At 43.4% G+C, this 143,867-nt stretch overlaps 6 protein-coding genes across 8 annotated transcripts in view; 3 read left to right on the top strand and 3 right to left on the bottom strand.

Moving 5' to 3' along the window:
- il34 (interleukin 34) overlaps nt 1-13,892 on the bottom strand; it is a 59,873-nt gene extending 45,981 nt beyond the window's left edge. For all 3 annotated transcript variants that reach the window (XR_011035193.1, XM_068313020.1, XM_068313019.1), the window contains exon 1: nt 13,693-13,892. The gene's annotated coding sequence lies outside the window, so the exon portion shown is untranslated. The remainder of the gene's footprint in view (nt 1-13,692) is intronic.
- Nucleotides 13,893-43,487: 29,595 nt separating this feature from the next.
- On the bottom strand, nt 43,488-69,867 carry sf3b3 (splicing factor 3b, subunit 3). Its single transcript, XM_068313278.1, has 27 exons — nt 69,763-69,867; nt 69,231-69,349; nt 68,462-68,617; nt 68,145-68,315; nt 67,521-67,693; nt 64,190-64,331; nt 63,875-63,987; nt 63,594-63,731; nt 63,249-63,352; nt 62,951-63,116; nt 62,770-62,865; nt 61,902-61,974; nt 61,503-61,654; nt 60,144-60,299; nt 59,425-59,580; nt 58,803-58,946; nt 57,963-58,085; nt 57,659-57,813; nt 56,917-57,091; nt 55,154-55,359; nt 51,733-51,889; nt 51,151-51,276; nt 50,762-50,974; nt 50,523-50,621; nt 45,139-45,282; nt 44,898-45,002; nt 43,488-44,118 (listed from the first exon to the last, which is right to left on the bottom strand). Exons 2-27 carry the CDS (start codon nt 69,298-69,300, stop codon nt 43,978-43,980), a joined length of 3,654 nt encoding a protein of 1,217 aa, XP_068169379.1. The 5' UTR covers nt 69,301-69,349; nt 69,763-69,867; the 3' UTR covers nt 43,488-43,977.
- A 15,107-nt stretch (nt 69,868-84,974) lies between these two features.
- On the top strand, nt 84,975-97,322 carry st3gal2 (ST3 beta-galactoside alpha-2,3-sialyltransferase 2). The gene is made up of 7 exons (XM_068313667.1): nt 84,975-85,445; nt 88,430-88,489; nt 91,335-91,468; nt 93,465-93,644; nt 93,770-93,815; nt 94,289-94,408; nt 94,531-97,322. The coding sequence occupies exons 1-7, from the start codon at nt 85,104-85,106 to the stop codon at nt 94,702-94,704; spliced, it is 1,056 nt and encodes a 351-aa protein (XP_068169768.1). The 5' UTR covers nt 84,975-85,103; the 3' UTR covers nt 94,705-97,322.
- Nucleotides 97,323-101,751: 4,429 nt separating this feature from the next.
- On the bottom strand, nt 101,752-117,949 carry aars1 (alanyl-tRNA synthetase 1). The gene is made up of 20 exons (XM_068313208.1): nt 117,850-117,949; nt 113,057-113,212; nt 112,769-112,957; nt 111,797-111,942; nt 110,585-110,776; nt 110,144-110,288; nt 108,582-108,727; nt 108,192-108,300; nt 107,907-108,057; nt 107,099-107,223; nt 106,372-106,516; nt 106,113-106,291; nt 105,885-105,998; nt 105,596-105,802; nt 104,803-104,987; nt 103,579-103,687; nt 103,110-103,223; nt 102,705-102,911; nt 102,499-102,612; nt 101,752-102,406 (listed from the first exon to the last, which is right to left on the bottom strand). The coding sequence occupies exons 2-20, from the start codon at nt 113,198-113,200 to the stop codon at nt 102,227-102,229; spliced, it is 2,901 nt and encodes a 966-aa protein (XP_068169309.1). The 5' UTR covers nt 113,201-113,212; nt 117,850-117,949; the 3' UTR covers nt 101,752-102,226.
- A 393-nt stretch (nt 117,950-118,342) lies between these two features.
- Nucleotides 118,343-120,507, top strand: exosc6 (exosome component 6). Its single transcript, XM_068313485.1, has 2 exons — nt 118,343-118,782; nt 119,849-120,507. Exons 1-2 carry the CDS (start codon nt 118,505-118,507, stop codon nt 120,393-120,395), a joined length of 825 nt encoding a protein of 274 aa, XP_068169586.1. The 5' UTR covers nt 118,343-118,504; the 3' UTR covers nt 120,396-120,507.
- Nucleotides 120,508-132,086: 11,579 nt separating this feature from the next.
- LOC137593388 (protein-glutamine gamma-glutamyltransferase 2) lies at nt 132,087-142,982 on the top strand. The gene is made up of 15 exons (XM_068312051.1): nt 132,087-132,105; nt 133,252-133,422; nt 133,632-133,862; nt 134,144-134,262; nt 134,831-134,959; nt 135,119-135,296; nt 135,500-135,632; nt 135,942-136,045; nt 137,260-137,402; nt 137,481-137,580; nt 138,414-138,559; nt 138,673-138,802; nt 139,532-139,692; nt 141,401-141,537; nt 142,382-142,982. The coding sequence occupies exons 1-15, from the start codon at nt 132,087-132,089 to the stop codon at nt 142,536-142,538; spliced, it is 2,058 nt and encodes a 685-aa protein (XP_068168152.1). The 3' UTR covers nt 142,539-142,982.
- Nucleotides 142,983-143,867: the final 885 nt, after the last annotated feature.

Here is a 143,867-nt window from a genome sequence, read left to right as displayed (position 1 = left end):
CCCTTCAAAGATCATTTCTTCTGTCTTTAGATAAATTATCATTATTATATTTTTCCTAGTAATAAAAGCAAGCAGAGTGACTGTACTAATCACTAGCACATGGTAGAAATGAAGGAAATCCAAATTTAATCAGGATCTAACTAATCTAACATCCAATCATTGAGTTAAGAATCTGCGTACAGTGGTTACTCTACTTAAGAATGTCTCCACTTAAGAATTTTTCAACTTACGAAATTTCTCAGTAGGAAAATATTACCTGTACTTATGAAAGAAATTTCGAGTTACGTAATGTAAAAACACAGTATCAGCTGATACTCGAATAAAAACACAGCATCGGCTGATACTTGAATCTCCCACAGGTTCCTGAACGCAACAGCTGTTATGCCGTTGGCTATTACTTATTATGTATCTTCCTGGCATCCCATTGGCTATTGGCCATTGGCTGTTGTTCATGGTGGGGCAAGAGGGCATGAACCAAAGAGGGCAAAAAACAATGAGGACAGCAGTTAAAAGGTTAATGACCATCATTATTATTCTTTATTCTATTCTTTGTTTTTTACGTTATGCACAACTCTCATTTATTGTGTAATAATCTAATCGTAACATGTATTTGTTACATGTTTTGATGCATTTTTATGCTTTATAAAACATTTATGTCTGAATTTTGGGGGCTTGGAACAGATTAGGGCATTTGAATGGAAAACGTGTCTTTACTTACGAAATTTCTTCCGGAACCAATTAATTTTCGTAAGTAGAGGTAACACTGTCTTCTTCTTCAGGAAGAGGAGAACTGAAAACAAGACTGTTCTAGAAGCAGCTCCTGTTTTCTGCTGTAACATCAGATGTCGCTTAAAACTAGAATCTGGTTTCTATAAATTGACAAATGACCTGAATAACTTTAGGAACATCTGGTGTCACAGAAATGTCCTATGCACTTTAGTTGATGACCACCTCACTTTTGCAAACTTCCTGTTATAATGTACTAATTTTTATATTGTATTTCCCTTTCTTTATTGGTGTTTAGTGTTTTTGAGGCACTTTAGTTCTTTCATCTAATGTAAAATTGTAAAATGTTCTAAATGTTCTAAATGTTCTAAATGTGATTGAAGTTTTTTTTGCAAAAAATCTTCTTCTGAAGCACTTTGGTGCTTCATCTAATGTAAAAATGCAAAATCTTTGAATGTGAATAAAGTGTTTTTGCAAAAATAAATAAATAAATAAAATTCCTTTTCCCTTCAGGGGTCGCCACAGCGAATCAGTGTCCTCCATCTAACCCTGTCTTCTCATCCTCTTCTCTCACACCAACTACCTTCATGTCCTCTTTCACTACATCCATAAACCTCCTCTTTGGTCTTCCTCTAGGCCTCCTGCCTGGCAGTTCAGAACTCAGCATCCTTCTACCAATATATTCACTATCTCTCCTCTGGACATGTCCAAACCATCTCAGTCTGGCCTCTCTGACTTTATCTCCAGAACCTCTAACATGTGCTGTCCCTCTGATGGACTCATTCCTGATCCTATCCATCCTGGTCACTCCCAGAGAGAACCTCAGCATCTTCATCTCTGCTACCTCCAGCTCTGTCTCCTGTCTTTTCCTCAGGGACACTGTCTCTAGACCAAACAACATCGCTGGTCTCACCACAGTTTTGTACACCTTTCCTTTCATTTTAGCTGAAACTCTTCTATCACACATCACACCTGACACTTTCCTCCACCCGTTCCATCCTGCCTGGACACGCTTCTTCACCTCTTTTCCACACTCTCCATTGCTCTGGACTGTTGAGCCTAAGTACTTCAAATCCTCCACCTTCTTGATCTCTTCTCCCTGTAACCTCACTCTTCCACTTGGGTCCCTCTCATTCACACACATGTACAATACCACAGTTCCTCTCTGGACACCCTGTCATCAGCTTTCTCCAGATCTACAAAAACACAATGCAGCTCCCTCTGGCCTTCTCTGTACTTCTGTATCAACATCCTCAAAGCAAATACTGCATCTGTAGTACTCTTTTTTGGCATGAAACCATACTGCTGCTCACAAATGTTCACTTCTGCCCTTAGTCTAGCTTCCACTACTCTCTCCCATAACTTCATTGTATGGCTCATCAGCTTTATTCCTCTGTAGTTGCCACAACTCTGCACATCTCCCTTGTTCTTAAAAATGGGCACCAGCACACTTCTCCTCCATTCCTCAGGCATCTTCTCACCATCTAAGATCCTGTTGAACAACCCAGTCAGAAACTCTACTGCCACCTCTCCTAGACACTTCCAAACCTCTACAGGTATATCATCAGGACCGACTGCCTTTCCCCTCTTCATCCTCTTCAGTGCCCTCCTCACTTCATCCTGACTAATCTTTGCTACTTCCTGGTCCACAACAGTCACCTCTTCTAGTCTTTGTTCTCTCTCATTTTCCACGTTCATCAACTCTTCAAAGTACTCTTTCCATCTTCCCATCACACTACTGGCACCTGTCAATAGACTTCCATCCCTATCCTTAATCACCCTAACCTGCTGCACGTCCTTCCCATCTCTGTCTCTCTGTCTTGCCAACCGGTATAGATCAGTCTCTCCCTCCTTACTGTCCAACCTAGCATACAAGTCATCATAAGCCCCTTGTTTGACCTTTGCTACCTCTACCTTCACCTTACGCTGCATCTCCCTGTACTCCTGTCTACTCTCCTCAGTCCTCTCAGTGTCCCACTTCTTCTTAGCTAACCTCTTTCTCTGTATACACTCCTGTACCTCCTCCTTCCACCACCAAGTCTCCTTATCTACTTTCCTTCCAGATGACACACCAAGTACTCTCCTACCTGTCTCCCTGATCACATTAGCTGTAGTTGTCCAGTCATCTGGAAGCACCTCCTGACCACCCAGAGCCTGTCTTAACTCCTTCCTAAAAGTCATGCAACACTCTTCCTTTTTCAGCTTCCACCATTTCGTCTTCTGCTCTGCCTTTGTCCTCTTCATCTTCCTCACCACCAGAGTCATCCTACACACCACCATCCTACGCTGTTTGGCTACACTCTCACCTACCACTACAGGTAGTCACCGACTTACGACCTGTGCAACTTACGACCGATCGACTTTACGACCACAATGTCCGGGTAGGGCGGGGCATTCCCTCCAGCCACAGTACTCACGCTCTGAGGCTCCCGCGCTCTCTCCAGTCCCCACGGCGCACACACGCTGTTCAGTCACACTGAGATCAGCAGCCCAGCCCACTGCTGATGGGCTGGGCTGCTTAGGAGGCTGTGACGGAGAAATGTATGAATGGCGTATGGAAAAACTGTCAAGCGTTACGTGAACTCTTCTGCTGGATTTGAAAGTGACGAAGAACTTGATCAGATTCGGGAAAAAATAGTGAAACTGGCAAAAAACCTCTCCTTGGAGAACTCACGAATGATCGCGCTGTAAGAAGAACTGATCGCGCTGGAAGAAGAAAGAGTGGAAGAAGAAGAGAGAAGAGAAGCAGAGAAAGAAGAGGAGGAAACAGAAAAAATGTTCACCGCCAAAGGCTTGTCAGAAGGCTTTTCCCTGTTAAATAAACTCCGTGCACACTTTGAAGAAATGCACATAGAACATAGAAACATTTGCAAGGATTGAACGGATGGCAAACGACGCTTTCCGTCCATATCGTGAAATTTATGAGGAGAAAAAGAAACAAACAATTCAGACAAAGCTCACAATGATTATGAAAAGATGGTCTCCCGCTCCCACCAACCCACACGCTGCCCCAGCTGACGATCCGGACGACCCCCAGCCAAGAACCAGCGCTGCTGGATTTAATTTTGACTTAAGAGTCGATTTACGACCAAGTCGAGTTACGACCGATCTGTCGGGACCAATCGCGGTCGTAAGTCGACGACTACCTGTACTTTACAGTCACTGATCTCCTTCAGGTTACACCGTCTACACCAGATGTAGTCTACCTGTGTGCTCCTACCTCCACTCTTATAGGTCACCCTATGTTCCTGCCTCTTCTGGAAGAAAGTATTCACTACAGCCATTGCCAACCTTTTTGCAAAGTCAACCACCATCTGTCCTTCTGCGTTCCTCTCCTGGATACCAAACCTGCCCATCACCTCCTCATCCCCTGTTTCCTGCACCAACATGTCCATTGAAGTCTGCTCCAATGACAACGCTCTCACTTCTAGGCATGCTCTGCATCACTTCATCAAAGTCCAACCAGAATTTCTCCTTCTCCTCCAGCTCACATCCTACCTGTGGAGCATACCCACTAACAACATTGAACATCACACCTTCGATTTCTAGCTTCAGACTCATCACTCTATCTGACACTCTTTTTACCTCCAGGACATTCCTAACAAACTCCTCCTTCAAGATAACTCCTACTCCATTTCTCTTCCTATCTACACCATGATAGAACAACTTGAACCCTGCTCCTAAACTCCTAAACTAGTACCACTGTACTATCATTAAATAAAATACCATCGCTTTTTTAAGTGTTGTAATGAAAATGTCCCCACTGGACCAATAAAGGAATATCTTATCTTAGATGTTTTGCAAACCGATGCAGCATTTATACTATTAACACATTTTATAAACGTTTTATTCATGTCATTACTTCTATAAACAATAATTTATTGTGACAGACTGCAGCTCACTGCCATTACTTGCAATAAAGTCAACTACATACATTTTTAAATATTTTCAGTGATTTTTATTGTCAATTTAAATGCAGAAACTTTTAATATTGTGCACTCTCTCTCCCTGTTCCTTAAATTAAAGAAGTCCCAGGCAACTCTTTGTGGGTCTGCATTTCAAGTTCAAGAAAACAAGACAGAATTCCCAGAATAAAATAACTGAAAGACCATTTTCTAGAGGTCTCAACTAGAGACTAAAATAAAAAACTTTTCTTTCAATAGATGTTTTTAGCTTCATTTCTTAGTAAGACATTTGAGAACGTGACTGCCCTGGCAGTAGTAGAGTCTTGGCTCATGTGGTCAGTGCCGTTCTAAGACATGTGCTGCTGCTCATTGGTGAGTCTGGAATGGTGATAGTTCTGATCATGTTCATAGTAGAGATAGCTGACACAGCTGTAAGTTGATCCAAACGTGGTCACTGCGTTCAGGGCTACTTTGTTTAGAACCAGATAAACTATCTCAGACACAGTCTGTAGCTAGATTGTAGCATGGCCAGGTGTCTCAATGAGGTCAACCTGAAGAGATCTGACCGAGATCTTCTCTGTCACCTCCTTTGAAAATCCTTTGACTTCTCTGGTGGGAAAAGAATTGAGGAACATCTGCTGTCTGAGGCTGGAGCTGTCAAATCTTTCAGGGATGTTTCTAATCAGCTTGTTTAACTGAAGTCAACACAGTAAGAAAGAGCTCTCTTACCACAAACCTGTTTCTGCTGTTTTGTAAATTGTGCACAATCTCCTATAAGATCTTATTTTTATTATTCCAGCTTCCTCAGATCACATATCCAAAGCTGTTCAACTCAATCCACTGGACTTTCAGAAATTTTCCTGAAGATATTTCTCCTCTCATCCGAGAGGCTTCTTCAGTTCTGGTGGTGTCTGGTCTTGTCCCAGCTTATTAACCCTGTGGGGTGTGGTCAGTGCTATACCTTAATGAGCTGAAGAAGCCTCTTGGATGAGAGGAGAAACGTCTTCAAGAAACTGTCTTGAAGTCCAGTGGATTGATTTAAACAGCTTTGGAGAACCATGACCTGGATAACTGAGAACCTACACAGACGTTAAAGACAGTGTTGACACCTTAATGGAGCTCATTAAGGTGCGATGTAACGTCAGCCAAAAATCAACCACATTCATTTTGCGCTCATCTTGCAAGAAAGTGAAAACTGTTGCTTTGTGACTCTTAAGCTGCTGTAGAAAGCTGCTGCTTCCCCAGTGTGTTGTCTTTACTTCATTCTACACTGCTGTGTCGTGGTAGGTGATGAGTGCTCGCCTGAGCATCTTCACCAGAGCTCCGTTTACACTCCGCTTCAAAGGGTGATGTGTTGTAATTGTCAGTGTGCATGTGTTCATTAGTTCACCAAATATCTTCACAACCATTCAGATAGAAAGATGAAACCAAAAGCACATGACTCAGGCAGCAAAGGGATGAAAATGAGATGATGACCTTGACCTTGAGAAAACTAGGTCAAGGTCAAATTTCAACTTTTGTACATTCAGGAAGATAAGATAGAAAGACGAGGGAGAAGGCCAGTGTGAGTAAGACCATATGCACTAGGTTTGATCGATGGTCAAATCTAGTGCATACCTTTGACCTACCCTGAAAGGTCAAGGCCATGCACTTGTTAGGCACTACTTTCAGGTTCCCTGACCTACCTTTTGCTGGATGTTGCAGTCTGTGACTGCTTTGGTTCTTGTTTTGTTTTTGTGATAGAATCACACACACACACACACACACACACACACACACACAGGATATGCATGTTGTGCTGTGAACAGCTGCATCAAGCTGTGCCAGAACATTATCTGCTAATATTTCTGATTTTCTGGTTGGGGTTGAAGCTGTCATCAGGATTTGCTAATTAATTCACACAACTCGTCCTTTAGTTTAAAATCAAACAACATGTCAACAACTGTATTCACATCTTTTCACGTTGACCCAAACTAGAAGATGCATTTTGTGATCATTCATTTGCTCACTGCTTGACTGTAAATCTGACTTTAGCAGATTAAAGATCTGTGGCTGAACAGTGTCTCACATTGACGCTTCTGGTTAACGCCGTGGTTTTGGAGCTTATGAGGCGCACTGGTTCACCAGCACCCCCTAGAAGAATTAACAAAGTCCTCCATTCACTGATCTTCAAGTTTGGTTTTCAGCATAAATTGTCTTTATCTTTAATCAAGCCATGTTGTTATCACTCTCTATTCTTTTTCTCTACCGTAATAAACCAACATTTTGATTGGCTCAAGTGAGTGAAGTTACTGTCGGCCTAACTGGAAAAACCGCCTATAGCTGCGACCGTCTGAGAACAGTCTCCATGACAATTATCCTTTCTTATTTTAATTTATCATTGATTAGTCACAGGCCCAGAACCACAAGTTGGGAAAGATGCCATTCTGGAATGTGTTCAGACATTACTTTTCTAGTGTTTTAGTATTTTTATATTTGTCAAGTTATTTGGGTTTTCTTGACATCGTTTCTGCCCTAACTTGAAAATGGCTTGTAGTTGGACACAGAGGACGCTTTGGGGCAACTCAGCTCTTCCTTCTGGTTTTATCTCACAGTTTGTTCACAATGAGTCAGGTTTTGAATAACAGCAGATGTAGTGGTAGTAGTAGCGCAGCAGAAGGAGCAGAGGTTGATAACGTTTGAACACACAAACACAAGATTATTAGTTACTGTGTAAACATCCCAAAATCACATTTCAAAGAAAATACATTTCATAAAAGGCAATAACCTTTTCCCCCCAACATGATAACTATTTCTCTCAAGTAACTTAATTTCCTTTCTTTATCTCTCAAGTTGATACTTATAATTTTCTTATAATAATCTTAAATACTACGACTGGCATCAACTGAACAATGAACAAATTTCCGCCTAATTAAATGTTTAACACAAATTTGCACATATCACATGATTAAATTATATTACAGGACGTGACTTAACATGCGAAAGCTTGGACAACTATTTAAATGAATGAAACACAGCGTCGGTTTTTATAATACAACAAACTGACAATAATAATCAACGCATACAAATGTGGCACATGCTGGTACATACCCACAGGTACGGACGCACCGCCGGACTAAATACAGGCTTCCTGCTCCCGAATTAAAAGCATGAGTCAAACATCATAAGAATCACATGTTAAATAAATAAACAGCCATACCAGTAGCGTGTTTGTAGCCCTCCACACCGATGTCACCCTGCAGCACGGCTTTCTTTGTCTCATCTGTTCCACACACACACTCACAGGCTCCTTCAATTTACCTGATCACCCTACACCTGACCTCCAGCTCAGCGCTGCCCTCAGCCGTTGTACTACAAGAATTACTTTGAATGTTGAATGTTACTTTGACTGCTATTGGTATTAAAATAATATCTTTTCAGAAGAAATATACTACAAAATTTAGAAACCATGTCTTAGTCTATTTTTGACTTAACAATATTACTTTTGTAATATGGTTGTTTTCCTATGTAGAATTGGACTTATGAACAACACTACCCCCCCCAGCACAGATTATCTATGTCTCTCTTTTATTATTTGTTTATATTTTAATTTTATACTGTTTATATGTTAGTTATAGTTTAGTATATAAGTCCTGTTAGTGCTGCATGTGTCTGTTAGTGTCGTGTCTGTCCTGTTTTGTTTTTTCCTGGTGTTTGGCTGAGCAGTGGATGTGTGCAATTTCCTCTGGGATTATTAAAGTATCTATCTATCTATCTATCTATCTATCTATCTATCTATCTATCTATCTATCTATCTATCTATCTATCTATCTATCTATCTATCTATCTATCTATCTATCTATCTATCTATCTATCTATCTATCTATCTATCTATCTATCTATCTATCTATCTAGTCCTCCTACCATCCTTTCAGATACAGGAGAGACGAGGCAATAAAACATTTTCCTGACTGAACTTTGAAGGCTCTCGTGAGAATGATATATCTGTAGAAAGTTCACGCAGCTCATGACGGTCTGGGCCACACACACACACACACACACACACACACACACACACACACACACACACACACACACACACACATACTATCATTCCTCTTCTCTGTGTTCTGTCTGTTTTGTTCCTCCTCTTTAAATTGAATCCAGATACGTTTAACATATGTACTTGACCTAAAGTGCTCCACAGTGCATGGAGCATTGGCGTCGCACGCGGAGTTTCCCCCGCCTCGTGCCCGTAAGTCAGCTGGGATAGGCTCCAGCAACCCCCGTGACTCGTAAAAGCAGAATAAGAAGATGAATGAATGAAATAATGAATGTCCCAAAGTGAGGGTGAGAGGCAGATAATAATTGGAGAAGACTATCTGAAACACAGCCCAGAGAAAGTTAAACTTTGTTTTCCTTCCAAATATGTAGTTGGGCCGTGGACTGCTGGGTGTTATCTCATTACTCTGAGCCATATGTGTCCAACTCAAGGCCCGGGGCCAAATGTGGCCCTCCACATCATTTAATGTGACCCGCGAGAGAACAAAAGGTCAGTGTCTAAAAACAAAGTGTGCTCTGACCAAAAAACACATTTTAAGCCTATTTTAATTTTTGATTTTTGAATAAAACAAGTTAATGTCCTAACTTGTGTCTGATGTTATTTTTCTTTATTGATTGATAGTTTGATCCTTGATTGATGGAGTTCTGTGGGTTTAATAACCTGACAAAAGGATTTATGTTAGAACAGAACTAAGTAAACATGTTTATAATGTTTGTAACTTCAATAAGTAATAAATTCAGAGTTATTTACATTAATCTGTAGTTACATTCATTGTACATTACTATGAGTTATATTTAGTTACAGTGGCAGGAGCACCGATTCAGGCCCCCCATCTTAAATGCATCCGCATTCTGGAGAAAGCCAGTGGTAACCAGGAGAAGAACTCTCTGTGCTGATGACAACAAGGGTGTAAGTTTTAAAACTGTTAAGCTATAGCGAAACAATTTCAACAATTTTAGGGGTACGAGTTTATAAATAAATGGATAATTATTGAAGACCAGCGCATGTTTCTATAGCACTGGACTATTGCAGTACTCTACTTCAAATTAAAACGTGGTTGGAAATTTGCCAAAGTGGCTGGAGGCTACATTCATACGAGTCACAATGTCTATACTGTAAGAGAAAAACCACAAAAGCTGAAATAAGTTAGAAAACAAAAAGGCCACTAGACATGCTTTGCAGCCAAAAGTCACCTTTATCCTCTATAAAAAAATATTTCTCTGAACTTATTCCTAATACAATCATTCCCTTTCAAGTCATCAGTTTTTGTTTTGTTTTTTAAATTAAAAAGTAACCCAGTCTGTTCTTCTGCTGACTTTTTCTATCATGTTTTGCTGGAAAGATAAACATTGATATGGCATTACCATAATCAGATGCTGATCAGTCACACATGTATTCTATGAGTCACTTTTCATCTATTACTCTGCCCCCACTCCCATACAGTAAAGAAAAAGAAAAAAAAGCACAAACACGTCCTTCATCCCCCAGAAAAAAGACAAAGTCTTGGACGTGGCCTAACATAGTATTAGGCCATATTGTATTTATTTTGTTATTTATACATTTGCAATACTCAAATAATTGAAAGCAAAGATGTTCAGCAGCTCATCCATGTGATTATTATTATCAGAGAACAATAACATCATAATTAATTTTTTTTTAAAAGCCCTCTACTTTAAGTGGGAAATGAATTAGAACCATAAGTCAGCGGTCCCCAACCGTTTTATCTCCACAGACCGGTTTTATCTAAGACAATGTTTTTACGGACCGGTCTTCATTTGCTGGATAATGATGATTCTAATAATAAATCATCAGCAGTGGTTTTATGTAAAAAGCAGACATCAACAGACAATAAACAACTTTTTTTCCCCCATAAATTGATAACAAAATCTCTATAAATGCAATTATTTATTTTAGAACAAAAATATTTTTAATGAGAAACAATTATATTAAAAACTCAATAGAAGTGACGGCATTGATGAGGTTTATTTTAAAATATAGTGACTTACAATCAGAGCATTCAATGTAGGAGAAATACTGATCATTTCTATATAAAAAGGTGAACAGTCAATCAAATAATAATAATACTGAGAATTAGTGGAGATCTGAGTTTGTTTCTCTGCAACAAGTCGGCCCCATCTCGGGGTAACGGAGACAATGACACCTGAAGTGTGTTCAGACGTCCGGTCTACTCCAGTTTGGTTTTCTTTACGGTCGCTGCAGAAAATCCCCCTTCACAGAGACAGGAGGTGGACATGGAAGCAGGGATTAAGACACTTTTTGGGCGATCTCAGGATAATCTGCCTTGACTTTAATCCAGAACACTGGAGCAGTTGTGGGCGCTTAGTTTTTAGGGGTAACGGCTGGTAACCTGTCATGTGACCCAGACCTGTCAGGAGGCAGAGGCGCACACATTCGTCTGTGTGTCATTCAGCACAGACGCCACTTTTCAAAATAAAACATCTTTAGTCTGGTCATTTAAAAAACAACCACTGGGTCGTGACCTGGTGGTTGGGGAGAGCTGCTGAAAAGGGTCTCAGAGGGGGAAAGCTGATGTCGAGCGCCCCAGACCACAACCCCTGTGACAACATCAGACTCAAGGGCACAAGGTAGTCAGCTGACTGCTGTCACCTAGCTCTAAACAGGACGGGAAGGAGAGAACAACATGCCCAGAATTTCAATCAGCATGTGACAAGGGCCATTATGTCTAAACCAGGGAGGTTGAGTCTACAATAAGTTCAAGTTGTGAATCAAGTGGATGTCATAAGTACAGCAGACACACTGGGGCCAAGAGACAAGGCTGAGGATACTGGAGGTGGGAGGCCCCGTGTTCCAGTGCAGACACTGGTCCTGTGACCCAGTTGGTCCTGAGATGAAAGTCACTCTATTCATGTTCAGAGCTGGAAGACATTTTAACTTGAGGCGATGACATTCTTTTAATGATGCTATGATTAGCATAAGGTTGATATTTTGTCAGAAGTTCTTCTGACATTTTGTTAGTTTTTCAATAAAAACAAAAATAATGAGACCTTTGTGTTTGGCACCGAGCAGCCTCAGACGAAGAGTTCTTTTTTTTAAAGCATTGACAGGACATTCAAAGACTCTCATGACTTCCGTTAGGGTCACCATCTCAACGCTGTCATACGAGCTCAATAACTTTGACCCTGAACACTGAAGCTGGAGACATTTTCTGTTTTTGTTGGTGTAGTGTCTCCTTCATCAGGTCATGGTAATCCTTAAAGATGAACCTGAAGCCATTGGTTTAGTGTTTGAAGACGTTCTCTGTCTAACGCACAAGGCTTCTTCAGTTCTAACTGCCTACTAGGGGATAGACATTTAAACTCTTCTGAGGGCACTAACATATTAAAAGTCATTGTGGTCGCACATTAGCAGTTGAATCAAAAGTACTATTACGGGATGTTACAGTTATTTAAGGTGATGACTGTCAACTGTAAATGTGTCAGACAGTCAGTTCTGAAGAACCCTCCTGGATGAGGCGTGAAACATCTTCAAACCCAAAACAGAAGTCCAGCTGTTTCATGTTTGTCCTTCAAGGTTTCTACGATTTAGTTCTGGAAATGTGAAAGAGTTTGAAGTCAGAACCGGCGTGTCTATGTAGGTTCTCAGTCTTCCAGGTCAAGGTAAGTCAACAAGAGCAAAACAGAACCTACTAGTTTTTGCTTGACTCAGTCAGAACTGGCTTTTTTCAAAGAATTTTGGGGAACAATTTTAAACATTTGGAAAATTTAAATTTTGTGTTGCTCATGTCAAACATTGCAGGCAGTATTGGCATACTGTTGATATGTTGCTCATTGGTTAATTCCTTCAAGGTATTTGACTCTTGAAACTGATATCTGAGATTTCACCATGTAAGCTATTACTGGTATGGTAGGACATACTGTACGCCCACCTAACCTAGCTTTGTTACCAAATCTCTGACACTATAACACACATGTTTAATCCTGCACATCTGCACACAATTCTTTGCTTTCTTTGCTTCACGGTAACATCCTTTGTTACTTTAGTTGAATTAGTGTCAGACAACAGGTTACATCAGTGGTGCAGGCTTGCTGGATTTTCAGGAACAGACTGTTGCTTTGCAGAAACATGTTCTTGAGCAAATGAAGCATAAAAACTGCAGTTGCTGGATGTCCAACTACACTGTATTTGAAAAGACACACCCCAAACTGATCCGTGGTCCTCAATATCTTTGATTCAATATTGATAAAATCATTCCTGGTCCAAAACGCTTAGTTTTAATGGGCGTGCCTCTGAGTTCCCTCTATCAACACCCCCACCTCCCAGGTAAAGAAATGCCACAAGAAGGCGCACGCTACTGTCTACTCGCATACCTGTTGCTTAAACTTTCATTAACTTCGTTACCACGAATTTCGTATTTTTCTCGTGTTTTTCACTCTTGTCTTTCATGACATAATTGTTAATTTTTCTGCACTAAGCATGGAGCTGCTTTCTCAGTCAGCTGAACTGAGACCGACCGGTCAACATCGCAGAGGATTTGTGGAGAAAAAGAGACAGTGAGACAGAAATCAGTGGAGACAACGGATGATTACAGACAGGAGGTAATTAAAGCTGTGTTTCCCGACAGTCATCACGGACAATGAGAGATTGCTGACAACACTGGGGAGCTAAGCTGATGCGGTCTAATGAAACATGGGACTATTACCTGAACTATTTCACTTTCAGGGTTTAGGTCAATTAAAGCGTTCAATGTTCAGTGACAGCAGTGGTGGGCCGTCAATGTTTAGTACATTTCGTTTTCTGTGGACTTTTTTTTTAAAGGTTCAACTCAGTAGTGGAACTGTTGATAACCACCATGAAGATGAGGTCTCACCTTTCACTCAGCAATCAATGATGGCCCAACTTTTAAAACACGCCTGCTCAGACAGAACCAGAGTTTCAGACCCCCAGAACTCATCATTATTGATCAGTAGTGAAAAGTATTGTTACTGATCCTATCCAAATGTAAAGAGAGAGAGAGAGAAACCTGGTTGTTGAACGCACCTCAAGAATTCAGTATGTCGATTCTCCTCAGATTTGTTTGGAGCTGCCAGGTTCTTATGAGTCCTCCATATAGAAAGATAAACGCAGCACTGATGAGAAATCCAGTCCACAGAGGACGTCCTTCTGAGGAACAATCTATCAGCGTGCGTAACAAACTCGTAACTCCTTCCAGACCCACACACTGCAGTATGCTTACAAGATTTAAGTCCTGCCTTGATATCTAGTTGCTCTCTCCCCCTCTCTCTCCCCTCACACACAGACACACACACATTCCATTCTAAGATAATTGGATTAAGGCTTCATGAATAAAAAAACGTCATATCTGCCCTTTGGTTTCTGGTTCTTTTTATTTTGCAACACTTTCACCAAACAGATATAAATGCATTTTGTAATCACACCACAAAGTGAAAAACCAAACCTACACCACAACCACTTGAACCGCTCCAGACTGGCTGCTGAGCTAAGATGGGAAAGCCCGCCCAGCATCAGAGAACACATGTGATTCCACCTTGCAGGATTTTTGTGTGTTTTTTGTTTTTTGCCATTATAGGACTTCTTTTGTTACAAAAGAGAAGTTCATTAAAAAATGGTAAAAGCAAACTCAATGTCAATTGAGAGTCAAACTACAGATGAAAAGAGAACTGAAAGAGAGCTAAAATATCAAAATAATAGCTGAGACAGAGTAAAAAGAAAGCTAGAACTGAACTAAAAAAAAGCGAATAGAGAGCAAAACAACAGGCGTAAAAAGTGCTGAGGGAAATAACCAGTAGTGGGTGGTCAGGGCCAGCAAGGCCTTCTCTGCTGGTCTAACATAACCAGAAATCATAAAAAGATTTATGATAAAAGTTAATTTTGATGCATTTTTCTTAAATATATTCAAAATATATGTATAAACATATAATTATACATTGGGATATAATATGACATAGGCCAACACTGGGTACGTGTTCTATTTGTAGATTAAAGGGGTTTTATCCAATCAGAATTCAGCTAGCTTGTGTTGCCAGGTTGAATGAAATCTGCCCAGGACCTTCAGAATCTAGAATGCAGGTCTCCCTGCACTGAGAGCGAAAGGGAACATATAGTTAATAGACAGGTGCGATAGCCAATCAGATCACGGGTTGGCGACGCTAAGTCCTTCTAGCTGGCCTCACGGTCACCTGACATGTGCGTGTCCTATGATTGGATACTCATTCTGAGAAGGCGGTGCTATTTAGACGCACATTAGAAGAGAAGCTCCAGTGAGACAAGGGTCCATTTTTCTGAAGGAGCTAACCTGTTGTAGCTAACCTGAACTAGCTAACCTATTCTAGCTAACCTATTCTAGCTAACCTGTTCTAGCTTCCCTGTTCTAGCTAACCTGTTCTAGTTAATGTGTTCTAGCTAACCTATTCTAGCTAACCTATTCTAGCTAACCTGTTCTAGCTAACCTATTCTAGCTAACCTATTCTAGCTAACCTGTTCTAGTTAACCTGTTCTAGCTAACCTGAAATAGCTAACCTGTTCTAGCTGACCTGAACTAGCTAACCTGTTATAGCTAACCTGTTCTAGCTAACCTAAACTGGCTAACCTGTTCTAGCTAACCTGTTCTAGTTAACCTGTTCTAGTTAACCTGAAATAGCTAACCTGTTCTAGCTAAACTGTTCTAGCTACCCTGTTCTAGCTCACCTGAGCTAGCTAACCTGAACTAGCTAACTTGTTCTATTTAACCTGTTCTAGCTAACCTGTTCTAGTAAACCTGTTCTAGTTAACCTGAAATAGCTAACCTGTTCTAACTAACCTGTTCTAGCTAACCTGAACTAGTTAACCTGTTCTAGTTGACCTGTTCTAGTTAGCCTGTTCTAGCTAACCTGAACTAGCTAATCTGAACTAGTTAACCTGTTCTAGCTAACCTGTTCTAGCTGACCTGAACTAGTTAACCTGTTCTAGCTAACCTGAATTAGTTAACCTGTTCTAGCTAACCTGAACTAGCTAACCTGTTCTAGTTAACCTGTTCTAGCTAACCTGAACTAATTAACCTGTTCTACTTAACCCTCTTCTAGTTAACATATTCTACTTAATCTGTTCTAGATAACCTGTTCTAGTTAACCTGTTCTAGCTAACCTGAACTAGCTAACCTGTTCTAGTTAACCTGATCTAGTTAACCTGTTCTGCTTAACCTGTTCTAGTTAACCTTTTCTACTTAACCTGTTCTAGTTAACCTATTCTAGCTAACCTGTTCTAGTTAACCTGTTCTAGTTAACCTGTTCTAGCTAACCTGTTCTAGCTAACCTGTTCTAGCTAACCTGAACTAGCTAATCTGAACTAGTTAACCTGTTCTAGCTAACCTGTTCTAGCTAACCTGTTCTAGTTAACCTGTTCTAGTTAACCTGTTCTAGCTAACCTGTTCTAGCTAACCTGTTCTAGTTAACCTGTTCTAGCTAACCTGAACTAGCTAATCGGAACTAGTTAACCTGTTCTAGCTAACCTGTTCTAGCTAACCTGAACTAGTTAACCTGTTCTAGCTAACCTGAATTAGTTAACCTGTTCTACTTAACCTGTTCTACTTAACCTTTTCTACTTAACCTGTTCTAGTTAACCTATTCCAGCTAACCTGTTCTAGTTAACCTGTTCTAGTTAACCTGTTCTAGCTAACCTGTTCTAGCTAACCTGTTCTAGTTAACCTGTTCTAGCTAACCTGAACTAGCTAATCTGAACTAGTTAACCTGTTCTAGCTAACCTGTTCTAGCTAACCTGTTCTAGTTAACCTGTTCTAGTTAACCTGTTCTAGCTAACCTCTTCTAGCTAACCTGTTCTAGTTAACCTGTTCTAGCTAACCTGAACTAGCTAATCTGAACTAGTTAACCTGTTCTAGCTAACCTGTTCTAGTTAACCTGAACTAGTTAACCTGTTGTAGCTAACCTGAATTAGTTAACATATTCTACTTAACCTGTTCTAGTTAACCTGTTCTAGTTAACCTGTTCTAGCTAACCTGTTCTAGCTAACCTGTTCTAGCTAACCTGAACTAGCTAATCTGAACTAGTTAACCTGTTCTAGCTAACCTGTTCTAGCTAACCTGAACTAGCTAATCGGAACTAGTTAACCTGTTCTAGCTAACCTGTTCTAGCTAACCTGAACTAGTTAACCTGTTCTAGCTAACCTGAATTAGTTAACCTGTTCTACTTAACCTGTTCTACTTAACCTTTTCTACTTAACCTGTTCTAGTTAACCTATTGTAGCTAACCTGTTCTAGTTAACCTGTTCTAGTTAACCTGTTCTAGCTAACCTGTTCTAGCTAACCTGTTCTAGTTAACCTGTTCTAGCTAACCTGAACTAGCTAATCTGAACTAGTTAACCTGTTCTAGCTAACCTGTTCTAGCTAACCTGTTCTAGTTAACCTGTTCTAGTTAACCTGTTCTAGCTAATCTGTTCTAGCTAACCTGTTCTAGTTAACCTGTTCTAGCTAACCTGAACTAGCTAATCTGAACTAGTTAACCTGTTCTAGCTAACCTGTTCTAGCTAACCTGAACTAGTTAACCTGTTGTAGCTAACCTGAATTAGTTAACATATTCTACTTAACCTGTTATAGTTAACCTGTTCTAGTTAACCTGTTCTACTTAACCTGTTCTAGTTAACCTTTTCTACTTAACCTGTTCTAGTTAACCTATTCTAGCTAACCTGTTCTAGTTAACCTGTTCTAGTTAACCTGTTCTAGCTAACCTGTTCTAGCTAACCTGTTCTAGCTAACCTGAACTAGCTAACCTAATCTAGCTAACCTGTTCTAGTTAATCTGTTCTAGCTAATCTGAACTAGTTAACCTGTTCTAGCTAACCTGAATTAGCTAACCTTGTTTAGTTGACCTGTTCTAGTTAACCTGTTCTAGCTAACCTGAACTAGCTATTCTGAACTAGTTAACCTGTTATAGCTAACCTGAATTAATTAACCTGTTCTAGCTAACCTGAACTAGCTAACTTGTTCTATTTAACCTGTTCTAGCTAACCTGTTCTACTTAACCTGTTCTAGTTAACCTATTCTAGCTAACCTGTTCTAGCTAACCTGTTCTAGCTAACCTGTTCTAGTTAACCTGTTCTAGCTAACCTGAACTAGTTAACCTGTTCTAGCTAACCTGAACTAGTTAACCTGTTCTAGCTAACCTGTTCTAGCTAACCTGTTCTAGTTAACCTGTTCTAGTTAACCTGTTCTAGCTAACCTGTTCTAGCTAACCTGTTCTAGTTAACCTGTTCTAGCTAACCTGAACTAGCTAATCGGAACTAGTTAACCTGTTCTAGCTAACCTGTTCTAGCTAACCTGAACTAGTTAACCTGTTCTAGCTAACCTGAATTAGTTAACCTGTTCTACTTAACTTGTTCTACTTAACCTTTACTACTTAACCTGTTCTAGTTAACCTATTCTAGCTAACCTGTTCTAGTTAACCTGTTCTAGTTAACCTGTTCTAGCTAACCTGTTCTAGTTAACCTGTTCTAGCTAACCTGAACTAGCTAATCTGAACTAGTTAACCTGTTCTAGCTAACCTGTTCTAGCTAACCTGTTCTAGTTAACCTGTTCTAGTTAACCTGTTCTAGCTAACCCGTTCTAGCTAACCTGTTTTGGTTAACCTGTTCTAGCTAACCTGAACTAGCTAATCTGAACTAGTTAACCTGTTCTAGCTAACCTGTTCTAGTTAACCTGTTCTAGCTAACCTGAACTAGCTAATCGGAACTAGTTAACCTGTTCTAGCTAACCTGAACTAGTTAACCTGTTCTAGCTAACCTGTTCTAGTTAACCTATTCTAGCTAACCTGTTCTAGTTAACCTGTTCTAGCTAAACTGTTCTAGCTAACCTGTTCTAGTTAACCTGTTCTAGCTAACCTGAACTAGCTAACCTGTTTTAGTTGACCTGTTGTAGTTAACCTGTTCTAGCTAACCTGAACTAGCTAACCTGTTCTAGCTGACCTGTTCTAGCTAACCTGTTCTAGCTAACCTGAACTAGCTAACCTGTTCTAGCTAACCTGTTCTAGCTAACCTGAACTAGCTAACCTGTTCTAGCTAACCTATTCTAGCTAAACTGTTCTAGTTAATCTGTTCTAGCTAATCTGAACTAGCCAACCTGTTCAAGCTAACCTGAACTAGTTAACCTGTTCTAGCTAACCTGAATTAGCTATTCTGAACTAGTTAACCTGTTCTAGCTAACCTGAATTAATTAACCTGTTCTAGCTAACCTGAACTAGCTAACCTGTTCTATTTAACCTGTTCTAGCTAACCTGTTCTACTTAACCTGTTCTAGTTAACCTATTCTAGCTAACCTGTTCTAGCTAACCTGTTCTAGCTAACCTGTTGTAGTTAACCTGTTCTAGCTAACCTGTTCTAGCTAACCTATACTAGCTAACCTGTTCTAGTTAATCTGTTCTAGCTAATCTGAACTAGCCAACCTGTTCAAGCTAACCTGAACTAGTTAACCTGAATTAATTAACCTGTTCTAGCTAACCTGAACTAGCTAACCTGTTCTAGTTAACCTGTTCTAGTTAACCTGTTCTAGCCAACCTGTTCAAGCTAACCTGAACTAGTTAACCTGAATTAATTAACCTGTTCTAGCTAACCTGAACTAGCTAACCTGTTCTACTTAACCTTTTCTACTTAACCTGTTCTAGTTAACCTATTCTAGCTAACCTGTTCTAGTTAACCTGTTCTAGCTAACCTGTTCTAGCTAACCTGTTCTAGTTAACCTGTTCTAGCTAACCTGAACTAGCTAATCTGAACTAGTTAACCTGTTCTAGATAACCTGTTCTAGCTAACCTGTTCTAGTTAACCTGTTCTAGTTAACGTGTTCTAGCTAACCTGTTCTAGCTAACCTGTTCTAGTTAACCTGTTCTAGCTAACCTGAACTAGCTAATCTGAATTAGTTAACATATTCTACTTAACCTGTTCTAGTTAACCTGTTCTAGTTAACCTGTTCTACTTAACCTGTTCTAGTTAACCTTTTCTACTTAACCTGTTCTAGTTAACCTATTCTAGCTAACCTGTTCTAGTTAACCTGTTCTAGTTAACCTGTTCTAGCTAACCTGTTCTAGCTAACCTGTTCTAGTTAACCTGTTCTAGCTAACCTGAACTAGCTAACCTGTTTTAGTTGACCTGTTGTAGTTAACCTGTTCTAGCTGACCTGTTCTAGCTAACCTGTTCTAGCTAACCTGAACTAGCTAACCTGTTCTAGCTAACCTGTTCTAGCTAACCTGAACTAGCTAACCTATTCTAGCTAACCTGTTCTAGTTAATCTGTTCTAGCTAATCTGAACTAGTTAACCTGTTCTAGCTAACCTGAATTAGCTAACCTTATTTAGTTGACCTGTTCTAGCTAACCTGTTCTAGCTAACCTGAACTAGCTATTCTGAACTAGTTAACCTGTTCTAGCTAACCTGAATTAATTAACCTGTTCTAGCTAACCTGTTCTAGCTAACCTGTTCTAGCTAACCTGTTGTAGTTAACCTGTTCTGTTTAACCTGTTCTAGCTAACCTGTTCTAGCTAACCTGTTCTACTTAACCTGTTCTAGTTAACCTATTCTACCTAACCTGTTCTACTTAACCTGTTCTAGTTAACCTATTGTATGTAACCTGTTCTAGTTAACCTGTTCTAGTTTACCTGTTCTAGTTAACCTGTTTTAGTTAACCTGTTCTAGCTAACCTGAATTAATTAACCGGTTCTACCTAACCTGAACTGGCTAACCTGTTCTAGTTAACCTGTTCTAGCTAACCTGAACTAGTTAACCTGTTCCAACTTACCTGTTCTATTTAACCTGTTCTAGCTAACCTGTTCTACTTAACCTGTTCTAGTTAACCTGTTCTAGCTAACCTGTTCTAGTTAACCTATTCTAGCTAACCTGTTCTAGTTAACCTGTTCTAGCTAACCTGTTGTAGCTAACCTGTTCTAGTTAACCTGTTCTAGCTAACCTGTTCTAGTTAACCTGTTCTAACTAACCTGTTCTAGCTAGCCTGTTCTAGTTAACCTGTTCTAGCTAACCTGTTCTAGTTAACCTGTTCTAGCTAACCTGTTCTACTTAACCTGCTCTACTTAACCTGTTCTAGTTAACCTATTGTATCTAACCTGTTCTAGTTAACCTGTTCTAGTTAACCTGTTCTAGTCAACCTGTTCTAGTTAACCTGTTCTAGCTAACCTTGAACTAGCTAACCTGTTCTAGTTAACCTGTTCTAGCTAACCTGAACTAATTAACCTGTTCTAGCTAACCTTCCTTTTCTAGCTAACCTGTTCTAGTTAAGCTATTGTATGTAACCTGTTCTAGCTAACCTGTTCTAGCTAACCTGTTCTAGTTAACCAGTTCTAGGTAACCTGAACTAGCTAACCTGTTGTAGTTAACCTGTTCTAGCTAACCTGTTCTAGCTAACCTGTTCTAGTTAACCTGTTCTAGCTAACCTGAACTAGCTAACCTGTTCTAGCTAACCTGTTCTAGTTAACCTGTTCTAGCTAACCTGAACTAATTAACCTGTTCTAGCTAATCTGAACTAGTTAACCTGTTCTAGCTAACCTGAACTAGTTAACCTGTTCTAGCTAACCTGAATTAATTAACCTGTTCTAGCTAACCTGTTCTAGCTAACCTGAACTAGTTAACCTGTTCTAGCTTACCTGTTCTATTTAACCTGTTGTAGCTAACCTGTTCTACTTAACCTGTTCTAGTTAACCTGTTCTAGCTAACCTGTTCTAGTTAACCTATTCTAGCTAACCTGTTCTAGTTAACCTGTTCTAGCTAACCTGTTGTAGCTAACCTGTTCTAGTTAACCTTTTCTAGCTAACCTGTTCTAGTTAACCTGTTCTAACTAACCTGTTCTAGCTAGCCTGTTCTAGTTAACCTGTTCTAGCTAACCTGTTCTAGTTAACCTCTTCTAGCTAACCTGTTCTACTTAATCTGCTCTACTTAACCTGTTCTAGTTAACCTATTGTATCTAACCTGTTCTAGTTAACCTGTTCTAGTTAACCTGTTCTAGTTAACCTGTTCTAGTCAACCTGTTCTAGTTAACCTGTTCTAGCTAACCTTGAACTAGCTAACATGTTCTAGTTAACCTGTTCTAGCTAACCTGAACTAATTAACCTGTTCTAGCTAACCTGTTCTAGTTAACCTCTTCTAGCTAACCTGTTCTACTTAACCTGCTCTACTTAACCTGTTCTAGTTAACCTATTGTATCTAACCTGTTCTAGTTAACCTGTTCTAGTTAACCTGTTCTAGTCAACCTGTTCTAGTTAACCTGTTCTAGCTAACCTTGACTAGCTAACCTGTTCTAGTTAACCTGTTCTAGCTAACCTGAACTAATTAACCTGTTCTAACTAACCTGTTCTAGCTAGCCTGTTCTAGTTAACCTGTTCTAGCTAACCTGTTCTAGTTAACCTCTTCTAGCTAACCTGTTCTACTTAACCTGCTCTACTTAACCTGTTCTAGTTAACCTATTGTATCTAACCTGTTCTAGTTAACCTGTTCTAGTTAACCTGTTCTAGTCAACCTGTTCTAGTTAACCTGTTCTAGCTAACCTGAACTAATTAACCTGTTCTAGCTAACCTGTTCTAGTTAACCTCTTCTAGCTAACCTGTTCTACTTAACCTGCTCTACTTAACCTGTTCTAGTTAACCTATTGTATCTAACCTGTTCTAGTTAACCTGTTCTAGTTAACCTGTTCTAGTCAACCTGTTCTAGTTAACCTGTTCTAGCTAACCTTGAACTAGCTAACCTGTTCTAGTTAACCTGTTCTAGCTAACCTGAACTAATTAACCTGTTCTAGCTAACCTGTTCTAGCTAACTTGTTCTAGTTAACCTGTTCTAGCTAACCTGAACTAGCTAACCTGTTGTAGTTAACCTGTTCTAGCTAACCTGTTCTAGCTAACCTGTTCTAGTTAACCTCTTCTAGCTAACCTGAACTAGCTAACCTGTTCTAGCTAACCTGTTCTAGTTAACCTGTTCTAGCTAACCTGAACTAATTAACCTGTTCTAGCTAACCTGTTCTAGTTAACCTGTTCTAGCTAACCTGAACTAATTAACCTGTTCTAGCTTTCTACTTAACCTGTGTGGTGGAAAGTTTTTAATACAATAAAATAATATAGTAAAACAATATCATCTAAGTGAACCAAAGATCTGGACTGTTGTGTGTGTCATATTATTCAGCTCTTGTGAAGGTGGCCCCAGGATGTCTCCAGGTCATGAAGACGCTGCATGAAAATAATTCCTGTTAGATCATATTTGGAAATGCTTGCATGACTGTGGGTCTCCTTGAAGAAGTTAGACACTGACAGAAGCAGCTAGCCAGATCATTTCAGACACTGTACCTGACATTAGAATGTATGTTTCTGCACAGGGTCATCCAGAGAATGTCTGCAGCAGATCCTCACAGGGGTCACGTGACTGATTATGTTATGTCATCAGAAAGTTTTGTGAAACTGTTGACTTGATATTTTTGGTAACGTCTGGAGGTCATGACGTACCAACCGAGAGCCGTAAAGAACTGGTTGAAAGCAGATGAGCTGAGGTTAATACCTCCCCCTAGTCACACCTTTAGGGTATAAAAAGACATGTGATCCATTTTTTAGTTTGTACTTGAAGTTTTTTTAGTACCCAGAGTACTCTGCAACAACACACCGGAGGACTTCTTCATCGTCTCCAGAGCTCTCATCATGCTTAGATAAGTATTTGTTGAACCTGTCTGTCTGTCAATATCATCGATGATGTTATTGGACTCATACTCAACGTATTGATGATATTATTGTACTGCTACTCAACCTATACATGATTTGAATGGACAAATAAATATCTTGTATTTTACACTGTCTCCTGTCCTTAAGAAAAACGAAACCCCCACCACAAAGTGGCGTCACGAACAGCGAGGGTTTCAAGACTCCATCCGCCGCCCATTTGCCCCTCCTTCAGGCAGACAGACTGCACTGTGCGCACATATGAAGGAAGCTTTTTGGCTTAAAAATTGCATTACTGTCTGCCTGGAAGAGATGCTATGGATTCTGGTGAGATCTGTTTGCTAAACATAATGTTAAAATAAATGTGTTTAGTTAGTCTTCCCAAAACTACCTGTGTGGGTCATCGTGGGTTGAGTATTTGTCTGAATATATGTTGTTTGTCTGCTTAATATCTGTTTGCTTTGCATGAAAATATTTGTCTGCTCTTTTCTCTTATTAAATGGGTGACTTTCAATAAACTTTAGAAAACAAAAATAAAAAGGTTGAGGTTTTAAAAGAAAGTCTATTCGGCGAGAAAGTTTTGTGAAGATGTCAGATCCAATATTGAGTCGGTAAATTATGGGTCTTTGGTGATTGGCTGACAGTCTATTTGTACACATAAATTATTTGTTTGAGTGTTAATGTCCGACGTTTTCCGTCCTGGTGGGACACAGCGGTAAAAGCCCACGGGTGGCCTTTGTTTGAATCGTTAAAGAACAAACAAAGCTTCGAAAGCCACGATAAAATTAGAGACTTGTTTGCTGTGGAGGACGGAAGTTCAGATCGGGTGATGCACGATTGTCTAACTTCAGGCTGGGGGAATCGTGTGGAACTGCACCTATGAGGTCATAACGTGTTGTCGAGCTGATGATTGATGAAGAGTTTTGACGCCGTTCAGGCCGGTTTCCATAGGTGACGGGGTGATGAACACATGGAGTGCGTCAATGATCGATTCATCTCCGGTCGTTGCGCAGAGCCTTGAGCTGGATTCCCATGTGGAGTGTGAAGTACGGCCGGTCCACCTGAGATCTCTGTAAATATTTGTCCGGACTGGGGGGGGGGATCATTTTATGTTCCTGTTAGACTGTTTCTAGTGCCATACAGATTGTTTAAGTGTTTGTGAAGGTTGATAAATTGGTGATCTGCCTATAAATACCTGTCTATTTGTTCTTTGTCTGCTCTGTTCTCTATTCGTCTCTCTCTCACCCCGTCCTCTTGGCCTCACACCCTACTTCTCTGTTTGTCTGTGTGTGTGTGTGTGTGTGTGTGTGTGTGTGTGTGTGTGTGTGTGTGTGTGTGTGTGTGTGTGTGTGTGTCCGTGCGTGCGTGTGTGCGTGTGTGTGTGTGTTAGTGCTGAGTGATAAACCGTCATGTTTTTATGAGTAATATTCTGGTGTATTGGTGTCCAGTGTGTAAAGGGTTAAATAGATTGTTGAGTTGTCGGTAACTAAACTTTAGATTGTTTCATGATAACTCTGGTGTGAATGAGCAGCGCTGCTATTTTTGATTTTTTGTTAGAGAAAGTCAATGGTTGCCTTTCTCTCTTTGTTTGAGTTTTATTGCGTTAGACGCAGTTAAAGATTTAACCAAAAGCCCCCAATAATTGATATTAACTGTTATCTCTAATATTTTCATTTGTTGCACAATTTTTTTTTCAATTTTTTTTTCTGAATATTCAGAGTAAGTGTGGAATTAAATTCTCTAATAGTGGGTAAGGATTAGATGTTTGGTGTTGGAGGCTATCCAGCCTCAGAACACTGTTTGGGTTCATGTTGGAGGCTATCCAGCTTCAGAACACTGTTTGGGTTCATGTTGGAGGCTATCCAGCTTCAGAACACTGTTTGGGTTCATGTTGGAGGCTATCCAGCTTCAGAACACTGTTTGGGTTCATGTTGGAGGCTATCCAGCTTCAGAACACTGTTTGGGTTCATGTTGGAGGCTATCCAGCTTCAGAACACTGTTTGGGTTCATGTTGGAGGCTATCCAGCTTCAGAACACTGTTTGGGTTCATGTTGGAGGCTATCCAGCTTCAGAACACTGTTTGGGTTCATGTTGGAGGCTATCCAGCCTCAGAACACTGGTTGGGTTCATGTTGGAGGCTATCCAGCTTCAGAACACTGTTTGGGTTCATGTTGGAGGCTATCCAGCTTCAGAACACTGTTTGGGTTCATGTTGGAGGCTATCCAGCTTCAGAACACTGTTTGGGTTCATGTTGGAGGCTATCCAGCTTCAGAACACTGTTTGGGTTCATGTTGGAGGCTATCCAGCTTCAGAACACTGTTTGGGTTCATGTTGGAGGCTATCCAGCCTCAGAACACTGGTTGGGTTCATGTTGGAGGCTATCCAGCTTCAGAACACTGTTTGGGTTCATGTTGGAGGCTATCCAGCTTCAGAACACTGTTTGGGTTCATGTTGGAGGCTATCCAGCTTCAGAACACTGTTTGGGTTCATGTTGGAGGCTATCCAGCTTCAGAACACTGTTTGGGTTCATGTTGGAGGCTATCCAGCTTCAGAACACTGTTTGGGTTCATGTTGGAGGCTATCCAGCTTCAGAACACTGGTTGGGTTCATGTTGGAGGCTATCCAGTTTACAAACACTATCTAGTGAAAAACATTCATGTGGAGTTAAAAGTCATTTTTGTCAGAAAATCAGGTTGATTGATAAGTGTGTCACTTCATAGATGCTCACTGAGACAATTCTGACTGAGCTTAGCATAAATTAGCATAAACTAGCATATATTAGCATACATTGGCGTGTTAGCATGTTAGCTTAGCATGTTAGTTTAGCATAAAATAGCACATTTAAGTGAATATACTTTAATATAGTAGCTTTGGATAGCATAATGAGCTTAGCATTACTTAGCTAAGAACACACCCCCTGTCCTGTGATTGGTGTTTTGACGGGCGGGGAAAGGCCCCTCCTGCAGCAGCCGGAGCCCATGGACAAGGACAACAGTTTTACTGGAGACAGGGAGGCATTTTACTTTGAAAACAAGGGTAACATTCCATTCAGGAACATGCCAACTCAAAGTAGAGAGGAACATTTCACCCGTGGGCCTTAAGATCAGGAGAAATGTTAAAGCAAACACAGAATAAGCCATCAACCACAAATGTCTCAGCTAGTCCAGCTAGTCAACAAGCTCTGTGGCATGTAAAAGAGGAGTGTTAAAACTGAAGAGGACGGAGAAACAGAGGATTCATGTCAAACTTTATTTGGATTACAAATGGCATTAATAGCAAGAGAGAGGGACAGACAGAGAAGATAGAGTGGAGTATGAGATGAGAAAGGAACTAGAAGAAGTCAGACAAGGAAGAGAAGCAGAAGTTGTAAGTGAGAGAGAGAGGATGTCAGCGGTCCCTGTTGGGAGGTCACGAGAGCAAAAGAAAGTTGATAAGGAAGACAGTGGAGGATGTTGAAGAAAGAGCAAAGTCAAGGAGGGACAGAGTGGAGACAGAGATGTTACCACTTCTATGAGAAATGCCAAAAGAAATTTACTGATTATGAAAATACAGTTGCAATTCGCTCAAGCTCAACTGTCAATTAACACGACTAAAACCAAGACACAAAGGACTCCTTGTCCCAAACTGGGCAGGAAGATGTGCAGGGGAAGCGATAGAATAGGGCTCAGCATCTGTCTTCACTGGCTTCAAAACCTGTCTGCAAACATTTTTCTGATACCTAAGGACACTCAAACTGACTTTTTTCAAAGACGTCCTGTTTCCTCCAGAGCAGCATTCTGGGATAATTTCGCAAAGCAAAGAAAATGCAAGGGTGGCGACACCAGATGTCTATGATGATGTTCACAAAACACTGGATGTGAGACACGAGTCATGCCAAAGGAAATGCAGCAGCTGATGGAGCAGCTTCAGTGAAATAACACCTCATGAGGCTTTAACCGGCAGGTCAATGCCTTCTCCAATTTACAAAACAGCTAAGGGACCTTCTCTTGATATTTTGACAAATGACATGAAGTCGTATATCAGACAAACGACTAACATCCACAGGAGCATCTCTGCTCTGTTATCTCATTACAGGCCAAAGCTGACCGTGAGGAGACTCCACCTTCAGTGACACCAGGAGACTTGGTGTACATAAAGGTCTTCAGACGGAAGTGGGACATCCCCCGACGGGAGGGTCCGTACGAGGTGGTGAGGGCCACTTCCACTGCAGTGCAGGTCAAAGGATCCCCTACGTGGTGTCATTTAAAGCATTGCTTAAAGGCACCCATTGACATTCTCAGTTACAAAGATGAAGGCCAGGGGAAGGATTCCCTGGAAGGGGGGAATGCTCCTTCTCCTCCTGGCTATGATGGGGATGATGATACAGCACAGTTTCCACTTATTCAATTCCCCAAAGAGAAGTGAGACCAATAATGATGTTAATAATCCACAGAGCAGAACTAGAAGGGAGATAAGGAGTAGTCCTGGACGTCACTGAACTCTTCCACAGGCTGGATTCACTCTAACCTTTTTCCAGCTCCTACAGCTCCATTGACAGCCAAAGGTGCTGAAGGCCCACCAGGCCTGAGACAACTAACTATCACTTTCTCCATCTCACAGAAAAACAGGCGGATGTCTCCAGAGAAATGGATGTGTGTGAAAGTGTTGTGGCTGAAAGTAACACAACAAAAATGCTCTGAACCTAGGTGGAGAGGTCCCTTCCAAGTGACTGAGCGAACGGGAAATGCAGTCCGTTTGCTGGGAAAGGGGGACACATGTTGCCACACTTCATCTACCAGACCAGCCAGAGCTGACCAAGGATCTGCTCTCCCTCCACCGGCTGGTGAAGGTGCCACTCCAGACCCTGATCTGGAAACAGACGTTGCAGCTCTTTCAACCCCAGAGAGTTCCTCGGCTGAGGAACCAACAAAGGCAACGGCCTCAACTGAGAACATCGTGTGTTGAGTCGTTGAGGACGTCGGTTGTTTTGGTCTAAGAGGAAAAGATCCAGACAACTCATCCCAGAGGAAAAGATGAGTGCGGCGTCCCTCTACAACGCCCACAGCGGCGGTGGGGACTCCTGCCAGAACTCACCCACCGGTGTGAGGGGAAGTCTGACTACAAAGGGGGGTGGATGTATAGATTCCACTCGTCTCGATGTCAGTGAAGCAGGGAGATCTTCACACCATTAGGGGTTGGGCTCTGGGGGAATGTCCTTATTGCCATGCAGCCAAGTACGGGACGAGGACACTGTGAAGGACTGATAACTTTGTGTCACCAAGAAGTTTTCAGTGATAATTCATAAACTCACTACTACATATTGTTCAGTTTTTCAGTAATCTTTGTTTTTCAGTAATCAGAATGTCATAATTCATATTAGAAGTGTGTTTACTTGATTGATCAGTAGTTTAAAAACCTTTTAAAAATCTTTTTTTAATAATGAAATAAAATGAATAATGACTTATTTTAAAATTCAGTAATGATACAGCTATAGATGAAAGGGTCATGTTCAAATGTTTTGGAGGCTACTAAGGTTGGATTGTCTTCTCTGCAGGCTAAGAAAGCGATCGCTCAGTGAGGGTCACGGAGGAATTTTTCCCCAAGAATGTAATCATCGGGGTTTTCGCCTCCGTCTGTAGTGAAGAATAGTGAGACAGTAGCCATAGATCTGAGCCATCTTTGTTAAAAATTGGATTGTTGCATTTTATTAAATTTCCCAGTTTTGGTCCATGGCTTAAAAGCCATGGAAGGGGGGAATGTGGTGGAAAGTTTTTAATACAATAAAATAATATAATACTGTAATAAAATAATATAATTTAATTGAACCAGAGATCTGGATTGTTGTGTGTGTCATATTGTTCAGCTCTTGTGAAGGTGGCCCCAGGATGTCTCCAGGTCATGAAGACGCTGCATGAAGATAATTCCTGTTGGACCATATTTGGAAATGCTTGCATGACTGTGGGTCTCCTTGAAGAAGTTAGACACTGACAGAAGCAGCTAGCCAGATCATTTCAGACACTGTACCTGACATTAGAATGTATGTTTCTGCACAAAATATACATGATTTGAATGGACAAATAAATATCTTGTGTTTTACACTGTCTCCTGTCCTTAAGAAAAACGAAACCCCACCACAAAGTGGAGTCACAAACAGGATCCCACTTCCCACCACACCTGTTCTAGTTAACCTGTTCTAGCTAACCTGTTCTGGTTAACCTGTTCTAGTTAACCTGTTCTAGCTAACCTGTTCTGGTTAACCTGTTCTAGCTAACCTGTTCTAGCTAACCTGTTCTGGTTAACCTGTTCTAGCTAACCTGTTCTTGTTAACCTGTTCTAACTAACCTGTTCTAGTTAACCTGTTCTAGTTAATGGAGTGTTCTTGAGGACAGGAGAATGGATTTTGTGTTTAAATCAGCCGTTTGAAGAGTTGTTTCTGTGAGTACAAGCATTTAATTTATATAAGTTTCATATGTAATGTTCTTGTAATTCAATTTCATTTGTGTCAAATCAATTACATTGATATAAAATGAAAATATACTAAAAATTGAAAAAAAAATTGTTCTTCTGCGATGTGTGTAAATAATGTGGTACACTTGTGCAGCTGTGTGATTGTAGTGAAATACACAAAGAGATTTGTGTCCCTGCTGGAAAATAGGCTCCAGAGAGTAAGACAGGTCCTGAGAAGTCAGCTGAATGGCAAGAACAAGGTCCGAGCCATCAACATGTATGCACTGCCGGTCATCAGATACCCCGCTGGGATCATAAGCTGGCCAAAGGAGGAGATAGAAGCCACAGACATCAAGACGAGAAAGCTCCTCACCATGCATGGAGGGTTTCACCCCAAGTCCAGCATCCTGAGGCTGTACACTAAGCGGAAAGAGGGAGGCCGAGGACTAGTGAGCATCAGGGCCACTGTCCAGGATGAGACATCAAAAATCCAAGAGTACATCAGGAAGATGGCCCCAACAGATGAACTGCTCAGTGAATGCCTTAGACAGCAGAAACCTGAGGAGGAAGAGGAGGAGGAGGAGACAACATGGAGGGACAAGCCCCTACACGGCATGTACCGCCGTCAGATAGAGGAAGTGGCTGATATCAATTCTTTTGGGATGCACAAATTTTTCTTGAAGCGCATCCCAGGGATGCACTACTTCCTGGAGGTACTATTTACATTGTAGATTCTGACTGAAAGCATCAAAACTGAATGAACACATGTTGAGTTATGTACTGAACAAAAAAAAGGTGAAATAAGTGAAAACATGTTTTATATTCAAGTTTCTTCATAATAGCCACCCTTTGTTCCGTTTACTTCTTTGCATGCTTGGCAATCTCTCAATGAGCTTCAAGAGGTCGTGACCTGAAATGGTTTTCCAACAGTCCTGAAGGAGTTCCCAGAGGTGTTTAGAACTTGTTGGCCCCTTTGTCTTCACTCTGAGGTCCAGCTCATCTCAAACCATATCCATTGGGATCAGGTTCGGTGACTGTGGAGGCCAGGTCATCTGCCACAGCACTCCATCCCTCCTTCTTGGTCCAATAGCCCTCACACAGCCTGGAGGTGTGTTTGGGCTCAGTGTGTTTGGGTGCGTCTCCCCCACATGCAGCTCATTTCGGGGCGCACCAAGAAGTCGCTGCCCATCACTCTGCCTCACACTGGTGTGATAATTTCATGCTGACAGGCCCCTGGTGTTTGTTTTCAGGGGCCTGTACTAACATATACTAACATAGCTGTAAATGCATGTTCAGTCATTAAAATGAGGTCATTTCCCCGAGAGCGACAATAAAGGTGTGTTTCTTTTTTCCTTTCTTTCTTGGTGCATGATGGGAAAGGGCGTGAGAGTGTGCTGTCTGAGTGTGGTTTTCATCCTGTTTTTACTCATTTTTCATGTTTATACACATTTCTGTTCTATAGTTTAATCACAGTTACACAGTTAGTTAATTTGTGAGTGTTTTGAGGGGATTAGGGGGCAAGTGCGTTCGGTCGAAGAAGGAGAAGAGGAGCACCAAGAGTATAGGACTGAGAGTAGAGACGTTGAATGTTGGAACTATGACAGGAAAAGGTAGAGAGTTGGTTGACATGATGCAGAGGAGGAAGGTAGACATACTGTGTGTACAGGAGACCAGGTGGAAAGGTAGCAGGACTAGAAGTTTAGGAGCAGGGTTCAAGTTGTTCTATCATGGGGTAGATGGGAAGAGAAATGGAGGAGGAGTTATCTTGAAGGAGGAGTTTGTTAGGAATGTCCTGGAGGTAAAAAGTGTCAGATAGAGTGATGAGTCTGAAGCTAGAAATAGAAGGTGTGATGTTCAATGTTGTTAGTGGGTATGCTCCACAGGTAGGATGTGAGCTGGAGGAGAAGGAGAAATTCTGGTCGGACTTTGATGAAGTGATGCGGAGCATACCTAGAAGTGAGAGAGTTGTCATTGGAGCAGACTTCAATGGACATGTTGGTGCAGGAAACAGAGGTGATGAGGAGGTGATGGGCAGGTTTGGTATCCAGGAGAGGAACGCAGAAGGACAGATGGTAGTTGACTTTGCAAAAAGGATGGAAATGGCTGTAGTGAATACTTTCTTCCAGAAGAGGCAGGAACATAGGGTGACCTATAAGAGTGGTGGTAGGAGCACACAGGTAGACTACATCTGGTGTAGACGGTGTAACCTGAAGGAGATCAGTGACTGTATAGTAGTGGTAGGTGAGAGTGTAGCCAAACAGCATAGGATGGTGGTGTGTAGGATGACTCTGGTGGTGAGGAAGATCAAGAGGACAAAGGCAGAGCAGAAGACGAAATGGTGGAAGCTGAAAAAGGAAGAGTGTTGCATGACTTTTAGGAAGGAGTTAAGACAGGCTCTGGGTGGTCAGGAGGTGCTTCCAGATGACTGGACAACTACAGCTAATGTGATCAGGGAGACAGGTAGGAGAGTACTTGGTGTGTCATCTGGAAGGAAAGTAGATAAGGAGACTTGGTGGTGGAATGAGGAGGTGCAGGAGTGTATACAGAGAAAGAGGTTAGCCAAGAAGAAGTGGGACACTGAGAGGACTGAGGAGAGTAGACAGGAGTACAGGGAGATGCAGCATAAGGTGAAGGTAGAGGTAGCAAAGGCCAAACAAGAAGCTTATGATGACTTGTATGCTAGGTTGGACAGTAAGGAGGGAGAGACTGATCTATACCGGTTGGCAAGACAGAGAGACAGAGATGGGAAGGACGTGCAGCAGGTTAGGGTGATGAAGGATAGGGATGGAAGTCTATTGACAGGTGCCAGTAGTGTGATGGGAAGATGGAAAGAGTACTTTGAAGAGTTGATGAACGTGGAAAATGAGAGAGAACAAAGACTAGAAGAGGTGACTGTTGTGGACCAGGAAGTAGCAAAGATTAGTCAGGATGAAGTGAGGAGGGCACTGAAGAGGATGAAGAGTGGAAAGGCAGTCGGTCCTGATGATATACCTGTAGAGGTTTGGAAGTGTCTAGGAGAGGTGGCAGTAGAGTTTCTGACTGGGTTGTTCAACAGGATCTTAGATAGTGAGAAGATGCCTGAGGAATGGAGGAGAAGTTTGCTGGTGCCCATTTTTAAGAACAAGGGAGATGTGCAGAGTTGTGGCAACTACAGAGGAATAAAGCTGATGAGCCATACAATGAAGTTATGGGAGAGAGTAGTGGAAGCTAGACTAAGGGCAGAAGTGAACATTTGTGAGCAGCAGTATGGTTTCATGCCAAAAAAGAGTACTACAGATGCAGTATTTGCTTTGAGGATGTTGATAGAGAAGTACAGAGAAGGCCAGAGGGAGCTGCATTGTGTTTTTGTAGATCTGGAGAAAGCTGATGACAGGGTGTCCAGAGAGGAACTGTGGTATTGTATGAGGAAGTCTGGAGTGGCAGAGAAGTATGTTAGAGCGGTGCAGGACATGTATGAGGACTGTAAGACAGTGGTGAGGTGTGCTGTAGGTGTGACAGAGGAGTTCAAGGTGGAGGTGGGACTGCATCAGGGATCAGCTCTGAGCCCCTTCTTGTTGCTATGGCGATGGACAGGCTGACAGACCAGGTCAGACAGGAATCTCCATGGACTATGATGTTTGCAGATGACATTGTGATCTGCAGTGAGAGCAGGGAACAGGTGGAGGAGAAGCTAGACAGGTGGAGGTTTGTCCTGGAAAGGAGAGGAATGAAGGTTAGCCGCAGTAAGACAGAGTACATGTGTGTGAATGAGAGGGACCCAAGTGGAAGAGTGAGGTTAGAGGGAGAAGAGATCAAGAAGGTGGAGGATTTTAAGTACTTAGGCTCAACAGTCCAGAGCAATGGAGAGTGTGGAAAAGAGGTGAAGAAGCGTGTCCAGGCAGGATGGAACGGGTGGAGGAAAGTGTCAGGTGTGATGTGTGATAGAAGAGTTTCAGCTAAAATGAAAGGAAAGGTGTACAAAACTGTGGTGAGACCAGAGATGTTGTTTGGTCTAGAGACAGTGTCACTGAGGAAAAGACAGGAGACAGAGCTGGAGGTAGCAGAGATGAAGATGCTGAGGTTCTCTCTGGGAGTGACCAGGATGGATAGGATCAGGAATGAGTACATCAGAGGGACAGCACATGTTAGAGGTTCTGGAGATAAAGTCAGAGAGGCCAGACTGAGATGGTTTGGACATGTCCAGAGGAGAGATAGTGAATATATTGGTAGAAGGATGCTGAGTTCTGAACTGCCAAGCAGGAGGCCTAGAGGAAGACCAAAGAGGAGGTTTATGGATGTAATGAGGGAAGACATGAAGGTAGTTGGTGTGAGAGAAGAGGATTCAAAGGACAGGGTTAGATGGAGGAAATTGATTCGCTGTGGCGACCCCTGAAGGGAAAAGCCGAAAGGAAAAGAAGAAGAAGAAGTAGTCTCCTTTTCTTAAGCTCAAGGTCATCATCTCATCTTCATCCCCTTTGCTGCCTAAGTCATGTGCTTTTTGTTTCATATTTCTATCTGAACGGTTGTGAAGATATTTGGTGGACTAACGGACGGAAGAACACACGAACACTGACATTACATCACCACTTTGAAGAGGGATGTACTGTATATACACCATAGAAACATGTACTATGTGTTAAAGAACACAGGTTAGTCACCTCTGGGTAATATCTAGAACACGCTATAGAGGTGCTACATTAGTTAGGTCTGCTAACATTGTGTGTTGAACACATTCCTTTGTTGCTTCAAATTTTTCATCCCTCCTGTGTGGCAGACTTAACATAAAGTCTGAAGATTGTACGCTGTTAACAATCAAACAAGCCCTTGGGGAGTGACATGAGAACTTCACTAATTTCATGAAGCCACCACCAAGACCAAATAGATAGATAGATAGATACTTGAATAATCCCAGAGGAAATTGCACATATCCACTGCTCAGCCAAACACCAGGAAAAACAAAACAGGACATACCACAAGACACACACTACACTAACAGACACATGTAGCATTAACAGGACATATACTAAAAAATTTAAATATAAACAGTATAAAATTAAATTAAATCCAAATCCATTCAACCCCGTGCTGACCTCGCCACCTCCCCCCCGCTCCTCCTGAGAGAGTCATTGTCCCCCCTGATGGCACGAAGGAGGACCTCAGCCTCTCTGTGGAGGCGCTGTGTGACAGCAGTCTGCCGCTGAAGGTGCTCCTCTGCTGGGAGAAGGTGGTGTGTACGCGGGGGAGGGGGGTGTTGTCTCCAAAGTAAGTAGGGCCATTCTATCCTACTGAATGTTAGTTTCCTCATGTTCCCCATTTTCATGAAGCCAGTTTGACAATCGTTAATTAAGAGTGGTACAGTCGGTACACTTCAAAGTGTGTTGCCAATGCCTTACTGATCTTACTCAACACTTTAATAAGACTAATAGGTTCATAGGAACCAGGAGCATCTGCCAAGCGTGTTGGCCTCATGGTGGGGAAGAGCAATCAGTTCATTCTCAGCCTCACTTAGCCTGAAATGCCCATCACACATGAAATGCAGGCCTCAGTGCTGTTGTGTGGTCTTATGCTTGTTGGAGATGGCAGTGTCTGCAGTGCTCTTGATTATCTCCACTGATTATCTCCATTGACTAGCCATGGACTGCCCCTTCGGGAGGGACTTCACCTCCAACCTCTCAGGAGACATCACTGCTTGAAACATTTTTATTAATAAAAGAAGATTCTCAGCTAAAATATAGGTAGAGGAAGAAAAATAAAGAGGAAACATACCTTTATCGTCTTGGGGAAATTATTTTTCCACTCCAGCCTCCAGGTATAAAATCAATCTGCAAAAATGATTTCACCATATGACTTCCTTACACTTTATGTGTGTATTTGTCTCCATATAGAGCAACAGAAATATAAATTCAGCAAAACTTAAATAGCATAAAATATCTGTGTCACGATGGGTTCTTATGGGAGGCTTGCTTCAGTGAACAGAATATATGACCCGATGCTGTCCTTTGTAAGACTAAAGAATACTACAAGTTCACTAATATCCTTAAATAAAGGCCCCATCATTCAATAGTATGTTTACATCAATAATGAATGATAATCTTCATAATAACAGTTTTCATGTGAATTCTGAAACTATTATTTTGAGAGGCTGTATTTATTGAGAAAGATCAGGGGTGATCATTTTCATAATTTCATAGAGAACAAGTTAAGCTCTGTCAGATTTAAATATGTGGATGAATAAACTAAGACACGTACCAACCAAATTAAGCCTCCAAAATGATTGGTTAAATAGAAATACTTTAATTTTCCAGTTAAGGAACGTACATTCTTTACACCAAAACTTTGTATAAAAGGTTTTTTAACATTTTAATTAGTAAATGATTTAACGTCTCATATTTCCACCAGCTTCTTTCGTTTTGAATGTGAGATCTCTCAAAAGATGCTGCAGAACTGTTACACAACTATTCTAGCATCGTTTGCTTAACCAGAGGAGGAGCACACGCACTGACAATAGTTCAGATGTTACTATCGTCGCAGGACCCGGAGGGAGGGCTGGCTCAAGACCCCCAGTGGGCTGCCAGATTGCCCCCTTCTTCTTCTTTTCCTTTCAGCTTTTCCCTTCAGGGGTCTCTACAGCCAATCAGTGTCCTCCATCTAACCCTGTCTTCTGCATCCTCTTATCTCACACCAACTACCTTCATGTCCTCTTTCACTACATCCATAAACCTCCTCTTTGGTCTTCCTCTAGGCCTCCTGCCTGGCAGTTCAGAACTCAGCATCCTTCTACCAATATATTCACTATCTCTCCTCTGGACATGTCCAAACCATCTCAGTCTGGCCTCTCTGACTTTATCTCCAGAACCTCTAACATGTGCTGTCCCTCTGATGTACTCATTCCTGATCCTATCCATCCTGGTCACTCCCAGAGAGAACCTCAGCATCTTCATCTCTGCTACCTCCAGCTCTGTCTCCTGTCTTTTCCTCAGTGACACTGTCTCTAGACCAAACAACATCGCTGGTCTCACCACAGTTTTGTACACCTTTCCTTTCATTTTAGCTGAAACTCTTCTATCACACATCACACCTGACACTTTCCTCCACCCGTTCCATCCTGCCTGGACACGCTTCTTCACCTCTTTTCCACACTCTCCATTGCTCTGGACTGTTGAGCCTAAGTACTTCAAATCCTCCACCTTCTTGATCTCTTCTCCCTGTAACCTCACTCTTCCACTTGGGTCCCTCTCATTCACACACATGTACTCTGTCTTACTGCGGCTAACCTTCATTCCTCTCCAGGACAAACCTCCACCTCTCTAGCTTCTCCTCCACCTGTTCCCTGCTCTCACTGCAGATCACAATGTCATCTGCAAACATCATAGTCCATGGAGATTCCTGTCTAACCTCGTCTGTCAGCCTGTCCATCACCATAGCAACAAGAAGGGGCTCAGAGCTAATCCCTGATGCAGTCCCACCTCCACCTTGAACTCCTCTGTCACACCTACACACACCTCACCACTGTCTTACAGTCCTCATACATGTCCTGCACCGCTCTAACATACTTCTCTGCCACTCCAGACTTCCTCATACAATACCACAGTTCCTCTCTGGGCACCCTGTCATCAGCTTTCTCCAGATCTACAAAAACACAATGCAGCTCCCTCTGGCCTTCTCTGTACTTCTCTATCAACATCCTCAGAGCAAATACTGCATCTGTAGTACTCTTTTTTGGCATGAAACCATACTGCTGCTCACAAATGTTCACTTCTGCCCTTAGTCTAGCTTCCACTACTCTCTCCCATAACTTCATTGTATGGCTCATCAGCTTTATTCCTCTGTAGTTGCCACAACTCTGCACATCTCCCTTGTTCTTAAAAATGGGCACCAGCACACTTCTCCTCCATTCCTCAGGCATCTTCTCACTATCTAAGATCCTGTTGAACAACCCAGCCAGAAACTCTACTGCCACCTCTCCTAGACACTTCCATACCTCTACAGGTATATCATCAGGACCGACTGCCTTTCCACTCTTCATCCTCTTCAATGCCCTCCTCACTTCATCCTGACTAATCTTTGCTACTTCCTGGTCCACAACAGTCACCTCTTCTAGTCTTTGTTCTCTCTCATTTTCCACGTTCATCAACTCTTCAAAGTACTCTTTCCATCTTCCCATCACACTACTGGCACCTGTCAATAGACTTCCATCCCTATCCTTAATCACCCTAACCTGCTGCACGTCCTTCCCATCTGTCTCTGTCTTGCCAACCGGTATAGATCAGTATCTCCCTCCTTACTGTCCAACCTAGCATACAAGTCATCATAAGCTTCTTGTTTGGCCTTTGCTACCTCTACCTTCACCTTACGCTGCATCTCCCTGTACTCCTGTCTACTCTCCTCAGTCCTCTCAGTGTCCCACTTCTTCTTAGCTAACCTCTTTCTCTGTATACACTCCTGTACCTCCTAATTCCACCACCAAGTCTCCTCATCTACTTTCCTTCCAGATGACACACCAAGTACTCTCCTACCTGTCTCCCTGATCACATTAGCTGTAGTTGTCCAGTCATCTGGAAGCACCTCCTGACCACCCAGAGCCTGTCTTAACTCCTTCCTAAAAGTCATGCAACACTCTTCCTTTTTCAGCTTCCACCATTTAGTCTTCTGCTCTGTCTTTGTCCTCTTCATCTTCCTCACCACCAGAGTCATCCTACACACCACCATCCTATGCTGTTTGGATACACTCTCACCTACCACTACTTTACAGTCACTGATCTCCTTCAGGTTACACCGTCTACACAAGATGTAGTCTACCTGTGTGCTCCTACCTCCACTCTTATAGGTCACTCTATGTTCCTGCCTCTTCTGGAAGAAAGTATTCACTACAGCCATTTCCATCCTTTTTGCAAAGTCAACTACCATCTGTCCTTCTGCGTTCCTCTCCTGGATACCAAACCTGCCCATCACCTCCTCATCACCTCTGTTTCCTGCACCAACATGTCCATTGAAGTCTGCACCAATGACAACGCTCTCACTTCTAGGTATGCTCTGCATCACTTCATCAAAGTCCAACCAGAATTTCTCCTTCTCCTCCAGCTCACATCAATCAAGTTCAAGTTTTATTTATATAGCGCTTAATCATGACAGCAGACATTTCAAAGCGCTTTAACAGACAGAAACCCAACTGAACCCTCCAGAGCATCAGAGACAGTGGAGGGAAAAACTCCCTCGATGAGGAAGAAACTCCGGACAGGACCCAGACTCTTTTGGGCGGCCATCCGCCTCGACCGGTTGGGTGGAAAAGAAATCAAAGGAAGACAAGAACAGCATCAGAGAGAGAGAGACACAGAGAGAGAGAGACAGAGAGAGAGAGACAGACAGGCCAGAGAGAGACAGTATCAATATGGTTAAGGTTGATAAAGTCAAGACACAATTACAGCTGTGTGGATGACTGTATGGAGGAAGGAGGAAGAAAGGAAGCAGGACCCCAGCTGATGGATAGTTGAGGGGTGGTACTGGTGGGCTTGGAGGATAAGGTCCACAGCACATGGAGAGATGGGGGTGATACTGGTGGGCTCGGAGGTGCAGGTCCACAGAGGAAGGTCCACGGCGGCTGGGCGGATGAGGGGTGGAACAGTAAGATGACACCAAGGAAGAGAGGCAGCAGGACCCCAGTCGATGGTTAGGTAAGGGGTGATACTGGTGGATGGGAGGTGTAGGTCCACAGCAGATGGTCCACAGCGGATGGGTGGATGAGGGGTGGAACAGTATGGTGTCGTGGAGGAAAAAGGAAGCCGGACCCCAGCCCATAATTAGGTTAGGGGTGGTACTGGTGGGATGGGAAGAGCAGGTCCATAGCAGATGGGCGGATGAGGGGTGAACCTGAGAAAAACCTGTGAGGACATAGAGCACAGAGACTCCAGGGAAGAAGTTTAGTTAGTACGGTGTGATTGGAGACTTGGAGAGTGAGGTCAGAGAGGAGGAGGAGTAACAGAGATGGTTGGAGAGAAGGGGGAGGAGAGAGGAACTCAGTGAGTCTGGATGTTGAGTCTCCACCAGTGTAGGTCTATATGAATATAAACGTAGTAACCTGAGTTACCATTAATTGTAAAATTTATGAAAAAGAAAAGTTTTAAGTCTAATCTTAAATAGTGAGAGGGTGTCTGCCCCCCGAACTGAGGTAGGGAGGTGGTTCCACAATAGAGGGGCTTGATAGCTAAAGGCTCTAGCCCCCGTCCTACTTTTATAACATCCTACCTGTGGAGCATACCCACTAACAACATTGAACATCACACCTTCTATTTCTAGCTTCAGACTCATCACTCTATCTGACACTCTTTTTACCTCCAGGACATTCCTAACAAACTCCTCCTTCAAGATAACTCCTACTCCATTTCTCTTCCCATCTATACCATGATAGAACAACTTGAACCCTGCTCCTAAACTTCTAGCCTTGCTACCTTTCCACCTGGTCTCCTGGACACACAGTATGTCTACCTTCCTCCTCTGCATCATGTCAACCAACTCTCTACCTTTTCCTGTCATAGTTCCAACATTCAACGTCCCTACTCTTAGTCCTATACTCTTGGTCTTCCTCTTCTCTCTCTTCCTACGAACACACTTTCCTCCTCTCCTTCTTCGACCAACAGTAATCCAATTTCCACCGGCGCCCTGTAGGTCAACAGCGCCGATGGCGGTCGTTGTTAACCCGGGCCTCGACCGATCCGGTATGGAAGTCATAGGTTTGATTCGCATCTTTGATTTGGCAAAAGTTTTACGCCAGATGCCCTTCCTGACGCAACCCTCTGTATTTATCCGGACTTGGGACCGGCACAATAAGACACTGGCTTGTGTCCTCTTGTGGCTACATTGTGTCAAAGCAGTGATGTAATTGTCAGTTTTCGTGTGCTCGTTCGTCCGACCTTGAGAAAAGTAGTTCAAGGTCAAATTTAAACTTTTTTTACACTCAGGAGCCGGATACGATAGAAAGACAAGGGAGAAGGCCTATGTGAGTAAAACCATAGATCAAAGCTAGTGTTTGATCAATGACAGTAGGTCAATGACAGTAGGTCTAGCTTTGATCTTTGACCTATGCAAGTAGGTCAGGGTAAAATTTTGAATTCAGGGGTGTTGTGGAATGTTGCAGTCGGTGACTGCATTGGTTCTTGTTATTGTTGTTACTATTCTCTTTCTTGAACTTTGCTTATCATACTACAGTACGCCATAGCGCAATCGTGCATCAACGATTGTGATTCCACTTTATTGTGGATTTTTAGTAGGCAGTCACGTGATACCATACACACATTTTATTGGCTGACAACATCCAGAAGTGCGCTACGTTCCGTGAGTCTTGGACTTCTGGGAGACACAAAAGTGCTTTAAACAATCTGTCAGAGTGTGGGAAAAAGTAATACAGATAGAAGGTGGTTTAATATCAGTATAACGAGGGTTCATAAATGTTTAAATTACTGTAAATTATAAGATAAATTAATCGCGATCTCGGTCGCGGATTCCTCAATCACGTGTGGTTCCTGGAAGGGATCACTCTACCTCATTCAATAAACACAACCGTTTTATAAAAATAAGAATATTGACTAATAAGAAAACATATACAGTACTTCAATATCATGAACAACAAAATTTCACAGTTTGATATACGCAGAAACACATTAACAAAACAAAGCAGTCAGAGACTGCAACATCCCACAACTTACCGACCTACTTTGAGGGTAGGTCTTTGACCATAGATCAAAGCTAGTGCATACGTAGGTCAGAACACTAGCTTACTCACACCGGCCTTCTCCCTCGTCTTTCTATCTTATCTGGTTCCTGAGTGTACAAAAGTTTAAATTTGACCTTGAACTACTTTTCTCAAGGTCGGACGAACGAACACACGAAAACTGACAATTTCATCACTGCTTTGAAGCGGGATGTAATAAGGACCCACTATAATAAAATAAAATAGCTGGCATTAACTTTAATTTAAATGGTTCAACCGCTGCAGGCCCGAATGCAGCTCGTGTGCAGTGTAGCCTCAAACAAATGGCTGCTTCACCTTGCAGGTAAAATCAAATTAAGGGGTACCTTCGTTTATTGTGATTGGAGTCTCAGATGCGCTGGTTCCAAGATGGCAGGTGCAGTGAGAGGGATGAATATCAGGAACACGTGGCTGGAGAACCTCCTCTGAGGGGCAGGGGCAGTTTGCAACGCAGTCCACAGTATTGGGCTCCAGCAGGTCTTCGTCCTTCTCCATGCAGACTTTGCCCGTTAACAAAGTCTACGTGTCTGTTTTGTGAAAAACTTTAATAAATAGGTTCGTAGGAGGTGGGTACACAGAAAACTCACTCACACAATGAATCAAACCACTCCTCTAGGGCTATAATGAATGTGTGATTTATTACACGCAGAGAATAGAAATGCTAAGAAACAATAAGTACAAACAAACAATAAGTCAAAAGACCTCCATGTTAGACTAAATGTGTCGTTTAGTCCCCGCAGCGCACAGCAATGCAAACAAACAATTCTATGTGCTAGAATAAACTGGTAGTTTCATTCCCCACAGAGCATAGTAATAAACAAACCAATATTTGATTGAGCCAAGACAATATATGGTGGCATTCCAAATATGCTTTGCCTCTTACCTTGACACAGGGAAGGAGAGCCTACAACCCAGGCAGAGTAGCTTCAACCAGGCTGGGCGTCCGTAGGTAACCCGCAGCTGACTCTCTTGGAGTATGAAACTCCTCACCTTTTATACCTTTTAAGAAGAAAGGCCTGCATGCGAGCAGGAATGGCCAGTTCCAGCTCTCAGGCAGCCCTCCTTTTGGTGGTACCCCCCGCTGAGGAATAAACATCACCACCCTCGAGAATGCAGTGTAGGAAGCTTTCACGCACTCGTAAACCATCTGTATCAGGAGACCTTACACCTTTGGAATGCACCAAACCTATCACACCAAAACTAAGAAACCTAAGAAATCTTTATTACACCTTGGAATGCAATTTAGAGGCTTTCATGCACCCATAAAACATCTATCACCTTGACTGAAAACAGGTCTCCATCTCCTCTCCATCGGTTCTCCTTTGAGACAGGTACTGGGTCTGCTGCATCTGGTTTAATGGGCTGTGACCTGCTGTGACCTCTTTGTCCAAACAACTTCCCATACTTCCCTCTCCCCAGACATCTCCTCCCAGGCCAGCCGAGAGGCATAGTCCCCGAGTCTTCCCCGAGGTCCCCTCCCAGTAGGACATGCCCAGAACACCTCCCCAGGGATGCGCCCGGAACAGATACCTGGCGGACTCGCCACAGGGTAACCAGAGGACGAGTGCAGTGTGGATTGGATGGCAGTTGACAGCATTGGGCTGGACGAGCCAATCCCAATGAACTTTCCTTTGTCTGATGTTAAACAATTAAACATATAAAAATGTCAGTAACCAAGTTTACCCATTGATGAAGTAACATCATGAAGGTGTTCACACTGCACCCAGAGGCAGACTGGAGTGGCCTGAGATGACCACATCAACAGACTTGTGTTGTCATGGGTTTATTTTGTCCTGTGTGCAAACAGAGAGACATGTGGCACAGGGATAGTCACAAGAATGAAAAGGATTACCTCAGCTTCATGTCCGTCCACACACACACACACACACACACACACACACACACACACACACACACACACACACACACACACACACACACACACACACACACACACTCAGAGCAAATGAAACAAGCACGCTGGAACGTATGGAACAAAATAGTTTATTTACAAGAACAAACCACTGCCCATAAACCCTCAACCTCAGTGACTCCTGGTGAATGTTATGTTTGAGGCTGGGAATTTACAGTACTAAGAAGCACACCACCCAGTGATGACCTTCAGTATCCCTCAACCCACTTGTTTAGACTGATGGCCCAGAAAGAGCTCATAGTGATGTGTGTTGAAATGCTACTGCAGATCTCAGACTAAGAATTAACGTCATCCTAACAGGTTCCTACAAATAAAAATACCAAAGTGTTACAAAAAACAGACAGAAAAAGGTTCATTATGTCCATCGTGATGTCTTTGGATAATCAGTTCACGCAGATGTGGCATAAAGAAATCAAAGTCAATTCAAGCATGTGGTGGCGACGCGAGTCTGTCTTTAGGGTCCGTACGTACGATTGATCTGAGTAAAAAGGGCATCAGCACCACAGAAACGTCCTGAAGAGAACCTCAGTCCGCACTGGTTCTCTTTAAAAAGCATAACGGGTACGAATGTCCTCCAGTTTTTTTGAGACCTCAGGCGGTGTTCGGTCGAGCTCTTCTGCCACACTTTTCTGCTTATGGGGGTCCATACTGTTGAACTGCTCACACAGATCTCCATCGATCACATTCTGGAGACAGACATGGAAAAGGACTCTTAGAGCTACGAAAAATACACTCACTGGTCACTTTATTAGGTACACCTGTCCGACTGCTCATTCAAACTATTTCTAATCAGCCAATCACATGGCAGCAACTAGGCATGTAGACATGGTCAAGGGGATCTCCTGCAGCTCAAACCGATCATCAGAATGTGGAAGAAAGGTGGTTTAAATGACTTGGACTTGGTGTTGGTGCCAGATGGGCTGGTCTGAGTATGTCAGAAGATGTTTTCAGAGATGACCACATCTCACGTGGGATTTTCACACACAACCATCTCTAGGGTTTACAGAGAATGGTCCGAAAAAGAGAAAAGTATCCAGTGAACAGCAGTTCTGTGGGTGAAAATGCCTCGTTGATGGCAGAGGTCAGAGGAGAATGGCCAGACTGATAGAAAGACAACGGTAAATCACGTCAAACCTTGAGGCAGAAGACCACCCCAGGTGACACTCCTGTCAGCTAAGAACGGGACACTACGGCTACAATTCACACAGGATCACAAAACTGGACAACAGAAGATGGGAAAAACGTTGCCTGGTCTGATGAGTCTTGATTTCTGCTGCGACATTCGGATGGTAGGGTCAGAATTTGGCGTCAACAACATGAAAGCATGGATCCATCCTGCCTTTTATAAACAGCTCCGACTTACTTGCTAAATTGTGATAATTTTATGGCCGATCAGTGCACAAATGATAGTTTCTCATAATTCCTGATGTTGACAGACAAAAAAACAATCCAACCTGATACTAACCTTCACTGGGAAATAGTAGGATCTAAAGCTGAGATGGTCTCTACCACACAATGGAGGGAACTCAGAGCGCATGTGCATCTCTAAGTGCTGGAAGAAGTCATGGTCCTGAACAGGAAACAGAAAGAAGATATTAAAAATGAAGGGTGGCAAAAAAAAAAAGATCTGTAGGAAATCTATAATCTATAAGGAAAAGCAGGATGTGAATTTGTGACTGAAGACATCATCTATTTGAGTGTTGTACCTCGTGTGAGGTGAATGGGACGAGTATGCCGATGCCTCCTGACAGAGTGGTGTAGACCAAAGACTCTGAGCCTCCAGGGATCAGAGTGGTTTTCTGGAGCGACAACACTGTTTCTCCTACATGGTAGTTTACGACCACCTCAGCCTGGAGGAAACAAAGGCAGTGTTAGCATTGTGTGGTGTTAGCATTTTGTGAAAATCACTTTAACCTGTGACACCAGGCCATTGGATGGAGCAAATGAAACCAACATCTCCTTCTACACTGGCAACAACATCTTGATCCTTTCAGTGGGCTTCTTGTGTGTGTGTGTGTGTGTGTGTGTGTGTGTGTGTGTGTGTGTGTGTGTGTGTGTGTGTGTGTGTGTGTGTGTGTGTGTGTGTACAGGTAGTCCTCAACTTATGAACATTTGACTTACCAACCTGACGTACCAATTTGGAGATGCAAACAAACGTGCACCATTATATTTGACTATTGTCCTGCAGTTCCAGTTTCTGCCACAACCCCCACGGGGCAGCACCGTTGCGTTCACGCAGCTCCAACAATCATGTCTCTCTCTTGTTCTCGTTTGTTGCTGTCTGTGAGCGGCTCAGAACTTAAGGCTTCACACCTTAGATACTATCAGTAAAAACATGCATCTAGGTAATATTAGGCCATGTTGGACCGTAGCGGCGGCGCACCCGGGGTGCAGCGGCTCTGGGCCATCACTCCATCTGGCCTTTGAAATTTCGTTGTCCCGTCTGTATGTGTATAATGACAATAAAGATAGTTTGACTTTTTCGACTTTGACTTTACTGTTTATCATAGATAAAGCAAAGGATAGTGAAGATAGTGGTAGTGACAGCAATCCCTGATGACAACTCTGACTCACAATGACTCCTCCCTCCTTCGCTCTTAAACTAAGTTACATGCTACAGTACTGTACAGTCAACACCAACAGCTGACTCTGATCTACTGACTTGTTGACTGCGTTTAAAAACTGTTCGAGTTCCTTGAAGTGTCTTATTCTCCTCAAAGCATGTAATTATAAGGAGAAAATGTTTACTGTAAATGAATCCGGATTCAATAGAGTGAATTCCCAGTGATGCTGAATGATACAAATTGGAACTATACATACATATGTTAGTACGATTAAATTTCATCCTTATTTATTGTTAACATGTTATTATGCACTTTCAACGGTTTTCTATTGACTTTTATAGTATTTGCAGTGAATAGACTAGTCAGGTGTAGTCAGGTGAAATGACGAAACTTGGTTATTTTTCTGTCCCTTTTTAAAAACATAATCAAGATCAACTCAAAACAAAATGTAACCGTATTTTATTTATTATGTTTTAATTATCATCAGTGTGTCATTCATGTCAGTGTGGTGGTGTCCCTCTGTGGCTTAAGGTTTGGCTTAACCTCCACACCCCCGAGAATAAAATTCATTCAGCAGAGGTAGGGATTTTATTTCATTAAATGTTGCTTTTATATCCTCTAATTGGAATAGTAGTTCTGTACTTAGAGTAGGAATAGCTTGAAATGACATCAAACGGTGATGATAGATTGGATTTACATAAATAACGACTTACAAAACACTTGAGAACAACCTTTAGGAACCAGTTATGTCTGTATGTTGAAGACTACCTGTGTGTGTGTGTGTGTGTGTATATACACACACACAAGTCTGTACACACAGTATATATACAGAGACACACACGTTTATATATACACCGCGTGTATATATACTGTATATATGCTGTACACACACACTGTGTCTGTATATATACACTCAATGTCCTGTTGCAGAATCTACTTTTACTTCAGCTTGAGGTCACCAAGACATGACCAGACATTCTCCTTCAGGAATTTTTCGGTTGACAGGAGAATTCATGGTTTTATTTATCACAGAAAATCTAGGGGGTCCTGAAGCAGCGAATCAACCCCATAACATCACACTTCCAGCACCAAATTTTACTGTTGTTTTACTGCTTTTTTTTTTTTAAATGCCGTGTTACTTTAACGCCAGATGTAATGGAACACACACCAACAGTCCAACTTTTGTCTCATCGGACCACAGCGTATTTTCCCAAAGGTCTTGAGGATCATCAAGTCATGTTCTGGTGAAATTGAGACGAGGCTCCGTGTTCTTTTTTGTTCAGTAATGGTTTTTGTAGGCGGTTTTTGCCCGGTGTCTTTCTGACGGTGGGTCATGAACACTGACCTTAACTGAGGCCAGTGAGGCCTGCAGCTCTTTTTATGTTGTTGTGGGGTCTTTGTGGACCTCTTGGATGAGTTGGTTCTGTGATTTGGGGTACTCTCGGTTGGCTGGTGACTCCTGGGAAGGTTCACCTGTTTTATGTTTTTGCCATTTGTGGATTTCAGTGTTCGAATGCTTTAGAAATGGTTTTAATACCCTTTCCAGATTGACAGATCTAAATGACTTTCTTTGTTTTTTATTTGTTCCTGAATTTCTTTAGATCCCAGCTGAATGTAGCTTTTGAGGATCTTTTGGTTGACTAGAGGCTCTATGTGTGATGTCTTGTTTGAGAACGGGTGTGGCAGATATCAGGCCTGGGTGCTGCTAGAGAAATCTAACTCAGCTGTGATAAACCTTCATTTAAAAACTGCATGTTGTGTTCACTTGTACTTTCTTTGACTCATACTTTAATGTATACACTGACACCTTGAATTTCTTAGCAATGTTTTTGGACAAGCCTACATTATTCAGAAATGTGAGTTATCAACAACAGTTGTGACCGCTAGTGATTGTTAGCATCAGCTTCAGAGGCTAAAATAATTATTGATACTGTGGAACTACTGTAATCTGCTAACCCTATATAAGACTTTTTGCATAATTCTGAAGACAATGTTTTCAGGTATTACAACTTCAATTACCTATTTCTTTTATTTCACTGTATTAGAACTTTGTAATTTCAATAAAAACGTGAATTTTTTAAAGCCTTTAACTGGTAGCGTGTAGCCTTATCAGAAAACTCTGAGACCCAAAGGTTAAAGTAAGTCTATGAACTACATCTGACTGGTAAATGTGAAATCAAGGGGTCATTTTGAGATGTATTTGTCAGCAAAAAGAAAAGCCTAAATGTGGGGTTGAATCAAGTTTCTTGCTACAGTAAATATTTAGAAAGTTTTGAGATCTCCCACCATATGACAAGATTCTGAGCCCAGGTCAGAAATAAGACTCACACCATCAACTGCTGCTTAGAAGCAATTGGCCTTGAAGGTCAGCTCTAATCCAATAATAGCCATCAAAGAAGGGCATCGGAGCACACAATCATTACTACAAAAGCAGCATTGGAAAGTAATAAAACCTCTGAGCAAACTGCGTACTGGATATATGGCAGAGGTCATGAGACCACAAAAGCAGATGTCACAGTAAAATGAGCCCCATGAGAACAGAACACATTCCTTCTGGATTAGACATCAGCATCTCCTCATGGGGAATAAAGGAATCCTTCAACAGTAAAGAAGACTAAATACAGAAGCATTTTGGCCACCAGACATTTTCACATTGTCCACAGCCAATGTGTCAAACCTGTTCACCACTCATTTCAATGAAAAACTCTCTAGAAGTGCCAGGATGTTTGGCTCAAAAGTCACAAAAACATTAAACTTAAGACAGAGTAGCTTGTTCTAATGTATCACCATGGAAACTAGTATCACTGTCCAAATATAAATCAGGTAACATCCCCAGGTTCACCTTTATGGTGAACACCTGTGTTAATAGTGAGTGGGGTTGGTGGCAGCCATACTGACTATCCCATCCAATCAGAAGTGGTGTTGGTGAACTGTGCTGACAGAGTTGAAGCAATGGGAGCTATAAGGAATGAAAACATGAATATTTTACTGGTAATCTTGACTAGGACATGAATGCATGAACCCAAGGATTTTTAGATATGTCATAACCTTATATGTGTCTCACAACAGTGCTTGAGTTAAAGTCAGAGCAGCGTCTGGCAGCAGGACAGACGGGCCCTCATTCACCGTCTAGAGAACATGAATGTCTAACGTTAGTGGCTCTCCTTTCAAATGTTATGTGATTTCTTACAGCCAACATGATTTTCATTTACTGGGTCAAATCAAGCATGTGATAAATGCATCACAAATTGGTTAAAGCCGTCTCTGGTAGAAGAGAGGATTATGGGAAAAATAAATCATCTATTTTGGTTGAAAATGACATCATTTTGACTTAACAGGATTAATATAGTATGATGTGGAAACAAAAAATAGCTTTTAGAAAAGCTAAAAATATATTAACGATTTAACAAATTGAAATCTGATTAACTAATTGAACATTAGTCTCACAGGATGTTAATGAGGAAGGAAGGAAGACTGTCTAGTGGGAGAAAAACCAAACAAAACTGTCGTGTTGATCAAACTCACTACGGCACAAATGACAGAACTATACAATCATAAATAGCTCTCACAATCCTTACTAACACTAAGGATTGTGAGAGCTGTTTATTATTCTATAGTTAATCAACTATAATAATCAACTGTTATTTTTCTGTTTGCTGTGCAGCACAGACTGTATTCTGTCAGGGCTGCTGACCAGATAGGAAACAGCGTGGGGGTTGAGGTTACAGCTGAGAGCTGTATGTATAAAAGGCGCACTGGATTGAAGGCTTTTAGGTGCGTTTCATAGTGCGGAAAATACTACATTTGTCTTGTTTTCAGCAGCAAAACTAAAATAGTTATACTGTACTGAACTGCTGTAAACTATGTCAAAATCAAATCCTGAAATATATGTTTGGGAGATTATGGTCTGCAGATTAATAACATAAGCAGACAGCATTTAGTAACTGTGGCCCTCACTTGTGATAACTGCCTGCTGAGGGCTAACTAATATTTTAAACCATTTTCATGTCCCTCTCCTGGCCTAATTGTTGCTTACCCTGTTTTTGTAAGATGATGATAATCTTAAATATATTGTTTTTATTTATTACTCATATTGTACTTATTCTTTTTATATTTTCTAATCTTGTACACTTTATTTTCTCTGCTTTTTAAAATTATAATTACTCTCATGAAATTAGGTTCGGAGAATTATCGTTCAGGTTAAGATAGTAGGGCCGACAAACTTTGGAGGGTTCAGTTGGGTTTTTCTGTTTGTTAAAACGCTTTGAAATGTCTGCTGCCGTGATTAAGTGCTATATAATTAAACTTGATTGATTGATCATGTTGTCTATATATGGTATGTAACCAATATCCTTTGTTTCTCAATAGCTTAATGTTAAACACAAACCTTATAAAAAGACCTAAAACAGGAGAATTGGGGACATCTCTGTGAACAGCACCATTGAAAGTAGCGATAGAAAGAGAAATCCAACACTGGTGCTGGACACACTCATCAGACAGTGTGTTTGGGCGAACATTGGCTGTACCTTCTGTGATGCTCCATTAAGGAGGCCTCTGTCCCATAATGCTTTGTTCCCTGTGGGGTCTTCATCCACATCATCACTGGTGTTGGGCGGCAGACGCACCTGAGACAATGTTGACAAGATATTTGTATTTGAGTCCTGAATACCATGAACCGAACAGTGATGGCTAATCCAATGCCTAATCTGACACATCTCCCATCGGCGTTCTCAATTTGATTGATCCCTCACCCACTGACACTTACAATGCTGATATTTCCAAACTTGTCTGCAGATGCCATGGTGTCATAGTCCAGCAGACACGCTGTGGTCACCCAGCGGGGATACGTGTCATCAGCAAAGATGATGAGCTGGTTCTCGTTGCGCCTGTAACGAACCCAGAAGAGGCTCTCCTGGACGTCAGACACGATGACACGCTGGCCGATGGTGTAGATACCCGTCACCAGATTGGGAACATGCTAAAGAGAACAACACAGACATCTTCAGTGGTGGATCATCCATCCCTCACAAGTGATTTCAGGTTGCTCTTCTGACTGGTGAACCCGTCGGACTGTAGCCAGCTGGGGGGGGGGGGGGCTCCAGCAGACACCCCGCCAGCCAGATGAGACGATAGCGATGGAATGCTTTGACTTGCCTTGTTTTCACACTTGCGTAGTAGCTTCTTCTTGCCCAGGTCATAGATTCTCAGCAGTTTCCCAACTCCAACCAGTACTCGTCCCTGGAATGGAGCGATGGCGAGTGGGATGTCTTCTACTGGGGTCTGAGTAGAATAGAGTAGAATCGCCTGTATTACCATCGTATCAAATACTGTGGACAGTTGTCCTCAAAATAATAGCAGTGTCTTTGGAAAGGTGAGTAAATGTCAAAATCCGTCAAAATTAATTGTACTTTAATGAACACAAATGCATTGGGGACACGACACATTCTGCTTCAAAGAAAGGACATTGGAAAAATTAATTACATTTACAATATTTCACAGAAAATTAAGAAATGTCATGTTCAAAAAAATAGCCTGTTGACATTGTCTTTGTATCCTTAAAAATGCACAAAACTAATAAAAACCAATTTTGCTGAGTATCCTAATTTCTTAAACAATTAAAAAACCTTCTTCATCATAACAACGTCTTTAACAACGCATTTTACATTGTAAAAAATTTAGGCATCAACAAGAGAGAGCGCGTGGTGAGAAGTCCACCTTCAGGTAAGTCAAACCTACCTTGTGCACAAATTCTAGCTTCTCCCCTCCAGCGCTGAGGCGATAGGTGTAGATAAAGCCCCCACCGACTGACCTGGGGTTGAGAATCATGTCCCTGGCAACGCCCACCAGAACGTACCAATCATCTCCTGTGTTGGGAAAACGGCACACTGCAACACTGAAAAACAGGAAAGGGTTAATCAACATAAGGAAATAAATGATTATTGATTACGTTTCAGGAATGGACCCTCTCAGGGAATAGTACTCACATCTATGTTTGGTATTATTAAAACTTTGAAGACTTTTCTTCCTTGAGTCTTAATCTCATAAAGGATTAAGACTCATAAAATGGACTGGGGTGTTCATTAAGATAGATTAACCACCAATGGCCTGGATTATCTAGTCTCACAACAAACATCCATCAGCATGAATCTACCTGAAGCACATGATAGTGCTACTTTAACCAAATGGGACTGTTCTGTTCTGGTCCTGGAGTCAAACTGTGTTTATTTAACACTGCTATCTGGAGGTAGGAGACCACCTGAAGGGTTGATAAAATTCTAGAACCGTAAACACAAAACTGCTCTTCTGAAACAAGGTTTCAAACTGAAAGGAAAAAATGTGTACATTAATGAGAATCTCACTAAAAAGAACTCTAATATTGAAAAAAAAAAGCTCGACAACTGAAGAAGAATGGGCTGATGGACAACACCTGGACCGACACCTGGACCAACACCTCATCAGAACAAAGGGGCTTTCTCCAGAACAAATGAAAACAATGGAGATCAGGAGTGCAGAGGAGTTGGTGAAATACGAGTAATAAAGGTGGACAAGAGTTGTTACTACAACAAAGATCAGTACAACAGAATCATTTCAATAGTTGGAGCTCTACAATTCTGGACACGTCAAGGATCACATAGAACCCTTGAAAAACTATTCAACATCATTGGTGTCAGAAACATGGATTAATGAACAAAAAAACATGGATTTCTACTTGGAGGGATGACATTCAGTTTGAGACTTTAAAGAGCGCGTTGATATCTGTTGACAATAAAATAGCATGTGTGACTGTTAAAGTGTAACAAACTGATTCATTCTTGGATAAACACTGTCTGCTGAGGGAGGGAAATATGATCATTATATTCTTGTGGAGGTCAACTTCCTGTCTGACATCTATGATGTTAACAGACCTTCTTGTTCCAGGAAGAATGTAAACATGGTTATACTCTAGGTTATATCTGGGACTGAGACTAACATCTGGAAGTGGATCAGGGTATGAACGCCTGTCAGAATTCACTGGTTGAAAACATTGTTTGAATTGGTTGACAAAATATTGTAATGAGAGAGATGTTCGTTGATTGTGGGTGATTTTCACAAGCCTACGGGCTTCTACCCGTCAGCCTTTTCCCCAGATGTTGTTGCAGCATCAATGTTGTGGATGTGATGAAGTCCGAAAAATAAACAAACAAAAAACAAACAAATACAAACAAATAAATAAAAACATGTCCTGCACAGGCTCCCGACAAGCGGACATACAGCTCCTACACACCAGGCGGTGCTTCGGTCATCAGTGGCTTTGTTTCAGGTTTCTCAGTTACTGTATGTTCTAGAAATAAAACGTGGCAGACAGATGGAAGCCATTCGTTCAAGACGCCGGCTTGCTTTTTGATGAGGTAATAACATCATGGACAGCAGAGCTCTAACGTCTGTGGAAAATATACACCATTCAGTCAATCCTCCTGCCCCAACCACAGCAGTCATTACTACCACATGTGCTGAGTGACTGGACCAATCAGGACGGGGCAGCAGTGGGCTCAATGAAACCAGGGCAGGGCAACATCTCATTGAGGTCTTTCTGACTTCACTAATGAAGAATAGCTACCAACAGGATCCAGCTAACCTGGTTACAGGTTTCTCTACTGTCCCGTCATGTTATGTAGGACTCTCTTCTGAAATCACAACAAAATCAGGAGATCTTGGCTTTTAAAGTAGTGAAGTAGTGTAAGATGTTGGTGGTTCCTCCAGCCAACCTGTCAAAGCATGAGCCTCATTCATGTGTCAAGGTAGTGTTTCACACACACACAGGTTCGTGTTAGTTATTCTTAGAACTATATATACCGTGTGTGTGTGTATATATATATATATTTTTTTTTTTTAATAACTAGAAAAGTATCATGTAGCCCTTAAAAAGCACTAAATCAATTGTCTTTACACAGATAATGCTTTTTTATTATACTTAAATTAAGTTTTCTATACTATTTAAAGAACCAGGAAACAGGACAGAAATAAATGTCCATTTAAAAGATAGACGTGTTTTTGTTTGTTTTTTCAAAAAAGACGAGCAGCTGTTTGTTCCAGAGACACGTTTTGTCTTTCGTATAGAATTTTTGTATCATATGAAAAAATGAGATTTGGCTCGATTATTTGTCAGTTTAACGATCACAGTACAGGTAGTCGTCGACTTACGACCGACCGACTTTACGACCACGATGTCCGGGTAACGCGTGCATTCCCTCCAGCCACAGTACTCACGCTCTGAGGCTCCCGCGCTCTCTTCAGTCCCCACGGCGCACACACGCTGTTCAGTCACACTGAGATCAGCAGCCCAGCCCACTACTGATGGGCTGGGCTGCTTAGGAGGCTGTGACGGAGAAATGTATGAATGGCGTATGGAAAAACTGTCAAGCGTTACGTGAACTCTTCTGCTGGATCTGAAAGTGACGAAGAACTTGATCAGATTCGGGAGAAAATAGTGAAACTGGCAAAAAACCTCTCCTTGGAGAACTCACGAATGATCGCGCTGTAAGAAGAACTGATCGCGCTGGAAGAAGAAAGAGTGGAAGAAGAAGAGAGAAGAGAAGCAGAGAAAGAAGAGGAGGAAACAGAAAAAATGTTCACCACCAAAGGCTTGTCAGAAGGCTTTTCCCTGTTAAATAAACTCCGTGCACACTTTGAAGAAATGGACATAGAACATAGAAACATTTGCAAGGATTGAACGGATGGCAAACGACGCTTTCCGTCCATATCGTGAAATTTATGAGGAGAAAAAGAAACGAACAATTCAGACAAAGCTCACAATGATTATGAAAAGATGGTCTCCCGCTCCCACCAACCCACACGCTGCCCCAGCTGACGATCCGGACGACCCCCAGCCAAGAACCAGCGCTGCTGGATTGAATTTTGACTTAAGAGTCGATTTACGACCAAGTCGAGTTACGACCGATCTGTCGGGACCAATCGCGGTCGTAAGTCGACGACTACCTGTAAGTCGTTACTGAAACAACTTTAACTTGACCAAAAACTGCAAAACATACGTACAGGTCTGGTGGGGTGAGCCCATTTAGGAATGGAAGCTCCAATCTCCACCGCTAAGTTTACTCCTGGTTGAAGAGACCTAACTAACCAGTCATTCACAGGTAGAAAATCCGCTGAACTCTCTCACCTGAAAGCCGCTTCATTTTGCTCCAGCTGCACCTGGTCCAGTGTGGAGCCCTGTATGGGGTTGACCAGTCGGACCAGTGAGGCCCACTGTCCTATTCCAGCTTTAGGGGCACCAAAAATGGCTTCTGGGAGATTTTCGTTTAAGAAAGCAGCCGCCATCTCAGCAGCCAGTTCCCGTTCATCCTCACCGGCAGCCTCCACCATCTCCTGCAGAGGAGAACACAGCAGGTCAGCTGAAGAGCACCAACACCCCCCCGCCCCCCCGAACACAATAGAACCAACAAAACTCTAAGCTCGTCACTGTTTCATGTTACTGAAACAAAGTCTAATAATCAGTTATATTTGGATTACCTGACTTTTCCTTCCTTTACAGACAAACCTCGGTTTACGACCAGTTCACTCCTGAAGGCTGTTCCAACAGCCATTTGTTCCAGTTCCAAAGACATTTGTCCCATTACAAATAATGTAAATGGTCTTAATCCGTTCCGAGACGCTACAAAACTACCTTTTTCCAACATAATGTGTATTTCATAATGTCATTTATATATCAAATTGTAAAGTAATGAAACATATCAAAGAAATGTAAAAGAAAGAAACAAACACAAGAAAGAACATGGACGTGATCAGGTTAGCCTCAGGTACGAGTTAGAAGAAGAAGAAGAGAAGAAGTACACTTTATTAATCCCCACAGGGAAATTACATAGTCACTCAGGTATTTTTACATGTTCTTTGTGTTAGTTTATGAGAATCAGTGTATACACAGGCCCCGTGAAACACAGCACACATGGGGGCCTGTAAGCATGCAGTTAGCAGTTAGTACACATCAAACAACACACACAGGGAGGCAGAGTGATGGGCAGCGGCTTCAGGAACGCGCCCCAACTGAGCAGCTTGTAAGGGGGACGGCGCCTTGCTCAAGGGCGCCTCGCTCAAGGGCGCCTCTGCAGTGGCTGGGAGGTGAGCTGACACCTCCCACCGTCAGCTCACACTCCCTCCGAGGATGTCCTGGCGGGAGCGGGATTCGATCCGCCGATGGTTGGGGCGATCTGTCTACATCTGCTCTACCGCTGAGCCCAGTTAGCGTGGTCTTTTGGACAGAAGTTTATGGTACCGTAACTCGTACCGTAGGCAATGGAACGCAGATTAAGTGAAAAATTATTGAATACAGTAAACTAAAAAAAAGGACATTACCATCACGTTCTCTCGATTTTTCTCGCCTTTATCGCGCTTGGCGGCGAGAAAGAGGTGTTCGTTTCGCGTTCAACATCCAAATTTTGTTCGACTTCTGAGACAAAAAAATTCTGAATTTTTTGACCTAATTCCGATTTGTTCGATGTCTAAAGTGTTCGAAAACCAAGGTTTGCTTGTATGTCAACCAGATATTAATCTGGTTCCCTTTCAAAGGAACACAGAAACCAGCTCCTGGCTCATGGAATGGGTCAATGGAATAGAATAACTAACGATATGCAGCGCTGACAGCACAACTGAGAGTAAATTAACATAAAACCTCACAGAATCAACTCTAAATTAATAGCAGAACGCAAAAGACTTTTGAATTCAAATGAATGGAAGACGGGTGTACATGGGAAATCTGGATGCAGTCTGTGAAATGGTCTGCATCACAGCGTGTATAAAACTCCCTCATTCAGAAAAAGGAATGCGGACTATTTCCCATGACGCTCAGCAGCACTATAGAGTGTATGGAGCGTTAAACATGACCAGGTCTGTGTTCATGTGTCATCTGGTTGCTGTTTGGCTCCATACCTCAGCCATCTGCTGCTTCCTCTGAGCTTTAGTAGCCTCGGTGTAGGCGTTGTGGTCGGTCTCAATCAAAATGAGGTTGTTGGTCTCTGGATGGATCACAAACTTCCTGGGAGTGTACTGCAGAGGGAACGCCACCTGGTTGAACACGGCCCCCAGTTTCTCCAAAGCCAGGATTCTGGGGGTGTGTTAGTGACGAAGAGAAGACGAGGACATCGGTCCAAATCATTTGAGAAGTAGAAACCTTGACAGACAGACTCATGCTGATCTACGAGTGGATAATGAGGTCTGTCCTGATTCAGGTGACAGATGCATCCTGTAGTTTGTATGTGTGTGAGAATGGACGTTAACAAACACACCAACAAGTGAACACTTAAAAAGTAAAAAACGAATCCTCTGTATTTATGAAGTCGTAAATATTTTCCCAGAATGTGTGAAAATTTAAAGCACAAACCAGTAATGAATTGTTTTTCTGACTGTAAAGGAAATGCAGAAATCTGACATGCAGCATTCGTTTCTTTGATGCTCTGAGTGAAGCGACATGTTTTTCTGACTTTCCTTACATTTTTATACCATAACTCCATAAAGTTAACATTTTCAGCAGGAGCATCAAAACCACGTTAATATTTCTGATGAGCACTGATAATGTATGGAACAGTCACAAACTAAAATCACCACACACTTGTTGATAAAACTAAAGTATGGAATTGTTTCCAGACTCTTTAATCTCAACAATCATACATACCTGAGGGTGTTGGTGGAGATGGCGACTATTCCTTCAGGGCACTGCTCAGAGGCAAAGCCTGAGGCGTACTCCAGAGTCTCGTAGGACAGCGGGGTCAAATGGAAGCGAGACTGGTATGAGTAGCTGAGCCAGGAGCGACTGGACATGGCCAGAACCTGTCAGGGACACAACGGGTTCAAGAGATTCACTCAGAAACACTTTAAATATGTACGACATAAAAGTAAACGCATCATCTATCGAGACAGATTATAAAAACACGGTATTTTAGTGTGGATTGATAAACGTGAGCGCTGGAGTCCCCTACAGCTTCCTGGCCCTGCATCCTGACTCTGAAGAGTTTGACGGGTCTGGAGCCCAGATAGCGAGTTCTGGTGTCGGACAAGTCCCCCGTCACCGGGTCCAGCACCGTCCTCAGCAGCACACCATTCTGAAAACACACAACCATTATATACATTACACAGGTACACAGTACTACTCGTTCACCCAGTAATACCTTGAGATACGAGCTGCTTGACATCCGCGTGTTGGCGGATGGATACGACATCAGTGAGACCGCATCTCGTTCTTTACCACGTGTTGGCGGATGGATACGACATCAGTGAGACCGCATCTCGTTCTTTACGGCGTGTTGGCAGATGGATACGACATCAGTGAGACCGGATCTCGTTCTTTACCACGTGTTGGCGGATGGATACGACATCAGTGAGACCGGATCTCGTTCTTTACCACGTGTTGGCGGATGGATACGACATCAGTGAGACCGGATCTCGTTCTTTACCACGTGTTGGCGGATGGATACGACATCAGTGAGACCGGATCTCCTTCTTTACCACGTGTTGGCGGATGGATACGACATCAGTGAGACCGGATCTCGTTCTTTACCGCGTGTTGGCGGATGGATACGACATCAGTGAGACCGGATCTGGTTCTCGTTGGTGGAGTAAAGACGTAGATCCTGTGTTCTCGTGACCTTTGTGTTTATTTATTTTCTTTCTTTCTTTTTTTAATTTAATTACTTTTTTAAATTTAGTGGTGACATTCAGCAAATACACCATTAATCGAATGCGTAGTCTGAGCCACAACATGTTCAGTCTGGTTTCTTTTATGGGGGGGACTTAGAATTAAAAATACTGGTATCACATACCTGCAGCCCGATGTTCAGGTACAGGAAGCCCATGGTCCCCTTTTCTCCAAGCTCATCCTGTTTCTCAACACCCCCCATCTCCACAATACACAAGCTCTCGGGCTGGGCCGGCAGAGCCTGCATACTCAACGGCTGCAGGCAGTCCTGAACACAACGAAAAGACATTGAAGAACATTTCAACATGCAGACAATTAGGAACATAAAACAGACATTTTGAAACATTGAATATGTACATGAGTGACTCTAGATTCCCCAAGTCCTGAAGCCACTGAAGCTAACGGTTTAAAATCCAACAGTCCCAACGTTCACAAAGCAATGAAGGTTCACTCATTCCCCAAATCACAAGAAAACATTCATCAGTAGAATGATGAGCTTTCAATCTAGTTAAGGATTTATAGTGTGAGCCTCAGCTGCATATTCCATTTCCTTCACAATACAGAACATTATTTTTGTATCATGCAAAGAAAGGAATCAAACCCAGAACCTTCTGGTGGTGAGGCTACAGCGCTCCACTGCTCCCCTTCCCAAATCACGACCAGCGACATCAACAAACGAATGGATGTTTGACACCCCATTCACGAGTCCATACATCCTGTGAACAAACGGATGCTTGTGTTCGTACCGAGGGGTCCAGGGAGATGATCCGTACGGTGTTGTCCACCAGCCCCACGGCCAGGAAGCGAGAGCGCTGCTCGCCCGGTGGAACGTTAGCCAGACTCATGCAAACCACGTCTGCAGACATCTCCTTCCGCTCCGTGTACTCGTTCAGCTGACCGGACTAGAGAAAGAAGAGAAGTGTGGGGGGGGACTATTTGATGAGTATATGTCCTTTGAGTTACACAAACTTGAAGCAGAACCTTCTTCCACATACAGAAGTTCTCATAAAAACAATCATCTTTGAGACAGGAGGCAGGCATCCTCTATAAATTTAGGTTCTGTAATTGACTTTACGTTCATGTCGCCATTATTTGAAGCGTTTAACTGATCATAACAATTTCTGAATGTACCTGGTTCGTGTGGAGGTGGGCTGCACCCCCTTCCCCTGGAAAGTGGCAAAAGTCCACTTGCTTGTCGTTTAACACTTAATGAATATTTTATGTTTTCATGAAACAATCATAAAGATAAAATGTCTCGAGAGTTGAAAGCTGTAGTAAAAATCCAAAAAAATTGGGGTACTTGATATGATATAAAGAGCTTAATGTGTAGCTGCAGAACCAAAGTGATTCTAAAGATGTCAAATTCAAAGCAGTAGGAGCAAAATTACTAACTGAAACTTTATTTCATAGAATTTTTAAGTACAATAACTCAAATGCACCCAAAAAAAAAAAAAAAGATTCTTACCGGATCCATCTCGAAGTAGACCAGCTCGCCTCCAGTGAGAGCAATGACAACCTGTCGCTGGTTGACGGCGCAGCGGACGATGGTTTTCTTGCCGGGGGTCTTCCACTCATTCACACGCTTGTCTGCTCGGATGTGACGGATCCCGTCTGGGTACACCTGCGTAGGAACGGCGACGAACACACTGAAGACGTGATGGGAGGACAGGAGCTCACCAACATTCACTAACAGGTCCCGAATTACGAAAACCCTTCTAGACCTGGACTGAGCACTATGTGCCCTTGAGCAAGGCAAACACACAGATCAGATTCATCTTTTGTTGTGATGTAACAGCAGTGATTTAGATAGCGATAGCGATCCACCACACGTAAGCAGTATCCACATCCTCTCCGTGTGAAGGGACCATGAGAGGCACACACTGACGGATGGAGCTCACAGACGTGTTCTCAGTGGAGCTGTTTGAGTGACTTTTAGAAGCGTAAATTCAGGAGCACGGATCAGTTTAGGGCCTTACATTTGGAATGCAGTACAGGTGTGTCTGACAGCTGTGTGACATTGATCAAAGAGTATAAATGAGACCTTAAAAACACACCAGTTTGACACACATACACACGTTACTCAATGTTGTCCATGTCTTGTTTTATGATGGCGTTAATGAAACATGTAGACGGTGACTATGCAGACGATGCAGTGGTGTGTCTCATAGTGGACTTGTCCTGAAGTAGTCAGTGCTGCATGCATTTCCCCCCACCTCTCCCCCCACCTCTGCGGTGGTCTCTACCAAGATGCAAAAACGCATTACTGACCTGGATTTGGGATCGTTGAGCCAGCTCTTACAAAACTGATAACTACACATTTTACAAACAAACCACCTCCTCAATTCCTCATACACCGTATGTCTACTACTACTACTACTACTACTACTACTACTACTACTACTACTACTGTAGTGCTTTTCTAGACCGTCAGAGACGCTTTAGAGTGGATTCATTTTTCATTAACTCCCCGCTGATGGTAGACCACATGTGAACCCACAGCTGCCCTGGGGCAGACTGACAGAAACATGGCAGCTAATCAGCACCAACGGCCCCTCCCACCACCACTGGAACAATCACACACATTCACACACCAGTGAGTCCCTCCCTGGAGGCCAGGAGGGTAAGGTGGTAAAGCATCTTCCCTAGGACACGACGACAGAAGACTAGGGGAGAGTGAGTCAAAGTGCGCCCCGTTGGGGTGACAGGACTTCTACAGATTTGTGCTACAATCACCAAATGTAATGGCGAGGACTGCCTGCAAGCTGTCCATCAAAGCAGCCTTGAGAAAAGTGTCTGAGTGAAGACGGCGGTCCGTAGCACCCACCTGCACCAGGGCGTCTTCACCGAGCAGTGAGCAGGACAGTGTAGGAGTTGTTCCCAGGAATCCAGAGTCTGTCACTTCCTCTACGGTCTCCCCAATGGAAAGAACCAGAGTAGCGTTCACAAACGACACGATGATGTAGGCGTCAAACTCATCTACAGGAGAAGAGCAGCAGAGACAAAGAAGTACCATTAGACACACACTGATGTCCGTCTGGACACACACCGTCAGCCACAGGCTTCTATTTTACACTATTTTCTATGTTGTAGAAAAAGGGAAAAGACATGAAAATGATGAAATACATTTAGTAACCAATTTTTCCACGTCTATCTATAAGGCGACATTCTACATTTGCGGTATGAGAGGGGGAATGAAGCGTGTTTGAGACAGAAAACATATTACCTTCTACGTGTCTGCGTACCGTCCACACAGCATTAGGATTACCAGGCAGCTCGGACACGGCCATCTCTGAGACCTAATGAATGAATGGTGGGGGCAGACAAACAAAAGGCAGGTTTTAACTTTCACCAAATATCACTTTATTTCTGGAAGGTCTGAAGGATGACTATCGATTTATTATACCTGATCTTAGTGGATCCATTTGAACAGGAACAGTACAGAAGAACACTCTTCCGTATTTATATGTTCAAGCAGCATCGATTACATAAATCTGGGGTTGCGCTAGCCAATCGCCACTTCACCATAGGTGAAGTAAATTCCAGATTGGCTACAAGGTTTTTAACCTGTGTAGCCACAGTGGCGTTCTTATTTTTACGGAAAAAAGGCTAAAACTTAAAACTTTGTCACTCGCTAACGGCTCTCGCTATTTCCGCTAGCGAGTGACACTAGCGCCACTATTTCCACATGCCGACTGAAATAGCCGGAGTGACCCGAATGCTCCCGATCATTAAATATGCACTGGGGTCATGACCTCCTCTCGTCCAATGAAAAACAAAATATTGTTTTTTTCCAAACTGAACCCGCGAATTGGAGTACGACAAGGAGAGGACCATCGATCAAAAGAATCCAGTGTTTTCTAGTAGAGTTTGTGTTAAAGTCCTCATTAATAAACAAATGGTGAATGCTGAGAGGTCAGTTCCCTGACAGCAGAGGATTCTTTTTTTATCTATTATTATCATCTTAATGATGATGTCATCAACCAGCTATGCTAATGTTAGCTGCACCGCTGCAGTGAAATCACCTTTGAGGAAATCAAAAACATCTATTCTTCACTGCTGAGAAGTAAACTGGTGTTAAACAGTGTGTGTACCTCTAGACCGTGCCGAAGGACCCTCAGAGTGGAGCGGGGCCCCCGTCCACAGGCCACATACAGCTGTGGTGTATCCTCATTGGCCAAATCAGCAATCTGTCAATAACAGGAAGATAACCGTTGGTTTAAAAAACAACGCACCAATCACACACCAGCACAGCTCCTGGTGAAACACACGGACCTGACAGGACATGATGGGGGACAAGTTCTCCTGCTCGTCCACCAACACCAGGTTCTTGAGGGGTCGGGGTTGGAAGAAGAACGTGTCTCCCTCCTCCAGCGGCATCGCGGAGGAAAACTCGGGCTCCTCGTCATCATCCCCCAGGTGGGCGATCTGGTACAGGTAACTGGAGGAAACGTGGGAGGAAAAAAGCCCAACACAAATGAGGTTTACCGCTGAGACTAAACACTAGTAGAGGAGTTTCCGGCGCAAACGCAACGGAAGCGTCCTTTAAGTCAGCGGTAAAACATTCACTTACTGGTTTCCAAACTCAGACGACACAAACAAGAAGCCGGTCTTCAGGACACACATGGCCGTTGCCACGGGGATGGTGTCAAAATACTTCAGCCTGATTTCTGTGACCTGAGACACAACAAAAACATCTTGAACAGACAGAACCAACCCTACAAGACGAGCACTCACGGGCCTGAGGACACTAGAACGTCAGTCCGGCTGTTTTTTCAAACGATATCATGCTGAAGTTGTGAAAAGTGAGTTCCAAGAGGAAATGTTTGGGAACCGAGGTCATATAGAATAGTCCATGTGGAATTATTGTGTGAACCTGCTGTGGATTGTGTTCCCACTAACACATTCTTCTTCTCACCATCTCCTCATCTGTTTCAAGTGTAACCTTGAAGATGTCTCCTTGCTCAGTCTGAGCGAGGAAGAAGAACATGGACTTGGTCTTGTGGGTGGCCGAGCAGACAAATATCATCCCACGCTCAGGGTCGTCCAGGTCATTCTGTGGGATTGAGCAGATTAAGGGAGCTGAATGAAAATGGACAAAGCAATGGAGTGGCAAAAAATTGATCAAATTACAGCTCCAATCCTAAATTGAGAGTGTGTCTAACAACAAATAATGTTTTACAAGGATTTCTAATTTACCCTTCGACGTGGGATGGGACAGCGAATGTCGGGCTGGTCTCCAAAATTCTTGTAAGTGATGTAGTTTTCAGAGCAGATCAGAACTCCACTTGGCCCATCTGAACCACCGGGGACTAAACAGAGAACAGAAATTAATCTCTGATGAAAAGTTTAAATATTAAAAGGTTATTAATCATCATGGTTAATACATGTGTAGATGTTGGAGAAGCTAAAATGTAGAATTTGTAAGATCTGCTCCAGACTTATGGATCTAAGCTCTAACTTCTGTATCAAAGAAACCAGTTTCACCATTCAACAAACATTCATTTTTCTTACCAGTGATGAGGAAATTTCCGTGCTCTTCCAAAGCTTCGCTGTACTTGCGGACGACATGATTTAAACCGAGGTCCAGCTCGTAAAAGGTGAGTGTCTGTTGTGTGTTGGCAGCAGCTTCTCCTGTTGGGTCATTATCAGCTTCCTGCAGAGGGTTAATATTGTCAAATGGGTTCAAGGTGACCCCAGGCAGCTAAGTTCAACCACACCAATCAAACTATAGATTAGTGTTCAAAGACTAGCGCTTCCATTTCCAACCTCCTGTCTTTGTGAAGCGATGTTCTGCTGTGACCGAAAACCAAACCAAACTGGAGTAGAGCAGACCTATGGAACACACTTCAGGGGTCATTGTCTCCGTTACCCCTAGACCAGAGGTCCCCATCCACTAATTCTCATTATTGTAATTACTATTATTTGATTGACTTGTTCACCTTTCTGTTGGAAATGATCAATATTTCTCCTACGTTGAATGAATTGATTGTAAGTCGCGAAATTTCAAAATAACCTCATCAGTACAGTCACTTGAATCGAGTTTTTAATGTAATTATTTCTTACAATTATTTCTTATAATTATTTCGTTTACAGAGACGAAATAGAGATGTTGATTATCAATTCATGAAAAAATGTTGTTTATTGTCTGTTGATGTCTACATTTTACATAAAACCACTGATTTATTATTAGACTACAGCTGTCCTGGCGTCATTAACAATTATCGAGCAAATGAAGACCGTTCCGTGAAAATATTGTCTGAGATGAAACCGATCCGTGGGGATAAAGAGGTTGGGTTCCGCTGCACTAAAGGAAAGGGGAGGGGACAAACATGCAGCAACAAAAGATGCTGATCAAGTCCAGTGCTCTCTTTCACCAACATTACAGAGACCCCCACCAGGTGACCCCCACCAGGTGACCACCACCAGGTGACCCCCACCAGGTGACCACCACCAGGTGACCACCACCAGGTGACCACCACCAGGTGTACACAGGCACACCTTGTGTACTAGGTTACTTGTGAACAGGTAGATGACTGTCAGACCACACGCCCCTTTCTCTCATGAACAAAGTTCTGTTTGCATGTTTCCCCTGAAGGAGCCAGTTTTTATTCATGCTTTCTGAACATGTTCATGTTTTTTACTTAAAGTGTCGTCCTTCAGTTCTTCAGGCTGGGACGTCTTTAATTGACGAGAAAAAGGATTATTCCGCTCTTTTTGCACTTTATTTTTTAATTCTGAGGTTTGTGTGTTCTTCAATCTAACATAAAGGCTTAACATTTATTTTCCTGGGTCTACTTTTATTTATGGTGAGGTCAAAGAGCTAGCTGTGACCTCACTTAAACATATCTTGCATTGAAAATTGATAATACAGTGATACCTCTGTACTCGACCGCCTCTATACTCGACCAAATCGGTGCTCGACCAAAAAATTTGAGTAGAAAATGTATCGGACCCCGAACAGATTTTCGGTACTCGACTAGCCGAGTCGACCCGAACGCGCTCCTCGGCTGCGCTCCTCGGCCAGCGGGTAAGCGTCAGTTCGACTCAGACCGCCAGCGGAGTAACACGTACGCAAATTACGTACGCAGACGTACGGAAATTATAGCAAAATATGAAAGTGGTGTACGAGTGTCCCACCTCGCGTCGTAGTACGAAATGGCAAAGTCAACCATTTCCACTATGTTGAAGCAGAAGCAACTGACAATGGACAGGTTCCTTCTTAAAGAATAGAGGAAGGCTACTGCCCAGCCAGATTCACCTCCACGGAAGAGAGAGAGAAGGGAGAAAACCCCTGGAGGCGCGTTACCTAGCGTCATCATGGAAGGGATTCCCCTTCCATGATGACGCTAGTGCCATCGACCGCTCTCTAAAACGTAAAGTAAATTATACAAAATGGTTTATAATGCTTTATCTTTATCATGTACTGCTTGTGCACATTTACGTCTTCATTGTTGTTTAGATACACGTTCTTATAATATTTTAGGTATTTTTCTAAATGGTAAGAACGGATTAAAATACTTTCCATTATTTCTTATGGGAAAATTGGTTTCGGTGGTCGAACAAATCGGTGCTCAACCACCACCTCAGAACGGATTATGGTCGAGTACAGAGGTATCACTGTAAATGATAATGTGGACATAGGGACCGGCTATAAGACACAAACTGGACTTGGGTTCGGACCTTTTACTAAGAGGACCTCCGTGACTTTAACTGAACACCCCTGGTGTAGAGGGTCCTCCTGAGGAGAACTTTGTTGCTGGGCCTTCAGTGAAAAGATGGATGAGAGGGACTGAGAGCCAGGACACCCAACTAATGTTACTAACATGTTTACTGAAGTGTTGATGGTTCTGTGAATAAAATACATGCCATGTTACATATATAGTCTGTATGCCTTGCTTGTAGGTGCTCCTAAAGTCTTTGCTGGTGCTACTAACTTCTGAATATTTTTTCTTCTTTCAATGCATCACATCTTTTCCATTACTTCAGACCTATCCATAGATATAAAGTTTATTATATTTTTTTATTATTATATATGTTTACATGGAATTTGCCATTAGAACCCTGTTTTTCTTCCAATGGCAAAAACACAAAGTATGGAATATTTCCAAGTTAGTTCACAGTTTAATACTTCTGATAAAGATATTACAACTATTGGATGAAGGTTTTTGCAGGTGTGTGAACACAGACAGACCCACTGTCTGTTTCTGGGTGATTTTGGGCTGATTGTCTTGATGCAGACAATGAAGATCATGTTTCATTATAACATGTCAGCATTATTGTATATAGCAATATATATCATATACATATATAAAATATAAATATATTAGTATGCTTATAGTATATGAAAGATATGTGGTTATGATGGGAGTCAATTGGACCATTTTTGACCCTATCAGGTAATGTGTATACACAGTGAACATCTGCTATTCTATACACTTCCAATGACAGGCGTTAAGGAATTTAGAAAATTAAAATGAAAGACAATTACCAGCAAAATGTCACATATATTTATCCTTTTAACTGACTGGGCCCAAACAGTTCTTCAGGGTTAAAGAACAGAAACAAGTTCCCTTAGTGAGTTAAACCCTACAAATCCATGATTTCATAAATACAGTAGTCGTGTTTCAGTGTGTGCATCAGATGTTTCTCTAACTGTTGGTTCGGAATACGACCATTGAGATAAAACTATGTTAGACGACTGTATTTTGCTGTTTTGTATTCAGATATTCATGATTATCAAATGCTAAAATAAACACATACATATAATACATCATGCATGGGCGCTCATGCACGCACACACACACACACGCACGCACGCACGCACACAACCACTTTAATGTACCTCGTAGTCCATTTCGAGGCAGGCAAACATGGGGTTCTCAAAGCCAACATCCACCCCGACCACGTGGTAGACCAGTGTGTTTGCTTTATGGGCTTCCAGTGGAGAGGAGATGGTCAGTCTGGCAGCAGCATCTCTGTTCAGAATGTAGACCAGCTTCTGTTTCTCTATGGCTCCTGAACAAAGGAAGAGTGGGCCTTAAAATGTTTCACTTAGCCCTACGTACTTTTAATATGACAGTCCTGGGTAAAGTCACTTTGAGGACATTTCCAATTCTTCTGAAGGATTTTGATGCTTCACAGCTTTATGTACCATCTATGTAGGTAAGGCTGAAAGATAGAGTAGTGCATTAATCCTCAAACCAAGACACACAGCATATGGATGTGAGCCTGTGACAAGCTCCAGTATGATGGAGGCAGTAGTTCATGACACCTGCTGACACACACAGGATGCTCGAGCATCCAGCTGACAGCTCCTCTATGGATCTATCCACCTCAGACCGTGTACTAACAGTCTGGAGCCCATTGGAGCCCGTTCACAAATTTCCCCACTGTGGGACAATAAAGGTCTATTATTATTATTATTATTATTCTGCTTCAGTATGGGTGGGTGGGGGGGTCTTCTTACCAATCATAACAGCTCTGCCTTTGGGGTCGACAGCCAGGAACTGTCCAGGGACGATGCGCCGGCAGCCACTCTTCCCAAACGTTTCCTGGTGAATCTTCTCAAACATGTTCTTGGACGGGTGATATTCCAGGATGACGATACGACCGCTGTCGCTTCCAACAACGATGTAGTCTACAAAATACACATGAGAGTACATAAAAAAGAAAAGCCACACGTCACGCTTTCCCCTTCTGTCAGACATTCATTGATCCACTTCTTGAATGTTGTTAAACTATCAACTGGTAGTGACTCTACCACTTCCAGTATTGTGTACGTACCTTTAGTACCGCCGGTGAGCCTGAAGGCCATCAGGGACCTAACGATACCAAACACCTCCACTGTGAGCAGAGTGTGCACCTTTCCTGTGTTGGCATCTGGTCGAAGCAACTCCAACATCTTCCCCCTGGAAACGACAATCTCCTGCATCTTGGTTCCTGAAAAGACACGGTAATCTCTTAATCTCATCTTCATCTTCTAGATTAGCTGGCTTTCTCACAACATGTGTTCAATTTTAAAGGTTCCGTATTATGTTTTCTTTAATGTCACTCAGCTGTCAGATGTCCAACTACACTGTATTTGAAATGTCAACCCCCCCAGGTGTTGTTTAGTTACACCATGTGAACCGGACTGATGCTCACTTTGTAAGAAACACAAGGAACTCATTCAACTCCTTCATCATCACCATCATCCTCCTGTCAGATCACAGAATGTGTCCCATTCACGACTGGAATCTGGTCAAAATGTATACATTATATATTATATATTTATATAGATTCACATTATATATTATGTATGTATATCTGTGTGTATACACTGTGTATACACACAGATATACATACAGTTGAATCTTTTTCTTGCCACGTGACTGAAGATGTACGGTTGTTTATCGTTGTGTCCATAAAGCATCACAGTGTGTGTGTGTGTGTGTGTGTGTGTGTGTGTGAGAGACTACCCATGTGTACACTGATATCCCCCTTTCGTTCCACTAGCAGACAGTCTCTGATGCACACACTCCCTCCACCTCTTAGCGGACCCAGGTGGTCTCACCTGAGAAGTTTCCGTGGATGGCGTGCGTGATGCCGGTGGCTCGCTGCAGGGTGATGTTGTAGAGAAACATGGTTCCTCCTTCTCTGTACCTCCCCACCGGGGTCTGAGGAGCACCGAGGCTGTCAGAGGGGAAAGAGCCGATACTTACTGTGAACTACCCGACATGGTGGACCGGACTGACCGGTAGGATCACTACCAACTGTTCACAATGTTTACATTCAAACAGCGATGCTAATTTAGCTCGTTAGCTTATCAAAGGAAAACAAAGCCTGATTGTAGTAAAGTGTGAAAACGTGTTACTCGTGTTTATTTATTAGTGGAGCAACAGAAGCAGAATCGTGTGGTCGTGGCACCGAGCAGCCGGAGCCGCGGCTCGGCGGTTCGTGTTCGGCAGCTCCTCTTCGACCGTCCCATTCCCTGACGGCATCAGCAGCCATTTGTAACCCTGCAGCTGAATTAGTTCACATCACGATCGAATATCACGTCGGATTGACCTCCACAAACACGACCGTATGGAAAACAACATATTTACCGATGTGTGTGAAACGATGATTCAGATTTTATACGGATGGACTGGACGTGTACCGAAGCTCCCCTACAGGACACAATCGACTAGCCGCCGTTTCTGGGTCCTTCATCACCAAAAATGACGTCACGAGAGGCTGCCCGCTCAGCGCCGGACGAAAAAGTGACGCGCTGCAATTACAGCCGATCTCCAGAGGATGTCGCCAAACATCAGGAGAAAACGACACACACCGTAATTCAGAACTCGCAAGTGCAATTTGTTAAATACATAGAATAAAGTACAAAATACACGATGTGTTCTCAGTATCCTTTATTATATTTTACGATCCAATTATTTTGACTGTTTTTTTCCTCTTTGTCTTAAGCTTGTCATTTCAATACAATACAATACAATGATATAAGAGTCATTTTAAGCTCTTAATTCCTATAATAGATGCTATCTTGCTGATTATTTTTCAGATATTTTCCAGCCTGGTAGAAGCGGTAACAGGAGCTCTGCCCGATCCCGGCGATCACCGGGGATCCCCATGAGCGACCCTCCCGGAGCAGCGTCCCCGCCTCCCGCAGAGGGCCGTCCGTCCTGCGGAGAACCGTCTGCGGTCCTGGACCGTCTCATCGTCGGACCTCCATGCACGGAGCCGCTGCCCGTCCGCGCTGCTCAGCCGGGTTGAAGCCGCTTGACGCCTCCTCATCCTCAGCCGGAGCTAGCTTGAATTCCGCTGCTTCTCCTCCGGACGCACCGGAGACACATCCGGCCCCGGCCGGGAGGAGCGGGGCGCTGGAGGCTGGAGACCCGCTGGTGCCACGTTCAGGTGAGGCTGTGTGTGTGTGTGTGTGTGTGTGTGTGTGTGTGTGTGTGTGTGTGTGTGTGTGTGTGTGTGTGTGTGTGTGTGTGTGTGTGTGTGTGTGTGTGTGTGTGTGATGTTTCCAGCCTTAATGTCTACACCCGTGTGGTGATGGAGGCCGCCGGCTCCACAGCCGCTGCCCGGCGGCCGGTCCCGCCTGTGTGCCCCGGCCCCGGTCGACGGGGGTCACGGACCGGGTTCGTTACGAACCGAACCGAGACCATTTTAGTGTTTTACCGCGATAAAGGGGGGAAAGTTGGAGCCAGACGTTCCTGATGACGTCAGGTCTAACGGATCCGCAGTGTTTGAACCCCCCAGTCAGAAGGTTCCTGTCCAAAGGGTCCAGAAGACATGGGGGGCATGTAGGACATGCTATTGTCCTCCCTTCTCTTCCTCCATTAACTTCTCTCTACACAAGTCATTGTCCTTCCCCCCACGTGTCTCCATTTAGCCCCCGTTATGCCCCCCCAGTGCATCTGTCTGCCCCCTCCATGAGTTTTCCTCTAGTTTTCTCAAATTAAAGTGTGTCCAGTGTGTGTAGTTCAGGTAACCGAACATGTTGTGAATGTGTTGGAACTGGTGCCCCCCCCCTGATACAGTGAGAGAATGTACAGCAGGTGGAGGAATGTAGTCTAATACCAGATGTTAAAACCAACATGCACCAGCAGGGGGCGCTAATGCAGCATGTTGAAGACGTGGAAATGACGTCACAGAAGTCTGATTGTGTTGCGGGGGGGGGGGGGGCAGCATCCATGAGGAATATCTTCAGATTCAGATTACCAACGCTGTATCCACCGCAGCGGGTCACGGGGAGCCGTAGCCTACCTCGGCAGCATAGGGCGTGAGGCGGGGGACACTCCGGGCACGACGCCAGTGCACACACAAAGACATACAACCACGCACACACACACACTCATTCCTACGGGCAATTTGGAACGGTCAAATCAACCTGAAGCGCATGTTTTTGGAGGGGGGAGGAAGCCGGAGAACCCGGAGAGAACCCACGCAGAGCATGAGAACTCCGCACAGAGCGGGACTCGAACCCAGGTCCGCCGTGTTGTGAGGCGGCAGCGCTAACCACTGCGCCACCGTGTGTCAAAGTAACAGTTTTGTTCACTAGTTGACTCTGTTATCTCATAGTGTAGGTCACTAGTGGCAAACTCAAGGCCCGGGGGCCGAATGTGGCCCTCCACATCATCTTATGTGGCCCGCAAGAGTATAAAAGGTCAGAGTGTCTAAAAATAAATAGGTCAAAAGTGGGCTTTGGGGGAAAAAACTACATTTCCCACAATGCAGTAGTTCAGCCCATTTTAACTCCGACTAAACGTAGTGAACAAAGTTAACGTCCTAACTTGTGTCTGATGTTATTTTTCTTTATTGATTGATCGTTTGATCCTTGATTGATGGAGTTCTGTGGGTTTAATAACCTGACAAATGAAAAGGATTTATGTTAGAACAGAGAAACAAACAAACATGTTTTTTCTGTCTAACTGTAATGTTTGGAACTAGAATCAGTCAGAAATTCAGTTATTTAACATTAAGGAGTAGTTACATTTAGTTACATTACACTGAGTTACATTTAGTTACATTTATTAGTTACATTAAGGAGTAGTTACATTTAGTTACATTACACTGAGTTACATTTAGTTACATTTATTAGTTACATTAAGGAGTAGTTACATTTAGTTACATTACACTGAGTTACATTTAGTTACATTTATTAGTTACATTAAGGAGTAGTTACATTTAGTTACATTACACTGAGTTACATTTAGTTACATTTATTAGTTACATTAAGGAGTAGTTACATTTAGTTACATTACACTGAGTTACATTTAGTTACATGTATTAGTTACATTAAGGAGTAGTTACATTTAGTTACATTACACTGAGTTACATTTAGTTACATTTATTAGTTACATTAAGGAGTAGTTACATTTAGTTACATTACACTGAGTTACATTTAGTTACATTTATTAGTTACATCTGGCCCTTCGAGGACAGCCTGATGCTGATATAGCCCTCAGTGAAGATGAGTTTACCCCCTGGTGTAGGTGTAAGAATTCGCCTCTCACAGCACTTTTCTCTAACAAATGCTCAGAGAAGAAGGGAATGACAACATTCAACAATTTCCTGGCACAGTCAAAGAGATACATTTTGTGTTTATTAATTGAATATGTCAATAAATCAGCTGGTGATCACATTTATCTATTTCACAAACCTGTTTTCCTGTTGCCAGTTTGTTCCTCTGTTGGAGATAAATGATGGAACCAATGCTTTCAGGTCAGGTTTAACTGAACCAACGCTGAACTCTGAATGTTTTGCTAATTGATGTTAACTACTGAGAAACTTTATGGAAATAAAACAGTGTCATCAAAGATAGTGTCGTGTTGGACTTTTAATGACCAGCAAGCGCGTCGGAATTTTGTTTTTTGCGGGTGGTTCCTAACGCATTAACCGCGAGGAACGAGGGATCACTGTATTTTATATTATGTTATGTTTTGTTTTTATGTCCTGTTTTTGTTTAGGTAATAGTACTTTGGTATTTACAGTGGTAGTGACATTTAAATGACCTCAAATGGCGATTATAGATTGGAATTTAATAAATAACAACTTATAAGCAATTCAACTTGTGAAGAACCTCTCGGAACGTAGAGATTCTGTGGATTTTTACTTTACTCAAATACTAGAATTCTTTCATACTTATTACTCTTACTTAACTCGAGCAAGATTTTTACTCTTACTCGAGTTAATTTCTGAGAAGGCTCATAATACTCGTTACTTTTAGGTTTGCCTATTGTTGTTTTTTGCCCCCCCCCCCAAATGCAATTGGCCACATGCAGTGTTCGTCAAAGAAGGAAACCTATCACAGTACACGGTCTCAACTGGGATTTACGTAAAAGCGGAAATACGTCATCCCCTACCCAATCAGCTCAAAACTAGACCGCGGTGGCGATGGAAGAAGAAGCCTCCGTTGGATCTGATGAACATGATGAGTTTAATGAGGCGGAGGAAGAAAACCCACGGCCTCATCTTAAAGATATGTTCGAGTTTGTAGAAGTGAAAAAGGACAACGGAGACTCAGACAAGAAAAAGTACATTTTCAAATACTTATTGTGTTCGCCGAAGAAAAACTGACAAAAGTCACACCTAGAGACCTCTGGTCACTTAATTTTACAGAACTACAGACTGACAGAGACTGGGGGACACAGGGCCACAGAGACACACAGACTGGGGGGGAGACAGACAGACAGACAGGTGGGGGGGGACAGACAGTCTGGGGGAGACAAATATTGTGGTACTGGGATATGTCCTTCCTGTAAACATTGAGTTGTTGTAAAGCAGTGGTTCTCAACCAGTGGTCCACCAGGGTGTCCTTTAGGGGTTCCAGTTGGTCCCCAGTTAAACCAGTTGGTTGGGCCTGTATGGCTCCATTTGGCTCCATTTGGTCTTGTGTGTGTATGGAGGGGGGGGTGTTTAATAAAATGTGAAAAGGACATTATTGTCCTCTTTGATGATTCCATTAATTTTATTTCCATTGTTATAGATGTTGGGGAGGACTTGGTTCAGTATAACATGATGGTTCTACAGGCAAGAACATCAGTGCAGGTGGTTTCAAAGAGTTTTCTCTGAAACAAGACTTACAAGGTACTATATATAACATTGTAAAATGACAGTAATTCAGTCAGGTCCATTCTCATCAAACATAAAAAAAAATAGGAATTTACTCTTACTCTTACTTTTACTTTAAGTACATTTAAAAGCATTTAGTCTTGAATACTTAAGTACATTTAAAAGCAAGTACTTTTTTAATCTTACTCAAGTAATGTATTGACTGGGCTACTCTTACTTGTAGCGGAGTAAATTTTGACCAGAAGTATTTGTACTCTTACTCATGTACTGGGGTCAAGTACTCTGTCCATTTCTGAGTGTGAGACATCATCTGTGCAACTTCATCGAGTAAATGGCCGTTACTCTGATATGTACCCATCCCTGAGGGGTGTAAATAGGTTGTATGTGTTTTTACATGTACTTGTGGAGCTTAAAGAAAATAAAGCATTTTGACTGATAAAAGTACGATTAAGGTCAAAATAGTGTCTTGTCTTGAAAAAACCTGAGAGCTGGTGGTCTCACTCCACAATGGAAATCAGGATTTATTAGGATTCTGCTGACAGCAGAATGTTTTCTGCAGAGAGCACTATTCAGCTGTTTTTTTCTAAATATATTAATATTCAGTCCGACACAAAAGTGAATCACACTGTGATTCGACATCATACTTCTCTCGTTCCCCAAGAACTTGCATGCAAGATTGGAAGATTAGATTATTATTAGATTAGATGAACAGTTCTCACACTAGCAGAATAAGAGACAGACAAAAAAATATAGTCTGGGAGACAGACGGATCAGCATCCAGTCAGGTAGATGGGAGGCAGACAGTAAAGAAGGCAGGCAATCATTCAGACAGGCGGTTAAGAGGTCAGGCAGACAGTCAGGAAGACAGGCGTAGTTATACAGACATCAGCGCTGTACTACTCTGACCTATACAGGTTTCTGTCGTACACTGATTTAAATTTCAAATCAAAAGTCTTGTTTGTATAGGTGTGGCAGTGAGCATGTGTCTGTGTGATTTGCATGTGGCCTCACAGTGAGCTGGTGTCTCATCTGGAGTCTTCTTCTCCTCTGGCCTTTTCCCTTCAGGGGTCTCCACAGCCAATCAGTGTCCTCCATCTAACCCTGTCTTCTCATCCTCTTCTCTCACACCAACTACCTTCATGTCCTCTTTCACTACATCCATAAACCTCCTCTTTGGTCTTCCTCTAGGCCTCCTGCCTGGCAGCTCAAAACTCAGCATCCTTCTACCAATATATTCACTATCTCTCCTCTGGACATGTCCAAACCATCTCAGTCTGGCCTCTCTGACTTTATCTCCAGAACCTCTAACATGTGCTGTCCCTCTGATGTACTCATTCCTGATCCTATCCATCCTGGTCACTCCCAGAGAGAACCTCAGCATCTTCATCTCTGCTACCTCCAGCTCTGTCTCCTGTCTTTTCCTCAGTGACACTGTCTCTAGACCAAACAACATTGCTGGTCTCACCACAGTTTTGTACACCTTTCCCTTCATTTTAGCTGAAACTCTTCTATCACACATCACACCTGACACTTTCCTCCACCCGTTCCATCCTGCCTGGACACGCTTCTTCACCTCTTTTCCACACTCTCCATTGCTCTGGACTGTTGACCCTAAGTACTTCAAATCCTCCACCTTCTTGATCTCTTCTCCCTGTAACCTCACTCTTCCACTTGGGTCCCTCTCATTCACACACATGTACTCTGTCTTACTGCGGCTAACCTTCATTCCTCTCCTTTCCAGGACAAACCTCCACCTCTCTAGCTTCTCCTCCACCTGTTCCCTGCTCTCACTGCAGATCACAATGTCATCTGCAAACATCATAGTCCATGGAGATTCCTGTCTGACCTCGTCTGTCAGCCTGTCCATCACCATAGCAACAAGAAGGGGCTCAGAGCTGATCCCTGATGCAGTCCCACCTCCACCTTGAACTCCTCTGTCACACCTACACACACCTCACCACTGTCTTACAGTCCTCATACATGTCCTGCACCGCTCTAACATACTTAGAGTGGTATGTCATACATACCACTCCAGACTTCCTCATACAATACCACAGTTCCTCTCTGGACACCCTGTCATCAGCTTTCTCCAGATCTACAAAAACACAATGCAGCTCCCTCTGGCCTTCTCTGTACTTCTCTATCAACATCCTCAAAGCAAATACTGCATCTGTAGTACTCTTTTTTGGCATGAAACCAAAAAAGAGTACTGGAGTGTACCCCGCTTTTAGCCAGCTGGGAAAGGCTCTTGATTATTTGACAGTAAGCCAAATGCCTCGTTTTGTAAACGTTTGTCTCATTTATATAGATTCCTGAACATGTTGAGGACATGCCAGCGTTGTTGGTGTCCTGGTGAGTTGTGTTGAGTAGTTTTGGGTTTTTTTTGCTTCTGAATGCTGTTGCAAAGGAGACGGAAACAAAGGTGTACGTCATCGACCAAACACACCAGTAACATTCAGTCCTCTGAAGTGTGGACAAGCCAAACAGAACGCAGAAGTTATTCCCATTAGATGAGTACCATGAGTTAAACCTACAGTAACAAGCTGCCTCATCAGTGCAGCAGGGCAAAACTTCAACTGGGTTAATGTCATATGGGGGGCAGAGTGTTAATAAAGTCACATGAAGCTAAGTGGGTTAGCCTTCTGTCCTCACCCCCCTGTGTCTGGAGCATCTCCTGTCTTAGGATTTTAGTCCTGTTATAGAACAAAGGCTGTTGAAACGGGGTCAGCTCACAAGCCACCCTGTTCAGCCAGTTTACCCCCCCCCCCCACACACACACAGAAAGCTGTAGTTCAGACACGCTCAAGAGTGCAGCCACATGGTTAACCCTTACAAATCGGCAATAATGATTAAAATACTTTTTGGTTATTCTGCATTTTCTGAGCTGCACCACAAACAATCCCTGTTACGTTGGTCTACAGAACGCAGCAATGATGGGTTTTTCCCTGAACCTGTACCGCATGATTGTCCCTTAGCTTGAGAGGGACAACCATTACACAACGACATGCTTTCTTCACACCCATGTTGTCAGAGAATCTTCATTCAGTGTTTTTCCTGAAGCGGGTACCCATACACATTAACATCATTCACTGTCTGTTGAACGATGTCGACTCCGTCTCAACATGTGGACATCTCTGCCGTATACAAGGGGTTCTATGAATGTTTTGTGTGTGTGTGTATTTTAATGAAATGTTGATCCATTGCATAAACAGTAATTGTCCCTTCATACATTGAACCATGTACCAATATAATTATTCTGGTACAGTTTCCAGTCTTTTAAACAGCAATACAGTAATCCCCTCTTTAGTCACGGTTAATATGTTCCAGAACCACCTGTGAAATAAGAAATTCCGCAATAGAGCGACAAACTATTTATCTTATTATTTATGGTAAGTTAAACATTTATGAACCCCCCCATACTGATATTAAACCTTCTATCTGTATTACCTTTAAAACACTCTGATAGACTGTTTAAATTACTTTGGTGTCTTGTGTAGACCTCCGTTTTGCTGCCAAAACAGCCCTAACTCATCGAGGTTTAGACTCAATTAACATCTTAAGGCACGAGAGTCAAACTCATTTTCACCAGGGGCCACATCATCATAACGGCTGTCCAAAAAGGGCCAACTAATAAATGTAACTAAATGTAACTACTCCTTAATGTAACTAATAAATGTAACTAAATGTAACTCAGTGTAATGTAACTAAATGTAACTACTCCTTAATGTAACTAATAAATGTAACTAAATGTAACTCAGTGTAATGTAACTAAATGTAACTACTCCTTAATGTTAAATAACTGAATTTCTGACTGATTCTAGTTCCAAACATTATAGTTAGACAGAAAAAACATGTTTGTTTGTTTAACGTTCTAACATAAATCCTTTTCATTTGTCAGGTTATTAAACCCACAGAACTCCATCAATCAAGGATCAAAACAACAATCAATAAAGAAAAATAACATCAGACACAAGTTAGGACGTTAACTTTGTTCACAACGTTTAGTCAGAGTTAAAATGGGCTGAACTACTGCAAAATCAACAATTTTGAGCTTCTAAGAACATGGATGATGGATGCATCAATTTACAGACACAAGGCTTCACACAGCCTGGTTTCCAAATGATGGTTTGATCACAATAATTTGTCTGCATACACAAAACATAAAACATGCAAACACCAAATAACTGCAACAGCAGCTACATATATAAATAATATGGAATCAACTAAAAATAAGAAATTAAAGGTTGACTCATTTCACCACTATGTATTTGTAGAGACCTGACAAAATGTGTTTTTCATAATCAGACCCCTTTAATGTTGAAGTCAGTAGGAGGTGAAGAAGCCTCTGAGGTAATTTGGGCACCTATGGCAGCAAACACCTGTGTGCAAATGATCTGCAGAAATGATTATAAGAGAGTTTGTGGTGGAGGGGAACAGTGGACACACTGACAGAGAGGTCAGCAAGGTTAAACATCTGAAAATAAATCAGGAAAGAGAAGGATCAGGATGTTTGAACCTCCATCATTCAGATTAATTGTTATTCAAAGATGTTCCAGCTCTGAGATCAGCAGCGAGAAATCAAAACGGGCTAAATTGGGCATTCGTCATCGAGCACACTGCAGTTATTCCGATGAGAAGCAGCTTATCACAGATGTTTCTACAGCAAATTTTATTTGTTCACCCAAATACATGACAGGAGAATGAAGACGAGGAAAAATAAGACATGGCTGCCATTTGAATATACGCTGTCTGGTCTTTGTTCAGAACGGAAGACTTGACAGAATCGATTTTTCTTAATATATTACATATCAGATCAAAGCTTTTTGTGCAAAATCAGCAGATGTGATGAGATGATGTAAAATCAGAGGATTAAAGATGAGATTGCATAATGTCATTGCTAAATATCAAAGATATTTTATTTATCCCAACGGAAAGTGAGGAAAACAAATGAAACACCTTTGAATGGTGATGTTCTTTGGCCACCATTGTTTTTTATGCCAAAGAGCCTTTCTCTGAACTGTACATCTGATGCTGCATCTGATTCTGATGTTTGTCACCGTGTGTCTCAACCAGGTCATGTCCAGTGAGTAATTCAGTTTATCAACATATTTATATCATTATTCTGAAGAAATAAATATTTTCTGATAAAGTACCAAGAGATCCAGAAGGGTAGCTTCATGTGCTGAAATGTTCAGGGTACTGGGGGGTTGTGGATAGTGTTGTCATAGCAACACTGCATTGCTTGCAGGCTGCTATGACAATGCTGTAGAAATAGAGGAGTGGAAAATAATTCTTTTTGTCCATTGGTTGGGTGGTTGGATGAAGAAAAAGACACTGTCTCTCTCTCTGTAGTTTCGTTGTCAAAGCTCTAGCAGATATGATGCAGGATGTAGTCTTGTTTTTCACTGAGGTGTGAACAACTCACAAGTACAGCATACCACATTGTTCAACTATACTTTAGAACAACTCAAAAATACAATTCAAGTTTAAATAACGCACTAATATAATTTTGAGTCATTCACCAGTACAAATAACTGCAGCACATATTGCTGTTTAGAATAATTTACAGATACAACTCAGAGCAAAACCACTAGAATTCACAATTAATCACTTATACAAATTAGAACCACCTCAACAACTTAGAACTCGCTAGTAAATTGTAGGATAACTCATAGCAACTGGTTTGTCTCTTTGTTTTGTCGTGTTTTTTTATCTGGTGAATGAATTTGTTTAGATTATTACATACGTTTTTATCTGATGTAACCAGGGGCTTCCAGCTATTATTAACTTACTAGTATACAGCAGTTGAATAATAGCATGCAGTGATTTATTATTAGTTTCAAATTAGTCAATGACAGGTAGTTTGCTAATTACTAGTTAATAATATGTTACTTAATATTCTGCAGTCAGTTTCTTAACTAATCACAAAGCTAAAGAAGCCCTAGGCTCCGTCCAGTGATCAGTGGAGGAGTAGCACTGTTCTCATGGCTTTGGGCTCCACTCCATTTAAACTCTTGCTTGTTGAAGACCTTCTGCAATGGCTCCAAGGACCACCCCTGGTCTAGCTGATCGTGACAGATCTAGGGGAGAAAACCCTAATGAAGTACCCACCATGTTGATGTCCATCATATGAAACCTCATTTTCTTGAGGATCCCTACTGCAGATTACTTCCCTGGTCATTGAGGTCTCCTTGCCACTGGATTAGGAGATTATGGATTCTCTCCATAAAGTAAAGATTGTTTGCTGTTGTACACCAGTACGCCCTCTTTAAACTATTTCATACACATGAATATTTTTTGTGTTTTTGAAATCCCAATGTTGACCTTTGAGAGGCGGCAGGGACAGGATTAGAGAGATCAGAGTCAGAATATTTTATTGATCCCAAAGGAGGAAATACTTCTTTGTTCCAGACGCTCTGGTCCAGAATGTACCACACAGTCAGAATAAGAAAGAATTTAGAATTAAGAGTAAAGAGCTAAAGGAATAAGGGATGAATAAGCAAATAAAAAAAGAATATAAACATACACAGATATACATATTTTAGTCTGTTTCTCTCCTCCCTCAACACATGACTGTCAAAGTGAGGTATTGTACGCTGGATGGCCACAGGCAGGAAACGTTTCCTCTTGCATCCAGTAGTATATTTAGAAAGGGTCATCCTGCTACTGAACAAACTCAGTAGCAGAAAGACCCAACAGTGACCTCCTGTACAGTGGTTGGTACACTGTGAAGTCTAACTTTGGCTAACTATAATGTCAACAGCTTCAAGTTTCAGGTTTATTTAATTTTATATAGCCCAGATTCAGTGTCTCAAAGGGCTTTACAATCTGCACATGGACGATATCCCTCTGACCTTTGTTCACTGCAAGCAGTGCGACCCTCGCATCGGATAAGGAACAACTCCCCCCAAAACCCTTTTAACAGGGGGAAAAATGGATGGGAGAAACCTCAGGAAGACTAGAGGAGGGACCCCTCTTCCAGGAGTGGACAGACGAAGCAATAGATACCGCATGTACAGATTAACAACACAGTAGTAATAACAGTAACAATAAATGTATAACAAAGGCATGCCGATCCATCCAGTAGAGCGAGTCACCACCAGCCGATGAAGCACACAGAGGTCACCGATCAGAGGATCCACCACTCTGAGGACAGACCAGACAGTGCCTAAGTCATTCAGCTCAAAAAAGTTAAAGTCAAGGTTACTCTGGCAAAACCCCAAAACCACAGCAGAACCAAATGAGGCAGAACTAGACTCTCCTAGTGGATGGTGAAACAGTACCATTGTGCAGCTTGTGCTATCGCCAGCCATGGAAGCAGACAGAGGTAGCCGATTGCCGATGATCCACCACACAAAGGCCTGTGAGAGAGAACAGGAGAAGGAGGGAGAGAGACAGAGAGAACAGGGGGAGAGTGGTGCTAGAGGGACCAGAATAGCAGAGGATTAATGGGAGGCAGGGGCCTAACTAAGAAATCCTATGACTCGTCGGCAGGACTAGGCTAAACCTAAACATTGAGACCCCCCCCCCCCGATATTACTTATATGTTAGGTCGAACAGATATGTTTTGAGTCTAGATTTAAAGACATTTACAGATTCAGACTGTCTAATATTTATAGGGAGGTTATTCCACAAGAAAGGGGCACGATAGGAGAAGGCCCTCTGGCCAGCTGACTTCTTTTTAAATCTAGGAACACACAAGAGACCTGTATTCTGAGAGCGGAGAGCCCTAGTCGGCGTGTAAGGTTTAACAAGATCAGACAGATAGGTTGGAGCAAGCCCATTAAGGCTTTTGTATGTTAGTAAGAGTACCTTAAAATCGGATCTAACATGAATCAGGAGCCAGTGTAATGCAGCCAAAACTGGGGTGATATGGTCAAATTTCCTAGTTTTAGTTAACGTTCTTGCTGCTGTGTTCTGAACCATCTGAAGGCCCCTAGTTCTAGATCAGTCTATTAGAGTGGGCCACCTTCAGACCACTGCCCCAGCACACCACAGACTGATTGAACATCTGCAGAATGATGATGTATAGTTTGAAGACCATACTCCTCCCTGCCCTCTCTGATCTTAGTCTTGAGGTCTAGTTGGATGGTTCGCAGCTCCCTCTTGTTCCCAGCACTAAAAGCCCTCTTCTTATCATTCAAAGTGGCTTTAATGTGCAATTTCCTCCAGGACTAATAATAATAATAATAATAATAATAATAATAATAATAATAATAAGAAGTATACATTATTAATCCCCGCAGGGAAATTACATTAAGTATATATCTATCTATGTAATGTCCTTTGTTAGCCAAAGGACATTACATAGACATTACATTGAGTAACATTGAGAAGTGTGCTGGAATAGTGACATCGATATAGCAGTTTCTGTGACCCCTCGATGTCCTCCCCATGTGGCTCACAGGGTGTCTGAGTTTGTCACCTCAAAACGGTCTTTGAGTGCCTCATGTGCCTCTTCCGTCCATCTCCTGAAGGTGGTTGTGGTGGCAAGATGTCTCTTCACCAGGGGCTCGTACAAGGAATTTTAACAGTACCAGGTTGTGGTCTGACCTACCCGGTGAGGAGGAAGGGGAGAAGCTGTACTTCTCGTTAACATTAGCATACAGGAGGTCCAGCGTTTTCCCATCTCTGGTAGCATAAAAACAAGCATGTATGCTCCATATACATGAGGGGCCCTTAGTCTTAAATCAACACAGTAGGTGGCAGAGATATTGTTCAGTCGCTCCACTCCTGAACCGGAACAGAAGAATGGTTCGGCAGAGACCTCTGTGACGGAGCAGCTCTGTTTCAGATCTGCTGTGTTCGCTCCAGGATGAGAAGGGGGCCAGAGAAGGTGCCCTGAAAATAGTCTTTTCGTCTGTCCCTGGCTGGGACACAACTCCCAGCAGGATCATTATTTCAGTTGAAAAACCTACAAGATAAATTTAGAACATGGAATGTATGCATGCTATTAGATGAAACTGAAAACCCTGACTGTCCTGAGAGAGAACCATCGTGGGAACAACGCCTTTTTGATGTCCACATCTTCAAGAAACAACAAAAGCCGATTCTGGGAAACTAAAGAAGGCTGATGAGGCAAACCTGAAGGGCAGCCAGGGTTCTATGGCATCGGCTTTGCTATCAAAAAATAATATGCTAATAAAGGTATTAAGTAATGTGTACATCATGTTACCACTGTTTCTCTCTGTGCCCACAGGTCTTCACTGGGACGGGGAGTCTCTGGAGGCACATGCAAATGCACTAGTTGGGACAACTGCACGTTTCACCATGCACTGGTTTGAACTTTAGGGTTGGGGGTTAATGTGTTCGGATGTGGTAAGCAGGTGTTTCTACATCACTTCACAGACGTGAAGTAGGCACTGCTGGTGTTCTAGCTTCTGATTGGTGAATTATTGCCAAGAATCAGTCACCAGTTTCATGAAACATACGCTAAGACATGCACACACACACACACCATACAAGCATTAAATCATAAGAAACACACACACACACACACGCACACACACGCACGCACACACACACACACACACACATACTCTGAACCCACCCTACCTTCCACCTTGCTGTCAGAGCCAATTGGCAAAAAGATAAGCTTTGGAGCTGATTGGTTCTGCGTTTTTTCTTTCTTGCCATCTGGTCGTCACTCCATCCATTGCCTTCAGTTTTGTCTCAAGATTGACTGCTGTCATAAACATGTCTTAGAAGAAGAACTCTGCCTCGAAGCTTGATCACTCCTCCAAATCCAAGTTTTCCCTATTTGGACATGTTTAATTTTTTCCTCTCTGTGACCGCGCAATGGAACAATGAAAAAAATTTAATTTTGTCAAATTTTTGTCAATTTGGCTCACCTGCAGAACTGACACCAGGACTAACAACTACAATCCATCACTAGAATTAGTGATGCTGCTCTAGGATAGGAACTTCCTGAAGTCTTCTGCTGCTCTCATCGTGTTCTGAGATGTTTCAAAGCCTCAGGGTTATATTATTCATCCCAAAGGAGTGAAAGGTTTCTCCCTATTGCTTAAACCTGCTGTCTGTACGAAGCATAGAGAGACACAACTTTAATGTGGGCACAACTACTACATTGATAACAAGAGACCATGGAAGTAAAAGTAGAGGAGAGACCTTGATGTTCGGAGAGAAAGAAGAGAGAGAAGGAGAGAGATGAGGTGAAATGACAGTAAGACAGAAACCGTATGAAAACCAGAGGAGAAAATGATGAACTACTAACAGGGGAGACGAACATGTATTTACTGGATTGCTAGAAATGTGATGGACCAACATCCAGACCAGACCTCCTTTCTTTACTGCTCCTCTTCCTCCCTTCCCTCCATCTCTCTGCTACTTTCACTGGGCTGTGATTTTTACTTGACTGCATCACTTCAGTTCAACGAGGATAGAACAAAAGAGAGGCCAGAGCACTGAAGCTGAAAAGAGAAGAGAAAGGCCGGCTCCATCCATGAATTTCCCTGAAGATGGCCTCTGCCGATGATCCAGCCCAAGACAGGGGAAGGGAAACAAACGGGTGAAAGCAAAGACAGGATGTGTGTGTGTCTGTAGTGTGATACGCTTCGTTGTGGTCAGAGGGTCTTCTAGTTACACAGAAAGCTGGAACAGTGGAGGAGGAGGTTGTAGTGGGCTGGTGACAGTGGCAGGGCTAGGGTTGGGGTCATGGCCATGGGGGGGCCGTATCCCGTCCTCCACCCATCATGGGGACAGGCGCTGGGGATGGGGGACCTTGGGCAGGGGTCCATTCAGAGGGGCTCCCAGACTTTCAGAACTCAGGCCCTGGCTGAATGGGACAACAGCTGGGGTGGCCGGGGGTGGGGCTAGCTATGGAGGAGTTGTGGGAGACAAAGGAGGTGGGATGAGATGTTCCCGCAAAGTCTGGATTGGCCTTGGGTCCCTGGCCCTCGTCTTTTTCACCTCACTCTTCTTCTCTGTCTCACTTCGTGGGGGCGTTGGCTTCAACTACTTAGAGCCACTTGGGTGGGAGGAGTCAAGGCGGGTGAAGCTGGTTCCTAACTACGTTGGGGCACACCGGTTGGCACCACCTGATTCCCTACAGCAGAAGACGTGTGCCTGCCCACGCTGTGTTGGTGACCCCGGTGTTTCTGATTGGTTTGATGAAAACTATGACCCAGATTTGTCTCCAGTCTGGACCAGAGACAACATCCAACTGCCCTCTGACGTCTACTATTGGTGGGTGGTAAGTACCGGCATTACGTTATTACTCTGATTAATGATCAAATATAAATTGTCCAGGACGCCAGTGTGGTGTGCATGCAGCACAGTTACTCCATAGCAAGAATGGAGTTCAGAGTCAAATGAGAAGCTGGGACTTTTCTGTGTAGGGTTCTCCCTGTGTCTGAATGTGTCCTCTTCAGTTTTTCAGACTGATCACATGCAGTCAAGTTAAACTGGTGATTCTATTAAGTGTGGATGATTACTTGTTTTCTATTTGACCTTGTGATGAACCCAACACATGAGCGGTTTAAGCCCCAACTCTAAATGTGTCCAATGAGACCAGATGAGACAACTTTTGCAACTCAAGGTCTTCACAGAGCTCATGGGATTTGAAACATCCATCCATCCGTCTTGTGGATCAGGGGTCCTGTTGGAGCCTATCTCAGCTATCTCAGGTTAAAAGTGGGGCACTACATGTAGCCATGCAGTCTATATGTTGAAGTATCCTCGGGCAAGACACTTAACCCCAAATTGCCCCCAGTGGTTGTTCCACTGGCGTATAAGTGATGGTGTGATTGGATACCACTCCTAACAAGCAGGTGGTCCCTGTTAGCTCCACTGTATGTATGTTTAGGGTCAGCAATTCACCTAAACAAGAAATATACAGTATTCTTTGTTTCCAAGAACTACATGTGAAGCCAAGCAGTTATCCACTTATATAAAACAATAACGCGAAGGGTACACAGAGAGTTTATAATTTACAGGCTTTTTATGTCCATAAAGATCATGAACAGAACCGGTGATAGAGGGCAGCCCTGCCGGAGTCCAACATGCACCTGGAACAGGTCTGACTTACTGCCTGCAATGCGAACCAAGCTCTGGCTTCAGTCATACAGGGACCGGACAGCCCTCAGCAAAGGGCCCCGGACCCCATACTCCTCAAGCGCTCCCCACAAGATACCACAAAGGACACGATCGAATGCCTTCTCCAGATCCATAAAACACATGTGGACTGGTGGGGCAAACTCCCATGAACCCTCGAGCAATCGATGGAGAGTGTAGAGCTGGTCCAGTGTTCCACGACCGGGACCAAAACCACATTGTTCCTCCTGGATCTGTGGTTGACTATCGGTCTAATCCTCCTCTCCAGGACCCTGGAATAGACTTTCCCCAGGAGGTTGAGCAGTGTGACCCCACTATAGTTGGAACACACTCCTTTTTGAAAAGAAGGACCACCGCCCCGGTCTGCCATAGCAGAACTGTCTGCTCCTGCCATGTGATGTTATAGAGACGTGTCAACCATGACAGTCCCTGCACATCCAGAGACTGGAGGTACTCAGGGTGAACCTCATCCACCGAGGAGTTTGTTTCAATTCCATTTACAAATGCAGAGTTGGTGTAATGGTGTTGGTCTGTGTTGGGGCCTCAAGTTTTCAGCTCTACATTTGACTGACTCGTCAGTTGACAGTTAATAACCACTTTCAGCCCTCTGGCCATTTAACAAAGTGTGCTGACTCCATACAGCTGTGAAACTCATACTGCTGGATGCTCCCAGTAGCTTCATGAATGTCGGAGCTTTCTTCACCATGGGAGTCATCCTGGGCCGGGCATCCTGTTCATCCTCTGTGCGAGTATGTGTTGATGTTGGGTTTGCTTTTTTTGTGTGCTAATCCGGTGAAGAAGGACGCTATGCTGTTTTGGACACATTTAATTTTTCTCTCATTTTATTAGCAATGCTAGTTTCTGTGTATGTGCAATGAGACATTCGTGAACATTGAGACAATTTGGATCAGGTTGAAAGTTAGAGCTAGCAATGTAGACTATAGACTAGTTTAAAGAAAACTCTGTAACTACCTGCCTGTTGTTTTTTTATTTAAATTTTTTAATTATTAACGAGGTAGTCCCCAAGAGGATAAAATTCATTCAGCAGAGTTGGCGATCTAAAAACCAGAGGGAGTGGATGACCCTCCCCCCGACAAATCACACCCAGGTCATTTCAAAGTCTACATACCTTTGACAGCGCACACTTTCACTTACTTTGAATACTCCGTTTCCCCAGCTGCTTGGGAACACACATTAGTGAAACCCGAAAAACGTCTCCTGCATCTGTACCTTCATGCATGTCCTCAAAATTGAATCACCTATCCTCTATCCACAGCCCATCTCTCCTTTGTATGTGGAGAGAAATGTGTTTTATATTCTAAAGAATGTACAAACACCGACATCCATGTCTGTCCTATGCTTTCCTACATTTCAAGACTGTGCATTTATATTAGCAATGTGAAGTCTATATACACAAAGAATAATATCTATGGCACAGAATTATTACTTCACTTTATAAAGACTTTATCTCTTCTTCAACTGGATCACTTTGGATGTTCTGTACATTTCATTTGAAGCTGTTGTGAACAAATTGTAATAAACACACAAACGCAGTGATTGGGTTAAAGGGGATAAAATTGTAATTGTAATAGGAGACAAGCAAACCTGAGTGAGATAAAAGTATCTCAAACAGATAAACCAACATTTAGCATCTTAAAGTGCATCTGTAACAAAGTGCATTGTTTCAGTTTGCTTGCTTCAGTGATTGATTGGCACTCATCCCCTGCTGACTGATGCCATAGAAGAGACTCTCCTGTGCTGGTACATATGCTCAGTCCATTAAAAGCACATGTGTGTGTCAACTTTCCCCTGTCTGGTGCTTGTCTGGCAGAGAAGCAGGTCTCAATCGCACCAGACCCCACATAGACATGTTCTGTGACTTACAAATAACAAGCAGATGTCTTTGAGCCAATATCCTGCCATCGGTGTTTGAAAGATCAGTTTCTGACATGTTGACTCTCAGTCAGACCACAGCCGGCCCAGACCGTCTATCCTGTCAGTCCAATACAATGCTCCTGGCCTAAAAACAAAGCACATGCATACACTGGCAGACGTACATACACGACTAAATATAAAACATGTCACATCCAGTTGATTCTAACTGTACTTTCTCTTTCTCTGTAGATGTTGCAGCCCCAATTTAAACCACACAGTATCCAGCAAGTGCTACTCAGGCTGTTCCAGGTATGTTAATAATGTATCCGTTTAAATTACAGTTATACTTTTGTACTTGCTGAACAATAAATTATACTTTTGTGCATTATTACTCCATTAGAAAGTCCACAAAACTGACTGACAGCATTGATAGTTGGTTGCAGCTGGAACATACAGTATACACAAAGACCTGATTACTGGCAGACTTATTTAGTCACATCATGATTTAAATAACCTTTTTCAGAAGAAGTACATTGTCTGACAGGTCTCACCACTATTGACATTGAGGAAGAAAGTGATTTAATCCATCATTGTGGGAAGAGTTAACATTGGGTCATGCAACAAGGCAATAGTCCCAACATTAGAGTAAACATTAGAGTAAATCCACCTCTTAATCACTATGAGTAAAAGATCTCGAGGGGCTGAGAGAGAGCTTCTTCTTCTTCTTCTTCGTCTTCTCCATTAACAAAGACGGTAGGGATCTCCAATGCAGGGTTTCACACAGCGCCGTGGCCGTCAACAGTTTTATTTAGAATTTGACTCCAAATATGTTGGAAAACTGTCCGTTCTGTTCTCACAGACAAAAGGATTTCACTGCTTTGTGTCAGATACTCAACAATCTGTTCCTGTTTTTAGAGACAATCTTTCTCTCATTCGGTCGTGTTTTTTGTACATTACTGGTTCGAAACGCCGGAAGAATCAAAATAAGGAATAGCAGATTATAAACTTTCTTCTGGGCCAAGCAAAGATGGTGATTTATCTAAACAGGAGGAAGAAGGTTGAAGGTTCTTCTGACTGCAGTGCAGAAGACATTTTCAGAAGAAAACAAGGATCAGAACAAGAATCAGAATGGATTTTAACTATTTCAGAGCTATGAATGATTTAGACATTTTTACGAACTCATGGTGTGTCAAAGGCGTCTTATGTTCCGTGTTGAGTGAGGAACTCTTGTTCAGTCAGTGTTTGGTTTAATTCATGTATATTTTTCTTATGTTCCTACATATGATTTGTTTTTGAAATGTGACTTCCTGTTTGCGTGAATCTCTTGGACTTTGTGTTAACGTGATTATCTTATATTTTGGCTTTTATGAATGAATGTGATTTCAAACTCTTCATCGTTGTCTTCTTCCTCTTTTTCCTCCTAAAAGGTGCAAGTGCGTTCTGGCATTTTAACAACAAACTTTTGTCTTACAGGTGTTTTAAATCTGCCTTTATTGCTTTTTGGGATAGATTTGAAAAACAAAAAAAGTGACTTTGGCTCTCTATAGCAATGGTGGGATGTCGGCAAAAGCCAGATCGAGAATCTATGTCTACAGTACACTCAAAATGCCTCCAGTGACTTGGTCAGATCTATCAGAGAGCTGGAGAGACAAGTGGCCGAACTGCAGACATTAGCGCCTCCTGCTGGTCATCCATCTGACCAGCAGAAGTGCTGCCTTCTGCCTGCAGTTCATTCAGCACTTCCTGACTGGCCCTGAGGACCAGGTGTGGCGGCCCACGATACAGGCAGCACTGTCTCAGTGCGGGGGTCTGGGACTCCGTCACTCGTTGTTCTTAATAGACCTGAGGAACGACAGACTGAAGGATCTGTTTTTATCAGAGTGTTTTTAAAATCTGTGGGTTTTTACTGAAGACAAGACGAGGATTTTAACTCACTTTATTGGATTTTAAAAGAATCTGTTGTCAAAGGAGGACTTTTTAATGGGAGACATCTTTCAGGCACAACAGTGGACAAGTCCACCACAGCTACAATCTCCACCCTTGGGCATGTGGTGGAGTTTTGTGGACCCATCTTTGGAGATGCTGCTTCTCTGTCCTCTGCTGTGGGTGTGACCTCAGTCAGGCATATCGAAGGCCTACTGAGACGACGGAAGAGCCGACTCGCCCCGCAGCAACTGAATTCAATCAGTTTTTATTGTCCAAGTCTTAAATCCAGATGATGCCGATCCCTGCCCAGTAAAGAGTCCTTGTTGTAACGACTCCGTGTCAGACCTGATCAGCCTCAGGGACAGTGAGGGGAAAAAATGTACAAAGTTATGGTTAAAATTTTACAGATACATTTAAAGACTGGGCGGTAACACCATGGAGGGTTATTGTAAGCTCTTCATGGGAGTTCTTCTACAAGCCACCATTAACCAACAAAGTTGGAGATCTCCAATGGAGAGTTTTACGTGGTGCTGTGGCCGTCAACAGTTTTATTTCAATTTTTAATCCAAACATGTCAGAAAATTGTCCGTTCTGTTCTCGCAGGGAAACTGTTTTCTACTGTTTCCTGGACTGTCAGAGGTTCAAAAGTCTGTTCCTGTTTTTAGAGAGAGATTTTCTCTCGTTCAGTCGTTTTAATCAAACAGGTCTACATAATCGAACTAAAAAACTAAAAAAGAGAGTGTCAGATTTTAAACAGGTAAATATTGAAGGCTCTTCAGAGTAATATTGAAAAGAATGTTTCAGTCAAGAATCTGAATTTATTCTAACTACTGCAGAGCAATGAACGGTATGGAAACTTAAGAACTGTGTGAAAGATGTATCGTGTTCTGTGCTTGGTGGGAAGCTCATGTTCGGTCATTGGTTAATTTAATTTATGTATGTTTGTTTAGTTTATCATTTTGTTCTATTTATTTATTTTTGTATGTGAAATTCCTTTTTATGTGAATCTCCTTTGTTAGATTTTGTATGAGTGTGATTAATTTGTTAAACTGTTTTTCTGTGAATCTTTCTTGATTGTAATGTTTGGAATAAGGCACACAATTCATGAATAAGAGAAATCATGAAGTCTAACACTTAATCAGACTTGTGTGTGTTTGGTTTGGCTCACTCTTAAATATTGAATTGGTCTACCTGCCTATCTTTATTCAGTCATTGTCGTCCGTTGCAGGTGATTCCTGGACGGTCGCCGTATGATTCGTGGGATCCGGAGCGCTGCCTACGGTGTGCGGTGGTGGGCAACTCGGGAAACCTCCGTGGGGCTGGTTATGGGGCAACTATTGATGGACATAACTACATTATGAGGTGAGATAGAGATAGAGGAGCACAGAACAGATACGGGCCTGTTTTAAGTAAAGCACGAATGAAAACTTTTGGTCTGTCTTTTGAATGAACTGCAGTATTTTTAGGTTTGTGCATGAATGTCCATCGATGGTGAATAATGCTCGATGCTGTTTGGCACTGGCAGACAGATTTGGTAGAAATCAGCTGCTCAGGCGTGTTCCTTACAAATGTAGCACCATTTAAAAGGGAATAAACAGCTGACCTGGTCAGCTTTGTTATAATGAAGAAATCATCTCTCAAACGTCATGTTTGTGTGCATAGTTTACACAGAATACAGCTGGGGGGGGGGGGTAATCGATGCACAGAGTTCCAAAAGTTCAGGATTGAGTTTTAAATTGTTCGAATGCTTCATAGAGACAGAGGAGTGTGATGAATTTTGACAAATATATGTCAGAGATTTTCCTTTATTGTTTGGCAATCTTTTTAAGTACGTCAGAATGAGTCTTTTTCAATGCTAACGTCTATATTCAGTGAAGCCACAGACATGGGGAACCCTGCTCTCAAACAGTTTTTCATGTCAACGGCCTCCTCCTCTAAATCCTAGAGAGGAACTAGTTGCTTCTGACTGTGGTTTTGTCTGTGTCCTTGGATTTAAGAGCATTCAGAACAGAATTCCTTTCAAAATATCCAATAAATGAATAAATAATTACCGGTTGGTGCCCAAATAGCCCCCATGTTTGTGCCTCTAACCAAAATAAATGCAAATAAATACTGATTGTTAGTTTAAAGGCTGGATCAAGATGAAGAAAGAAATTGTCTTACGAGTCATCAAACGGTGACAATTTTTAGTAGTTACTTGCTTTAGTCAGCAACTACTTGTTTTAAGTAACATTTGAACAAAATCTTTAATGTGGAATCAAAACTTTTGATAACGGAGGTCACTGTGAATTTATTAGTCATACGGGTGGGGTGGACCGATTGTCCACTTTAGGTAGGGTGTTACAGGTCATCATGATAGGAGAATGTGTCGTTATGACAACCAACTATAAGATGTTGATCTTTATTTAAAACTTACTGTTGGATCATAGAAAAAGAACATGTTTGTATTTCTCAGCATCCCGTACACAAATGCCTCCGTGTTGAGATGAACCAGTCATCTATACACGTAAGACTTCAGGATTTTACCATCTGCATAGAGGAGATCCTGTTGAAGCCCCCTGTGGGGCAATAAGGGTAATAAGGCTCCCTGAGCTGCTGGTCCCTGGTGCAAGGATGAGCGTTTGCTTCTTCCACATTGGTTCTTATCTGTAGTGGCGTTATGTAAGAGGGACTCCTGAGTCGCTGTCCAACTGGAAGTCCGTTTCCACCCGCTGAGGAAATGTCAGCGTCCGTCCGTTAGTCACCAAATGTCTCCACAACCGTTCAGACAGAAAGATGAAACCAAAAGCACATGACTCAGGCAGCAAAGGGATGAACATGAGATGATGACCTTGACCTTGTGGAAGCTAGGTCAAGGTCAAATTTCAACTTTTGTACATTTTTTGCCCATTTCTCAGGAACCGAATAAGATAGAAAGACGACACAAAAGGCGTTATATTCAGGGAGGCGAGGGGATGAAAATTAGATCACAATCTTGACCTTGAAAAACTAGGTCAAGGTCAAATTGTCACTTTTGTACCTTTTTAGGTCCACATCTCTGAAACCTGAGGAGATATAATCACAAAACAAAAAGCAACATTTCCAGGAAGCCAGAGGCACAAACGTGTAGGTCTGGGTAAAATGTTGAATTCAGGGGTGTCGCAGGATGTTGGAGTCTCTGATTGCCTTGTTTGGCAACTGCCATGTGTTATACTTTATAAGTACCGTGTGGTGTTGGTAGCATTGAGGTTAGCACAGCTGCCTTCAAGCAGTTGACTGGGTTTGATTCCCGGCCAGTCTCATCTCAGTTTGGCTAGAGTTAACATTTGAGTCCTAATGGGGCCTGCTGACTCTCACACGGCTCCTGTCTGGCCCCAAGGATAAACCTGGCCCCCACGGTGGGCTACGAGGACGATGCTGGCAGCCACACCACCCACCACTTCATGTACCCAGAGAGCGCCAAGAACCTGGCAGCCAATGTCAGCTTCGTCCTGGTCCCCTTCAAGACCCTGGACCTGGTCTGGATCACCAGCGCTCTGTCCACCGGCCAGATCAGATTGTAAGACACACACACACACACACACACACACACACGGGGGGGGGCTGTCTGTCAGCCGTCAATCATCCAGAACTGATTAATCACAAAAAGTGCCGATTGGAGCATCAATCATCTCTCTGTTCCAGTACGTACGCTCCAGTGAAGCAGTTCCTCCGTGTGGATAAAGACAAGGTGTGTATTTGTACTCAGTCACTCTGTCAGCACACACACACACACACACACACACACACACACACACACACACACACACACACACACACACACATACACACACACACACACACACACACACACACACACACACACACACACACACACACACACCCTCCCCACTGTTGATGAAGGATTACAGGAGATTATAAACCTTTGTTTCAAATAATCTCTACTTAATCCCTGCTTTGATAACACTGAACATCTTTCCATGATCAGACTTTTTGGAGACTTTGGAGTCCAGAAATGTGGATCTCAGAGTTTGACTGGTGCTCTGAGCAGGAAGACCAGTTTGTTGGGACTGGTGGATGCCAGATGTGGAATTACTGTTCATTGGGTTATCAATGCTTCTGATCATGGACATACAAGGAACTAAAATAGTAGTAAAATAATAAAAATGTAATCTGACCTCTCTATCTCTGACTACCACCCAGGTCCAGATCTTTAATCCAGCTTTCTTTAAATACATCCACGACCACTGGACCAAACATCACGGCCGCTACCCGTCCACTGGGATGCTGGTGCTGTTCTTTGCCCTCCATGTGTGTGATGAGGTCAGTTAGTGTTTTCTTCATTTCGTCTTCACCCTCTGAGTCCTAACATCAAACTAAGTTGACACCACATCGATCCAGAGAGGTGCTCATTTGGAATCACAACAATTCTCCACCCCCCTCAGGTGAATGTCTTTGGATTTGGGGCAGACAGTCGGGGGAACTGGCACCATTACTGGGAGCAGAATCGCTACTCTGGAGAGTTCAGGAAGACCGGCGTCCACGATGCCGACTATGAAGCCCAGATCATCCAGCAGCTGGTCAAGGCTGGAAAAATCACTGTTTTCCCTGGGAAGTAGCGGGTGAATCAGACTGGTCTCCACCGCCGCTATGGGGCACCCTGAAGGAGTCTCCTCACAGACATCTGGAAGTTCTCACACTCCATCTGAAGGCGAGACCAACGCTAATCTATTCACTGTCTGTCATAACCAATTAAAAGTGTAATTAGAAACCAGGATCAGGGAACACCAGGATCCAAATGTCAGTTTCTCACTTCAGACTTAGTAAATGTCTCTTTTTGAGGTTTTACCCCCGAAGGACTGGAAGACGAGATCACTCACCCGACTTCAGGAAGTGAGGATTGGACTGTTACACCCAATCAGCACAGACACAAACTGTGATTGGTTCTGAGACGGAGATCTCAGATGACGACTGGTCAGCGGCTTGGCTTTTCAGACCACTAGCCCCGTCCCTCCCCCACCATACTGGACTGGTCTGTATAGGGACGGGGCCCCCAGGCACCTTAGGCCTGACATCCAGGAGACACGCTTCCTGTTCTGACATCCTGGCGTCCATCTGAACATGTGGAACAAACAGAAGGTTCCTGTACAGAACTGCTCTCTGGACCAGCAGTGACTGAACATGATCCATTACTGTGACTTCACACCACAGTGATCCACAGAAGTGTGGACCTGATGACTGCTGAGCCGTTTCAACCACTCGACAGCTGCTTTATGTGCTGACAGCTGTTGTTACAGGTTTCCTTAACTGATACGTGTTAAACATCATATATTAGTTCAGCCTCTGCAGACCTGGTTTACAGTTTTACGTATTTACTGATAGTGTGCATATTGACAGAATGTATTTTATAGAACATTGTCTGACAGTCAGTGGATGGTAGAGTATCCTGATGGAGGTCAAAATGTCCATAAAATGTATTGACCAAGCATTCCAATCAATACCAGATTTCCATTGAGGTAGTAAAATAATTCTAATCCCCACCTCAACCAGCATAACAACATAAAATGCTATTTCTGTCGTCGGCGTCTTTCACAAGTTTTTAGTTAAATAAAATGTAGTGATTATATATTAAATAAATCTAATTTACCCACTGGCAAAACTGATTTAACAGGTGTTTTTTTCACCTTTGGTATTTCAGTTTTAGCCCCAAAATAAAACTGAAATACTGATGGAATTACATCACTCTGTGCCAAAACTGAGATGTACAAAAGGCCCATTTTTAAAATATATTTCCAGCTGTTAATTTAACCTGCATTCCAAAAACATGAAGTCCAGTAGTATTGATGTACAATTTTGTATTGAGTACATTTTCCTGTTGAATTTTGAATATATTACCACCAGCCAGACTCTGTTTCCAGTTGTTCTCATTCATTTATTATGTTAGGATGAAATAGTAATGAGTCACGTGATGTTTAACAGCTGGAATGTCTGTGTCCGACTTTAACGTAGTGATGAAGCTAATCTGTAAATCTAACAAAAATCTCCCGTTCCCTCAATCTGTTCATTTGGACGACTGCAGATAATTATAGAGATTATTACTTCTGTTGTCTGTGAATACTCTCAGTCATCCATGTCATCCTCTGTGTTACATTTCTTGTAAATGTAGATGTAATCCACTCTACTAGTCCTGTAGGAGCTTGTTAGTCCACTCTAGCACACACTAGTGGTCGGTCAACTAGGTCAAGGTCAAATTTCAACTTTTGTACACTCAGGAAGCGGATAAGATGGAAAGATGAGGGAGAAGGTCAGTGTGAGTAAGACCATAGATCAAAGCTAGTGCTTTGATCTATGACAGTAGGTCAGAGTACTAGCTTTGATCTTTGACCTATGCAAGTAGGTCGGTAAAATTTTGAATCCAGGGGTGTCGCGGGACGTTGCAGTCTGTGACTGACTTGCTGATCATCAGCAAATACCATCAAGAACCTGTCTGTCTCCTTTCTCCATTCTCCTCATCTGAAGTTATATACCTACAGTGGAGACATGATCCGTCACCTGAACTGAACATGCTGACTAATTACTTAGAGATAGAAACAAAAGCGGTTCCTGAGTGGACCTTTCAAACAGAATGTAACTTGTTTTTCTTGGGTTGATTAAATGCTTTGATTGGGTCATGAAGTCATCCTGAAGCCCACAAACAGCTCTGAACCTTTGGAGGAAGTCCAAAGAGATCTTTCTATGTGCCACCATGTCCCTCTTGGTGCCTTCTCTTTAGCCGACAGCCGCTAACGGTTGCTATGGCTTCTGTTTTCAGTGTCTGCAGCACAACTCTTGGTATATCGATGCCCTCGTTGATGTTTACTGCTGATTAGTGTCCTACAGGTTTGGTTTGGGCCTGTTGACTGGATGCCCTTCAGTTTATTGGTTACTGTGACGAGTGTTGCTCTCATATGACTTACGTCTGTGAATACGTTCTCCAGACGGGTCTGCACAGATTGTTGCATGGACTTTGTAAAGAAGAAGAAGAAGAAGAAGAAGAACCAAATTGTTTGTTATCCCCTTGGGGAAATTGTTCTTACACTCTGGTCTGTTTTTACACACATATGAACAGTTATACTAAAAATAATAGCAGTGTTTTTAAAAAGGTGAGTAAATGTCATTTACGTTTCTTAACTTTCTGTGAAATATTATAAAATTTAATGACTTTTTCCGATGTTCTTGCTTTGAAGCAGAACCTGCTGTGTCCCCGATGCGTTTGTGTTCATTAAAGTACGATTTATTTGAAGAATTTTGACATTTACTCACCTTCTTAAAGATGCTGCTATTATGTTGAGCGTAACTGTATATGATAAAGGCCCTGGAAAACACACACACACACACACACACACACACACACACACACACACACACACACACACACAGATGGGGCCTGTACAGCATGCAGGTAAATGGTGGGGAGTAGAGCTGCCCTATGAGCAGCCTGTGGGGGACGGTGCCTTGCTCAGGGGCACCTCGGCAGTGCCCCAGGGGGTGGACTGACACGCTCCAGTCTTTTGGATCCTTGTGGACATTTGATGGGACCTCCAGCAGCGCCTCAGGACTCATCAGGAGGACAACTGCTTTGCTCTAATCTATTCCACTGTGTGGGATCATCTGGATGTGTAGAAGACAGAACATCCAATAATGTCTGAGCCTTAAATTATTAATGAAGTTAAGCTACAACTCCGACAACCTGTGTCTTATTTTGCACCAAAATGAAGCAGCATTGAATAAACTACAAACCTAGGCTGTCGATCAGTTCAAATGAAAAGTGAGTCCTCCTGTCTGGCACCAGCCGTGGTTCTGTAGTCATGACCAGATGCAGGTGGAGCTGATGGAGGTGTGTTCACACCACGGATCAGGAACAGAGTGCTGTAAGGAGTGAATGAGCTGCTTTGCAGATGTGATGTGGAAACATTAATGTTATTATTCACTCATTGGAATGAATGAATGAATGTTCAAAGTGAAGCCACACAGGGACACCCCAGGTTCTCTAACTCTACAGTTAATCCGGTTTGACTCTGGTTTGGGACTTTGGTGGGTACACACGTTTGGGGATTGGCTCAATCCTATCTTAAAATTCAGGGGGACCATTCTGATGAATGCTAAACATGACTCATGTTTGCAACTAAAGCTATGGGTGATTATCGATTAGAACACAGCAACCAATGAGAATCCTCCCAGTGGGTGTTTCTACCAACCACTGGTAGTTGTTGTAGACTTGGAGCCTCATTCTAACCAGCATGCTGCTGACAAATGCTGAGGTTCACCTCTGATCCTGAGATCTGAGGAGCAATCGTTTTCTACGCCCTTCTTCCTTCTCGTTCTGCTTTCCAGAAATATCAATAAAACTTAATCAGGTGCTCAGGTATCAATACAATGTCTACACGAGCCTAAAGCTGACAAAAGAACATTACTAAAGGGATTAGTTATACATTTTTCAGTCCCTATGAATCATTATAATAACTCAAGTCTAGAGTTTTGTTGATGGGTTAGCATTCGATTTATAGAAGAGTCAAGAAGCACTCTGCCACCAATACAGATGGGCAGAGGTTCAGTGACGCTGTTAGCATGGAAGATTCCAAATATCACGTTTTAGTGTTTTATATCTCACAGTGGGCCGGGGCAGGAACCAGAGAATCAGCAGCTTCCAGTGAGACCCTGACTCAGTTCCATCAGGAGACTTCAATGTAGACGTAAAACATTGGTTTCATCTTCCCTCCAGTTGATAACACAAACTATTCATCCATTCATGCCTAGGTGACATATTATCTAGAGATATGGATGGTCATGAATCGTTCTCTCTGGTTTGTTGTAATGTTATCATCGGTCAGAGGGATTCACGGAAATATTCACTGTAGAGCTTCTGTATTAGGACTGGATCAGAACAAGAAGACATGCCAGGTGTGTGTGTGTGTGTGTGTGTGTGTGTGTGTGTGTGTGTGTGTGTGTGTGTGTGTGTGTGTGTGTGTGTGTGGACTCACATGATATACGTCTATATACTCTTTAGACATGTCTGTGACAGAAACGGCAGTTCTTGGTTTAATGTGAAGACACTTCCCATAATAATGGGTATTACTCAGCCTGTAAAACACTTCTGGTACACCCACACAAACCTTCACAACACTATTTTGACCTTATTTTTTCCCCCAATGGTTTACGATGATTTTAACAATGAAACATTGTGTATTTTGTATTTTCTAAAATCCCGTATAATAATGCGAAGCGTTTGAGTGGCACAGCCGACACCAGTCACAACTTTACTGGGATAAACCCCCAGAGGCGCGTGAAGACGTGAATGTCCTGTTTTATCCTTTGTGTTGGTGGAGGTGAGCTGTGAGGAACATCTTCCTCTCTGCTGCTGTCTGTACTCCTTGTGTTTGTCAGTGTTCTTGTGTTTTTAAGTCGCCTGTACATAAAATGTGTATTATCTACTTGGTAATCATGCATTAGATTTTCACTCGACTCTGACCGGATTGGCTAATTTTCCAGTTCAACATCTGTATCGTGTTTTGCTATCGTTCTCCAGGAACAAGTTTGCTTTTTTTTGGGGGGGGGGTTCTTCTAATAGTCTCATTTGTGCAGACTTTGGTCCTGCAATCAGAAGCTGAGATGTTCCACAAAGAATTTCCATTGATTCAGACGTGTAAGTCTGTGTTCAGTTTCACTCGGTTCCCTGTTGGTTCTAGTCGATGTCTCCCCGAGTCTGACGTCTCCAACCGTCAGTAGAGATCAACCAGTGAGAGTCCAGATCCGTTCACCCATGATGGACATTTTGTTTGTGAGCAATGCCTTTAATTCTGTTAGACCCTCAATGTCTGTTGACTCATTCAAAATGTTTTTCATGACTTCTTGGTTGTAGTTCGTGCTTTAGTTTGTGTTTTCATTGGTTCTGATTGTGTTTTCATTGGTTCTGATTGTGTTTTCATTGGTTCTGATTGTGTTTTCATTGGTTCTGATTGTGTTTTCATTAGTTCTGATTGTGTTTTCATTGGTTCTGATTGTGTTTTCATTGGTTCTGATTGTGTTTTCATTGGATCTGATTGTGTTTTCATTGGTTCTGATTGTGTTTTCATTGGTTCTGATTGTGTTTTCATTGGTTCTGATTGTGTTTTCATTGGTTCCGATTGTGTTTTCATTGGTTCTGATTGTGTTCTGGTTCTGATTGTGTTTTCATTGGTTCTGATTGTGTTTTGGTTCCAATTGTGTTTTCATTGGTTCCGATTGTGTTTTGGTTCCAATTGTGTTTTCATTGGTTCCGATTGTGTTTTGGTTCTGATTGTTTTCATTGGTTCCGATTGTGTTTTCATTGGTTCCGATTGTTTTCATTGGTTCCGATTGTGTTTTCATTGGTTCCGATTGTGTTTTTATTAGTTCTGATTGTGTTTTGGTTCCAATTGTGTTTTCATTGGTTCCGATTGTGTTTTCATTAGTTCTGATTGTGTTTTTATTAGTTCTGATTGTGTTTTGGTTCCGATTGTGTTTTCATTGGTTCCGATTGTGTTTTCATTGGTTCTGATTGTATTTTGGTTCCGATTGTGTTTTCATTGGTTCTGATTGTGTTTTGGTTCTGATTGTGTTTTCATTGGTTCCAGTTGTTTTTTTTGGTTCTGATTGTGTTTTGGTTCTGATTGTGTTTTCATTGGTTCCGATTGTGTTTTGGTTCCGATTGTGTTTTCATTGGTTCTGATTATGTTTTCATTGGATCTGATTGTGTTTTCATTGGATCTGATTGTGTTTTCATTGGTTCCGATTGTGTTTTCATTGGTTCTGATTGTGTTTTCATTGGTTCTGATTGTGTTTTGGTTCTGATTGTGTTTTCATTGGTTCTGATTGTGTTTTAATTGGTTCCGATTGTGTTTTCATTGGTTCCGATTGCGTTTTCATTAGTTCTGATTGTGTTTTGGTTCCAATTGTGTTTTCATTGGTTCCGATTGTGTTTTCATTGGTTCTGATTGTGTTTTGGTTCTGATTGTGTTTTCATTGGTTCTGATTGTGTTTTGGTTCCAATTGTGTTTTCATTGGTTCCGATTGTGTTTTGGTTCCAATTGTGTTTTCATTGGTTCCGATTGTGTTTTGGTTCTGATTGTTTTCATTGGTTCCGATTGTGTTTTCATTGGTTCTGATTGTGTTTTGGTTCTGATTGTGTTTTCATTGGTTCTGATTGTGTTTTGGTTCCAATTGTGTTTTCATTGGTTCCGATTGTTTTGGTTCTGATTGTTTTCATTGGTTCCGATTGTGTTTTCATTGGTTCTGATTGTGTTTTGGTTCTGATTGTGTTTTCATTGGTTCTGATTGTGTTTTCGTTCCAATTGTGTTTTCATTGGTTCCGATTGTGTTTTGGTTCCAATTGTGTTTTCATTGGTTCCGATTGTGTTTTGGTTCTGATTGTTTTCATTGGTTCCGATTGTATTTTCATTGGTTCCGATTGTGTTTTCATTAGTTCTGATTGTGTTTTTATTAGTTCTGATTGTGTTTTGGTTCCAATTGTTTTCATTGGTTCCGATTGTGTTTCGGTTCTGATTGTGTTTTAATTGGTTCCGATTGTCTTTTAATCGGTTCCGATTGTCTTTTAATTGGTTCCGATTGCGTTTTGTTGTTCAGAACTTTGACTGAAGAGAACTCTATCAAACAGTCAGACGAGTCAGGCTGAGGTGTTCACTATGATGTTTATTCTGTTCACGCGTGACGCCTCTCACACACGTGAACAGCCACAATGATAGAAGACAAGTTCTAAATTCTGCGTCCAGTTATGGTGAAGCACACAGTATGGGACCACTTTCTATGATTCTACACTTCATTCTACATGAAGGTCATGATGTCAGGAAACAGCTTATTCGAAAAGCAAGGCTATGATTCGGTCCATCAGGAGGCTCCGCCCACCCCCCCCCTAACCGTCTGGACACAAACAGGAAACAGATCCACTACGTTTCAGGGAGTGTTTCCTCTCATTCAGGGACCTTTTCATTATTCTGAGGGTTTTGTTGAGTTTTTATCCAAATCAGAGGAGAGAAGACGTGTCTGCGTCGTGATCAGGACGTTATTGGCGATCAATCACTTTACTCCCATGTTCAGGGGTGAATCCTTACCCCCCCCCTTCTTCTCTCAGTTGTCCCCCAGTTTAAGGCGGGCGAACTCGTTGGCCAGTTGTAGCGCCTCCTGCAGGCAGTGGACGTTCCTGCCGGTGGCCTGAGCTGACATGTCCTTGCCCCCCCCCTTCCCATCCAGCAGTGGACACAGTTCAGACACCCACTCGCTGGCCTTCAGGCCCCGGACGGCCACATCCTGGAGAGAGGGGGGGGTCAGGGTTAACAGATTAACAGTGTGACTGAGACGCCCCAGCGGGCTGACTGAACCAACGAGGGGGGGGGGGTTACCTGTGGGACTTGGCACAAACAGGTGATCTTTCCGGCCTCGGGGTCCACAGTGAAGAGCATGGCGGCGGTCTGGGGGGAGTGTGACTTCAGCAGCTTCAGGGAGTCGTTCAGGGCCTGAGGGGGCGTGGGGGGGCAGGGTGTTCACATGAACAATAACCAACTAGTTTGATCATCATTGATCACAACTCCTAAAATCCCTCCCCCACCTTCGAGGAGGCGCCGGTCTCCATCGCCATGACGAGCAGCGGTTGGTTGGGGCTGCTGCTGATCACCTCGTTGGTCTTCTCCAGGACCCTCTTCTGGATCCCAGCCTTGTGGGCGCGGTCCAGGTCGTCCATCACCTTCTTCAGGCCCTTCAGGGTTTCCCTCATCTCATCCTTCCTCCACTGGGACACCACGGCGGTGCCGATGGTCTGGGGACACGAAGGACACGATGGACACGATACACATGAGACCCGTGAGAGTCAACAGGCCGTTTAAAAATAATAATCACATGTTCATTCATTCCAGTGTAACCACTGGGGTTTGGAGCCTCCTGGGGGGGTGGGGGCTTTGCTCGAGGGCACCTCGGCAGTGCTCATGGACTGACTGTAGGGGAGATGCTGACTTACCTCCGTCATGTCTGCGATCTCCTTCTGAACGTCCTTGTTGGGGGCCGTCTGGTTCTTCACCTTGTCTCCCAATGAGAGCAGAGCCTGCTGGAGGGAGTCAGCCTTCCTCTGGGCCTGGATGTGGGACACACTGGGGTTACAACAGAAGAAAATAGAACAAACAGCAACGACGCTCTAAAAATAGAAGCGGAGGTCCTCCAGGACGACGTCAAAACCTTCATTCATAATCCCACTTCATCCAGGACAGAAGACATCTGGAGATGTTCAGATCTTTGTTCAGAACCAGAAAGAAACCTTCTAGAAAATCCATTAAAGGAGATATCGGCTAATCAGTTTAACTGCCCCGTAGGGGCATTGCCCCAGGGGGGGGACAAGAGCAGCCCTGAGTGTCTCAAGGCTCTGGATGTTGTAGGACTGTCATGGCTGACACGTGTGTGTGTGTGTGTGTGTGTGTGTGAGAGAGACACACCTTCTGGGCCTCTGCTCCTGTCACAGCAACAATCCGGCGGGTTCCCTTAGCGATGGCCTCTTCAGACACGATGACAAAGGGCGTGGCGTGGTAGGAGTTCTGCAGGTGGCTGGGGGGGGCAGAAACACGTGATGGTACCCACCGTCCTAATCTGAGGTTCACTGTCCTAATCTGAGGTTGTCTTTATTTTCTGAAGCTTGAACACATGACTGGTTCTGACTGAAGGGTCAGGGGTCAGGGGTCAACTTTCTCGCAGTTACAACTACAACCAAAGCAGGGCTAAAAGTCGAAATACAGAATTAAGGACATCTTCAAATGTCAACAAGGCAGTCAGAGACTGTAACATCCTGCGACACCCCTGAGTTCAACATTTGACCCTGACCTTCTCTCATAGGTCAGGGTCATTTAATAAAAGACCCAGGATCCAACGTGTACCTGGTGCATTCTGTTTGTCATGTTTCAGAGATGTGTACCTAAAAAAAGAGGTTTCGCCCCCCTGAATGTAACGCCTTTTGTTTCTTCTTTCTATCTGATCCGGTTCCTGAGATGTGTGCAAAAATATCTCAGGATAAAAATGATCTCAGACCATAGATCCAACGTCTGTTCAATGTTGAAAACTATGGAACAAAAAGCACGAGTTAGAGGTACAAAGTGGTAAATCTTCATCTTTCCTTGTGTCTATTTTTGTGATTTGATATGATATGGGGCAGCCCTCTGGGGCAAAAACACAAAGAATAATAATTACACCCTGAAATGTCATTAAAGGTGGGAAATCTAAAACCACCTTCATTTAAAGGGGCAGTATGTTACTCATCATTATGAAAAATAGAAGTAAAAATAAATGTTATGTGTGTGGCATTAATGACCCCGTGTCCAACCTGAACCAACTTCTCTTTAAACTACTGTTCTTAAATCAGCCTGGAGTTTCCCCCACCAACGGCCTGAGCCAGCTGGGATCGATGGAGAGTAGAAGAGGGATGGAAGGATGAACATACGGAGCATCGCAAAGAATCTGACGAAGGTCAAAACGAAGAACAGACAATAGAAACTGGAGAAAGTATGGCTTAAAGTTTTTCTGTTGGTTCTGAGAATGATGTTATTTTTACATGATGAAACACCACACAACTTACTCTGCTCTAAAAACAAAGAGGAGGAAGACCGAACGTCTTTAATCATCTACTAGACACGCTTTGTTCTAAGAAATGAAACGAACTTGTGACTCACGTTCCACCACAGAACTCAATGGAGGTCAGAGAGCCAGCAGTGCTGTCGGGGTCCTCTAGCAGTTTCTCCACAGGCACCCCGATGGACACCACCCTCACTGGGTCGGGGTAGGTCTCATCAAACACGGCACGGAGACCCTGAATAGCTTTGGCTTGAGCCAGTGGGGATTCCAGGGCGTAGACCGTCTGCAGAGAGCACGGAGGGGAGCGCGTCAGACTGACGGTGGAACTACAACATACATGTAACAGTCATGTTACACCACAGGTACCACGAAGCAGACATCCCAGAATGTGTGGACCCTCACATGTAACACGCTACACATCTCATGAATGTGTAATCTGTATCCTCCTCCCCGGGACTGAACGTATGTTATGGATGTTCCACCCAACATGTGTTGCACTGATGATGTCCTATTGTGTTAAACTAATACAGAATCCAATGTCCTACTTCCTTGTGGTGCGTAGGGATACACACACTTCCTGTTTCCTCCTGAGTGTGTGAGCTTTGTGGCCCCCCCCTCTTCCTCTGCTTCTCAAAAACAAATTGTCCGTCATTAATTAATGAACTCCGGATTCATTTCAGCTCAACTCAAGAAGGATTAAGGAAGAAACCAGATTTGCATTTTATTTCTTGTTTTTACCCACATTTGGGACGGCGGTGATCAATAAAGTATATAAGTACACACACTGACATATTTATACTGTTTAACGAGCAGAAGGTAGTGGGATACACTCTACAGGTCAAACACTGAATACATCCAACAGGGCTCGTCCTTCTGACTCCTCCCACTGACCTTGGCGTCTCCTATCAGGGCGCATGCGATCTCCTCGGTGCGCCGCACCTCCCCCGTACTGAGGGCGCCTTTAGCACTGAAGTCAAAGCGCAGGCGGTCTGGGGCGACCAGAGACCCCCTTTGGTCTGCTTCCCCCAAAACCCCCCGCAGGGCAAAGTTGAGTATGTGCGTGGCGGTGTGGTTACTCATGACGGACCTCCGGCGAGCCTGCAGGAAGAACACACCTGAGGGTCAGCGACTCACCTGGTCAGACAGCAAGAGACACCTGTGTCCCGCTGCATCATCTCACCTCGTCTATATGTAAGGTGACTCTGTCTCCGACCCCCAGCGTGCCGTACACCGTCCCCACGTGGAGAACATACCCCCCTCTGACCTGCGTGTTCTTCACCGTGAACTCCATCCGCTGAGGAGAAAGACGAGTGGAGGAACGTCGAGTCTCACACTTCAGCTTTCAAAGGACACCCAATGACTGGGGTCGTTACCCCCTCTACCCATGATGCTCTGCTGTCGCCCTTACATCTCCTGCGCTGTCGTCCTCGTGCAGCATGTAGCCCTCGTCGTACGTCTGCCCCCCCTGCTCGGCGTAGAAGGACGTGCGGTCCAGCAGCACGCCGCACTCCTGACCCGTGGTCACTTCCTGGCAGAAACCGCCATCGTGACGCAGAGCCAGCACCGTGGCTGAGGCCTGCTGGAACTCTGGACACACACACAGGTTAAAGGTCAGAGCACAGACTCACGGGAACAGATAGAACATGACCCCGGGTCGGGTCACCCACCGTACTGTCCGTCTGCGTCTGCAGAGTATCTGTACTTAGGAGAATCGTCTGTGGGAGGAACGTCTCTCCTCCTCAGATCATCGATGGAGTAGATGTCCAGCATGATGTGGTCCTCGTCTCCACTGCCCTTACCCTGGGACCGCAACTACACACACACACACACACACACACACACACACACAGACACACACACAAAAAAACAAAAACATTTTTGTGTAACTAAAACTGTTCTTTAAGATGCTTCGTCCGGAGCGTCACGCGTTCTCTCCCCGGTGAACTTTGTTGTATCATCAGACCAGAGTTCAGTTTACTGAGGGACTAATCTGCTCTATGGAAACTGAGTGCCTCAAAACTAGCGACCCATCTACAAGGAACGTTATTAGGAATTTAAAAGGAACTTTTTTTTTTGTTCCAACTGGTTCAAGAACATAAATTCTTCGGTGGAACGTTAAACTGGTAATGTTATAATACTGGTTCTGTTCGTAAAGGAACCAACTGAAGAAGATGAAGGTTCCCAGCCAACTGAGACATGTGTGGATCAAAAACAACGACTACAGGCAGCACAATCAGACAATTGGTTATTCAAAGGAAAGACGTGAAACTGCTCCAAACTGGGGCAGATGAACACAAGGGATGGGCACGGGCTCGTAACGTCAATGTAAATTCATTTAAAGCAGGTGCAAAACTTGTCATGTGACTAATGTGACCAATGGGAAGGTCTGCTCACCTGAGCAGCCTTCTTCTCCTCCTCGAAGGCCAGCAGGTCCACCGTCAGGCCTTTCTCCTCGGCGATGAGGGACGTCAGGTCCAGAGGGAAGCCGTAGGTGTCGTACAGCAGCCACGCCGTGTCACCTGAAAGACATTTAACACGCAGGAGACGGGTTTGTTTCCACCACTGTCTGACCAACTCACTACTAAAAGGACTTCTTGGTTCATTTAAGGAACCCAAACACTTAAATCCCTTTACTGGTGGCAGCTCTGGATCAAACACAACCAGTATGCAAACTGTACACTTCTCTTTGTGTAAACCTGAAACGTACATTATTTTTCACTTTCAGTTTTCTACTTTGTACCATTTCAAGCTGTTCACTGGACTTGAATTTCAATACAAAAGTATGCATTAGTGGTGCTCTAATGCATACTGTATATAATACATTAGTGGTGCTCTAATGCATACTGTATATAATACATTAGTGGTGCTCTAATGCATACTGTATATAATACATTAGTGGATTATTAGGTCCCACAACCTGGTCGATCAGACATCCTTGCACTAGTATTCATAAATGTTGCACTAATATGACTCTTTTAAATTAGAACGTTATTGCTTCCTGTAATCGTCTTGTGTTAGTTTTCTCTTTGGTCTAGAATGATTGTGTATTTATTGTATAAATGTGAATAACTGTGGGATTAGAAACGAGTTTCCCAAACTAGGATTAAGAAAGTAAATCTACTGATCTAATCCAAGTACAATCTAAGCTCTTTAACATATCATTATATGTTGCAGCTGTTAACACTCTTCTCTAGTCAGTCACCTGGAATGGTCTTGGAATGTTCCAGACTTGAGATCTTCCGATCGAGGATACGGCGCCCCCTGCTGAGAGTTTTCAGGAACTGCACCTCCTCCTCATTGATGATGTCCTTCACCATTTCAGGGTCTCTCCTCAACTCTGGGAAAGCATTACCCTGGAGGTGACAGATGGGATGAGAAGTACGTGAGACATGATTCACACTGCTCATTACCTGGGTGTCAGCACTGAGTACTGTATTAAACAGAGACAGAAGTCAATAAAGAAGTGAGTACAAATCAAAAACGTCACCAGGGAATCAACCACCACGTCCACCAGAGAGGCAAAGAAGCCTTTCTGAGCCCCCAGCTTCTCGTGGGAGTAGCGGACGGCCCGACGCAGGATCCTCCTCAGCACGTAGCTAAAAACACAAACCAGCAGGGACACAGAGCAGGAGGACACGTGAGCACCGCATTCAACAGCTACTGACACACGTGAATAGTCACTGTACTAGTCTGGAAATACTGAGACGTACTCACTCTATGCTGTTCACTAGTGCACCAAGTCACAATTTCACAACAAAGAACAAAAGCTCCGTAGAAACTACCCTATCATCCCACTCTGAATGCTGCTGCTGTGACTGTGAACGTTTCCCCACCGTGGGACAAATAGAGGATTATCTGATCCAACTACACGTCTCACCCTCTCCCAGTGTTGTCAGGCCGACCCCCGTCAGACAGGGCGATGGTGATGGTACGGGCGTGGTCTGCCAGCACCCGGTACGCCATGTCGATACCGTCAACATCCTCAGCACCCACCTTACCCGTGTAAGGCCGAGCCCCCGTGCCCTGAAACAAAGATGTGTTCACGGCGTCAGGACCTGGTGACAGCCACGGCGCCGCCACCACCACCAACTGTAGTGAGTACTCATGTATGTCAGTGTGTCATCAGCATAATAATCATTATTGTTACGCTACTCACAAAAATGTAGGGGTACTTAGGTTTAGGGGGAACGTTATGGACAATGAAAGAGTGATAATATATCACGAACTCAGGGATTTAAATAGAAACACGCAATGAAGAACTCCTGATCTCAATCATTTAGAGAAACAAAGAACAACCAATGCAGTCAGACTGCAACATCCCGCAACACTCCTGAATTCAACATTTTACCCTGACCTACTTCCATAGGTCAAAGATCAAAGCTAGTGCTCTGACCTACTGTCATTGATCAAAGCTCCAACTTTGATCTATGGTCTTACTCACAATGGCCTTCTTCCTCATCTTTCTATCTTATCCCCTTCCTGAGTGTACAAAAGTTGTAATTTGACTTTGTCCTAGTTTTCTCAAGGTCAAGGTCATCCTCTCATCTTCATCCCCTCTGCTGCCTGAGTCATGTGCTTTCTGCTTCATCTTTCTATCCGAGTGGTTGTGAAGATATTTGGCGGACTAACGGACGGATGGACGTTAGTCCGCCAAATATCTTCACAACCACAGACTTTTTTCACTTGGATAGTTTGATCCTTGATTGATGGAGTTATAACCTGGCAAATTAAAAGAATTTATGTTACGACTGTAATGCTTGCAACTTGAATCAGTAATAAATTCAGTTATTTAACATTAAGGAGTAGTTACATTTAGTTACATTACATGAGTTACATTTAGTAGTTACATCTGGCCCTTTGAGGACAGCCGTGATGCTGATGTGGCCCCCAGTGGAGATGAGATTTTAGGTTCATCCTGAAATTTCACCTGAAAGCCAAATAACCCCAACGTTTTGTGAGTAGTTTATGTCTCCATCTCATAAATGCCAAAATAAGGACAGAGGAGTGAAGCTGGATGTCAGAGTTGGTAGTGATCATACATTCACTCCTAAAAATCAACCTCACCCCCCGACCTAAACATCTAAAGTACCTGGATACAAACTTTCAAATATTTTAAGCACAAACTGCTGGTCAGGAGTCAGTGCAGAAAATTACATCATCTCAAAAGGAATGTTTATGCCCAATAGTAATATTACTTTTATCAACGATACATCACAGGTGTTTAAAAACCTAATATGACCTCAGCCAAAAACTTGCGTAGGTTAGTGTATTTGTAGCAGTATCTTAAATTTAAAAATATATAAACAGGTGTGCATCCCCATTAGACCCGTTAAATTCTGCATTAAAATTTACCAGTTTATATTTAGATCTGCGATTACTGAAATGCTGTCATTTGTCTTCACTTCCACTGGTCTATAATAACCTGTGGTATACGAGTACCTTCTGAATGGCGTCAAAGTACGGGACGAAGAGGTCGGTGTCGTAGTTTGACATCTTGTTCTGCAGGACGGACACCAGACGCTCTAGACCCATCCCTGTGTCGATGCTCTTCTTAGGCAGCGGCTTCAGCTCCGTCTCAGACTCTCTGAGGGTAGGACAACAGGCAGATACAGACCGCACTTTTTACTCTAAAGTATAACCTTAATTTAAAAATTGAGTGAAAAGTTTGAATTTGAGTCCAATTTTCCATCTGAAAAGTAACCAGTAGAGTCACAAAAGTATCAAAGTAGTAAATAACACAAAAGCCACACTTCATCCTGATAAACTGGAGGTGAACTTGTGCTTTGGATCATTTGGCAGTGAAAGAGTTACTTCCGTGGGTCTACACACACACACACACACGAACACACCAGCTTCCATCAGTGTGTGTGAGGCCTGCACCTGTTGAACTGGATGAACACCAGGTTCCATATCTCCAGGACGTTGGGATCGTCCATGTTCACCAGGTGAGAGGCGTCTCTGTCTCCAATGCGGTCAAAGTGGATCTCGCTGCAGGGGCCACAGGGGCCCGTGTCCCCCATTTCCCAGAAGTTATCCTTCATGCTGCCGGGCAGGATGCGGGCCTCCTCAATCCTGACAATCACAGATTAGAGATAATCCAGAGCCATTAATCTGCAGCAGGGTACAAGTGTGTACAGTGACAGTCTGGAGGGACAAGATGAACCGAGTCCTGAGAAACACTGAGGTCACAGCTTTACCAGCAGGCTGTGCTGCAAACACAACACACCAACTCACCAGCCTCCATAGAGAAAAACAACGGCTTCACACCACACAAAATGAAAACCATATAGAGCACGTGTGTCAAACTCAAGGCCCAGGGGCCAAATGTGGCCCTCCACATCATCTTATGTGGCCCATGAGAGCAAAAAAGGTCAGAGTGTCTAAAAGTAAACAGGTCAAAAGTGTGCTTTGATCAAAACTACATTTCCCACAATGCAGTTGTTCAGCCCATTTTAACTCTGACTAAACGTAGTGAACAAAGTTAACGTCCTAACTTGTGTCTGATGGTATTTTTCTTTATTGATTGATAGTTTGATCCTTGATTGATGGAGTTCTGTGGGTTTAATAACCTGACAAATGAAAAGGATTCATGTTAGAACAGAGAAACAAACAAACATGTTTTTTCTGTCTAACTGTAATGTTTGGAACTAGAATCAGTCAGAAATTCAGTTATTTAACATTAAGGAGTAGTTACATTTAGTTACATTACACTGAGTTACATTTAGTTACATTAATTAGTTACATTAAGGAGTAGTTACATTTAGTTACATTACACTGAGTTACATTTAGTTACATTTATTAGTTACATTAAGGAGTAGTTACATTTAGTTACATTTATTAGTTACATCTGGCCCTTTGAGGACAGACATCATGCTGATGGGGCCCCCAGTGAAGGTGAGTCTGACCCCCTGACACAGACCATGTGTGCTCTAACAGCTGGTGTTTTCTCCCACATGTATCCACATCACCTGTTCACTGGGACCAGACTTCATGCATGAAGCTGGGCAGAGAGCTGCATCAGAAGCAACATCTCATCACCATGAATGACCATTACTGACTATCAACACTGAGTCCTCTGCAGGTCAGGCTCACCCCAGGTCAATCCAGATCTGTCTGCACTCCAGGTCTGGCTCCAGGCCGGCATCAGTGTTACCCCCAAAGTATGTGACGTACAGACGCTCAATGGCAATCCCAAACTCCTGGGTCAGCAGCTCCAACGCCATCTTACAAGCCAGGTGCTGCACAGAGAGGTCAGCAGAGATCAAGCCAATAAAAAATATTGTTGATCAGTCTGGATCAATCAGTCTTAATTTATAGCAAAACGTTTAAAAAAATGTACAGTAATGTGCAAAATCAAGAGGCTGGTTATTTGCACACGTTTCTAACAGTGTGCCCACTATATATGCATATTTAATGCATATATATGAAGGCAGTGGCAGTGTTTACTGCCAGAACGTTTCTGTAGTGCATCTGATTGTGTGCATCGTGTGACGCTGTGTGTGACGCTGTGTGGTCTACTCCACTTCATGTTAGCTGCAAGTCTTTTTTTTCCTCTGTAATCACGTCAGTATGCTGCAAAGTACTTCAAATTATTTTCACAATAGCAGATTAGGTTGTGCTGAACTAATCAGTCAATATTATCTTATTCCAGATATACGGTTATAGTCATACAAGTTGGCTAATAAGTAACAGCACAGAAATGCCAAAATAGGTGTGAGGTCATTCTAAAACATCGTCCGAGTTTCCCACTTAAGAACACTGATGTTTATGAAGGACAAAAATCCACTCAATTTCTCCGATGCTTTTCTCAACATATCTGGGATCTCTTTTCACACTTGTTCTAGTGATGAGTAAATACATTTAAAAAATGTTGATATGTTTGTCTTTCCAGAGAAATAATATCCATCTCAAATACGAATGAATGGGCACCTAAAGCAAAAATATTTTCCAGACAATACAATTATTTAAGCATTTATTTTTCTATTTGATTATTCCTGACAATTCAACAGTTTCACCATCAATGCCCATTTTTAATTTAAAGGTGACAAAACTGACAGGTTTTACCTTAAAGTAGTCCCCAAAGGACCAGGACCCCAGCATCTCGAAGAAGGTGTGATGGTAGACGTCTTTACCCACGTCATCCAGGTCATTGTGTTTCCCCCCAGCACGGATACATTTCTGGGTGTTGGCGGCACGATGGAGCTTGGCCATCGGGTGGGACGGGTCGATGGTGTTGAGAAAGATGGGCTTGAACTGGGAACAGCCGTTAGAATGAAATGAGCCTTCCACTGAAGAATGTCCAATTCAGAAACGACTCATAGCAGAGGTTACAGACACGTGTGCGTAGCATACCTGGTTCATACCAGCATTGGCAAAGAGCAGCGTGGGGTCATCCAGCGGGATGGTAGATGACGAATGGACATACGTGTGTTCATGCCGACGGAAGTAATCGATGAATTTCTCACGGATTTCAGCTGCATTCAAAGAGGAATCCATTCCAGATCCGCTCTGCCCCCCAGGAGACAAATGATGCACACAAGGATAAATGGGAGAACTCACTCAGACGCTTCTATTGTAAATCAGTTTCATGTTCATTTAAAACAAGTAGGATCCTTCTGTGTTTGAATGACGGCTGTGTTCCACAAAGAAGGAAAGGCTTCTAGTAAACACGACCTCTCTCAGGTGATTGACTCAGAAACTCTACCGTATTTATCCACACAAGAAGTTCTCATTACACTTCAAACACATGCACAACTACACACACACACACACACACACACACACACACACACACACACACACACACACAGACACACACGGCCTTTATACTGATAATGTGAAGGGCATCCACATAGTGGTGCTTTGGGGCCATTTGGGTGTTCGCTGCCTTGCTCAATGACATGTAGGCAGTGTCCAGGAGGTGAACCACAGTTCATTTAACCTCAAGAAAGAAATGCATCCATGCAGTAAAGCAAAGTCTTTTCTTTATTAACTTTTGGTTGTTTTATATTCCAGAAAACACTCATTGTCACTTGGTTTTCCTCCAACTTTTGCATCTTTTCCGGAGGCACGGTGATAATGTCAGACTAACTCCTTTCACTGCAGCGTGTGAAACCAGCAGACTTCGTGTTGCCGTTTGGTCGATTTTAATAAGGCAGAATCACGCAGGTGACTCTCGTGACGAGAAACTCGTGCAAGATCAAAATATAATGGTGATTTCCGGGCTTGAGAAATGGATAAATTGTGAATATTTTTTTTGAATGGAAGTGCATTTTTTTCCAATATTATATTACGGAAAAAGCTAGCATCGATTTTTTTTTAATTGTAAGTATTTAAAGCTTGCGTCCCAGGGACGCACATTGTCTGATGATCATGTGTCCCTGTCAAAAATAGTGCGTCCAGGACGCAAAGACACGTGCAAACGAGAACACTGGTGAACTGACACTTCCAATCCAATGGATTGAAACCTCATCCAAAAGAAGACAGGAGTGAGTTGCAGGAAAACAATGGGTTGTTGTTTTCCTGTCACAGCATGACATTTGAATCTCAGAACATTTGAACATTGAGCATCAGACATGATGTTCCAGCAAACTGAAACTGGCTCAGGAATCCAGGAGAGCAGGTTAAGCCGTTGGTGCTGGAGGCGCTGCTTAACACTGACCACATTTTGACGTAAAATGTTTTTTTTTTTGTTAAAATCAGTAGAATCACAATTTAATCGGACAAAGTAGTAACTTTTAACAAACAGGCATTCATTTTTCTGAACACAGACGTTCATTGGTCATTGGTACAGCCTGGTTCATCCAGTGGGACGTTGCCAGATAGGTTTATATGAACAGCATGCCATCAATGAGACGATCAGCATACAGGAGATTTGGTTTCAGCTGCGTTTCTGAGTTGATAAATTGAAACCTAAATCCATCTGAGCTACAGAGTACACTCACCAGGCTTTCCTGAATTCAAGGTTCCATCACAACACTGGGCCTGTTTCACAAAGCAGGTTTAGTGGAAACCCTGGATATCTTAACCCTGAAATTAGGGAAACCCTGGATTTCCAGTTTCACAAAGGGAGGTAACTTAACCCAGAGTCTCAGGAGTAACCCTGACCTGTTTCAAGAAGCGAAGTAATTGAACCTCTGCATCTGATACCGCAGTAACAGCCTCTCTGGAGCTAACCTGATTGGGAGCAGGTTTTATTTCCATAACCCAGAGTTTCCTCTGACTCCGCCCCCATTTCAAAGCCGGACACACCATGTCATTTCCTGGTTCTGTCGGACGGACAGTTTTACCGTAGTTTGGTTTGCTCATTGAAAAGACACAGTCTATATTCAATGTAGGAGATGCTCAGTGCGCCTCGCTTCAAAAAACGGTTTTTACCCCAATTTGTCAATTTCCCTGCAAATAAACCAATCAGAATCATCAAGGAGGAGTTCCACAGGATTGCAGGTGAAGGATCCAAATGACATCTACTTATTTTTCGAACATGTTAATACAACAGGTTTCATACCTTCATCACATTTACATCAACATCTGAAAAATAAAGGGCTGACGGCTAGAATCAATTAAGCTTGTGAAATATCTGTCCCTTGCTGAAACCTCACACTTGAATTAGTAACTTTAATTTCTTTTAGGAGCTCCCATTGTAACTGGCTGTCATAGACGGTACCCACATTCCCATCAGGTATCCTTCACGCAATGAAGCTGATGATGTGAACACGAAGTTTATTCACAGCATGTTCAGGTACATGTAGATTAACTACTGATTCAACACGTTAAAGACTGCATCATGGATAAATTAACATCTGTCCAGGTCATGCGTGATGCTGCAGACCACATTTCTATTGTGGAGGCAAACTGGGTCAGTTCGTGACTCACAAATGTAAGGTGAGTCTCACCTGAACAACAGACTGATACGGTCAACTTCATAAAGGTGTGCAATAACTCCCTTGTCTATGCCCTTTAATCTACTTTAATGTATCCCAATACATCACTGGAGACTTTGATGGCTTTTATCTGGAGGACAATGGCAACCGAGGCTGCTGACCCCTTACACTGACCCAGGCCCCCCACAGAACTTCAACTGGGCTCACTGAGCCTGGGTGGAGATGACCACAGGCCTGCTGAAAGCCTGTTTCCAGTGCCTACAACACCTCAGGAGGATTCTTGAGACGGCTTGTGACATAATTGTGTTGTTCTTCATATATGGCCTTTTTTAGAGGTGGACAACACACGTGTGTCATGTAACTAAAACATACAGAAAGTACAACTAGTTACAGTAGTTTAAACCTAGTTAGTTTAAACCGAGTTAGTTTAAACCTAGTTAAAAAACTATTTAGTTTACAACCCAGTTAATAATACTAATTTAACATGAACAGTGTAAATATAAAAAGTGTAAAAATAAACTGTAAATAAAAACAGTGTAAATATAAACAGGTATGCAGTTACGATGTCTGCCCACAAAGAGGCGTGGTTTAGACAGACATTTACACACACTGGTGGACAGCTCTGAGGCAGAAACAGGCAGAAACAGAAACAGACCACACCCTCTACTTTACGGCATACCTGTCCAGGTAAGCAGCAGATGTGTGTGTTTTAGCTGATGTCACAACTGAACTGAAATCATGACATAACACTCTCTGAAATCACAGAGCTGGTCGCTGAATCGTGAGAAACCCCGGCATTGCTTGCTACAGTAAATTCAACCACGTGTCCTAAGTTAAAGTGTCTTCTAGTCTCAGTAAACTACCAGTAAACACTGAGTAATATTTAGTCTGACTGTATCTTCAGAGTGAATGAAGTTTTCAATGGTTGAATCTCACATTCATTCCTGCATAAAGTAGGACAGAAATAAAGAGAGTTCAGCTCCAGCTGCTGGCTTTAGGGGGTTTTTGGAGGGAAACTGAACACAAGATTTTGTCCTCAGAATGCAGGAAAACAACCCCATTTTCTAAAACATTTCCTGGGGGAGGCCCCCTGGACTCCCCCAGGGGGGGTTGCCCCCCCCCCCCCCATGAGCTTCGGTTGTCTGCGCGCTGCGCCACTGTCGTGGACACAGAATGTGGCTTTTTGTGGCTTGCTCAATTCTTATACACTGAGCCACAGTGGCTTAGTAATACTAGCTCCTGGTGCAAGCCCAGCATATTGTTCGGTTCCTGAGTGTACAAAAGTTGAAATTTGACCTTGACCTAGTTTTCTCAAGGTGAAGGTTATCATCTCATTTTCATCCCTTTGCTGCCTGAGTCATGTGCTTTTGGTTTCATCGTTCCATCTGAATGGTTGTGAAGATATTTGGTGACTAACGGACGGACGATTACAATTACAATACATCACCGCTTTGAAGAGGGATGTAATAAAAATTGATAGCTTTGCTCTCACATACTGCTGGTGATGGTCACACGCGCGCACCATTTTTAAAAAAAAAGATTTTGCTGCAAGACTGAAACGAGCATTGATCTCATAAAAAGTTGTTGGTGTTAAATTACGAGAAAACATGAAGACAATCGGAAAAAGAAGAGAATAGTTTGGACAGATTCCTTAGTGTTGGACACCTTCAGCTGCTGTAACATCATGTAACGATGCCTTCAACATACTTGAGGTTACACACAGGTAACCTCAAGTGTGTGTGTGTGTGTGTGTGTGTGTGTGTGTGTGTGTGTGTGTGTGTGTGTGTGTGTGTGTGTGTGTGTGTGTGTGTGTGTGTGTGTGTGTGTGTCCCTACGGGGCCCCGAGGCCCCATCAGAGGCAGCACCGGTCCATGAGCGGAGGAAGCGACGCCGCCGCTGCCGGCTGCTCTCTGGGGTTAGCCCGGACCGTAAACAGCCGCTGTCCCACTCATGACAACCAAACCACCGGGTTGGCAACCCGTTGCAGAGGGGTGATGGGATGGAAATTGTAGCACCTGAGACTAGCGCACTAAAAGAAAACCTCATGAAACGGGACGCAGCGGGAAAACCTCTGTAACGGACAGTGAGCCAGAAACAACCCGGAGGCTCCAGACACGACCACCCGGCTGGACACCGGCGCTAGCCAGCGGAACCTTAGCCACACAGCTGTACACTGTCTGACGGACACTTTGGGTTATTTAACTGAATGGTAATATTTACCATATGTAGTCGGAAAACACTTGAATTAATACAGATACTTACAGTAATCGTTGTTCTGTCAAAACGAATCAGTGACGGCTCCTGGCGCTCTGCGGTGGCCCACACGCTGCTAGACTGGAACGACTCGGAAGAAAGCTCCGTGGCAGTGGACACGCCCATGGCAACCGCCCATTGGTCCGTACGCCCAAGCGTTAAGCAAACGTCGATTGCTATTGGATAATCCTCCTGTCAGTCTCAGCCGAGCCCACCACATCAGCGGTCCGGTCCTGCATAGCTTGGCTGATGCAATGTGACGGCACCGGTGTAGATGTATTTTGCTGAATTACTTATATAAAATTAGTCGTTCAATTGTTGTTAGATGACAAGCTTAATGTTTTATTAATATTAATTAATATTAATTAATTAAAAAAATTTTTTGCCTGATTATTCGGGTGCGGCCCAGGAATAAAGATGTGCACATTTGTGATATTTTTATTTGGGGATTTGAAATTATGTTTGAATTCTGAAATAACAGGCTTGTTAAACTGTAATTATAAACTGTAATACAGACACTTGGGAATACATAATGACGTGTATTTACTTTAGGTGCCACACGGCAGCAGGAACATTTCTGCGTTACACTGTTTCCGGGGACGCCTTTCACGACCGGACGGGCTCACGCACTTCCTACTTCCTGTGACTGTACCGCGGCTTCACCATGCCGACCGAGACCAAACGTCTCCGCGGTCCGGAGGTGTCCCAGAGCCCGTCTCTGTTTCTGTGTAAACCGGCGGCCGCTGCGGCTCCTCTCCCCCGCAGGGCGGACGGCCGGCAGCGGGACCAGGTGGACGTCCGGCCCGTCTTCATCCGGTGCGGCCTGCTGAGCCAGGCTAAAGGCTCCGCGTACATCGAAGCCGGCAACACGAAGCTCATCAGCAGCGTGAATGGACCGCGAGAGACGGAGCGCAAAGACGAGACCGACATGAAATGCGGAAGGTCTGTTGGTGCCCAATTTAAGAACAAGGGAGATGTGAAGAGTTGTGGCGACTACAGAGGAATAAAGCTGATGAGCCATACAATGAAGTTATGGGAGAGAGTAGTGGAAGCTAGACTAAGGGCAGAAGTGAACATTTGTGAGCAGCAGTATGGTTTCATGCCAAAACAGAGTACTACAGATGCAGTATTTGCTTTGAGGATGTTGATAGAGAAGTACAGAGAAGGCCAGAGGGAGCTGCATTGTGTTTTTGTAGATCTGGAGAAAGCTGATGACAGGGTGTCCAGAGAGGAACTGTGGTATTGTATGAGGAAGTCTGGAGTGGCAGAGAAGTACGTTAGAGCGGTGCAGGACATGTATGAGGACTGTCAGACAGTGGTGAGGTGTGTGTAGGTGTGACAGAGGAGTTCAAGGTGGAGGTGGGACTGCATCAGGGATCAGCTCTGAGCCCCTTCTTGTTGCTATGGTGATGGACAGGCTGACAGACGAGGTTAGACAGGAATCTCCATGGACTATGATGTTTGCAGATGACATTGTGATCTGCAGTGAGAGCAGGGAACAGGTGGAGGAGAAGCTAGAGAGGTGGAGGTTTGTCCTGGAAAGGAGAGGAATGAAGGTTAGCCGCAGTAAGACAGAGTACATGTGTGTGAATGAGAGGGACCCAAGTGGAAGAGTGAGGCTACAGGGAGAAGAGATCAAGAAGGTGGAGGATTTTAAGTACTTAGGGTCAACAGTCCAGAGCAATGGAGAGTGTGGAAAAGAGGTGAAGAAGCGTGTCCAGGCAGGATGGAACGGGTGGAGGAAAGTGTCAGGTGTGATGTGTGATAGAAGAGTTTCAGCTAAAATGAAAGGAAAGGTGTACAAAACTGTGGTGAGACCAGCGATGTTGTTTGGTCTAGAGACAGTGTCCCTGAGGAAAAGACAGGAGACAGAGCTGGAGGTAGCAGAGATGAAGATGCTGAGGTTCTCTCTGGGAGTGAGGTTTGCCTTCACATTACTCATGTGTCTGGATGCATGTTGATGCTTCGGTGTGAGTGATTCTTTAAATAATACTCTCTCTTTCTCCAGGCTGACCACAGACATGCGTTTTGCTCCATTTTCCTGTCCAGAGAGGGGTTCCTGGATTCAGGGGAACCAGGACAAGGATCTGTCTCTGATGCTGCATGAGAGTCTCCAGCCAGCCGTGTGCCTCCACAAATACCCTCGGTCTCAGATTGAGGTGAACGTGATGGTGTTAGAGGACAGTGGTTCGGTTCTGGCCCACGCCATCACGTGTGCTTCACTCGCTCTCGCTGACGCAGGGATTGAAATGTACGATCTGGTGATTGGTTGTTCCATTCGTCAGAACGGTGTCTCTTACGTGGTCGACCCCTTGTACACGGAGGAAACGGGCTGCAGCTCAGTCAGCGGGGAGAACCAGGGTGGGGTGACGGTGGCGTTCCTCCCCAGCCTGAATCAGATCTCTGGGCTGCAGTCAAACGGAGAGCTGACGGAGGACACTCTGACCGCTGGGGTCCGGACCTGCACTGAAGGCTGCTACAAACTCTATCCCGTCATCCAGCAGGCCATTGCCAGGGCGGTGCGCAGGGTGGCCCCTCCCCCACCCGAAAGCTGAGAAGCTCACTGATCACGTGATCATGTTGTAATTTACAGCTTGTGTTCTTTTTGTTAAGATGCCTGATCTTTTGTTTCGTATTAAAACTAATGTGACTGTTTCCGTTTCATTACCTACCATTGTTTCCTTACATTGATAACACTGATGGTTGAGTCTGACATAAACTGTAATCAGCCTGTTTGATGAATCCATCTGATTTAAACATCAGGGTTAATTAATAGAAGAACACAGTGCTGCTGTACAACATATATTAATACTTCAGATGGTTTTGACCCCCTGATTTAAACCAGTCCAGTGAGTTTCTGTTCTGCAAATTATGTCATTTGCTGCTTGAATTAATGTGTAATCTAGTATATTTTGTTTAGCAAAATACATGAATACAATACAGTAATCTCTCGCTTGTTTGCACTTCTAGATGTGCGGCTTCTATTGGCTGACAGCTCCTGGAAGGGAGCTACGTTCCGTGACTCACCAAAGTGCTTAGATGGATAGATACTTTAGAAAGTTTATTAATCCCGGAGGAAATTGTATATATCCACTGCTCAGGCATTACATTACGAATAATACTGGATAAACACCAGGAGAAAAAGAAACACTGACATCACAGGACATACCACAAGACATACATTACACTAACAGACACATGCAGCACTAACAGGACTTATATACTAAACTATAACCAAAATATAAACAGTATAAAATTAAATATAAACAGTATAAAATTTAAAAAAATATTACAGTATTAAAATATAAACAGTATAAAAATGAATTAAAATATAAAACAGTATAAAACTATTAAAAAAAAAAAATATATATATATATATATATATATATATATAATGTCCCTCTCACCCTTGTGGGGTGGTATCTGTGTGTCCTCCTCAAGCTCGGGTCCTCTACCAGAGGCCTGGGAGTCTGAGGGTTCTGTCAGTATCTTAGCTGTTCCTAGGACTGCGCTCTTCTGGACTGAGGTTTCAGATGTTGTTCCAGGAATCTGCTGGAGCCACTCTTCCAGTTTGGGGGTCACTGCCCCAAGTGCTCCTACTACCACGGGGACCACATTAACCTTGACCTTCCACATCTGTTCCAGATGTTCTTTCAACCCTTGATATTTCTCAATCTTTTCGTGTTCCTTCTTCCTGATGTTGGCATCAGCTGGAATCGCCACATCTATCACCACTGCTCTCTTCTGCTCTTTGTCCATCACCACAATGTCCGGTTTGTTAGCCAGCAGCTGTTTGTCGGTCTGGAAGCTGAAGTCCCACAGGATCTTAGCCTTGTCGTTCTCAACCACCTTCGGTGGTATGTCCCATTGGGATTTGGGTACTTCTAGTCCATACCGGGTACAGATGTTCCTGTACACTATCACAGCTACTTGGTTGTGCCTTTCCATGTATGCTGAGCTCACAAGCATCTTAAACCCTGCTACCACATGCTGGACTGACTCTGGGGCTTCTTTACATAGCCTGCACCTTGGGTCAGATCTACTGTGGTAGATATTGGCCTCTATTGCCCTTGTACTTAGGGCCTGTTCTTGTGCTGCTATGATCAGTGCCTCTGTGCTGTCTGTCAGTCCAGCTTTATTCAGCCATTGGTAGGTCTTCTTGATATCAGCCACTTCCTCTATCTGACGGTGGTACATGCCGTGTAGGGGCTTGTCCCTCCATGTTGTCTCCTCCTCCTCCTCCTCTTCCTCCTCAGGTTTCTGCTGTCTAAGACATTCACTGAGCAGTTCATCTGTTGGGGCCATCTTCCTGATGTACTCTTGGATTTTTGATGTCTCATCCTGGACAGTGGCCCTGATGCTCACTAGTCCTCACCCTCCCTCTTTCTGCTTAGTGTACAGCCTCAGGATGCTGGACTTGGGGTGAAACCCTCCATGCATGGTGAGGAGCTTTCTAGTCTTGATGTCTGTGGCTTCTATCTCCTCCTTTGGCCAGCTTATGATCCCAGCGGGGTATCTGATGACAGGCAGTGCATACATGTTGATGGCTCGGACCTTGTTCTTACCATTCAGCTGACTTCTCAGGACTTGCCTTACTCTCTGGAGGTATTTGGCTGTGGATGACTTCCTTGCGGCCTCCTCATGGTTGCCATTAGCCTGTGGGATTCCAAGGTATTTGTAGCTGTCCTTGATGTCTTCTATCCTGCCCCCTGGTAAGTTGACCCCTATATATATATATATATGTGTGTGTGTGTGTGTGTGTGTGTGTGTGTGTGTGTGTGTGTGTGTGTGTGTGTGTGTGTGTGTGTATATATATATATATATATATAGGGGTTTTATATATATATATATATATATATATATAAACAGTATTAAATTAAATCCATTCAACCCTGTGCTGACCTCGCCACCTCCCCCCTGCTCCTCCTGAGAGAGTCATTGTACCCCCTGATGGCACGGGGCACGAAGGAGGACCTCAGCCTCTCTGTGGAGGCGCTGTGTGACAGCAGTCTGCCGCTGAAGGTGCTTCTCTGCTGGGAGAAGGTGGTGTGTAGGGGGGGGGGGGGGGGCTTGTGTTGTTCATGATGGCCTTAATTTTAGACATGGTCCTGCTCTCCAGAAGCATATCCACAGGGTCCAGGCTCAGCCCGACCACTGAGCCCGCTCTGCGGATGAGTCTGTTCAGACGGTCCATATCTCTTTTCCTGGCCCCCCCACCCCAACACACAATAGCGTATGACAGCACACTGGAGACTACGGACTGATAGAACATGAAAAGGAGCTTAGGACAGATGTTGAAGGAGGCCAGCCTCCTTAGGAAGTACATCCTGCTCTGCCCCTTCTTGTACACACAGTCCGAGTTGAGTGACCAGTCCAGTCTGCTGTCTAGCTGCAGTCCCAGGTACTGATAGTTTCCTACCACCTCCACCTCACTGCCTTTGATGATCACCGGCTGTGGAGAGGGAGGTTCCCGCCGGAAATCCAGAACCATCTCCTTTGTCTTGGAGACGTTGAGCTGGAGCTGGTTCTGTTGGCACCACTCCACGAAGTCAGCCACCAATGCCCTGTACCCCCCCTCATCACCCTCCCGGATACATGCCACTATCGCGGTGTCATCGGAGTACTTCTGTATGTGGCATGTATCCGAGTTGTGCTTGAAGTCTGATGTGTAGAGGGTGAAGAGAATGGGGGATAGAACGGTCCCCTGTGGCGCCCCCGTGCTGCTGGTCACCATAGAAGACAAACAGTCCCCCATACGGACGTACTGGGGTCTGTCCGTTAGGTAGTCCGTAATCCAGCTCACGAGGTAGGGGTCCACAGCCATGGAGGTCAGTTTATCCTGCAGGAGCCTGGGCTGGATGGTGTTGAAGGCACTCGAAAAGTCGAAGAAGAGCACTCTGACGGCACAGCCCCCGGCGTCCAGGTAGGAGAGTATGCGGTGGAGGAGGTACAAGACAGCGTCGTCAACCCCAACCTTGGCCTGATAGGCAAACTGGAGAGGGTCCATAGCACCCTGCACCTGTGGACGCATGAGCTCCAGGACCAGTCGCTCTAGGGTCTTCATTACGTGGGAGGTAAGAGCGACCGGTCGGTGGTCGTTGAGCTCAGTAGGGCGTCCTTTCTTGGGTACTGGGACAATGCAGGAGGTCTTCCACAGTGACGGGACCCTCCCCAGCCGCAGACTGAGGTTGAACAATTGTTGCAGGGGGTCCCCCAGTTCCGAAGCACAGGCTCGGAGGAGTCTTGGGGAAACCTTATCTGGTCCAGCCGCCTTGTAGGGACGGAGCATCCTCAGCGTTGTCGTCACCAGGTCTGCAGTGATGACTGTCTCCGTCGTGGTGGGAGCAGGAGGTTGTGGCGAGGTTGGAAGTCCAGTGGTTGAGGTGGGGCCGTAGAGCTCCGCAGTTCTTGGAGTGGGCTTGGGAGAAGTGGCAGGGGTTGAAGGAGAGGAAGCACAGGAGGAGGGAGCATAAGTGGAGCGGTTTGCAGGACCGGAAGAGGCCTGGAACGAGGAGCCGGGAGTGGTGGGGGAGCTGAACCGATTGAAAAAGCTGTTTAGTTCATTCGCTCGTTCAATATTCCCCTCCACAGTGCTGCGCCCTTTCCCGTGCTTCACGGTATCACAGGTAGAAGGTGGTTCAATATCAGTATGGGGAGGGTTCAGAAACGTTTAAATTACCGTAAATAATAAGATAGTTTGTCTTTAAGTGTGATTACTGAGTTTCATTCTCTGTTAACTCGACCAATAGTAACTGAGGAACTTGGTAAGACATTTAGTGTTCAGTGGGCAAAAAATTGTTGGTGCTTCTGAGCAGAGCCCCAGCCCGGCCCACACTGGTTCCTACTCACACCTGAGCAGCAACAGTATTACAGATGCAAGCAAGACAGTATTTACTGTCCATCACTGTTTTGCAGCGCTCTAAAAAGTGAGTCAGTTTCGTTGAAAGTGTCCTCCAGTGCCGTGAGGAGGAAGAAGGTTGCTGTTTCTGACAGCCTCCGATCGTACCCTACTGCCATCATCAGCATGTCATCCAATGTGGGGATTTTACATCACAGGAAATAACACACGCATCCTTATTTTCAAATGAGCTGCTTGGTGGATGTTGGGTCTAAATCTCGAACACTCACTCAAAAACTGTTCTAAGCTAGACCAGGGTCATCAGACAAAGGCACCCAGAGAGGTTTTGAAGTTTTACCAGCTGCAGCAGGGAGAGACACAGAAGAGATGCACTTGACTTAGTGCAATTCGAAGTAGACTCTGGGTAGACTCTGTCCCACCCGGCTGCTTTCTTTTATTAAAAAATGGATAGAGCAGGGTTAGATGAAGACGCGTGCAGGTGCCGTAACAGCTTCGATCACATGTCGGGAGTTAACCTGTGGTTATCTATGTTGGAACATTCTAATCGTCATCAAGGTTGTAGCTGTCTGCAGTAGGTGATTAACCGGAACAGGATGTGCTTGTCAGTACATTGGGTGCAGCACTTCTAAGGTAGATTATGACACTTTAGAAACACACATATGCTTCATTTGAATTTTAGCTTATCTTACATTTCCCTCCTGTTGTGGGTTTCTAAACATCAAACACAACTTGTCTCGAAAGCTTTTTATCGTGTCATCATGGGAGAAACTTTTACATACAGGTGGCCAACCCAGGGAGGGCCGAAAAACCCTAAGCAATCTGGAATGGGAACATGGAGAAATGCACAGTTAGGGACAATTCCCCTCCTACCCTCCGCATGGAGCGGCAGTCTCATGACCTGGATGACCTGTGGGAAAAGGGTGAGCCTGACCGAAGGTGCCACAATCGCTTAAGTTGCGATGGGTGCTTGGTGGTGGCTATACCACGCAGCAGGGGACCAGGCGGGTGCCTGCTCCCCCGACGAGGGAGAGAGTCCTTTAGACAGAGGATAGTTCCTCGTTAATGTCAGAGTCAATGTCCTAGATTTTGACAAGGTTGTAAGCATGGAGGTGGGCAACGAACATCCGGCTCACCATGCGTTTAGACATGGGGATCACACAACACGAGCAAAAGGCACATGTCAGGAGGAAGAGGATGACGACGGCGACAAAGGGAAAGATGAGTTTTACCAGCACCTGGGACCATGTGCCAGAGAAGAGCCAATCGAGCCAGCCGGCTTGGGGGTGAGGGTCCGCGGACATGGCACGGCAAACATTTGTCATGATACGCATAGCATCAATGATGGTGGAGTTCTCGTCTGGGATGTAGGTACAGCAGGATTCACCAATCATTGCACAGACACCGCCTTGGGGGGCGAGGCTAAGATCGAGGGCCATCCTGTTTTGGAGAGCCATGAGACGTAAGGCAGTAACTTCTTTGTTCTGGGCATCATTGACGCTGATAGAGGCGTTGACAAAACTTTGAAGGCGATAGTCGATGGTCTCAAGTCGCAACGTCCCCCCAGATTTTTGCTTGGATGTTCTGCTGGGTAGTTGGAGTGGCCATCAGGAGTCCAATGGTTGTTACCAGGAGTTGCTGGACCTTCATTGTAATTCTTGGACCTTCTTGCAATGGGACTGGTGTATCCACGTGTCTCGTTCAGCAATTTTGACGGCCGTGGGGGTGGTGATCAATACTCTATAGGGCCCGTCCCACTTAGGACTTGACCAGTTTTTTCTCTTGATCACCTTAAGCAAGATCAGGTCCCCAGGTCTCAGCAGCTCCTGTGTAGGCGACAGAGATAAAGAGGAAGGGGGCAGATCATTTGCTCTTTGGATTTCTCTTTTTTCAAAGAGTTTGCACAGCCATTCTGTCAGGGGATCGAGCTGGCCTATTTGTTCTTGTACCGTTTGACCTTCCCACAGTGGGAGGTTGAATGGTCGGCAGTGTACCGCTTCAAATGGTGTCAGACCTGTGTTTGTGGGTGTGATGCGCATGTATGTTTTGACTACATGTATGTTTGACTGTCTAAACACTCTGGCCATGGCTTTTTGGTTTCTTCCATGGTTTTGCGGAGTCGGAATTTGACCGTACCGTTTGTTCTTTCAACTAGGCCTGCACTTCGCGGGTGATACGCACAGTGATGTTTTAGTTCGATGCCAAGGTGTTTACTTATGTTTTGGACAATTTCGTTAACAAAGTGTGTACCATTGTCGCTACAAATGACGCGTGGTATACCGTGTTCTGGGATGATGTGTTTGCATAAGGCTTTGGCGACTGTGAGTGCGTCTGCATGTCTGGATGGGACTAGTTCGACCCATTTGGTTAGTGTGTCAATCAACACTAGGCAGTACTTGTAGTTTTGGACTGTGTTAAGCTCGATGAAGTCCATGTGGATGATTTCAAACAGGTAGGAGCCGACTGGATGTTGTCCTCATTTTGGTCTAACGTTGCCTTGGCTGTTGTGGCGGCAGCATGTGATGCAGTTCCTACAAAAGTTTTTGAAAAACGTTTGGAGGCCTTGTGACATATGAAAGGCTTGTTCCACGGAGGCCTTGTGACATATGAAAGGCCTGTTCCACTATTGATATCATCCCTCCTGTTGAGGGTTGTTCATTCGTTGGGGTGAGTTTTGCACGCCCTCTTGTGGCAGCTCAGGATACAAGCGTTCTTGCTGCCTGCGAGCATGACGGGTGAGGGAGGGCGAGCTATCATCAGGGAGGCGTGGGTTGGCATTTCTTCGGGGGTGGTTCTTTTGGGTCCGCCCCTCCAGGGTGCTCTGAGGATCTTCCTGTTTCTCGTCAGACTTGCTGTGGCTTTCGTGGCGATCACTTGCTTCAGTCGAGTTTTCGGATGGCTGTTTGGGTGTTGTCTCATAGTCTGGGGAGACGCCCAGCGCAGCCATCGTGGCTGACTGTTTTGCCTTCTTTTTCTCGTCTTTCTCTTGGATGGCGAGGACTCTCTTTGTGCTTTGTTCGAGCCAAAGTTTGGCCATTTTCAGCTCCTCATCTTTCACATTCGTTTTCTTTCCTTTCCTCAATTTTTCCTTTCGCTCTTCTCACAATCTTCGGACCAATTCTGTCATTTTCCTCAGAGTTCTTCAGACATGGGTCGAATCCATGTTTCTTGATCCATTTTTCCAGAAATTTACAGGAGTCCGCATGACATTGTTGCATAAAGTGACGTCGGGTTTGGTTGCAATGTCTTTTGCTTGGGTGTGTCCCATGGTGCAAATGTTTTTGTGTGTGTGTGTGTGTGTGTGTGTGTGTGTGTGTGTGTGTGTGTGTGTGTGTGTGTGTGTGTGTGTGTGTGTGGTGTGTGTGTGTGTGTGTGTGTGTGTGTGTGTGTGTGTGTGTGTGTGTGTGTGGTGTGTGTGTGTGTGTGTGTGTGTGTGCGGACAGGACTTGGGGTGCGTGAACAGGCGATGCGTGTGAACGGAACAAATGCTTGTCCACAGACACAATCTGCCACACAGCACAGAATGGATCCACTGATCCGATGTTAGTTTATCATTCACTCTTAACTTTCACGTTTATAGCCAAGCAGTGGACACATCGAAGACAGACATGACATGAAACAATGAAACACTTTTGGGTTCAAACCGTTTTATAGTGCACTTTTCCTTCTCTGGGCTTTTAACATATTTTCTGTGAAGGCTGGACCAACGTTTGATTCTTAAAATTTAGTCGACTGTAGTACGCGGAAACGTTGCACCGAAGACACACTGCGTCGGTCTTGACGGACTTTTAACGTGTTTTGCCGCGGAATCAGTTTGAGACACCGTGGGTCGGTTCCCGGAACTCGACGCGCACTGCCGTGAATGCAGGAAGATTCAGGTCCTAACTCAACTCAATAGGCACCGCTTTTCCAGCTCTCACGAGTTACTTTACGTGGGAGGGGGCCCGGTCAGTCGTCCCGGACGGACTGAACCTATTAGGAGCTCTCTTGATTGTTCAAATTGGTATTTTATGGTCCAGCCTTGCAACACAACAAAATTTCACTTGAATTCTTTTTATTCATCAGATTTTACCTTGTCCGATGTTGCCCTGGTTTGCGGGGGAACCCGTCACCGGAGCTTCTCCTCGGCGCAGGAAGTCGAGTTTGGCCTCTTTCGGAGTGACGAACGTGGTTTGATGGAATGTGCTTTGGTTCGATGGCCTTCGCGTTCCTGCGTCGATTTGAAGTCCAGGTCTTGGGTCCCGGGTTTCGGCACCAGAGAAATGTTGGGTCTAAATCTCGAACACTTACTCAAAAACTGTTCTAAGCTAGACCAGGGTCATCAGACAAAGGCACCCAGAGAGGTTTTAAAGTTTTACCAGCTGCAGCAGGGAGAGACACAGAAGAGATGCACTTAACTCAGTGCAATTCGAAGTAGACTGACTCTGTCCCACCCGGCTGCTTTCTTTTATTATAAAATGTATAGAGCAGGGTTAGATAAAGACGCGCGCAGGCGCCGTAACAGTTTAGATCACACACAAGGTGAAGAACAATAAGATGTTTTTCTGCATGTCGGGAGTTAACATGTGGTTATCTATGTTGAAACATTCTAATCGTCATTAAGGTTGTAGCTGTCTGCAGTAGGGGATTAACTGGAACAGGATGTGTTTGTCAGTACATTGGGTGCAGCACTTCTAAGGTAGATTATGACAGTTTAGAAACACACATATACTTCATTTAAATTTTAGCTTATCTTACAGTGGACCTCCTGAAAAATGGCGCTAGTCCCTCTGCTGTTAGAATATACAACATTATGGTATACATCTGCAGAATGCATGAGCACCAAGTTCAGCCGGTGTGTGTAACAGTGTGAACATGGCTTCATGCACTTCTTATTTCACTTTTGCTGGCACGCCATGGAGCTCTGAAGCCAATACAGCAACCACATCACAGGTCTGAGCTACAAGGTTTTCAGTAAGAGTTATACTTCAACACTGTCAGGACATGGCAGGAGCGTCTGTCCTCACTTTATCACAGCCCCAAAACTCTTCCTCCACCTCACAGCTGCTTCAGATGTAACGAAATCTTAAGATGACGGACATGAGCTTGGCTCGGAACAACTCTGTCTCATCGACCTCTACAGCAGGGGGGTGAAACTCATCTTCACTGAGGGTTACATCAGCATCACGGCTGTCCTCAAAGGGCCAGATGTAACTAATAAATGTAACTAAATGTAATGTAACTAAATGTAATGTAACTAAATGTAACTACTCCTTAATGTAACTAATAAATGTAACTAAATGTAACTAAATGTAATGTTACTAAATGTAACTACTCCTTAATGTAACTAATAAATGTAACTAAATGTAACTCAGTATAATGTAACTAAATGTAACTACTCCTTAATGTAACTAATAAATGTAACTAAATGTAACTCAGTGTAATGTAACTAAATGTAACTACTCCTTAATGTAACTAATAAATGTAACTAAATGTAACTCAGTGTAATGTAACTAAATGTAACTACTCCTTAATGTAACTAATAAATGTAACTAAATGTAACTCAGTGTAATGTAACTAAATGTAACTACTCCTTCATGTTAAATAACTGAATTTCTGACTGATTCTAGTTCCAAACATTACAGTTAGACAGAAAAAACATGTTTGTTTCTCTGTTCTAACATAAATCCTTTTCATTTGTCAGGTTATTAAACCCACAGAACTCCATCAATCAAGGATCAAACTATCAATCAATAAAGAAAAATAACATCAGACACAAGTTAGGACGTTAACTTTGTTCACTACGTTTAGTCAGAGTTAAGATGGACTGTCTCCCTGCCTGCCTGTCTGTCTGTCTGTCTCTCTGCCTGTCTGTCTGTCTCTCTGTCTGCCTTTCTGTCTGCCTGCCTGTCTGTCTCTCTGCCTGTCTGTCTGTCTCTCTGTCTGTCTGCCTGTCTGCCTGTCTGCCTGCCTGTCTGTCTCTCTGCCTGTCTGTCTCTCTGTCTGTCTGCCTGTCTGCCTGCCTGTCTGTCTCTCTGCCTGTCTGTCTCTCTGTCTGTCTGCCTGTCTGCCTATCTGCCTGCCTGCCTGTCTGTCTGTCAGGATGGGCAGTGATGCCTCACTCCTCCACTGACACCTCAGTGTGACATTGATCCTGAGGTCAAAGACCTTGTTTTCCCGAAACACGACCATCCCATCATTCCACAGCTCACCATCACTCTGATCTGCACAGGTTTCCAGTAAAGCAGGTTCTTTGCAACCAAACTAGACATTGACTCGATGTGACGTGTGCTCCACCCCCCCGGCCACAGCTATCAGACGGGACCACTGTCTACAGGAAAAGGCGTTACACATTAAAGATTCTCCTTCACCATGAAGGAATTACAAGAACCTTCGTTTCCACTCTACACGTCATTAGTGAGGGGAATATCAGTGTGAAGCTCACAATGACATATTCCATATTATAATATCCTACTTGAACAGAAGGAGTCCACATGACATAAGTTTGTCATAGCAACTATTATCCAATCGGAGATTGTCTGAAGTTAGTATTTATACTTTGTTCTGCCAAATGATGCAGAATTTAAGTTTTGCAAAATAGCCTCTGGTATCAGCAGTGATGTTAGAGCTGAATGGGGGGTAGGACCAGCTGCTCTAAAATGCACAAAATATGTTGTTTCCATGAGCTGTTTGGTAAAGACATGTAGATACCATCAGTTCAGTCTCGCTGACTAGTACAGCGATCCTCGTTCCTCGTGGTTCATGCGTTCCAGGAACCACATGCAAAAAACAAATTCCATGATAGAGCGACAAACTATTTACCTTATTATTTAGGGTAATTCTAACGTTTCTGACCCCCCCATACTGACATTAAACACCTTCTATCTGTGTTACCTTTAAAACCCTCTGACAGACTGTTTAAAACACTTTAGTGTCTCACAGAAGTCAGAGACTCACAGAACGTAGTGCACTTCAGGATGCTGTCAGCCAATAGAATGAGAGTACGGTATCACATGACTGCGTACTAAAAATACACTATGAGGTGAAGTCGCGAGTGTCAATGCGTGAGGACATACAACGTTTATTGTATACAGATGACAGTGAACAGGGTTGACCTACACTGGTGCTTTGACATCGGGGGGTGAGGGACGTAACGATTTCTCTGTAAATCAGATGTTTGATTCTGTCGGTGTTTTGAACATAGACAGACCCCAGTGTCTCAGACACACACTGCAAATACACACTGGTGAAGTCACACCGGTGATGTCAGAGGTCATCAGATGACCTGGGGTGGAGTGTGTGTCAGAGTGCGTGTCAGCGTCAAAGGTATGGGAGGGGCATTAATGAATAAATACTGGACTGATACACAGAGCAGGAGAAGGACGAACCCCTCCCTGGACAAAGACCTGAGATGGACAACAACCACAAGGGTAATCAATGCATCTATCAATAAATCAATCATCTGTCTGTCTGTCTGTCTGTCTGTCTGCCTGCCTGCCTGCCTGCCTGCCTGCCTGCCTGCCTGCCTGCCTGCCTGCCTGCCTGCCTGCCTGCCTGCCTGCCTGCCTGCCTGCCTGCCTGCCTGCCTGTCTGTCTGTCTGTCTGTCTGTCTGCCTGCCTGTCTGTCTCACAGTGTGGTACTACATTATGTGCTGATCCGTCTGTCTGTCTCTTTACCTGTCTGTCTGTCTGTCTCTTCACCTGTCTGTCTGTCTGTCTCTTCACCTGTCTGTCTGTCTGTCTGTCTGTCTCTTTACCTGCCCGTCTCTCTGCCTGTCTGCCTGTCTGTCTCTTCACCTGTCTGTCTGTCTGTCTCTTCACCTCTCTGTCTGTCTGTCTCTTCACCTGTCTGTCTGTCTGTCTCTTCACCTGTCTGTCTGTCTGTCTGTCTGTCTCTTTACCTGCCCGTCTTTCTGCCTGTCTGCCTGTCTGTCTCTTCACCTGTCTGTCTGTCTGTCTGTCTGTCTCTTTACCTGTCTGCCTGTCTGTCTCTCTGCCTGTCTGCCTGTCTGTCTCTTTACCTGTCTGCCTGTCTGTCTCTCTGCCTGTCTGCCTGTCTGTCTCTTCACCTGTCTGCCTGTCTGTCTCTTCACCTGTCTGTCTGTCTGTCTGTCTGTCTGTCTGTCTGTCTCTTCACCTGTCTGTCTGTCTGTCTGTCTCTTTACCTGTCTGCCTGTCTGTCTCTCTGCCTGTCTGCCTGATGCTAGAACAACATCCATGGTTTCCACCAACCCCTATGTGAGCTCTATCACTGGTAATTTATCGTGTCTTATTGTTACAGAATTCACCAGGTTTATTCATTCCACAGACAGCCCAGAATTGTTTGGAACACACTCATTGTTGTTATAGAATTATTTGCCATGCTAATGCTACATGCCTTTCTAGCTTTATGCTAAACCAAACTAAACTTTTTTGCAGACCTGTTTTGATCGTCGTTTTGATTGTTTTGATCTGTTCCTTTACTGCGTCCTTCTGAGGGCTGTGCAGCCCAAGTCTTATATTTACTGCTTTATTCTATTTAGCATCAGATGCTGAACAAAGACTTTCTGCTGGTTGATGATGGCTTTCCGTGTTAGGTTTGATTACCAGTGTGGACCTCAGGACTCATGCTAACAACCGGGCCCATCGCACCAAGGAGATTGACCGGGAGCGTCTGATTGTCCGTCGGGGTCAACCCTTCTCCATAACTGTACTCTGCTCTGAAGGTGTGCCTACAAAACACTACTTGGATCTGGTTCTGAATCTTGGTGAGTGTCTTTCTGTCTGTCTGAAGGATATAGTGGGGATGATACTATAAAAGTTATTCACATTGCATGTAAAACATGATGAGGAAATATAATCTTTTACCAAGATTCCTCAGCAGAATTGATGGATTTCCTAGATGTGGTGTACTCTACAGCTGGTTTTAACTGTACAATAATTGATGGTGCCGTGGGGTCTCTTCTGGATTCTTCAGGTAAGGGTGAGGAGGTGCTGATCCATGTTCAGAAGGAGCACCAAACTGGAGACAGGTGGTGGTTTTACCAACAAGGAGCACAGGATGAAATACTGCTCACCCTGCACAGTCCAGCAGACGCTGCCATTGGCCAGTACCATCTCTCTCTGTTGATGATGTCACCAGACGGACACGTCGTAGACAGGTCTGAAAACATGAGGTTTGACCTGCTCTTCAACCCGTGGTGCAAAGGTGAGCATGTCACATGTATCAGGCCATGATGTAACATACCCCTGCTCAGTAGGTGGCGCTGTGGAAGCATGCATCTTTAGCCAACGTCAAGTGTGAAGGGACAGACCCTTCACTCTTCATTATTTGTGTGATGGAGTGTTCTCATTGGTTCACAGACTGAAACCGTTTCCTGTATGTCATCTCCTCTGCTAAAGGACATGTGTGAGAGATTTGGAGGTTGCTAGCGTGAGGTGAGCTGATTCCACCGAGGACTGAGGTGTGTCCTGTTGTCTGTTTGCTAGATGATGTGGTGTACCTGCCGTATGAGAGTCTGCTCCAGGAGTACGTGATGAATGAAGATGGAGTCATTTACATGGGGGCGTGGGATTACATCACTAGTATTCCGTGGAGTTATGGACAGGTGCATCTCTCCCCCTCCCTATTATCTGCATGTAATGACGTCCTAATGAGGCCTCATGGGGCGTCCAACCCTTTGGAACAACTGTGTTGAAAACCGGTTCACTACTCAGAGCTTCATTTATTGAGAATGTGGACGCCCTCTGCTGGTAGGATGTCTGTACTGCAGCCACACAACGATCAAGGACCTCAGAAAGCAGCACCTTGATGTTTCTTATATTACATATATTCTCTGAATGAAACCGAATATAATTTAATTTAATGTGTTAATCCTTGCTTGCTATATTGTAGCCATATACTATAGGAAATTCATTTATGATTATTGGTCCTTGCAGGGTTTAATAAAGCAATAAGAGATATAGATTACATGTTCATGCATGTATATGTAATGTAAATATATACATATGTGTTTGTGTGAGTGAGTTACACAGGAGGATTAGTGTCACTGGAAAAAACCCCAATGAGGTTTGTGTTTTGCTATAAGCCCTTCTCATTGTTCTTCCTCTCTCTGTTGTCCTCCCTATAATGCCCCATTTCCCCTCTCTGTTGCCCCTCAAACCCCTCCTTCTCAGTTTGAGGACAATGTGATGGACATCTGTTTTGAAGTCTTGGACAACTCCAAAGAATCCCTGGAGAACTTGGTGATGGACATGGAGAGAAGATCTAACCCTATCTATGTCAGCAGAATCATCACTGCCATGGTGATGAGCTCTTCTACTCACTGACTGATTGCTAGGGAATGTACAAAATGACAAGTTCAGCTTTTTAGATAAAACACATTTTTACTCTATATGGAAAGTTTTACATTCAATGTGAAATAATTTTTCAAAGTGTAAACATTTGACTCTACACCTGTCTAGGTGAACTCTAATGGCGACAGAGGTGTTTTGAGCGGTCGGTGGGATGAGCGCTACTCTGATGGGGTTCCACCGTATAGATGGACCGGCAGCGTGCCAATCCTCCGGCAGTGGAGCGAGGCCGGAGTGAGGGCCGTCAAATACGGCCAGTGCTGGGTGTTTGCAGGTGTTGCCTGCACAGGTGAGGCAGCACAAGCTTTACTTAAAGGAAAGACAATATCTGCTCACCATATGAAGAACGGTTCAATATTTTTAGGAACATGTTGTTGCCCAGTAAATGTTTAGATGCAGCAGCTTCATTTACCGTACATAAAAATATTAAAAGGTTAAAGAAGACGAAGGAAGGACTGAGGGAGGGGTCAGTGTGATGCCATGTGTTCACAGTGCTGCGCTGTCTCGGAATCCCAACACGCCTCATTACCAACTTCTCTTCAGCCCATGATGTTGATGGAAGCCTTTCAGTAGACATCCTGGTGAATGAACAACTGGAGAGCTTTGATGGAAAAGACAGCAGCTGGTAGGAGTGAGTCCATCACATGACAAGAACTATGCTTTGAGAACTTTGGATTTTACTCATTTCAGGTTGTTATTCATTATCAGAATAATTTGTAAAGTGGTGTAAAGACTTTCCCGTGAAGCGGGGATGTAATGGTCAGTGTCAGTCACACGTGGATTGAACTTCCCTTTTTTCTCCTTCCTTCCTGAAATTGAAGGACAACTTGTTGACTGTGCTCCACCTCAAGCAGTGCTGACGCTGTCATCCGTAGTCACACAGATATGAATGTGATGAAAGTGTTCCTCTGGTCTCGTCTCTTCACTGTTTTAGGAACTTTCATTGTTGGGTTGAGTCCTGGATGAGGAGGGATGATCTCCCCATTGGAAATGATGGCTGGCAGGTTTTGGACCCCACCCCTCAAGAACGGAGTGATGGTATACTTCTCATTTTTAGACATCATTTCATCATCCATCTGTGTTCCATTCATCCAGCTCATGGTTGTCCAAAGTTGTCGAAGTCAATCCATTTTATTTAATTTTAAGGAAGTTTGTTGAAGACATTTCTCCTCTTATCCAAGAGGCTTCTTCAGTTCTGGTGGTGGCTGGTCATGTCTCAATTTATTAACCCTGTGAGGTGTGGTCAGTGCTTTTCCTATTCCAACGACATTGTTGAGACCCGCCTGGCTCCTTAACTCCTTCTGAACTTTGACATGGATGGCTGCCTTCACTCCTCTCTCAGTCCATTTATCTTCCCTGCCCAAGATCTGAACATCGGTGTGTTGGCTCTTCTGAGTTGAGCCATGTTCCTGTGTAGTGGTTGTTTGGTTTCTCCCATGTAGACATCTGAGCATTCCTCGTTGCATTTAACTGCATACACCAGATTGCTCTTCTGACTGGGTGGTGGGGGGGTCTTTTGGGTGGACCAGTCTTTGTCGGAGGGTGTTGCCCGGCTTAAAATACCGTGTATTTTTTGAAGATCCCTTCAGGCTTTTTGACACTCCAGACACATATGGGATCACTATACCGTTACGCTTGCTCTCCTTCTCTTCCGTCCTCACTGGGTTGTTCTCCTTTCTGGATCTTGTGTGAGCTTTCATAAAGGTCCAGTCAGGATATCCACAGGTCTTCAATGCCCCTCTCAGGTGTTGGTGTTCTTTCACCTGGTCTTGGGCACTGGTTGGTAGCTTATCAGCCTTGTTTTGCAGGGTCCTGATGACGCCCAGCTTGTGCTCCAGTGGGTGGTGAGAGAGTCAAAAAGCAGGTACTGGTCCATGTGTGTTGGTTTCCTGTATAACCCAGCACTTGGATCTTCTATGTGGGTCATGACGATGGTTGTTGGAATGTGAATAGCACTGACCACACCTCACAGGTCTGAGACAAAACCAACCACCACGAGAACCGAAGAAGCGTCTTGGGATCAGAGGCGAAACATCTTTAAGAATTGTCAACGTATGTACGTCCCGCTTGTTGATTGTTTCCTCCATACCTATGAACTGTTGTAGTGATGACAGCTGACGTGACGATGGGACATGTCAGACTTTAAGCTACCTCTGTTTCTTCAAAATCAGATCATATTTAAAACATCAAATCAACAATCCTATCCTGTATCCTACATCAACTGTCATGTGTGCTGATGTCATGTTTGTCAGGTGAGTTTTGCTGTGGTCCGTGTCCAGTTAGGGCCATCAAGGAGGGGGATTTGGGAGTAAAGTATGATGCTCCATTTGTATTTGCTGAAGTGAATGCTGATATCATCTACTGGATTGTACAAAGAGACGGCCAAAGACGGAAGGTGATCAATTTCAGTTTGGATTTCTCTCATGTTTGCTTAATTTGAAAACAGCTGTGATGTTGATGGTTGTTGTTACAGATCAGAGAGGACTGGGGGAGTGTGGGGAGAAACATCAGCACCAAAAGTGTTTACAGTGACCTCAGAGAAGATGTTACTCTACACTACAAATACCCAGAAGGTCAGCTCAGAATATCAACTTCATTTTACTGCTTTTAAACACTTTCTATTTGATCAGGTTTCACCTGCACTCTACAGGATGGAAACAAATTCATCTCATAGTTAAGATCAATAGTCCACCCATCTATCCATCCATCCATCCATCCATCCATCCATCCATCCATCCATCCATCCATCCATCCATCCATCCATCCATCCATCCATCCATCCATCCATCCATCCATCCATCCATCCATCCATCCATCCATCCATCTTCATCCACTCATCCGTAGTCGGGTCGCGGGGCAGCAGCTTCAACAGGGAGCCCCAAACTTCCCTTTCCCCCCACATCCACCAGCTCTGACTGGGGGATCCCAAGGCGTTCCCAGACCAGTGTTGAGATATAATCCCTCCACCTGGTCCTGGGTCTGCCCCGAGGTCTCCTCCCAGCTGGACGTGCCAGAAACCCCTCCCTAGGGAGGCGTCCCGGAGGCATCCGCACCAGATGCCCAAACCACCTCAACTGACTCGTTTCCACGTGAAGGAGCAGCGGCTCTACTCTGAGCCCCTGGTGTGTTTCTACCCTACCTCTGAGGGAGACGCCAGCTATCCTCCTGAGAAAGACCATTTCAGCTGCTATCTGAGTTTATGTTAGTTATAAATAGTGTGGTGTCCTTTTAAAACCTTCACTCCTTAGTGTGAGTCTTGCTAAAGCTAAAAACTTCACAGCTAGATCATAGCCTTATAGCGCTCCTTCTTGTTACTTCTGGAATTTCTTCAGACATTGGTGACACCCCTTTAACTTTTAAACCCCATCTGATTGGAACGACCCATCGACTGAAATCTTCTCCACAGGCTCCAGGAAGGAAAGGGAGGTATATGAGAAGGTGGGACGGCGGGTCATGGAACTGACCAATGACAGCACAGAACCAAGACAACTGCAGCTGTCAATCAAGCCTGTTCGGCCTGTATTTGGGACAGACTTTGATGTGATTGTTGAGGTAATGAGTGCTCAGGCTGATGGAGAAAGGAAACGACTCTGGGGAGGATTTGTGTGGGTTTATTGGGTTTATTGGGTTTATCTACATCCAGATAGGATCTGTTCTGTACACAGGTGAACAATGAAGGCGACAGAGATGCTCATGCTCAGCTGACCATTCTGGTGATGGCAGTCACCTACATTTCTTTTCACTGTGGAGTATTCCAGAGGAAAACCATCAGAGTTTCTGTACCTGCCCGCAAAGGTTGGTGGTTCAAATCCAGAGACTCACAGAGGAGTCACCGCCTAAACTAGAATGGGTTTAAAATACACAATCCTCCTCCTGTTGAGGTCTGAACAGTTCGATAACTACATATAACACTCTTGCTTTTACATGTAGAAATCTGTTTCGATCACATCACAGCATTCATTAGCAGTTAGCAGAGTGCCTGCAGTTTGTGGGAAAAAACGTTGTCGTGGGAAAAACCAAAGAATACCAGAATGTCTTCGTTGTACTTCTAATCTTTATTCTTTCTATTTGGATATATTGCTAAATGATGTCTGTTCAAAATCCTTTTTATTAACACAATTAAAAAATATGCTGCATATATTTTCCCCATCATGTCAACATAGAGTGACAGAGTGAAATAGAAATATCTCAAGGCACACAGAATTATCAACAGGAGCAGACAGAACTTAATGCAGGTATCTGTCCATTCAGTGGTTGATGATATGTGGAGGAAGCTGCTGAATAAACTACTAATTAGAGCACTGGTATACAGGAAACACTAAAACTACAGATGCTAATGCTAACATCTATAGTTCTAGTGTGGAAATATGGCACAGTGAGATATGGTGAGGGCCTGACTGTTTTAAAAGTACGAAGGATTTTAATGTATGTACGTGTGTGTGTCTGTGTGTGTGTGTGTGTGTGTGTGTGTGTGTGTGTGTGTGTGTGTGTGTGTGTGTGTGTGTGTGTGTGTGTGTGTTCCAGTCCATAGAGAAGTTCTGCGTCTGCGCTTTGATGATTATGTCTGGTGTACGTCTGAGCATCCCGTGATCAGAGTGAAGGGTCTTGTTGAGGCTCTGGGAGGAAACGGACCAATCATGACGGTGGCTAACATCCCACTCAGTGTACCTGAGCTCCTCATTCAGGTGAGCACACAGTGAGGACACGTCAGAGTTACACTGTCTAAATATTTATATGGTTAACAGCTCAGATTTTATTTGTCTGAACTCAGTCCTGACTTGTTGCTTTTATGGGTTAGGTGTACACAACACTAACCTAATGCTAATGCACAGAAATTCCCCCAAAACATAAAATAAGAAAATATATCAATTGAAAGTACTAACATCGAGTAATCTCTGATATGATGTAAGAAATATTAACCTGGCAGTTCAGATGTTTTCATACTGTGCAAACAGAAGTACCAAAATCTGTAGCGCAGAGTACAGAAGCAAGATAAAAAAGATCATGTGCACAAAGGAATCTGAAACGATTGGGTGGATTGGGCTTAGACTTGGACAGACAAATGATTTCCTCACTTCACCAGATCCCCAGTGAACAAATAGCTTTCCAGGGTAAGACAGCAGTAGAAACTGGTTGGTCACTTCCTTCTGGATTTTTTAAATGAAACCCCACACCATCCAGAAACATGTTGAGGTCAGTAAAGAAATGTTCTACTTTGGCCCTCGAACATTTTGTGTCTTTCAGGATTTTTTTTAATCTTTTGCGAATCATATTTTCTGTTTCTGAGATTAAAGTCAGAATCCTGACTTTAATCTAACAATATAGACCTTGTTTTTTTTCCAGTGGCCCTAATCTTCTTATGGAAATGGCACACCCAAACACATACGTATATTTATATGACATAGACCAGCATGAACATATAATCTATACCTCTAATTGCTTTATTGAACCCTGCAAGGATCAATAATCATAAATCAATTTCCTGTTATTTATGGCTATGACTGGGAGTCAGCGTTCTGCAGGATCTGAATGTCAAGGTGAACACCTCTAGTCTGGCTCTGGTAAAAATAAAGGAACACTTCCTGAAGCTGATGGAAACAACAGAAACAGACTTTGGTGTAAAATGACATCAGAGTAACACCTGTCAAGGTGAAGCCATGCATATCTGAACTGGTCTCTATGACAACAGCAGAAGTCACACTGATTTACAGGTAGGTCATTTCATGTGAGTTCATGCACTGTCCTGGTTTTGGTCTTTGAAAAAGGTGACATTAATGCACACTTCATTAAATACACCAGTAAAACATATACTTAAATTTGAAAAACACATTTCTTCCTAAAGAAGGGTCCGGTGAGTGAGCATAGGAAACCGGTAGGGTTGGGCACCTCCAACAAGGTTAAGAACCACTGCTTTAATTACTTTAGGAGCTTCTGTCACTTCTATTTTTTTGCTTTTCTTGCTAATATTAAATTATACTTTTCAAATGCTTGTAAGATACTGCTGCTGTCTTTGTGCTCCTGCTCGACAGGTGGGGAACGTGTATGGAAGACAGGAAATCCAAAGGCCTGGAAATCCCGCCCCCACTTCAGCATCTACAGCATGACTGAAAATTCTATCTGTCCTACCTGCCACTCTGTCTCCGTCTCTCTCCTTTCCTTGCCCTGTCTCAGTCCCCAGTATATTTCCTTTCCCACCCAACCGGCCAAGCCGCATGACCGCCCTCTAGAGTCTGGGTCCTGCCTGGAGTTTTGTCCTCAATGAAGGAGTTTTCCACTGTTGCCTATGAGTGTTCTGGAGGGTCCTGTTTGGCTTCTGTATCTGTTAAAGCGTTGATTGATTGATAATGACCCGTTACTGCACACACTCATACAGAAAGTCTCTTCTTTCTCCAGGTATTGGGGAAGGCTGTTGTTTGGCAACAACTGACAGTCTTCATTTCCTTCACCAATCCCTTACCAGTCCCACTGAAGGGTGGTGTTTTCACTGTGGAGGGGGCCGGTCTACTGTCAGCTACTGAGATCCATGTAAAGTAAGTGGGTGGCACACCACTGGGAGGCGGTGCATAGAAACGACAACATGCAGATTCTGTGGCGTATTTTGTACCACAGCTAAAGATGGTCAATATACCAGCCGTCAAACACTGGGGTTCTTGACAGGACATAAAAATGAAAAAAAGATGTACGTACTCTATGCTGTGTATATATATATATATATATATATATATATATATATATATATATATATATATATATATATATATATATATATATACTGTATATATATATATATATATATATATATATATATATATATATATATACACAGTATATATACACTCTTATAGACTGCTTAAAGCACTTTTGTGTCTCACTTACGTCTGAGACTACACACACACACACACACACACATACACATACACACACACACACACACACACACACACACACACACACACACACACACACACACACACACACACACACACACACACACACACACACACACACACACATAAACTCTCTTTGGCAGCACGGTGGTCCAGTGGGTGGCGCTGTCCCCGCTCAGCAAGGTGGTTCCTGGTTCGAGTCTCGCTCTGTGTGGAGTTTGCATGTTCTCCTCGTGTCTGTGTGGGTTCTCTCTGGGTTCTCCAGCTTCCTCCCACCTCCTAAAACATGCACTTCAGGTTGATTGGCCAGCCTCAAATTGCGTGCGTGCTTCTCTGTGTGGCTCTGTGGTGCACTGGCGTTGCGCCCGGAGTTTCCCCCGCCTCACGGCCTCAGTCAGCTGGGATAGGCTCCAGCTCCCCGTGACCCACCACAACGGATGAAGTGGTAGATGATGAATGAATGAATGAAGTCTCTTCTTCATTTCAGGGGTGATGTAGCTCCAGGCCAGAAAGTAAAAGTCAAGCTTTCCTTCTCCCCCATGAGGACTGGGGTCAGGAAGCTTCTGGTGGACTTTGACTCCGATCGCCTGAGAGATGTGAAGGGAGTCACCACTTTGATCGTCCGCAAGAAACACACCCTTTAATCACTGGACTTTAAACATTACTTTCTAAAATGTTTCTGTCATGTTGAAATACTTACACAGTATTAATATTTAAAGCTGCTGCATGTTGACAGTGGCCATCTAGATTTTTAATACTACATATGCTTTTAGTTTGTATGCCTTTACTTTTCATATAGTCTATTTGACTATACTGACACATTTATTTTCCTCTATCCTTTTCCCCTCCTTGTCATGGATACTGCTGTGTTTAATACAAAGTCTTACATTAAATGAAACTCATCAAAGTCCTCATTAATTGTAAATGGACAAACAACAAATGCTCCCGTTAACAAAGGTGCCCACGAGGTGCAGATGCAAACAATTTGGCATCAAAGTCTGTTGTTACTGTTTTCACTGTCTCCAATCCCATTTTAGTCCAAATTTCATATGACTGGAAGAAAGTGAATTTGTACAGGTAGCCCTCAACAAAAGGTCAAAATTGGTTCAGAGAGGTTGACTGACTTGTTTGTAAGTTGTTATGTATTAAATTCTAATCTATAATCGTTATTTGTGGTCATTTAAATGTCATCATTACTTTAGATACACAAGTAGTATTATCTAAGACTGACCAGAAACAATAACAGGATATAAAAACAACACATCATGAACATAACAAAAATGACTAGAAAACCGTTAAAAACACATAATACCATGCTACTGTACAATAAAGAAGAATAAAAACGTATATTAAAATACATAGGTATAGTTCCAATATTCACTATTAGCATCACTCAAGATTATATTTGGTCAGATTATCTTACTCGTAAGATTTTATAATATAATCCTTGAGAAGGAAACACTTCACGGAACTCTTGCCAGTTTTTAACAGTCTGTCATTATAAATACTGAATAAATTAAAGCTTCAAGTTGAACTGATCATAGCTGAAGAACAGGCTTTTCAACTGCAGGTATCTGTGAAGTAAATGCAGCATCAACAAGACCTTTAACACGTGGTTGTAGACTTCAAGAAAGCCATCAACCGGGTATGGCCGGCAGCACTGTGGGCAACTACGAGGAAGTACATCAGTCCTAACCTTGTCAGAGGCACTAAAACCTGTACAACAAACCCATCAGTGCAATTTCACTTCAACGAACCTATCGGAGACTGGCACAGGAGAGCAATCAGAGTGTACCAAGGATGCCCACTCTCTTCAACTTCTTTCTGGAGTGTATCATGACGGATGCCCTGGAAGACCATGAAGGAACTGTCAGCATAGGAGGCAGACCTCCGTTTTGTGGATGCCATTGTCGGGTTAGCTGGAGAAGAAAAAGGACTTGCCAACCTAATTGTAAGGCTGACATCACTTTCTG

This window comes from Antennarius striatus, chromosome 4, assembly GCF_040054535.1.
Source record: "Antennarius striatus isolate MH-2024 chromosome 4, ASM4005453v1, whole genome shotgun sequence".
In the NCBI taxonomy this organism is placed as follows: Eukaryota; Metazoa; Chordata; class Actinopteri; order Lophiiformes; family Antennariidae; genus Antennarius; species Antennarius striatus.
Note: the sequence above shows the minus strand (reverse complement) of the source record. Positions and strands in the feature narration are given on the sequence as shown.

Bases quoted from the DNA above. Each gene is read 5' to 3' on its own strand.
- sf3b3 (XM_068313278.1), bottom strand. From the start codon at position 69,300: ATGTTTCTCTACAACATCACCCTGCAGCGAGCCACCGGCATCACGCAC. The intron at 63,353-63,593 runs GTGAGAAGAAGA...GTTGTGTCTCAG, and splicing joins TTGAAACAGATGAGGAGATG to GTCACAGAAATCAGGCTGAA. The intron at 57,814-57,962 runs GTAGGGGACTCC...TGTCCCTGACAG, and splicing joins GGATGCAGGGCCAGGAAGCT to GTTCTGGCCATGTCCAGTCG.
- st3gal2 (XM_068313667.1), top strand. From the start codon at position 85,104: ATGAGATGTTCCCGCAAAGTCTGGATTGGCCTTGGGTCCCTGGCCCTC. The intron at 88,490-91,334 runs GTATGTTAATAA...CGTCCGTTGCAG, and splicing joins TGCTACTCAGGCTGTTCCAG to GTGATTCCTGGACGGTCGCC. The intron at 93,816-94,288 runs GTGTGTATTTGT...ACTACCACCCAG, and splicing joins TCCGTGTGGATAAAGACAAG to GTCCAGATCTTTAATCCAGC.
- aars1 (XM_068313208.1), bottom strand. From the start codon at position 113,200: ATGGATTCCTCTTTGAATGCAGCTGAAATCCGTGAGAAATTCATCGAT. The intron at 108,301-108,581 runs GTGAGACGTGTA...TTGTGTTTTTAG, and splicing joins CCTGACAACACTGGGAGAGG to CTACGTGCTGAGGAGGATCC. The intron at 103,688-104,802 runs GTGAGTCACAAG...TGCCCCCCCCAG, and splicing joins ATTGAGTTCTGTGGTGGAAC to CCACCTGCAGAACTCCTACC.
- exosc6 (XM_068313485.1), top strand. From the start codon at position 118,505: ATGCCGACCGAGACCAAACGTCTCCGCGGTCCGGAGGTGTCCCAGAGC. The intron at 118,783-119,848 runs GTCTGTTGGTGC...CTCTTTCTCCAG, and splicing joins ACCGACATGAAATGCGGAAG to GCTGACCACAGACATGCGTT.
- LOC137593388 (XM_068312051.1), top strand. The intron at 135,633-135,941 runs GTAGGAGTGAGT...TCACTGTTTTAG, and splicing joins GATGGAAAAGACAGCAGCTG to GAACTTTCATTGTTGGGTTG. The intron at 138,803-139,531 runs GTTGGTGGTTCA...TGTGTGTTCCAG, and splicing joins TTCTGTACCTGCCCGCAAAG to TCCATAGAGAAGTTCTGCGT.